This window comes from Lithobates pipiens, unplaced genomic scaffold (assembly GCF_037356315.1).
Source record: "Lithobates pipiens isolate NorthernLeopardFrog02 unplaced genomic scaffold, aLitPip1_a1.2 Scaffold_8, whole genome shotgun sequence".
In the NCBI taxonomy this organism is placed as follows: domain Eukaryota; kingdom Metazoa; phylum Chordata; class Amphibia; order Anura; family Ranidae; genus Lithobates; species Lithobates pipiens.
Genome location: NW_027507903.1, coordinates 87,639,475 through 87,783,653, shown reverse-complemented (window position 1 = coordinate 87,783,653; position 144,179 = coordinate 87,639,475). Strand labels below are relative to the sequence as shown.

General features: G+C 45.5%; 1 protein-coding gene and 1 long non-coding RNA gene across 3 annotated transcripts in view; both read left to right on the top strand.

Annotated features, from left to right (window-relative positions):
- The first annotated feature begins 34,116 nt into the window (after nt 1-34,116).
- Nucleotides 34,117-133,984, top strand: LOC143960688 (uncharacterized). The gene is made up of 2 exons (XR_013270361.1): nt 34,117-34,167; nt 133,720-133,984. It is a non-coding gene; the product is annotated as an uncharacterized LOC143960688 (long non-coding RNA).
- A 2,855-nt stretch (nt 133,985-136,839) lies between these two features.
- Nucleotides 136,840-144,179, top strand: part of MYO1E (myosin IE) — a 235,689-nt gene continuing 228,349 nt past the window's right edge. Inside the window, exon 1 of one of the 2 annotated variants that reach the window (XM_077472372.1) lies at nt 136,840-137,164. In XM_077472372.1, coding sequence (XP_077328498.1) covers nt 137,162-137,164 — 3 coding nt within the window. In that variant the 5' untranslated portion in view covers nt 136,840-137,161. The remainder of the gene's footprint in view (nt 137,165-144,179) is intronic. The other variant, XM_077472371.1, reaches the window with a different exon arrangement.

Below are 144,179 nucleotides of genomic sequence, written 5' to 3'. Positions count from 1 at the left end.
ACATAAAAAGCCATTATAAGAAACATATCCCCATGCAAATATTGTATCCAAAAGTAGGAAAAAAGGGGAGCAGGGGATTTTTATACGGTACACTTTATAAAGAAACAGAGATTTCTTATAAAAGAATTCATAGCTTTAATATTTAGAAATATATTAAAAATATTTTGTAAAGACAAAAATAGCAAATACACTCATTATACAAAACAGTACATGACATAAAGCATAGGGGATCCTGAAAATGTTAGTTGCTGAGACTGATCGTATTTCCTCCCGACATGTTTCGCGTTTTTGCTTCTTCAGGGGAGTATGCAACTAACATGAACATAAACAGAAAGAAAAGGTTTAAGAGTACAGAATGTACATCTATGCCGTACAATTAAATACACATAAAATTCAGGACATTAAATATGAAATTAGTCTCAATGTGCTTAGTCCGAGGAGGTACAATGCTTACCCAGGTGTAGTCATTCCCAACATCGCAACACACAAGCCAATAGATGGTGGAATAGGTGGCAGAAATTATGGGACAGGATCAAGTGCTAAAAACAACCCAGCCCCATGCAGGGCATAGATGGAGGTAGACAAGCGCTACAAAGATCAAAAACAAAATCCAGAGATAAGTGCTGAGTTTACAAATCCAGTACAGACATTGAAAAGTGTTACTTTGTAACAGAAGGGGTAAACGATATCATTCCCTCAATTATAGGAGGGAATTGGGGCTGAAGAGCATGCCTCCATATTAAGACAAGAAATACTGATTATCAGAGGAGTGAAACAATTGATTGTAATTATAATTAGGGTTACGCCTACTTAGTATATAGGTTATAGAAGGTAACTGTTTGGGATATATAACTAGTATGCTGTTAAAGATAATAAAGAGGAATAAAAATTATTTTGACCTGCAGTTATGGTCAAAGATGAAAAAATTAGTTCCATGTGATAATAGTACAGGTGCAACAGATCACAATGAAAGAATCAATCGATTCATTGTAGTGTTTTGTAAGTTACAGAGTGCAGCGCTATGCTGCCACTCTAAGCTTGCTGAACCTACAAGCAAATAAGGGAAAGGATGAAATAGGTATAGGTATGTATGGGTAAGAAAAGATGTTACAGCAGTATAGAGTTCAACTGAGAAAATATATTTACCAAACAGAAAGGGTCAGCGTGGCGGCAATGTCTGTGCTGAACCTGCACTACAGGTGAAATGACAGCGCTGCCTTTTAAATCCCCCATCCATCGAGCCGGCGTCTGACGTCACCGGCTCGATGCGGACAGCCATAGGTGGAAGCAGTGAGCATGTGCAAAGCCTTTCGAATCGGCATTTGAACTACCAACCCCATAATGCCTCAGTGCTAACACGAGGTTTGTTTGGATAAATGCTGATGGAGATGGGGCTGCGCTGGCTCTCCGCCCTTAAGGGGCGGGAAGACAAAAGGCCAGCATAAAGGGCAGATAAAGCGGCGATTGTCATGGCTTATAACCCAAACGGGGATTACATGCCCATGTCCACCTCAAATCGGGAGCCGCCTGGGGAAATAACCCAGCGGCGCCCTTGGGTGTCCATATGCCCTTACATACTTGGAGCCAGGGGAGAAAAAAGCAAAGGATCCAGTCCCAAACCACAGAATAGTAAGGCTTAGGAATGCGGTGTAGGGAAGAAGGGAGAAAGCAAAGCTCCTCGATGTGGATGGGACTCATAGAGAGCAACAGAGATCCCTAAGTGTGCAAACCATGAAACCCATCTTGGGCCAAGCAAAGCGAGACATCAAGAAGCATGTAATGTGTAATTGTGTGTCATTTTGACACACAATATCGTTCGATCATCTTCAGTGCATACAAATCAGGTATTATAGATAAAGGCACATGGAACTTTTTAAATACCAAAGATCCAAAAGTTGCTACTTTCTACGCCCTTCCTAAGGTGCACAAATCCCTAACTGACCCTCCGGGACGCCCCATCATTTCCAGTTGTGATAGTTTGACAGAAAATGCGAGCAGTCTTGTAGACAAACATCTTACACCGCATGTCATTTCCTTTTTTTCTTATGTGAAGGATACTATCGATCTTCTAAAGATACTCGAGGGTATCAGCCTACCGGCACAGTCCTGGCTGGTCTCCATCGACGTGGAATGTTTGTATAATGCTATACCACATACCAAAGGTTTACAAATAATACGCTCCTATCTGCAAGAAAGAGGCTCAAATTTCTTTGCTTATAACGAATTTGTTATGAAGTTATTGGATTTTATTTTAAAGCACAATGTGTTCCAATTTAACCAATCCCATTACCTCCAGGTACAGGGGGTTGCGATGGGGACCAAATGCGCCCCATCGTATGCCAACCTGTACCTGGGGGGGTGGGAAAAAGATACCTTCGCGCGTGAAGACCTCGTCCCTTTTCTAAATAACATCACAGCCTGGTACAGGTATATTGATGATATTTTATTTTTTTGGTCAGGATCAGAATCAGATTTGTTGCTCTTCTTTAATTTACTCTCAGTGAATCCATTTAATTTAAAGTTTACGTTAAATTACAGTCAAAACTTTATAGAATTTTTGGACCTAACTATTAAAATAGATGCCACTGGACATTTATATTCTGCCTTATACAGAAAGCCCACTGCTGGCAACACGGTCTTGCATGCGACAAGCTTTCATCCAAAACCTCTCCTTAAGAGCATCCCTTATAGCCAGTATTTAAGGGCCAAACGCAATTGTAGTACTGACTCGGATTTCAAGATCGCAGCCAATGACTTATATAAAAGACTCAGAGCACGTGGATACAGTCATGTATCTTTGAAAAAATCATATAATAGAGTAAAAAACAAAGATAGGACTTCCCTTCTCTTCTCCAATAATCAAAAAAATTTGGATAATAAAGTACGTATCATTACAAAATACTCTAACCAACATCATTCTTTCCGTGCTATAATTCAAAAGTTTTGGCCTCTTTTAAAAGCTGACCCCATTGTCAACCAGTATATAAATGATGTACCATCAATCACCTATATGAGACCTCAATCACTTAAGGACAGCTTAGTTAGAAGTCACTTTCAGGATTCTTCAGGTGAAACGAAACTTAAACAGCCTGGTACTTATTCATGCGGGCAATGTGACATGTGTCCCTATATACACAATTCTCGAAAGATCAGACTACCAAATGGCAGTCTGTTTGTTCCGAAATTCCACGTCACATGTTCCACTCCAGGCGTTGTATATTTAGCCCAATGCCGTTGTGGAGGATTTTACGTTGGTAAAACCAAAAGATTATTCTCTATCCGCATAAAAGACCACATCAAACCTATTCTCAATAAAAAAATAATTACAGCCATAAGCAGGCATATTGGCATGCATCATGCCTTCGACCCCAACTGGATCCGATTCTCAGCCCTGGCCCATATACCTCTAAACTCAAGAGGTGGCTCAGTGGATAAGCTTCTTTTACAAACTGAAGCCAAGTGGATCTTTACCCTAAAAGCCACAAAATATCCTGGTTTCAATGAAAATATAAGCTACAGATCTTTTTTATAGCTAATTTTTGTTTGTTTGTTTCATGGACCCCCCTGCCTCAGCTGTGAGCCCCCGTGGAGCCTGGCATAGAGAGAGAGAAGTGATATCCTTTTTCCCTTTCTGTTCATCCTTCCCCCTCCCCCTTCCCCTTTCTGCCCCCTTCCCTTACCCCCTTCCCAATTTATTTTGTGTTATTATTATTTCTCCATTTTTATTTTCTTTATTGCTATGTCTATGTCATATTTAAAAATATTTCTGTACATCAACAAATGTCATTTCTAATTACTATTATAGTTTTACATGCATTACATGCTTCTTGATGTCTCGCTTTGCTTGGCCCAAGATGGGTTTCATGGTTTGCACACTTAGGGATCTCTGTTGCTCTCTATGAGTCCCATCCACATCGAGGAGCTTTGCTTTCTCCCTTCTTCCCTACACCGCATTCCTAAGCCTTACTATTCTGTGGTTTGGGACTGGATCCTTTGCTTTTTTCTCCCCTGGCTCCAAGTATGTAAGGGCATATGGACACCCAAGGGCGCCGCTGGGTTATTTCCCCAGGCGGCTCCCGATTTGAGGTGGACATGGGCATGTAATCCCCGTTTGGGTTATAAGCCATGACAATCGCCGCTTTATCTGCCCTTTATGCTGGCCTTTTGTCTTCCCGCCCCTTAAGGGCGGAGAGCCAGCGCAGCCCCATCTCCATCAGCATTTATCCAAACAAACCTCGTGTTAGCACTGAGGCATTATGGGGTTGGTAGTTCAAATGCCGATTCGAAAGGCTTTGCACATGCTCACTGCTTCCACCTATGGCTGTCCGCATCGAGCCGGTGACGTCAGACGCCGGCTCGATGGATGGGGGATTTAAAAGGCAGCGCTGTCATTTCACCTGTAGTGCAGGTTCAGCACAGACATTGCCGCCACGCTGACCCTTTCTGTTTGGTAAATATATTTTCTCAGTTGAACTCTATACTGCTGTAACATCTTTTCTTACCCATACATACCTATACCTATTTCATCCTTTCCCTTATTTGCTTGTAGGTTCAGCAAGCTTAGAGTGGCAGCATAGCGCTGCACTCTGTAACTTACAAAACACTACAATGAATCGATTGATTCTTTCATTGTGATCTGTTGCACCTGTACTATTATCACATGGAACTAATTTTTTCATCTTTGACCATAACTGCAGGTCAAAATAATTTTTATTCCTCTTTATTATCTTTAACAGCATACTAGTTATATATCCCAAACAGTTACCTTCTATAACCTATATACTAAGTAGGCGTAACCCTAATTATAATTACAATCAATTGTTTCACTCCTCTGATAATCAGTATTTCTTGTCTTAAAGCGGGAGTCCACCGGGACTCCGCGTTTTTTTTTTTTTTTTTTTTTAAAAGCCAGCAGCTACAAATACTGCAGCTGCTGACTTTTAAATAGTGACACTTACCTGTCCAGCGCGCCCGCGATGTCGGCACCCGAAGCCGATCGCTCGCTCGGCTGCCGGGTCCCGCCGCCATCTTGGGTATGGGAATCAGGAAATGGAGCCTTTCGGCTTCATTTCCCGGTTCCCTACTGCGCATGCGCGAGCCGCGCGGCGCAATCCGGACGGTCCCCGCTGCCTCTGGGAGCTGTGTGTTTCCCAGCAGGCAGCGGGGCACTTGCTGAAGGGGGCGGGCGCTTGCGGAACGGAGGCGTAACCTACGCTCGTTCCGCAGAGCGCTAGCCCGGAAGTGGGTGCAGTTACCTGGATTATCCAGGTAACTGCACCCCCCTCCCCCCTGAAAGGTGCCGATTGTGGCGCCGGAGGGGGGGGGGATTCCGATGAGCGGAGGTCCATTTTAGGGTGGACCTCCGCTTTAATATGGAGGCATGCTCTTCAGCCCCAATTCCCTCCTATAATTGAGGGAATGATATCGTTTACCCCTTCTGTTACAAAGTAACACTTTTCAATGTCTGTACTGGATTTGTAAACTCAGCACTTATCTCTGGATTTTGTTTTTGATCTTTGTAGCGCTTGTCTACCTCCATCTATGCCCTGCATGGGGCTGGGTTGTTTTTAGCACTTGATCCTGTCCCATAATTTCTGCCACCTATTCCACCATCTATTGGCTTGTGTGTTGCGATGTTGGGAATGACTACACCTGGGTAAGCATTGTACCTCCTCGGACTAAGCACATTGAGACTAATTTCATATTTAATGTCCTGAATTTTATGTGTATTTAATTGTACGGCATAGATGTACATTCTGTACTCTTAAACCTTTTCTTTCTGTTTATGTTCATGTTAGTTGCATACTCCCCTGAAGAAGCAAAAACGCGAAACATGTCGGGAGGAAATACGATCAGTCTCAGCAACTAACATTTTCAGGATCCCCTATGCTTTATGTCATGTACTGTTTTGTATAATGAGTGTATTTGCTATTTTTGTCTTTACAAAATATTTTTAATATATTTCTAAATATTAAAGCTATGAATTCTTTTATAAGAAATCTCTGTTTCTTTATAAAGTGTACCGTATAAAAATCCCCTGCTCCCCTTTTTTCCTACTTTTGCATACAATATTTGCAGAATTATTAGGGGATGAGGTACCTATAATAGTAATGTGTTTCTGGGATAGTGTGGACCAACTTATTTCTATATCCCCATGCAGTTTTGCCATAAGAAATACAAATCTACCCAAGGGGTCAATGACCGAATCCTGGAGCTCAAAGTGTGTGTTTTTAGCTATCAGGAGGGAGACACCCCTGGAATGGGTAGTATGAACAGAATGATACCCCCAGCCTATCCAAGGACGCCGGAGCGCCCTGAGCATAGGACCCTCAGCATGTGTTTCCACTAAGGCCACCACATCTGCCTTCATTTTTTTGAGCTGCCCAAAAACGGCTGACCGCTTAATAGGGTCCCCCAGTCCCCTCACGTTCCATGTAAGGAATTTCAGTGTGGCCATGGGTGCTTATCAAACAGTGGTGAGACTCCAGGAGACAGATCAACTCACAAGGACAGAGCCACCAAGACCCGCCCCCCCCCCCGAATAAAGGAGGGCCCCACCCCTCCTGCCAGACATACATTGTACCATAGAAAACAATCATAGTAAAATGCAAAAAGAACTAGTTTACCCCATAAAGACCATACATCCCCCCTCCCCGCCCTGCACTGGCCCCAATTAGTGCGGGCATTGACCCCAAACTGCCAACAGGGCATAAACAATGTCCAACTCGGAAAGGAACAACACCGCAACTGGGAATCACCCATAGAGACAGGAGGAGGAAAAAACGAGGCGATATGCCGGTTGTTCCAGTCCGAGAGGTGCATAGTAAAACGTCGGGCGAAACTTCGCTGTATTATGTGACGCTATAGGACTGTGCTCACAGAGCAAAGTGAGCTTGCTGATTAGTTGGTCCCCTCCGCCGGCCAGGAGGGCGCAGAAAAATACATTTCTATAATAAGTAGTAAAAAAAACAAAGTTAAAGTTTCAACACAGACATTGGTAAGGGTAGCCGTAGTACGCAGTGAGATAACACAGGGCTCCGCAGGAAGCAGGGGGCTTCTTCCAACCAAGCTGTCGGGCAAGGTAACTAAAACTGCCCCATTACCATCCTGCATAGGACGCCAGACCAGAGTCAGGAGTTCCAGCACATACGGGGTGGGGGACCCTGCCCCCATTCTCTTAGGCAGCAGTATTATCCAGTGAAAGGTGTGTCTAGGCGGATAGGTGCCCCGTCACAACATGGCCGGTCCAGCCATGCGTGCACGCCAATGAGAATGTTAAGTCACATGAAGCAAAACGGGAACAGTCAGCATCACAACGTTTTAGGTCTGGAAGTAGTGTGTCTAGTAAGAACTGACAGGCCATTGCATAGTCAGTAAGGAGGTGTATAGACACGGAACCAATCCAGGGGTGTGTAGGTGGAAAAAGAGAGGGCATTTTCATCTTTGCACATATGCTCATCTGCCAGCATCCCGACGCTCCAGCCACAACAGCACTGTCTCAGGATCCTCAAAAAAGTGGGCCCGGTCCGTGCCTTCCACACGCAGACGAGCAGGAAATAACATGGCATACTTTATATTCTTGATGCGCAGGCGTCTTTTAACTTCCATAAAACTTTTGCGTTTTTTCTGAACTTCAGAGGAGAAATCAGGGAAGACTGCTACAGTTTTGTTTTCAAAAGGGATATTCCCTTTTCCCTGCTGACCCGAAGGATGGTGTCTCTATCCCTAAAATTTAGGAATTTGGCAATAAAAGTGCGGGGAGGCGCCCCCGGGGGGGGGAGGCTTACCTGACAGCCTATGTGCGCGTTCCACCGCAAACATGGGGGAGAATGAGTCCCTTCCATATGTATCCACAAGTAACTTTTCCAAATAAGTTAGGGGGTCTCTGCCCTCCACCCCCTCAGGCAGGCCTATGAAACGCAGGTTACATCTGCGAATCCTGTTCTCAATGTCATCCTGTTTCTGAAGGATTTGATGTACTTGGTGCTGCATGGCCTCTGAGGAGATCTGCAGGGGGGGAGGGAGTCTTCTACATTACTCAGGCGGGTTTCAACTTCAGTGACCCTCTCCCTAAGCTTCTGAAAGTCTTGCCGAACCAGCGATATATCTACCTTTACCTCCTCGATCCTGGCTGTGAGGTTAGTCTGGCAGTTCGTTACCGCTTCCTGGCAGGCCGTAATAGCATCGAGGAGCCTGTTCATGTCTGCGCTCCGCGTGTCCTCCTCCCCCTGTATGGCGGCGCCATCTTGGTCTGCGGGGCCTGGTCCTTCATGCCTAAATTGTGACAGTCTGGCGGCCGCTGCACTGTTCCGTTTTGTCGGCGACATGTGCCCCGCGGTTGTCCGGTCAGCGGAGCGATCAGAGCGGAGAAAAAAAAGGCAATCTGCGTCTCAGGATAGGTGTTCAGGATATGCGGCCGGCGGAGCTCAGCTCACATGCGTCCTATCTCATGCCGCTCCAGGCCACGCCCGTATATATTGCTATTATTATTATCTCTATTAAATATTTTTATTTTTTTCAGGTACACCGGCATCAGTCACCACCACCATGCCATCATGACGTCGGTCCCGTGGAAGGCGATCCCGTCAGGAAGGCGGTGAGGCTCAAATTGCTCACAGAACAACTTCGGAGGAGACAGGAGGAGGCAGAAAACCAGAGCCGGTCTCCCCCCGAAGACAGGTATGCTGGACAACACCCACCATAGTGTAACACCCTTCTTTCCAGGTGCCCTGAAAACATCATGGGGTATGCATACCAGTATCTATATTTTTTGTTATTTTCTGCTAAAGTAGAAAATGCTTAGAAAAAAAATATACTTCAGACCATTACTACTGAAAAGAAGTCGCTTCATCCTGATTTAGCCACCACCTCTCAGGTGAGCACTCTAGACCATTACTACCCTAAAGGAGTCGCTTTAACCTGATTGAACCACCACCTCTCAGGTGAGCACTCCAGACCATTACTACCGAAAAGGAGTCGCTTCATCCTGATTGAATCACTACCTCTCAGGTGAGCACTCCAGACCACTACTGCCGAAAAGGAGTCGCTTTATCCTGATTGAACCACCACCTCTCAGGTGAGCACTCCAGACCACTACTACCGACAAGGAGTCGCTTCATCCTGATTGAATCACCACCTCTCAGGTGAGCACTCCAGACCATTACTACCGAAAAGGAGTCGCTTTATCCTGATTGAACCACCATCTCTCAGGTGAGTACTCCAGAGCATTACTCCAGAAAAGGAGTCGCTGAGCGATCGGCAGTGTTTTATCGATTGGTTCTCAGTGTAGAGGCGCCGAGGGGCAGATACAACATCCACCTAGGTAAGTATGGTACTGAAAAAAACACCCAGCATCCTGGTCAAGAGAAGTGGTACTGTGGAGAGTCCATGCATACAGAATAAGAACAGATACCGAGAATTATGCCCAGTATACCCAGTCACTAAAATGACCATAGTATCGTTTAATTAAATATAAAATCTATCAGTTTCCAAGCCTGAAATGTGGAGGCTGGTATGAGGTGTGTGATGTCACAGTGAGCTGCAAATCGGTTCAAATCGGACTTCAGTTGTTTGAAAACATTACTGTATTGGGAGCTGACTGAATCACATTGTCAGACTGTGTCTCCTGCGATTATCAGTGTTTTTTATTAAAATATTTTGCTATCGTACTATTATTGTATATATTGCTATTATTATTATCTCTATTAAACATTTTTATTTTTTTCAGGTACACCGGCATCAGTCACCACCACCATGCCATCATGACGTCGGTCCCGTGGAAGACAATCCCGTCAGGAAGGCGGTGAGGCTCAAATTGCTCATAGAACAACTTCGGAGGAGACAGGAGGAGGCAGAAAACCAGAGCCGCTCTCCCCCGAAGACAGGTATGCTGAACAACACCCACCATAGTGTAACACCCTTCTTTCCAGGTGCCCTGAAAACATCATGGGGTATGCATACCAGTATGTATATTTTTTGTTATTTTCTGCTAAAAGTAGAAAATGCTTAGAAAAAAATATACTTCAGACCATTACTACTGAAAAGGAGTCGCTTCATTCTGATTGAGCCACCACCTCTAAGGTGAGCACTCCAGACCATTACTACCCTAAAGGAGTTGCTTTATCCTGATTGAACCACCACCTCTCAGGTGAGCACTCCTGACCACTACTACCGAAAAGGAGTCGCTTCATCCTGATTGAATCACCACCTCTCAGGTGAGCACTCCAGACCACTACTTCCGAAAAGGAGTCGCTTTATCCTGATTGAACCACCACCTCTCAGGTGAGCACTCCAGACCACTACTACCAACAAGGAGTCGCTTCATCCTGATTGAATCACCACCTCTCAGGTGAGCACTCCAGACCATTACTACCGAAAAGGAGTCGCTTTATCCTGATTGAACCACCACCTCTCAGGTGAGCACTCCAGACCATTACTACCCTAAAGGAGTTGCTTTATCCTGATTGAACCACCACCTCTCAGGTGAGCACTCCAGACCACTACCACCGAAAAGGAGTCGCTTCATCCTGATTGAATCACCACCTCTCAGGTGAGCACTCCAGACCACTACTTCCGAAAAGGAGTCGCTTTATCCTGATTGAACCACCATCTCTCAGGTGAGCACTCCAGAGCATTACTCTAGAAAAGGAGTCGCTGAGCGATCGGCAGTGTTTGATCAATTGGTTCTCAGTGTAGAGGCGCCGAGGGGCAGATACAACATCCACCTAGGTAAGTATGGTACTGAAAAAAACACCCAGCATACAGGTCAAGAGAAGTGGTACTGTGGATAGTCCATGCATACAGAATAGGAACAGATACTGAGAATTATGCCCATTATACCCAGTCACTAAAATGACCATAGTATCGTTTATTTAAATATAAAATCTATCAGTTTCCAAGCCTGAAATGTGGCGGCTGGTATGAGGTGTGTGATGTCACAGTGAGCTGCAAATCAGTTCAAACCGGACTTCAGTTGTTTGAAAACATTACTGTATTGGGAGCTGAACGAATCACATTGTCAGACTGTGTCTCCTGCGATTATCAGTTTTTTTTATTAAAATATTTTGCTATCGTACTATTATTGTATATATTGCTATTATTATTATCTCTATTAAACATTTTTATTTTTTTCAGGTACACCGGCATCAGTCACCACCACCATGCCATCATGACGTCGGTCCCTTGGAAGACAATCCCGTCAGGAAGGCGGTGAGGCTCAAATTGCTCACAGAACAACTTCGGAGGAGACAGGAGGAGGCAGAAAACCGGAGCCGCTCTCCCCTGAAGACAGGTATGCTGAACAACACCCACCATAGTGTAACACCCTTCTTTCCAGGTGCCCTGAAAACATCATGGGGTATGCATACCAATATCTATATTTTTTTGTTATTTTCTGCTAAAAGTAGAAAATGCTTAGAAAAACATATACTTCAGACCATTACTACTGAAAAGGAGTCGCTTCATCCTGATTGAGCCACCACCTCTCAGGTGAGCACTCCAGACCATTACTACCCTAAAGGAGTTGCTTTATCCTGATTGAACCACCACCTCTCAGGTGAGCACTCCAGACCACTACTACCGAAAAGGAGTCGCTTCATCCTGATTGAATCACCACCTCTCAGGTGAGCACTCCAGAACACTACTTCCGAAAAGGAGTCGCTTTATCCTGATTGAAACACCACCTCTCAGGTGAGCACTCCAGACCATTACTACCGAAAAGGAGTCGCTTTATCCCGATTGAATCACCATCTCTCAGGTGAGCACTCCAGAGGATTACTCCAGAAAAGGAGTCGCTGAGTGATCGGCAGTGTTTGATCCATTGGTTCTCAGTGTAGAGGCGCCGAGGGGCAGATACAACATCCACCTAGGTAAGTATGGTACTGAAAAAAACACCCAGCATACAGGTCAAGAGAAGTGGTACTGTGGAGAGTCCGCGCATACAGAATAAGAACAGATACTGAGAATTATGCCCAGTATACCCAGTCACTAAAATGACCATAGTATCGTTTAATTAAATATAAAATCTATCAGTTTCCAAGCCTGAAATGTGGCGGCTGGAATGAGGTGTGTGATGTCACAGTGAGCTGCAAATCGGTTCAAACCGGACTTCAGTTGTTTGAAAACATTCCTGTATTGGGAGCTGACCGAATCACATTGTCAGACTGTGTCTCCTGCGATTATCAGTGTTTTTTATTAAAATATTTTGCTATTGTATTATTATTGTATATATTGCTGTTATTATTATTATCTCTATTAAACATTTTAATTTTTTTCAGGTACACCGGCATCAGTCACCACCACCATGCCATCATGACGTCGGTCCCGTGGAAGCAATCCCGTCAGGAAGGCGGTGAGGCTCAAATTGCTTACAGAACAACTTTGGAGGAGACAGGAGGAGGCAGAAAACCGGAGCCGCTCTCCCCGAAGACAGGTATGCTGAACAACACCCACCATCGTGTAACACCCTTCTTTCCAGGTGCCCTGAAAACATCATGGGGTATGCATACCAGTATCTATATTTTTTGTTATTTTCTGCTAAAAGTAGAAAATGCTTAGAAAAAATATACTTCAGACCATTACTACTGAAAAGGAGTCGCTTCATCCTGATTGAGCCACCACCTCTCAGGTGAGCACTCTAGACCACTACTACCGAAAAGGAGTCGCTTCATCCTGATTGAACCACCACCTCTCAGGTGAGCACTCCAGACCAATACTGCCGAAAAGTAGTCGCTTTATCCTGATTGAACCAACATCTCTCAGGTGAGCAGTCCAGAGCATTACTCCAGAAAAGGAGTCGCTGATCGATCGGCAGTGTTTGATCGATTGGTTCTCAGTGTAGAGGCGCCAAGGGGCAGATACAACATCCACCTATGTAAGTATGGTACTGAAAAAAACACCCAGCATACTGGTCAAGAGAAGTGGTACTGTGGAGAGTCCATGCATACAGAATAAGAACAGATACTGAGAATTATGCCCAGTATACCCAGTCACTAAAATGACCATAGTATCGTTTAATTAAATATAAAATCTATCAGTTTCCAAGCCTGAAATGTGGCAGCTGGTATGAGGTGTGTAATGTCACAGTGAGCTGCAAATCGGTTCAAACCGGACTTCAGTTGTTTGAAAACATTACTGTATTGGGAGCTGAACGAATCACATTGTCAGACTGTCTCTCCTGCGATTATCAGTGTTTTTTATTAAAATATTTTGCTATCGTACTATTATTGTATATATTGCTATTATTGTTATCTCTATTAAACATTTTTATTTTTTTCAGGTACACCGGCATCAGTCACCACCACCATGCCATCATGACGTCGGTCCTGTGGAAGACAATCCCGTCAGGAAGGCGGTGAGGCTCAAATTGCTTACAGAACAACTTCGGAGGAGACAGGAGGAGGCAGAAAACCGGTGCTGCTCTCCCCCGAAGACAGGTATGCTGAACAACACCCACCATCGTGTAACACCCTTCTTTCCAGGTGCCCTGAAAACATCATGTGGTATGTATACCAGTATCTATATTTTTTGTTATTTTCTACTAAAAGTAGAAAATGCTTAGAAAAAAATATACTTCAGACCATTACTACTGAAAAGGAGTCGCTTCATCCTGATTAAATCACCACCTCTCAGGTGAGCACTCCAGACCACTACTTCCGAAAAGGAGTCGCTTTATCCTGATTGAATCACCACCTCTCAGGTGAGCACTCCAGACCATTACTACCGAAAAGGAGTCGCTTTATCCTGATTGAATCACCACCTCTCAGGTGAGCACTCCAGACCACTACTTCTGAAAAGGAGTCGCTTTATCCTGATTGAACCACCACCTCTCATGTGAGCACTCCAGACCACTACTACCGAAAAGGAGTCGCTTCATCCTGATTGAATCACCACCTCTCAGGTGAGCACTCCAGACCACTACTTCTGAAAAGGAGTCGCTTTATCCTGATTGAACCACCACCTCTCAGGTGAGCACTCCAGACCAATACTACCGAAAAGTAGTCGCTTTATCCTGATTGAACCAACATCTCTCAGGTGAGCAGTCCAGAGCATTACTCCAGAAAAGGAGTCGCTGATCGATCGGCTGTGTTTGATCGATTGGTTCTCAGTGTAGAGGCGCCAAGGGGCAGATACAACATCCACCTATGTAAGTATGGTACTGAAAAAAACACCCAGCATACTGGTCAAGAGAAGTGGTACTGTGGAGAGTCCATGCATACAGAATAAGAACAGATACTGAGAATTATGCCCAGTATACCCAGTCACTAAAATGACCATAGTATCGTTTAATTAAATATAAAATCTATCAGTTTCCAAGCCTGAAATGTGGCAGCTGGTATGAGGTGTGTAATGTCACAGTGAGCTGCAAATCGGTTCAAACCGGACTTCAGTTGTTTGAAAACATTACTGTATTGGGAGCTGAACGAATCACATTGTCAGACTGTCTCTCCTGCGATTATCAGTGTTTTTTATTAAAATATTTTGCTATCGTACTATTATTGTATATATTGCTATTATTGTTATCTCTATTAAACATTTTTATTTTTTTCAGGTACACCGGCATCAGTCACCACCACCATGCCATCATGACGTCGGTCCTGTGGAAGACAATCCCGTCAGGAAGGCGGTGAGGCTCAAATTGCTTACAGAACAACTTCGGAGGAGACAGGAGGAGGCAGAAAACCGGTGCTGCTCTCCCCCGAAGACAGGTATGCTGAACAACACCCACCATCGTGTAACACCCTTCTTTCCAGGTGCCCTGAAAACATCATGTGGTATGTATACCAGTATCTATATTTTTTGTTATTTTCTACTAAAAGTAGAAAATGCTTAGAAAAAAATATACTTCAGACCATTACTACTGAAAAGGAGTCGCTTCATCCTGATTAAATCACCACCTCTCAGGTGAGCACTCCAGACCACTACTTCCGAAAAGGAGTCGCTTTATCCTGATTGAATCACCACCTCTCAGGTGAGCACTCCAGACCATTACTACCGAAAAGGAGTCGCTTTATCCTGATTGAATCACCACCTCTCAGGTGAGCACTCCAGACCACTACTTCTGAAAAGGAGTCGCTTCATCCTGATTGAACCACCACCTCTCATGTGAGCACTCCAGACCACTACTACCGAAAAGGAGTCGCTTCATCCTGATTGAATCACCACCTCTCAGGTGAGCACTCCAGACCACTACTTCTGAAAAGGAGTCGCTTTATCCTGATTGAACCACCACCTCTCAGGTGAGCACTCCAGACCAATACTACCGAAAAGTAGTCGCTTTATCCTGATTGAACCAACATCTCTCAGGTGAGCAGTCCAGAGCATTACTCCAGAAAAGGAGTCGCTGATCGATCGGCTGTGTTTGATCGATTGGTTCTCAGTGTAGAGGCGCCAAGGGGCAGATACAACATCCACCTATGTAAGTATGGTACTGAAAAAAACACCCAGCATACTGGTCAAGAGAAGTGGTACTGTGGAGAGTCCATGCATACAGAATAAGAACAGATACTGAGAATTATGCCCAGTATACCCAGTCACTAAAATGACCATAGTATCGTTTAATTAAATATAAAATCTATCAGTTTCCAAGCCTGAAATGTGGCAGCTGGTATGAGGTGTGTAATGTCACAGTGAGCTGCAAATCGGTTCAAACCGGACTTCAGTTGTTTGAAAACATTACTGTATTGGGAGCTGAACGAATCACATTGTCAGACTGTCTCTCCTGCGATTATCAGTGTTTTTTATTAAAATATTTTGCTATCGTACTATTATTGTATATATTGCTATTATTGTTATCTCTATTAAACATTTTTATTTTTTTCAGGTACACCGGCATCAGTCACCACCACCATGCCATCATGACGTCGGTCCTGTGGAAGACAATCCCGTCAGGAAGGCGGTGAGGCTCAAATTGCTTACAGAACAACTTCGGAGGAGACAGGAGGAGGCAGAAAACCGGTGCTGCTCTCCCCCGAAGACAGGTATGCTGAACAACACCCACCATCGTGTAACACCCTTCTTTCCAGGTGCCCTGAAAACATCATGTGGTATGTATACCAGTATCTATATTTTTTGTTATTTTCTACTAAAAGTAGAAAATGCTTAGAAAAAAATATACTTCAGACCATTACTACTGAAAAGGAGTCGCTTCATCCTGATTAAATCACCACCTCTCAGGTGAGCACTCCAGACCACTACTTCCGAAAAGGAGTCGCTTTATCCTGATTGAATCACCACCTCTCAGGTGAGCACTCCAGACCATTACTACCGAAAAGGAGTCGCTTTATCCTGATTGAATCACCACCTCTCAGGTGAGCACTCCAGACCACTACTTCTGAAAAGGAGTCGCTTTATCCTGATTGAACCACCACCTCTCATGTGAGCACTCCAGACCACTACTACCGAAAAGGAGTCGCTTCATCCTGATTGAATCACCACCTCTCAGGTGAGCACTCCAGACCACTACTTCTGAAAAGGAGTCGCTTTATCCTGATTGAACCACCACCTCTCAGGTGAGCACTCCAGACCAATACTACCGAAAAGTAGTCGCTTTATCCTGATTGAACCAACATCTCTCAGGTGAGCAGTCCAGAGCATTACTCCAGAAAAGGAGTCGCTGATCGATCGGCTGTGTTTGATCGATTGGTTCTCAGTGTAGAGGCGCCAAGGGGCAGATACAACATCCACCTATGTAAGTATGGTACTGAAAAAAACACCCAGCATACTGGTCAAGAGAAGTGGTACTGTGGAGAGTCCATGCATACAGAATAAGAACAGATACTGAGAATTATGCCCAGTATACCCAGTCACTAAAATGACCATAGTATCGTTTAATTAAATATAAAATCTATCAGTTTCCAAGCCTGAAATGTGGCAGCTGGTATGAGGTGTGTGATGTCACAGTGAGCTGCAAATCGGTTCAATCCGGACTTCAGTTGTTTGAAAACATTACTGTATTGGGAGCTGAACGAATCACATTGTCAGACTGTCTCTCCTGCGATTATCAGTGTTTTTTATTAAAATATTTTGCTATCGTACTATTATTGTATATATTGCTATTATTATTATCTCTATTAAACATTTTTATTTTTTTCAGGTACACCGGCATCAGTCACCACCACCATGCCATCATGACGTCGGTCCCGTGGAAGACAATCCCGTCGGGAAGGTGGTGAGGCTCAAATTGCTCACAGAACAACTTCGGAGGAGACAGGAGGAGGCAGAAAAACCGGAGCCGCTCTCCCCCCGAAGACAGGTACGATGGACGACACCCACCATAGTGTAACACCCTTCTTTCCAGGTGCCCTGAAAACATCATGGGGTATGCATACCAGTATCTATATTTTTTGTTATTTTCTGCTAAAAGTAGAAAATTCTTAGAAAAAAATATACTTCAGACCATTACTACTGAAAAGGAGTCGCTTCATCCTGATTGAGCCACCACCTCTCAGGTGAGCACTCCAGACCATTACTACCCTAAAGGAGTCGCTTCATCCTGATCGAGCCACCACCTCTCAGGTGAGCACTCCAGACTAGTGATGGCCGAACGGTTCGTCCCGGTGGTCGTTTCGCGGCGAATTTCGGTCGTTCGCGGTCCGCTCGTTTCGCGGACTATTGGCGTCGTTCGCCCCGGTGGACTTACGTGTTTAATGTGTAAACTAACTTTGACCTATGCTGACACATCCATCATGGGGTACAGGACAGCCAATTGAGACATGACAGCACATGGACACTTGGACTTTCCCCCTAACCTATAAATACACCCGATCCGGCAGCCATTTTACATTCTTTCTTCTGTCACTATAGGGAAAGGTTGCTGTGTGGAGTAGGGAGAGATAAAACGCTAGCTATTTGGTACACAAAAGTTCTTTTCAGGACTGGTATAGGTGTTAGGTGTATATAGGTTTGTTGTGCTACTGATTCTTGCAGCAGCCTGAGTGTCTTTTGTCAGTTTAGAGAAAGGGACAGAGCGCTGTGTCTGCTGCTATTTTTGGGACAGCCAGATTAGTCATCATCATCATCATCATCATCATTAGCTGTTACTATCAGGTCCACAAAAGAGCTATTCCAGTAACCAGTAATTGTTCCAGTCTCCTCTATTTTGCCAGTTTGTATAGGGAAAGGAAGGAAGCAGTGTGTTAGGCAGTGAGGGTCAGTTTAAAGAGTTGCTGTTACTATTAGTTCCACAAAGGTTCTTTTCAGGACTGGTATCAGTGGTACGGTAATAGGCTTGTACACGTATAATATTCTTTCTTCCAAATATAGAAAGAATATTATACTTGACTGCTGCCCATCTGCTGCAGTCTGCTAATCAGTCACAACTCACTTGTTCCACAAAGCTCTTTATCAGGACTGGTAACTTGGTCTGTGTAGGGTGCTACAGTACATAGGGTTGAGTGCGGTACCGTCTGCTGTTCTGTAAGGACCGCTATCGGTCCACAATAGATAGGGTTGAGGTGCACCACTGATGACCGCTGCCCTATACTGCAGCAGTCCTTCAGCGGTATAGGGACTGACGTACAGTCTGCTAATCAGTCACACACAACCTACTTGGTCCACAAAGGTCCTTATAAGGACTGGTAACTTGGTGAAGGGTGCTACAGTACATAGGGTTGAGTGCGGTACAGTCTGCTGTTCTGTAAGGACCGCTATCGGTCCACAATAGATAGGGTTGAGGTGCACCACTGCTGACCGCTGCCCTATACTGCAGCAGTCCTTCAGCGGTATAGGGACTGACGTACAGTCTGCTAATCAGTCACACACAACCTACTTGGTCCACAAAGGTCCTTATAAGGACTGGTAACTTGGTGAAGGGTGCTACAGTACATAGGGTTGAGTGCCGTACAGTCTGCTGTTCTGTAAGGACCGCTATCGGTCCACAATACATAGGGTTGAGGTGCACCACTGCTGACCGCTGCCCTATACTGCAGCAGTCCTTCAGCGGTATAGGGACTGACGTACAGTCTGCTAATCAGTGACACACAACCTACTTGGTCCACAAACGTCCTTATAAGGACTGGTAACTTGGTGAAGGGTGCTACAGTACATAGGGTTGAGTGCGGTACAGTCTGCTGTTCTGTAAGGACCGCTATCGGTCCACAATACATAGGGTTGAGGTGCACCACTGCTGACCGCTGCCCTATACTGCAGCAGTCCTTCAGCGGTATAGGGACTGACGTACAGTCTGCTAATCAGTCACACACAACCTACTTGGTCCACAAAGGTCCTTATAAGGACTGGTAACTTGGTAAAGGGTGCTACAGTACATAGGGTTGAGTGCGGTACAGTCTGCTGTTCTGTAAGGACCGCTATCGGTCCACAATAGATAGGGTTGAGGTGCACCACTGCTGACCGCTGCCCTATACTGCAGCAGTCCTTCAGCGGTATAGGGACTGACGTACAGTCTGCTAATCAGTCACACACAACCTACTTGGTCCACAAAGGTCCTTATAAGGACTGGTAACTTGGTGAAGGGTGCTACAGTACATAGGGTTGAGTGCGGTACAGTCTGCTGTTCTGTAAGGACCGCTATCGGTCCACAATACATAGGGTTGAGGTGCACCACTGCTGACCGCTGCCCTATACTGCAGCAGTCCTTCAGCGGTATAGGGACTGACGTACAGTCTGCTAATCAGTCACACACAACCTACTTGGTCCACAAACGTCCTTATAAGGACTGGTAACTTGGTGAAGGGTGCTACAGTACATAGGGTTGAGTGAGGTACAGTCTGCTGTTCTGTAAGGACCGCTATCGGTCCACAATACATAGGGTTGAGGTGCACCACTGCTGACCGCTGCCCTATACTGCAGCAGTCCTTCATTGGTATAGGGACTAAGAGTTTTGTCACAGGGTGATTTAAAAAATGACAGGCAGAGGAAGAGGCAGGCCCTTCCGCAGGGGTGGTAGGGGTAGGGCAGGAGCACCAGCCTTGAGCCAAAGTGGGAAGTTGCAGAAGGTGCGTTCAATTACTTTAAAGGACGCATCAGACTTGGTTGAGTGGCTCACTCAGCCTTACTCTTCTGCACCCTCCTCATCGTCTCGATCTGCACCCTCTTCTTCACTCTCTGCTATGTGCACCCCCAAAGACACTACCACCAACAACACCACCACCACCACATACCTTCCGCTTGAGTCACAGGAATTATTTTCCGATCCATATCAAGAGGACATTTCTGATGCGCAGCCACTCTTGGTATTGGATCAAGAAGAGGAGGTAGCAACAACCGCTACTCAGCAGTCTGACGACAGTACCCAGATCAGCCCAAGGAGGAGGTTGGTTCCCGGTGTTGCTGCCTACTCCGAGATCTCTACTTATAGCGGTGGGGAAGGTGACGTTGATGATGACGTGTCTAGTGATGTCACGTGGGTGCCCACAAGAGAGGAAGAGGAGGGGAGTTCAGAGGGAGATATGGACCAGCAGATAGGGAGGAGAAGCAGGACTAACTTACATTGCACAGGTGGGACAAAGCAGACTGCAAATGTATCAGGAGCGAGTCATCGACCATGTACGGTCACATCTGGTGCTCCCAGGACACCGGCACATGGCTCCGCAGTGTGGGCTTTTTTTAACGTGTCCGCTGCTGACAATAGCGTTGCCATCTGCAATCTTTGCAGTCAACGCATTAGTCGCGGTAAGCCCAACACTCACCTAGGGACGACCGCCTTAAGAAGGCACATGGGCAGCCATCACCGAGCCGAGTGGGAGCAACGGAACACACAAAGCCACACTGCAGGCTCTCACCGTCCAGCCTCGTCTTCTACTTCTCCTCTCTCCTCACAATTGTCCTCCACTCCACCTTCCATCACGCCAAGCTCACGTTTTTCTGAAAAAAGGCAGGCTTCCGTGGGCCTAATGTTCGAGCGTAAAAAAATGATGATGCCGGATAACCCTCTTGCCCAACGGTTGACGGCTGGCTTGTCAGAACTCATAGCCCGCCAACTACTGCCATATAAACTGGTGGACTCGGAGGCCTTTCGCAAATTTGTGGCCATTGGAACACCACAATGGAAGGTCCCAGGAAGGAAGTATTTCTCAGAGAAGGGCATCCCAGAGCTATATGGCCATGTTCAGTGGCAAATGAATGTATCTCTGGCACACAGTGTCGGTGCCAAGATACATCTGACCACAGACACAAGGTCTAGCAAACACGGGCAGGGAAGGTATATCACTTTTACTGCCCACTGGGTGAACCTTCTGACGGCCGTCAAGCATGTAACCCGTGGCACCCGTGTAGATTTGGTTTTACCGCCACGGATTGCATGCAGGCCTGACTCTTCTTCTCCTCCTCCTCCTACTCCATCCTCCTCCCTCTCCTCCTCAGCTGCCTCCTCCTTTTCTGCTGCTAGCGTCTCTTCCGCTGCACCGCCCAAGCTCCCCAGAACCTATTCCACATGCCAGGTGAGACGTTGCCATGCCATGCTGCGTCTGTTGTGCCTGGAAGCCAAGAGCCACACTGGTCCGGCACTCCTTTCAGCTTTGCGTTCACAGGCAGATCAGTGGCTAACACCGCTCAATTTGACAGTTGGTAAAGTGGTGTGTGACAACAGTGCCAATCTGCTTAGCGCATTGAAACAGGGAAAAATCACGCACGTGCCATGCATGGCCCACGTCTTAAATTTGGTCGTGCAGCGATTCCTTGTCAAATACCCTGGGGTCCAGGACATCTTGCGGCAGGCAAGGAAAATCTCGGCCCATTTCAGAAGATCTTACACGGCCATGGCTCGCCTTGCTGACATTCAGCGGCGACACCATCTGCCAGTCAGACGTCTTATTTGCGATTGCCCGACGCGATGGAACTCAACCTTCTATATGCTTGATAGGCTGCTCCAGCAGAAACGTGCAGTTAACGTCTACCTGTATGAACTCTGCGAAAGAAACGGTTCTGGGGAGCTGGGGTTTTTTTCACCGCGCCAGTGGCTGCTCATGCGCGACGCATGCAGACTTCTGCGGCCATTTGAGGAGATCACCAAACTGGTCAGTCACAGCCATGGCGCCATCAGTGACATGGTACCTTATGCCTTCTTTATGGAGCGTGCATTGCGTCGTGTCATTGATCAGGCTGTGGAGGAGCAGGAGCGGGAAGATGAGGAAGTCGCAATGCTGGATGAATTCCCAGGGGGGGCTACTCTATCTGAGACAAGTCAACAACAGGAGTCTGAAGAGGAGTCAGAGGAGGATGGTGCCGGGGCGGATGAGGAGGAGCAAGAAGAGCGTGCTTTAAACCTTTCTGGGATCCCTATTGTGCGTGGATGGGGAGAGGAGAATGAAGAGGACGACATTATCCTGGATGATGAGCAGGAGCCAGGCCACCACATGGCTTCCACTTTAGTGCAAATGGGGGGCCTTCATGCTCCAGTGTTTTAATAGGGACCCCCGTATAAAAAGCATAAGGGTCAAGGACCAGTACTGGGTGGCAACATACTTAGACCCCCGGTACAAACACAAAATGGCGGAAATGTTACCGCCGTCGCAGAGGGCTGTCAGAATGCAGCACTTCCAGGCCTTGCTTCGAGAAATGCTGCATTCTGCTTTTGCGTGCGCTGGCAGAGGAGCAATTCCCACTCCCAGAGAAGAAGAGGCCAGTTTGAAGATGTGTTGGTGACTTCGGATATGAGGTCATTCTTTCAGCCGACCCATCGACAGGTGTCATCCGGATCCAGCATCAGGGAACGCCTAGACCGTCAGGTGTCCGACTACATTGGGTTAACGGCCGATGTGGACGCTATGAGGAGTGATGAACCCCTGGACTACTGGGTGGGCAGGCTTGACCTCTGGCCAGAGCTTGCCCAATTTGCAATCGAACTGTTGGCTTGCCCCTCATCCAGTGTCCTGTCCGAAAGGACGTTCAGCGCAGCAGGGGGGATCCTGACCGATAAGCGTACTCGCCTAGCTCACGACAGTGTTAACTACCTCACATTTCTAAAAATGAATGAGGCATGGATCTCGGAGGAATTCAACACATGTGACCAGTAGACCATGTATATGTCTATAAACAATTTTTTTAATCAAGCACACAGACCTTCTTTCTTCATTTGGCTCACTTCCTTGTCCCAAAAAAGCACACCGTACTATATGCCCCTACCCTCCTCTTTGAAGAGCTTGAGCGGTGTCATATTTCTACTGGGGCTGCTTATGAGGGGATCACACCATCCCTGTGCTGTGCTGACTTCCTCCTGGGGGTTCTTATTATGAGGGGATCACACCATCCCTGTGCTGTGCTGATTTTCACCTGGGGGTTCTTATTATGAGGGGATCACACCATCCCTGTGCTGTACTGACTTCCTCCTGGGGCTGCTTACGGTGCTGCTGTCAGTGCTGTATATCACGGTGCTGGTGTGAGTGCTCAATGTCACGCTTCTGATGTCAGTGCTCTCTGTCACGGTGCTGCTGTCAGTGCTGTATATCACGGTGCTGATGTCAGTGCTGTATGTCACGCTTCTGATGTCAGTGCTCTCTGTCACGGTGCTGCTGTCAGTGCTGTATATCACGGTGCTGATGTCAGTGCTGTATGTCACGCTTCTGATGTCAGTGCTCTCTATCACGGTGTTGCTGTCAATGATGTATGTCACGGTGCTGGTGTTAATGCTTTATGTCACGCTGCTGATGTCAGTGCCCTCTATCACGGTGCTGTTGTCAGATGCCTCTATCACGGTGCATGTGTCATTGCTGTATGTGACGCTGCTGGTGATCATCTCCTGCACCCTCTTCTTTGCCTACCCTGGTCCCTGACCTTCCCTCTCCTCCATTGCCTTCATGCGCTCCACAGTCCTGAATTGTCAGAACAATTTCCCATATAAAAAAAGAATGCTTGTAGTTATCGATCCCAAATTCACCTCATACATGTGTTATGTCATTGGCCATGTGGTGGGACTATGTTTGCCCAGCTAATAATTATCCTGTGGCTGCAAATTCGACCTAAAGGTTTGAAACGTTCGCCTCCCATTAAAGTCAATGGGGCCCGCCGCGAACGTTCGGTTTTGCGAACGGTCGGCCTCGTTCGCGGTCCGCGTTCGCGAAACGTCCCGTCGGAAGTTCGTCCATCACTACTCCAGACCATTACTACCCTAAAGGAGTTGCTTTATCCTGATTGAACCACCACCTCTCAGGTGAGCACTCCAGACCACTATTACCGAAAAGGAATCGCTTCATCCTGATTGAATCCCCACCTCTCAGGTGAGCTCTCCAGACCACTACTTCCGAAAAGGAGTCGCTTTATCCTGATTGAACCACCACCTCTCAGGTGAGCACTCCAGAGCATTACTCCAGAAAAGGAGTCGCTGAGCGATCGGCAGTGTTTTATCGATTGGTTCTCAGTGTAGAGGCGCCGAGGGGCAGATACAACATCCACCTAGGTAAGTATGGTACTGAAAAAAACACCCAGCATCCTGGTCAAGAGAAGTGGTACTGTGGAGAGTCCATGCATACAGAATAAGAACAGATACTGAGAATTATGCCCAGTATACCCAGTCACTAAAATGACCATAGTATCGTTTAATTAAATATAAAATCTATCAGTTTCCAAGCCTGAAATGTGGCAGCTGGTATGAGGTGTGTGATGTCACAGTGAGCTGCAAATCGGTTCAAACCGGACTTCAGTTGTTTGAAAACATTACTGTATTGGGAGCTGACCGAATCACATTGTCAGACTGTCTCCTGCGATTATCAGTGTTTTTTATTAAAATATTTTGCCATCGTATTATTATTGTATATATTGCTGTTATTATTATTATCTCTATTAAACATTTTTATTTTTTTCAGGTACACCGGCATCAGTCACCACCACCATGCCATCATAACGTCAGTCCCGTGGAAGACAATCCCGTCAGGAAGGCGGTGAGGCTCAAATTGCTCACAGAACAACTTCGGAGGAGACAGGAGGAGGCAGAAAACCGGAGCCGCTCTCCCCCGAAGACAGGTATGCTGAACAACACCCACCATATTTTAACACCCTTCTTTCCAGGTGCCCTGAAAACATCATGGTGTATGCATACCAGTATGTAAATTTTTTGTTATTTTCTGCTAAAAGTAGAAAATGCTTAGAAAAAAATATACTTCAGACCATTACTACTGAAAAGGAGTCGCTTCATGCTGATTGAGCCACCACCTCTAAGGTGAGCACTCCAGACCATTACTACCCTAAAGGAGTTGCTTTATCCTGATTGAACCACCACCTCTCAGGTGAGCACTCCTGACCACTACTACCGAAAAGGAGTCGCTTCATCCTGATTGAATCACCACCTGTCAGGTGAGCACTCTTGACCACTACTTCCGAAAAGGAGTCGTTTTATCCTGATTGAACCACCACCTCTTAGGTGAGCACTCCAGACCATTACTACCGAAAAGGAGTCGCTTCATCCTGATTGGACCACCACCTCTCAGATGAGCACTCCAGACCATTACTTCCGAAAAGGAGTTGCTTTATCCTGATTGAACCACCATCTCTCAGGTGAGCACTCCAGAGCTTTACTCTAGAAAAGGAGTCGCTGAGCGATCGGCAGTGTTTGATCGATTGGTTCTCAGTGTAGAGGCGCCGAGGGGCAGATAAAACATCCACCTAGGTAAGTATGGTACTGAAAAAAACACCCAGCATACAGGTCAAGAGAAGTGGTACTGTGGAGAGTCCATGCATACAGAATAAGAACAGATACTGAGAATTATGCCCAGTATATCCAGTCACTAAAATGACCATAGTATCGTTTAATTAAATATAAAATCTATCAGTTTCCAAGCCTGAAATGTGGCAGCTGGTATGAGGTGTGTGATGTCACAGTGAGCTGCAAATCGGTTCAAACCGGACTTCAGTTGTTTGAAAACATTACTGTATTGGGAGATGAACGAATCACATTGTCAGACTGTGTCTCCTGTGATTATCAGTGTTTTTTATTAAAATATTTTGGTATCGTACTATTATTGTATATATTGCTATTATTATTATCTCTATTAAACATTTTTATTTTTTTCAGGTACACCGGCATCAGTCACCACCACCATGCCATCATGACGTCGGTCCCGTGGAAGACAACCCCATCAGGAAGGCGGTGAGGCTCAAATTGCTTACAGAACAACTTCGGAGGAGACAGGAGGAGGCAAAAAACCGGAGCCGCTCTCCCCCGAAGACAGGTATGCTGAACAACACCCACCATCGTGTAACACCCTTCTTTCCAGGTGCCCTGAAAACATCATGGGGTATGCATACCAGTATCTATATTTTTTGTTATTGTCTGCTAAAAGTAGAAAATGCTTAGAAAAAAATATACTTCAGACCATTACTACTGAAAAGGAGTCGCTTCATCCTGATTTAGCCACCATCTCTCAGGTGAGCACTCCAGACCATTACTACCCTAAAGGAGTTGCTTTATCCTGATTGAACCACCACCTCTCAGGTGAGCACTCCAGACCATTACTACCGAAAAGGAGTCGCTTTATCCTGATTGAATCACTACCTCTCAGGTGAGCACTCCAGACCACTACTTCCGAAAAGGAGTCGCTTTATCCTGATTGAACCACCAACTCTCAGATGAGCACTCCAGACCATTACTACCGAAAAGGAGTCGCTTTATCCTGATTGAACCACCATCTCTCAGGTGAGCACTCCAGAGCATTACTCTAGAAAAGGAGTCGCTGAGCGATCGGCAGTGTTTGATCGATTGGTTCTCAGTGTAGAGGCATCGAGGGGCAGATACAACATCCACCTAGGTAAGTATGGTACTGAAAAAAACACCCAGCATACAGGTCAAGAGAAGTGGTACTGTGGAGAGTCCATGCATACAGAATAAGAACAGATACTGAGAATTATGCCCAGTATACCCAGTCACTAAAATGACCATAGTATCGTTTAATTAAATATAAAATCTATCAGTTTCCAAGCCTGAAATGTGGCGGCTGGTATGAGGTGTGTGATGTCACAGTGAGCTGCAAATCGGTTCAAACGGATTCAGTTGTTTGAAAACATTACTGTATTGGGAGCTGACCGAATCACATTGTCAGACTGTGTCTCCTGCGATTATCAGTGTTTTTTATTAAAATATTTTGCTATCGTACTATTATTGTATATATTGCTATTATTATTATCTCTATTAAATATTTTTATTTTTTTCAGGTACACCGGCATCAGTCACCACCACCATGCCATCATGACGTCAGTTCCGTGGAAGACAATCCCGTCAGGGAGGCGGTGAGGCTCAAATTGCACACAGAACAAATTCGGAGGAGACAGGAGGAGGCAGAAAACCGGAGCCGCTCTCCCCCGAAGAAAGGTATGCTGAACAACACCCACCATAGTGTAACACCCTTCTTTCAAGGTACCCTGAAAACATCATGGGGTATGCATACCAGTATCTATAATTTTTGTTATTTTCTGCTAAAAGTAGAAAATGCTTAGAAAAAAATATACTTCAGACCATTACTACTGAAAAGGAGTCGCTTCATCCTGATTGAGCCACCACCTCTCAGGTGAACACTCCAGACCACTACTTCCGAAAAGGAGTCGCTTTATCCTGATTGAACCACCACCTCTCAGCTGAGCACTCCAGACCACTACTACCGAAAAGGAGTCGCTTCATCCTGATTGAATCACCACCTCTCAGGTGAACACTCCAGACCACTACTTCCGAAAAGGAGTCGCTTTATCCTGATTGAACCACCACCTCTCAGGTGAGCATTCCAGACCATTACTACTGAAAAGGAGTCGCTTCATCCTGATTTAGCCACCACCTCTCAGGTGAGCACTCCAGACCATTACTACCCTAAAGGAGTTGCTTTATCCTGATTGAACCACCACCTCTCAGGTGAGCGCTCCAGACCACTACTACCAAAAAGGAGTCGCTTCATCCTGATTGAATCACCACCTCTCAGGTGAGCACTCCAGACCACTACTTCCGAAAAGGAGTCGCTTTATCCTGATTGAACCACCACCTCTCAGATGAGCACTCCAGACCATTACTACCGAAAAGGATTCGCTTTATCCTGATTGAACCACCATCTCTCAGGTGAGCACTCCAGAGCATTACTCCAGAAAAGGAGTCGCTGATCGATCGGCAGTGTTTGATCGATTGGTTCTCAGTGTAGAGGCGCCGAGGGGCAGATACAACATCCACCTAGGTAAGTATGGTACCGAAAAAAACACCCAGCATACAGGTCAAGAGAAGTGGTACTGTGGAGAGTCCATGCATACAGAATAAGAACAGATACTGAGAATTATGCTCAGTATACCCAGTCACTAAAATGACCATAGTATCGTTTAATTAAATATAAAATCTATAAGTTTCCAAGCCTGAAATGTGGCGGCTGGTTTGAGGTGTGTGATGTCACAGTGAGCTGCAAATCGGTTCAAAACGGACTTCAGTTGTTTGAAAACATTACTGTATTGGGAGCTGACCGAATCACATTGTCAGACTGTGTCTCTTGCGATTATCAGTGTTTTTTGTTAAAATATTTTGCTATTGTACTATTATTGTATATATTGCTATTATTATTATCTCTATTAAACATTTTTATTTTTTTCAGGTACACCGACATCAGTCACCACCACCATGCCATCATGACGTCGGTCCCGTGGAAGACAATCCCGTCAGGAAGTCGGTGAGGCTCAAATTGCTCACAGAACAACTTCGGAGGAGACATGAGGAGGCAGAAAACCGAAGCCGGTCTCCCCCCGAAGACAGGTATGCTGGACAACACCCAGCATAGTGTAACACCCTTCTTTCCACCCTTCTAGACCGCTGGTCTAAGCCGAAGTACAAACAAAAACCCGACCTAACGGTCTGCAACGCCGGTAAGCGAGCGAGGAACGAGCGGGGATCTGGACGCGGAACAGATCCCCGCTCGTTCCTCGCTCGCTTACCGGCGTTGCAGACCGTTAGGTCAGGTTTTTGTTTGTACTTCGGCTTAGACCAGCGGTGATTAACTCCCCCTCCCCTAGGGTGTCACGCTTTGTAGCTATATAGTGACCCCAGGGCCTGGGGTTACCTCACCTAAGGGCTTCTTTGGTTATATTGTTCATATAGAGGGGTGTGCAAATGCTCCTGCCCTGGTCTATGAGAACAAACAATTTTTTATAATTTTTTATAATTTTTAAATTTATCAGAATTTTCTCATGGTTGAGTTACCTGTTCGGGACTGTGATTCCTGGTACATTGTATAAACACACTCCCCGGAAAAAATCCTTTATTTTTAATTTTTTATTATTTTTTATTATTTTTTATTTCTGCTGCTGTAATAAAGCTTACAATTTTTGAACTTATTTTTGTATTTTTGTAATTTTTTGAAATCCTGGAGATACTTCACTATGAGATCCTTTTTATTTTCCTGAGGATACCCTGATACAGTATTACCTACTGAGTGGAAACTATTCCACATAATAAGGAAGGACATAAAGATGGAAAGTCGTTTTCTCCCTGGACGTGCTCCCTTCGGACGTGTTCACTCGTGGAGTAACCAGATCCTGCATCGTGCACTATAAGAGGCCTGTTCGCCCTGTGTGGGCATAGAGATTTGGTGAGTGGGGACCTGAGGGGCGAGCACGGAAGTCACCTGAGTTTTTTCATGTCTGAGCACCAGTCACCTTTATCTGCAATCTTCATTTCTTCACTCCTATCTCCCGTTTGTGTCTATTGAGGAAATACAACTACTACCTACCTGGAGTCTATTTCCCTTTGCTGGGGGTATTAGCTTGCTCACATACATACGCTTTATATATTTCACAATCTACATACTTCATTTAGCTACGTCAGGTAGCGCCTGGGCCTCTTTATTTCTAATTTTCTATTTGTTATCTCATATTCCTTTGGGATTGTGAGACATAGGGGCGGCGACACCTGCTGGTAGCTGTGTTGTCTGTTCTACTGGTTTGCCCACACATACCATCCAGCGCGGATGTGGTCTTCTGAGACCGCTTTTATATAATTTCTTATACAAAATAATTATTAGCTGTGCAAACATAGTCCCACCACATGGCCAATGACATAACACATGTATGAGGTGAATCTGGGATCGACAACTACAAGCATTCTTTTTTTATATGGGAAATTGTTGTGACAATTCAGGACTGTGGAGCGCATGAAGGCAATGGAGGAGAGGGAAGGTCAGGGACCAGGGTAGGCAAAGAAGAGGGTGCAGGAGATGATCACCAGCAGCATGACATACAGCAATGACACCTGCACCGTGATAAAGTCATCTGACAGCAGCACCGTGATACAGAGCACTGACATCAGCAGCGTGACATACAGCAATGACACCTGCACCGTGATAAAGTCATCTGACAGCAGCACCGTGATACAGAGCACTGACATCAGCAGCGTGACATACAGCAATGACACCTGCACCGTGATAGAGTCATCGGACAGCAGCACCGTGATAGAGAGCACTGACATCAGCAGCGTGACATAAAGCACTCACACCAGCACCGTGATATACAGCACTGACAGCAGCACCGTGATAGAGAGTACTGACATCAGCACTGTGATATACATCACTGACACCTGCACCGTAAGCAGCCCCAGGAGGAAGTCAGCATAACACAGGGATGGTGGGAGCCCCTCATAAGGAGCATAGCACAGGGATGGTGGGAGCCCCTCATAATGAGAATAGCACAGGGATGGTGGGAGCCCCTCATAATGAGCATAGCACAGGGATGGTGGGAGCAGTCATAATGAGCATAGCACAGGGATGGTGTGAGCCCCCCATAATAAGCAGCCCCAGGAGGATGTCAGCATAGCACAGGCATGGTGTGAGCCCCTCATAATAAGCAGCCCCAGGAGGATGTCAGCATAGCACAGGGATGGTGTGAGCCCCTCATAATAAGTAGCCCCAGTAGAAATATGACCCACCCCTGTATACCACCCCTGCAGAAGGGCCTGCCTCTTCCTCTGCCTGTCATTTTTTAAATGGCCCTGTGAAAAAACTCTCAGTCCCTATACCGATGAAGGACTGCTGCAGTATAGGGCAGTGGTCAGCAGTAGTGCACCTCAACCCTATGTATTGTGGACCTATACCAGTCCTTATAGAATAGCAGACTGTACCTCACTCAATATACTGTAGCACCCTAGACCAAGTTACCAGTCCTTATAAGGACTTTTGTGGACCAAGTAGGTTGTGTGTGGGTGATTAGCAGACTGTACGTCAGTCCCTATACCGATGAAGGACTGCTGCAGTATAGGGCAGCGGTCAGCAGTAGTGCACCTCAACCCTATGTATTGTGGACCGATACCAGTCCTTACAGAATAGCAGACTGTACCTCACTCAACCCTATGTACTGTAGCACCCTAGACAGACCAAGTTACCAGTCCTGATAAAGAGCTTTGTGGAACAAGTGAGTTGTGAATGATTAGCAGACTGCAGCAGAAGGGCAGCAGTCAAGTATAATATTCTTTCTATATTTGGAAGAAAGAATATTATACGTGTACAAGCCTATTACCATACCACTGATACCAGTCCTGAAAAGAACCTTTGTGGAACTAATAGTAACAGCTACTGTTTAAACTGACCCTCACTGCCTGACACACTGCTTCTTGCCTGTCCCTATATAAACTGTCAAAACGGAGGCTGCTGGAACAATAACTGCTTACTGGAATAGCACTTTTGTGGACCTGATAGTAACAGCTAATGATGATGACTAATCTGGCTGTCCCTACAGCAGCACACAGCGTCCTGTCCCTTTCTCTAAACTGACAAAAGACACTCAGGCTGCTGCAACAATCAGTAGCACAGCAAACCTATAAACACCTAACACCTATACCAGTCCTGAAAAGAACTTTTCTGTACCAAATAGCTAGCGATTTATCTCTCCCTGCTCCACACAGCAACCTCTCCCTATAGTGACAGAAGAAAGAATGTAAAATGGCCGCCGGATCGGGTGTATTTATAAGTTAGGGGGAATGTCCAAGTGTCCATGTGCTGTAATGTCTCAATTGGCTGTCCTGTACCCCATGATGGATGTGTCATCAGGTCAAAGTTCTTTTACACAGTAAAAACACGGAAGTCCGCCGGGCGAACGGCGCCAATAGTCCGCCGAACGGGCGGACCGCGAACAGCCGAAATTCACCACGAAACGACCGCCGGGCGAACTGTTCGGCCATCACTAACTGTCACCCGTCAGTGTCCCTGATCACCGTCTCACCAGTCATACGGTAACTTCACTGCTCTGGTGACAATATAAAAAAAATATGAAAAACTAATTTTATTAGATTTCTTAATTTTTCAAAAGAAAGAAACAAATTACAACTTCAAAAAATTAATTATGCCTCTTACTAAATACCTTGGACTGTCTATTTTTCAAAAGTAGGGGAGTATTCGTGCTGTCCTGGCATTTTAGGGCCTCAAGAAATAATAGTTTGTGGACTCTAACTTTCCTACAGACTAAAAAAACATACACTGATTTGGGTTATTTTTACCAAAGAAGCAAAGAAGTATAGCAGAATACATTTTTTCCAACATGACAAAAAAAAAAATTATGAAAAAAATAAATATTAATTGGCAAAATTATACAGGCATACCCCACTTTTAAGTACACAATGGGGTTTATTTACCAAATCTGGAAAGTGCAAAATTAGGCTCACGTCTGCATAGAAACCACTGAGCTTCTAACCCCGGCTTGTTCAATTAAGCTTTGGTAATAAAACCTGGAAGCTCATTGGGTTCTATGCAGAAGTGAGCCTGATTTTGCACTTTCCAGCTTTAGTAAATAAACCCCATTGTGTACTTAAAAGTGGGGTATGCCTGTAAAACAGAAACTAAGAACAACATGTTTTTTGTTTTTTTTTAAATGTTTGGTTATTTCTTTGTTTATATAGCAAAAAAACAAAACAAAAAAGAAAACCCAGCGGTGATTAAATACCACCAAAAGAAAGCTCTGTCTTAAAAAAATATAAAATGTAATTTGCAAAATTATAAAACAGAAACTAAGAACAATGTTTTTTTTTTTTTTTTTTTTTTTTTTTTATGTTTGGTTATTTTTTTTGTTTATATAGCAGAAAAATAAATAAAAAAAGAAAACCCAGCGGTGATTAAATACCACCAAAAGAAAGGTCTGTCTTAAACAATTATAAAATGTAATTTGCAAAATTATAAAACAGAAACTAAGAATTCGTTTTCTTGTTTTTTTTTCAAATTGTTTGGTTATTTTTTTGTTTATATAGCAAAACATAAAACAACAAAAGAAAACTCTGCAGTGATTAAATACCACCAAAAGAAAGCGCTGTCCTAAAAAATTATAAAATGTTGGTTACAGCATTGCATGACTGAGTAATTGTCATTCAAAATGGCAGTGCTGGAATATGAAAATTGGCCTGGTCGGGAAGGGGGTAAAAGTGTTAAAATTGTAATTGCCATGTTCTTCCAGATCCTGTGCCATATGGTTTTCCTTCTACATAGTCACCACACCTTAAAAAAATACAAGGTTTTCTATGAATGGTTGCAGTGCTGAGCAAACGCCCCCCTGTGGTCACTATGTAGAAGAAAAGCCACAAAAAAAAACCCAGAAGATTGTGGCAATCATAGTAGTAGGTGCAACTACTGCAGTGATTGTCACCTTCCATCGAGTTCCTTGAAGTATGAGATATGCATACTTACATTGTGCCAAGCTGGACCAATGTAACTATGTATGCAGTAAAGATCATACCTGGAGTTCAGCTTTGATCTATTCAATAATCAGTATTCATTAGCATGACTCTGAGTGCCGAAATGTGAAGCAATGATTCACACCCAGAGCGACCACTGGCTGTTCAAAACAGATCCTTTGTACAGTACAAACCAGTGGCGGTCCGTCCATAGGGACCCCCCCCCCCCCCCCCCCGCTGTAGTCAGAAATGGCCCCTTTAAGAAAATAATAATAATAAAAAAAAAAGAAATGTCCTTTACCTAAGTGCACTGTGTCCGGGCGCCGGACACAATGCACTTTGAAAAGTGCCACGTCAATGCAATCACGAGATTGCAGACGTGGCGCTTCATTGGCGGGGTTTGGAGATGCTTTGTGGCGCAATTGATCGCGCCAGAAAGCATCCGCTCGGCCGAGTGCTTTGTTCTCTGTGTGAGAACAAAGTTACTTCCGGCGGGCTACAAAAACATGGCCGCCGTGAGGACTAATCCTGGTGTGTTCAATGGAGAGAGGAGGCCCCTCCCCTCTCCAATTAGCACATGAAAACGAGGAAGTAATGGACTGGCCACCGCTGCATTGGTAAGATTATTCCTATCTAGTGATGGACGAACTTCCGACGGGACGTTTCGCGAACGCGAAACGCGAACGGACACAAACGTTCGCGAAAACGACCGTTCGCCGCGGGCTCCATTGACTTCAATGGGAGGCGAATTTCGCAAACCTTTAGGTCGAATTTGCGGCCACGGGGTAATTATTAGGGGGTAGCACGTAGTCCCACCACCTGGACAATAGCATAATACATGTATGAGGTGAATTTGGGATCGATAACTACAAGCATTTTTTTTTTATTTGGGAAATTGTTCTGACAATTCAGGACTATGGAGCTAATGAAGGCAATGGAGGAGAGGGAAGGTCAGGGACCAGGGTAGGCAAACAAGAGGGTGCAGGAGATACAGAGCACTGACAGCAGCACCGTAATACAGAGCACTGACATCAGCACCGTGACATACAGCGCTGACAGCAGCTCCGTGACATACAGCGCTGACAGCAGCTCCGTGACATACAGCGCTGACAGCAGCTCCGTGACATACAGCGCTGACAGCAGCTCCGTGACATACAGCGCTGACAGCAGCTCCGTGACATACAGCGCTGACAGCAGCACCGTGACATACAGCGCTGACAGCAGCTCCGTGACATACAGCGCTGACAGCAGCTCCGTGACATACAGCGCTGACAGCAGCTCCGTGACATACAGCGCTGACAGCAGCACCGTAAGCAGCCCCAGGAGGAAGTCAGCACAGCACAGGGATGGTGTGATCCCCTCATAATAAGAACCCCCAGGAGGAAGTCAGCACAGCACAGGGATGGTGGGAGCCCCTCATAATAAGAACACCCAGGAGGAAGTCAGCACAGCACAGGGATGGTGGGAACCCCTCATAATAAGCAGCCCCAGTAGAAATATGACACCGCTCAACCTCTTCAAAGAGGAGGGTAGGGGCATATAGTACGGTGTGCTTTTTTGGGTCAGGGAAGTGAGCCAAATGAATTAAGAAGGTCTGTGTGCTTGATTCCAAAAATTGTTTATAGACATATACATGGTCTACTGATCACATGTGTTGAATTCCTCCGAGATCCATGCCTCATTCATTTTTAGAAATGTGAGGTAGTTAACACTGTCGTGAGCTAGGCGAGTACGCTTATCGGTCACAATCCCCCCTGCTGCGCTGAACGTCCTTTCGGACAGGACACTGGATGAGGGGCAAGCCAACAGTTCGATTGCAAATTGGGCAAGCTCTGGCCAGAGGTCAAGCCTGCCCACCCAGTAGTCTAGGGGTTCATCACTCCTCAGAGCGTCCACATCGGCCGTTAACCCAATGTAGTCGGACACCTGACGGTCTAGGCGTTCCCTGATGCTGGATCCGGATGACACCTGTCGATGGGTCGGCTGAAAGAATGACCTCATATCCGAAGTCACCAACACATCTTCAAACCGGCCTCTTCTTGCAGGCGCTGTTGGATTGGTACCCGCAAATCCTTCTCTGGGAGTGGGAATTGCTCCTCTGCCAGCGCACGCAAAAGCAGAATGCAGCATTTCTCGAAGCAAGGCCTGGAAGTGCTGCATTCTGACAGCCCTCTGCGACGGCGGTAACATTTCCGCCATTTTGTGTTTGTACCGGGGATCTAAGTACGTTGCCACCCAGTACTGGTCCTTGACCCTCATGCTTTTTATACGGGGGTCCCTATTAAAACACTGGAGCATGAAGGCCCCCATTTGCACTCAAGCGGAAGGTATGTGGTGGTGGTGGTGTTGTTGGTGGTAGTGTCTTTGGGGGTGCACATAGCAGAGAGTGAAGAAGAGGGTGCAGATCGAGAGGATGAGGAGGGTGCAGAAGAATAAGGCTGAGTGAGCCACTCAACCAAGTCTGGTGCGTCCTTTAAAGTAATTGAACGCACCTTCTGCAACTTCCCACTTTGGCTCAAGGCTGTTGCTCCTGCCCTACCCCTACCACCCCTGCGGAAGGGCCTGCCTCTTCCTCTGCCTGTCATTTTTTAAATCACCCTGTGACAAAACTCTTAGTCCCTATACCGCTGAAGGACTGCTGCAGTATAGGGCAGCGGTCAGCAGTAGTGCACGTCAACCCTATGTATTGTGGACCGATAGCGGTCCTTACAGAACAGCAGACTGTACTGCACTCAGGCCTATGTACCGTAGCACCCTATACCAAGTTACCAGTCCTTATAAAAACTTTTGTGGACCAAGCAGGTTGTGTGTTAGTGTTTAGCAGACTGTGCGTCAGTCCCTATACCGCTGAAGGACTGCTGCAGTATAGGGCAGCGGTCAGCAGTAGTGCACGTCAACCCTATGTATTGTGGACCGATAGCGGTCCTTACAGAACAGCAGACTGTACTGCACTCAGGCCTATGTACCGTAGCACCCTATACCAAGTTACCAGTCCTTATAAAAACTTTTGTGGACCAAGCAGGTTGTGTGTTAGTGTTTAGCAGACTGTGCGTCAGTCCCTATACCGCTGAAGGACTGCTGCAGTATAGGGCAGCGGTCAGCAGTAGTGCACGTCAACCCTATGTATTGTGGACCGATAGCGGTCCTTACAGAACAGCAGACTGTACTGCACTCAGGCCTATGTACCGTAGCACCCTATACCAAGTTACCAGTCCTTATAAAAACTTTTGTGGACCAAGCAGGTTGTGTGTTAGTGTTTAGCAGACTGTGCGTCAGTCCCTATACCGCTGAAGGACTGCTGCAGTATAGGGCAGCGGTCAGCAGTAGTGCACGGCAACCCTATGTATTGTGGACCGATAGCGGTCCTTACAGAACAGCAGACTGTAACGCACTCAGGCCTATGTACCGTAGCACCCTATACCAAGTTACCAGTCCTTATAAGAACTTTTGTGGACCAAGCAGGTTGTGTGTTAGTGATTAGCAGACTGTACGTCAGTCCCTATACCAATGAAGGACTGCTGCAGTATAGGGCAGCGGTCAGCAGTAGTGCACGGCAACCCTATGTATTGTGGACCGATAGCGGTCCTTACAGAACAGCAGACTGTACTGCACTCAGGCCTATGTACCGTAGCACCCTATACCAAGTTACCAGTCCTTATAAAAACTTTTGTGGACCAAGCAGGTTGTGTGTTAGTGTTTAGCAGACTGTGCGTCAGTCCCTATACCGCTGAAGGACTGCTGCAGTATAGGGCAGCGGTCAGCAGTAGTGCACGGCAACCCTATGTATTGTGGACCGATAGCGGTCCTTACAGAACAGCAGACTGTAACGCACTCAGGCCTATGTACCGTAGCACCCTATACCAAGTTACCAGTCCTTATAAGAACTTTTGTGGACCAAGCAGGTTGTGTGTTAGTGATTAGCAGACTGTACGTCAGTCCCTATACCAATGAAGGACTGCTGCAGTATAGGGCAGCGGTCAGCAGTAGTGCACGGCAACCCTATGTATTGTGGACCGATAGCGGTCCTTACAGAACAGCAGACTGTACTGCACTCAGGCCTATGTACCGTAGCACCCTATACCAAGTTACCAGTCCTTATAAAAACTTTTGTGGACCAAGCAGGTTGTGTGTTAGTGTTTAGCAGACTGTGCGTCAGTCCCTATACCGCTGAAGGACTGCTGCAGTATAGGGCAGCGGTCAGCAGTAGTGCACGGCAACCCTATGTATTGTGGACCGATAGCGGTCCTTACAGAACAGCAGACTGTAACGCACTCAGGCCTATGTACCGTAGCACCCTATACCAAGTTACCAGTCCTTATAAGAACTTTTGTGGACCAAGCAGGTTGTGTGTTAGTGATTAGCAGACTGTACGTCAGTCCCTATACCAATGAAGGACTGCTGCAGTATAGGGCAGCGGTCAGCAGTAGTGCACGGCAACCCTATGTATTGTGGACCGATAGCGGTCCTTACAGAACAGCAGACTGTACTGCACTCAGGCCTATGTACCGTAGCACCCTATACCAAGTTACCAGTCCTTATAAAAACTTTTGTGGACCAAGCAGGTTGTGTGTTAGTGTTTAGCAGACTGTGCGTCAGTCCCTATACCGCTGAAGGACTGCTGCAGTATAGGGCAGCGGTCAGCAGTAGTGCACGGCAACCCTATGTATTGTGGACCGATAGCGGTCCTTACAGAACAGCAGACTGTAACGCACTCAGGCCTATGTACCGTAGCACCCTATACCAAGTTACCAGTCCTTATAAGAACTTTTGTGGACCAAGCAGGTTGTGTGTTAGTGATTAGCAGACTGTACGTCAGTCCCTATACCAATGAAGGACTGCTGCAGTATAGGGCAGCGGTCAGCAGTAGTGCACGGCAACCCTATGTATTGTGGACCGATAGCGGTCCTTACAGAACAGCAGACTGTAACGCACTCAGGCCTATGTACCGTAGCACCCTATACCAAGTTACCAGTCCTTATAAGAACTTTTGTGGACCAAGCAGGTTGTGTATTAGTGTTTAGCAGACTGTGCGTCAGTCCCTATACCGCTGAAGGACTGCTGCAGTATAGGGCAGCGGTCAGCAGTAGTGCACGGCAACCCTATGTATTGTGGACCGATAGCGGTCCTTACAGAACAGCAGACTGTACCGCACCCAAGCCTATGTACCGTAGCACCCTAGACAGACCAAGTTACCAGTCCTGATAAAGAGCTTTGTGGAACAAGTGAGTTGTGAATGATTAGCAGACTGCAGCAGAAGGGCAGCAGTCAAGTATAATATTCTTTCTATATTTGGAAGAAAGAATATTATACGTGTACAAGCCTATTACCGTACCACTGATACCAGTCCTGAAAAGAACCTTTGTGGAACTAATAGTAACAGCAAGTCTTTAAAATTATCCTCACTGCCTGACACACTGCTTCCTGCCTGTCCCTATACAAATTGGCAAAAAAGAGTAGGCTGGAACGATTAGCTGGAACAGCTCTTTTGTGGACCTGATAGTAACAGCTAATGATGATGATGATGATGATGATGAAGAAAGACTAATCTGGCTGAGCTGTCCCTAAAATAGCAGCATACAGCGCTCTGTCCCTTTATCTAAACTGACAAAAGAAACTCAGGCTGCTGACCTAACACCTATACCAGTCCTGAAAAGAACTTTTGTGTACCAAATAGCTAGCGTTTTCTCTGTCCCTACTCCACACAGGATCCTTTCCCTACAGTGACAGAAGAAAGAATGTAAAATGGCCACCGGATCGGGTGTATTTATAGGTTAGGGGGAATGTCCAAGTGTCCATGAGCTGTCATGTCTCAATTGGTTGTCCTGTAACACATGATAAACGTGTCACGAAAGGTTAAAGTTCTTGTATACATTAAACACGTAAGTCCGCCGGGGCGAACGACGGAAAAAGGCGTTCGAACCCGCGGACGGCGAAAGTCGGAAATTCGCCGCGAAACGACCGCCGGGCGAAACGTTCGTCCATCACTATTCCTATCTGACAAAGTGGAGTGTATAGGCTTTACTGAGCAGAGCCTAGTAATTACATTATTATTAGTTGTTACATTTTTATCAGATAACAGCTACGATCTCATCAGCACTGAAAATTTTTTATGAACGGGTGTCCTGCTTCGCAGAGTGAGACATGTGCCTGGCAGGAGAGGAGAGGAGAGGGGGTGGGGGAGTGCTGATCAGTAGTGATGGCCGAACGGTTCGCCCGGCGGTCGTTTCGCGGCGAATTTCCGACATTCGCGGTCCGCACGTTCGAACGCCTTTTTCCGTCGTTCGCCGCGGCGGACTTACGTGTTTAATGTATACAAGAACTTTAACCTTTGGTGACACGTTTATCATGTGATACAGGACAGCCAATTGAGACATGACAGCACATGGACACTTGTACATTCCCCCTAACCTATAAATACACCCGATCCGGTGGCCATTTTACATTCTTTCTTCTGTTAAGATAGGGACAGGTTCCTGTGTGGAGTAGGGAGAGATAAACCACTAGCTATTTGGTACACAAAAGTTCTTTTCAGGACTGGTATAGGTGTTAGGTGTTGATAGGTTTGCTGTGCTGCTGATTCTTGCAGCAGCCTGAGTGTCTTTTGTTAGTTTAGAGAAAGGGAAAGGACGGTGTATGCTACAGGGACAGCCAGATTAGTCTTTCATCATCATCATCATCATCATCATCATTAGCTGTTACTATCAAGGTCCACAAAAGAGCTGTTCCAGTAACCACTAATCGTTCTCTTTTTTTGCCAATTTGTATAGGGACAGGAAGGAAGCAGTGTTGTCAGGCAGTGAGGGTAATTTTAAAGACTTGCTGTTATTATTAGTTCCACAAAGGTTCTTTTCAGGACTGGTATCAGTGGTACAGTAATAGGCTTGTACATGTATAATATTCTTTCTTCCAAATATAGAAAGGATATTATACTTGACTGCTGCCCTTCTGCTGCAGTCTGCTAAACATTCACAACTCACTTGTTCCACAAAAGTTCTTATAAGGACTGGTAACTTGGTATAGGGTGCTACGGTACATAGGCTTGAGTGCGGTACAGTCTGCTGTTCTGTAAGGACCGCTATCGGTCCACAATAGATAGGGTTGACGTGCACCACTGCTGACCGCTGCCCTATACTGCAGCAGTCCTTCAGCGGTATAGGGACTGACGTACAGTCTGCTAATCACTAACACACAACCTGCTTGTTCCACAAAAGTTCTTATAAGGACTGGTAACTTGGTATAGGGTGCTACGGTACATAGGCTTGAGTGCGGTACAGTCTGCTGTTCTGTAAGGACCGCTATCGGTCCACAATAGATAGGGTTGACGTGCACCACTGCTGACCGCTGCCCTATACTGCAGCAGTCCTTCAGCGGTATAGGGACTGACGTACAGTCTGCTAAACACTAATACACAACCTGCTTGGTCCACAAAAGTTCTTATAAGGACTGGTAACTTGGTATAGGGTGCTACGGTACATAGGCTTGAGTGCGGTACAGTCTGCTGTTCTGTAAGGACCGCTATCGGTCCACAATAGATAGGGTTGACGTGCACCACTGCTGACCGCTGCCCTATACTGCAGCAGTCCTTCAGCGGTATAGGGACTGACGTACAGTCTGCTAAACACTAATACACAACCTGCTTGGTCCACAAAAGTTCTTATAAGGACTGGTAACTTGGTATAGGGTGCTACGGTACATAGGCTTGAGTGCGGTACAGTCTGCTGTTCTGTAAGGACCGCTATCGGTCCACAATAGATAGGGTTGACGTGCACCACTGCTGACCGCTCACCTATACTGCAGCAGTCCTTCAGCGGTATAGGGACTGACGTACAGTCTGCTAATCACTAACACACAACCTGCTTGTTCCACAAAAGTTCTTATAAGGACTGGTAACTTGGTATAGGGTGCTACGGTACATAGGCTTGAGTGCGGTACAGTCTGCTGTTCTGTAAGGACCGCTATCGGTCCACAATAGATAGGGTTGACGTGCACCACTGCTGACCGCTGCCCTATACTGCAGCAGTCCTTCAGCGGTATAGGGACTGACGTACAGTCTGCTAATCACTAACACACAACCTGCTTGTTCCACAAAAGTTCTTATAAGGACTGGTAACTTGGTATAGGGTGCTACGGTACATAGGCTTGAGTGCGGTACAGTCTGCTGTTCTGTAAGGACCGCTATCGGTCCACAATAGATAGGGTTGACGTGCACCACTGCTGACCGCTGCCCTATACTGCAGCAGTCCTTCAGCGGTATAGGGACTGACGTACAGTCTGCTAAACACTAATACACAACCTGCTTGGTCCACAAAAGTTCTTATAAGGACTGGTAACTTGGTATAGGGTGCTACGGTACATAGGCTTGAGTGCGGTACAGTCTGCTGTTCTGTAAGGACCGCTATCGGTCCACAATAGATAGGGTTGACGTGCACCACTGCTGACCGCTCACCTATACTGCAGCAGTCCTTCAGCGGTATAGGGACTGACGTACAGTCTGCTAATCACTAACACACAACCTGCTTGTTCCACAAAAGTTCTTATAAGGACTGGTAACTTGGTATAGGGTGCTACGGTACATAGGCTTGAGTGCGGTACAGTCTGCTGTTCTGTAAGGACCGCTATCGGTCCACAATAGATAGGGTTGACGTGCACCACTGCTGACCGCTGCCCTATACTGCAGCAGTCCTTCAGCGGTATAGGGACTGACGTACAGTCTGCTAAACACTAATACACAACCTGCTTGGTCCACAAAAGTTCTTATAAGGACTGGTAACTTGGTATAGGGTGCTACGGTACATAGGCTTGAGTGCGGTACAGTCTGCTGTTCTGTAAGGACCGCTATAGGTCCACAATAGATAGGGTTGACGTGCACCACTGCTGACCGCTCACCTATACTGCAGCAGTCCTTCAGCGGTATAGGGACTAAGAGTTTTGTCACAGGGTCATTTAAAAAATGACATGCAGAGGAAGAGGCAGGCCCTTCCGCAGGGGTGGTAGGGGTAGGGCAGGAGCAACAGGCTTGAGCCAAAGTGGGAAGTTGCAGAAGGTGCGTTCAATTACTTTAAAGGATGCACCAGACTTGGTTGAGTGGCTCGCTCAGCCTTACTCTTCTGCACCCTCCTCATCCTCTCGATCTGCACCCTCTTCTTCACTCTCTGCTATGTGCACCCCCAAAGACACTACCACCAACAACACGACCACCACCACCACCACCACATACCTTCCGCTTGAGTCACTGGAATTATTTTCCGATCCATATCAAGAGGACATTTCTGATGCGCAGCCACTCTTGGTATTGGATCAGGAAGAGGAGGTAGCAACAAGCGCTACTCAGCAGTCTGACGCCAGTACCCAGATCAGCCCAAGGAGGAGGTTGGTCCCCGGTGTTGCTGCCTACTCTACTTATAGCGGTGGGGAAGGTGACGTTGATGATGACGTGTCTAGTGATGTCACGTGGGTGCCCACAAGAGAGGAAGAGGAGGGGAGTTCAGAGGGAGATATGGACCAGCAGATACGGAGGAGAAGCAGCAATGACTTACATTGCACAGCAGGGACAAAGCAGACTGCAAATGTATCAGGAGCGAGTCATCGACCATGTACGGTCACATCTGGCGCTCCCAGGACACCGGCACATGGCTCCGCAGTGTGGGCTTTTTTTAACGTGTCCGCTGCTGACAATAGCGTTGCCATCTGCAATCTTTGCAGTCAACGCGTTAGTCGCGGTAAGCCCAATACTCACCTAGGGACGACCGCCTTAAGAAGGCACATGAGCAGCCATCACCGAGCCCAGTGGGAGCAACGGAACACACAAAGCCACACTGCAGGCTCTCACCGTCCAGCCTCGTCTTCTACTTCTCCTTCTCCTCTCTCCTCACAATTGTCCTCCACTCCACCTTCCATCACGCCAAGCTCACATTTTTCTGCAAAAAGGCAGGCTTCCGTGGGCCTAATGTTTGAGCGTAAAAAAATGATGACGCCGGATAACCCTCTTGCCCAACGGTTGGCGGCTGGCTTGTCAGAACTCATAGCCCGCCAACTACTGCCATATAAACTGGTGGACTCGGAGGCCTTTCGCAAATTTGTGGCCATTGGAACACCACAATGGAAGGTCCCAGGAAGGAAGTATTTCTCAGAGAAGGGCATCCCAGAGCTATATGGCCATGTTCAGCGGCAAGTGAATGTATCTCTGGCACACAGTGTCGGTGCCAAGATACATCTGACCACAGACACGTGGTCTAGCAAACACGGGCAGGGAAGGTATATCAGTTTTACTGCCCACTGGGTGAACCTTCTGACGGCCGTCAAGCATGTAACCCGTGGCACCCGTGTAGATTTGGTTTTACCGCCACGGATTGCATGCAGGCCTGACTCTTCTTCTCCTCCTCCTACTCCATCCTCCTCCCTCTCCTCCTCAGCTGCCTCCTCCTTTTCCGCTGCTAGCGTCTCTTCCACTGCACCGCCCAAGCTCCCCAGAACCTATTCCACATGCCAGGTGAGACGTTGCCATGCCGTGCTGCGTCTGTTGTGCCTGGAAGCAAAGAGCCACACTGGCCCGGCACTCCTTTCAGCTTTGCGTTCACAGGCAGATGAGTGGCTAACACCGCTCAATTTGACAGTTGGTAAAGTGGTGTGTGACAACGGTGCCAATCTGCTTAGCGCATTGAAACAGGGCAAAATCACGCACGTGCCGTGCATGGCACACGTCTTAAACTTGGTCGTGCAGCGATTCCTTGTCAAATACCCTGGGGTCCAGGACATCTTGCGGCAGGCAAGGAAAATCTCGGCCCATTTCAGAAGATCTTACACGGCCATGGCTCGCCTTGCTGACATTCAGCGGCGACACCATCTGCCGGTCAGACGTCTTATTTGCGATTGCCCGACGCGATGGAACTCAACCTTCTATATGCTTGATAGGCTGCTCCAGCAGAAACGTGCAGTTAACGTCTACCTGTATGAACTCTGCGAAAGAAACGGTTCTGGGGAGCTGGGTTTTTTTTCACCGCGCCAGTGGCTGCTCATGCGCGACACATGCAGACTTCTGCGGCCATTTGAGGAGATCACCAAACTGGTCAGTCGCAGCCATGGCGCCATCAGTGACATGGTACCTTATGCCTTCTTTCTGGAGCGTGCATTGCGTCGTGTCATTGATCAGGCTGTGGAGGAGCAGGAGCGGGAAGATGAGGAAGTCGCAATGCTGGATGAATTCCCAGGGGGGGCTACTCTATCTGAGACAAGTCAACAACAGGAGTCTGATGAGGAGTCAGAGGAGGATGGTGCCGGGGCGGATGAGCAGGAGCAAGAAGAGCATGCTTTAAACCTTTCTGGGATCCCTGTTGTGCGAGGATGGGGAGAGGAGAATGAAGAGGACGACATTATCCTGGATGATGAGCAGGAGCCAGGCCACCACACCGCTTCCACTTTAGTGCAAATGGGGGCCTTCATGATCCAGTGTTTTAATAGGGACCCCCGTATAAAAAGCATGAGGGTCAAGGACCAGTACTGGGTGGCAACGTACTTAGACCCCCGGTACAAACACAAAATGGCGGAAATGTTACCGCCGTCGCAGAGGGCTGTCAGAATGCAGCACTTCCAGGCCTTGCTTCGAGAAATGCTGCATTCTGCTTTTGCGTGCGCTGGCAGAGGAGCAATTCCCACTCCCAGAGAAGGATTTGCGGGTACCAATCCAACAGCGCCTGCAAGAAGAGGCCGGTTTGAAGATGTGTTGGTGACTTCGGATATGAGGTCATTCTTTCAGCCGACCCATCGACAGGTGTCATCCGGATCCAGCATCAGGGAACGCCTAGACCGTCAGGTGTCCGACTACATTGGGTTAACGGCCGATGTGGACGCTCTGAGGAGTGATGAACCCCTAGACTACTGGGTGGGCAGGCTTGACCTCTGGCCAGAGCTTGCCCAATTTGCAATCGAACTGTTGGCTTGCCCCTCATCCAGTGTCCTGTCCGAAAGGACGTTCAGCGCAGCAGGGGGGATTGTGACCGATAAGCGTACTCGCCTAGCTCACCACAGTGTTAACTACCTCACATTTCTAAAAATGAATGAGGCATGGATCTCGGAGGAATTCAACACATGTGATCAGTAGACCATGTATATGTCTATAAACAATTTTTGGAATCAAGCACACAGACCTTCTTAATTCATTTGGCTCACTTCCCTGACCCAAAAAAGCACACCGTACTATATGCCCCTACCCTCCTCTTTGAAGAGGTTGAGCGGTGTCATATTTCTACTGGGGCTGCTTATTATGAGGGGTTCCCACCATCCCTGTGCTGTGCTGACTTCCTCCTGGGTGTTCTTATTATGAGGGGCTCCCACCATCCCTGTGCTGTGCTGACTTCCTCCTGGGGGTTCTTATTATGAGGGGATCACACCATCCCTGTGCTGTGCTGACTTCCTCCTGGGGCTGCTTACGGTGCTGCTGTCAGCGCTGTATGTCACGGAGCTGCTGTCAGCGCTGTATGTCACGGAGCTGCTGTCAGCGCTGTATGTCACGGAGCTGCTGTCAGCGCTGTATGTCACGGAGCTGCTGTCAGCGCTGTATGTCACGGAGCTGCTGTCAGCGCTGTATGTCACGGAGCTGCTGTCAGCGCTGTATGTCACGGAGCTGCTGTCAGCGCTGTATGTCACGGAGCTGCTGTCAGCGCTGTATGTCACGGAGCTGCTGTCAGCGCTGTATGTCACGGAGCTGCTGTCAGCGCTGTATGTCACGGTGCTGCTGTCAGCGCTGTATGTCACGGAGCTGCTGTCAGCGCTGTATGTCACGGAGCTGCTGTCAGTGCTGTATGTCACGGAGCTGCTGTCAGCGCTGTATGTCACGGAGCTGCTGTCAGCGCTGTATGTCACGGAGCTGCTGTCAGCGCTGTATGTCACGGTGCTGCTGTCAGCGCTGTATGTCACGGAGCTGCTGTCAGCGCTGTATGTCACGGAGCTGCTGTCAGCGCTGTATGTCACGGAGCTGCTGTCAGCGCTGTATGTCACGGAGCTGCTGTCAGCGCTGTATGTCACGGAGCTGCTGTCAGCGCTGTATGTCACGGTGCTGATGTCAGTGCTCTGTATTACGGTGCTGCTGTCAGTGCTCTGTATCTCCTGCACCCTCTTGTTTGCCTACCCTGGTCCCTGACCTTCCCTCTCCTCCATTGCCTTCATTAGCTCCATAGTCCTGAATTGTCAGAACAATTTCCCAAATAAAAAAAAAATGCTTGTAGTTATCGATCCCAAATTCACCTCATACATGTATTATGCTATTGTCCAGGTGGTGGGACTACGTGCTACCCCCTAATAATTACCCCGTGGCCGCAAATTCGACCTAAAGGTTTGCGAAATTCGCCTCCCATTGAAGTCAATGGAGCCCGCGGCGAACGGTCGTTTTCGCGAACGTTTGTGTCCGTTCGCGTTTCGCGTTCGCGAAACGTCCCGTCGGAAGTTCGTCCATCACTACTGATCAGAGCAATGCTTCTCCTGTTCACCACTAAATCCCTCTCTCATCTGTCCTATCTATCTATCTGTTCTATCTATCTGTTCTATCTATCCATCTATCTGTTTTATCTATCTATCTATCTATCTATCTATCTATCTATCTATCTATCTATCTATCTATCTATCTGTTCTATCTGTTCTATCTATCTATCTGTTCTACCTGTTCTATCTATCTATCTATCTGTTCTATTTATCTGTTCTATCTATCTATCTATCTATCTATCTATCTATCTATCTGTTCTATCTATCTATCTATCTGTTCTATCTATCTGTTCTATCTATCTATCTGTTCTATCTATCTATCTATCTATCTATCTGTTCTATCTATCTATCTGTTCTATCTATCTATCTGTTCTATCTATCTATTCTATCTATCTATCTATCTATCTATCTATCTATCTATCTATCTGTTCTATCTATCTATCTGTTATATCTGTTCTATCTATCTATCCTATCTATCTATCTATCTATCTATCTATCTATCTATCTATCTATCTGTTCTATCTATCTATCTGTTCTATCTATCTATCTATCTATCTATCTATCTATCTATCTATCTATCTATCTATCTGTTCTATCTGTTCTATCTGTTCTATCTGTTCTATCTGTTCTATCTGTTCTATCTATCTATCTGTTCTATCTGTTCTATCTGTTCTATCTATCTATCTGTTCTATCTATCTATCTGTTCTATCTATCTATCTGTTCTATCTATTCTATCTGTTCTATCTATCTATCTGTTCTATCTATCTATCTGTTCTATCTGTTCTATCTGTTCTATCTGTTCTATCTGTTCTATCTGTTCTATCTGTTCTATCTGTTCTATCTGTTCTATCTATCTATCTATCTATCTATCTATCTATCTATCTATCTATCTATCTGTTCTATCTATCTATCTATCTGTTCTATCTATCTATCTATCTGTTCTATCTATCTATCTATCTGTTCTATCTATCTATCTATCTGTTCTATCTATCTATCTATCTGTTCTATCTATCTATCTATCTGTTCTATCTATCTATCTGTTCTATCTATCTATCTGTTCTATCTATCTATCTGTTCTATCTATCTATCTGTTCTATCTATCTATCTGTTCTATCTATCTATCTGTTCTATCTATCTATCTGTTCTATCTATCTATCTGTTCTATCTATCTATCTGTTCTATCTATCTATCTCTCCCACCCAATATCTGTTCTGTCTGGCTGTCTATCCCACCCAATATCTGTTCTGTCTGGCTGTCTATCCCACCCAATATCTGTTCTGTCTGGCTGTCTATCCCACCCAATATCTGTTTGTCTGGCTGTCTATCCCACCCAATATCTATCTGTCTATCTATGTGTCTATCTGTAGGCCCTATTGCGGGCGAGCGACAGCGGGGGGGGGGGGGGGGGTGGGCTTGGTTGGGGTTTTGTTTGCGCCCCCCCAAAAAATAGATCACCAGCCGCCACTGGTACAAACCCTTAGACTAAAAGTAAAAACAACTTACCTTTCAGCTTTAGTTTTGGTGATTCACCTATGAAGCGTGAAATTTGAGCAAGCCTATCAGTATCGGTGTCATCGTAAGCAAAGAACAATGCTGTACTCTTTGACTGATATGGCGCCCTGGTGATCGGATGGCTTTTGGAGCTCCATAGACCTGGGGGAGCAAAGTGTTTATAGTCATGTTTAATTCAGTTTTAAATTAAAGTGTTACTAAACCCACAACAGTAAAATCTGTCTGTACAGTATATGCAGCAGAGCATATTTGTTATACTCACTGTGGAACTTAAGGGGTTAATCCCCTGCATGTAAAAAGGCTGTTTGATCCTGTATGCACAGACCCTCCTCCTCCTGCACTGTCTATCTGGGGAAAGCCAGCTAACACAGGCACGGTAGCCAACATGCACATGCTCAGTTGTGTCTTTTATGCTGGAGAGAACAATTGCTTGTTCTCAGAGCTAGCCAGGTCACATGATATCGACATCACACATGTGGGCGTGTATACAGGCTACAGTGGAAATCTCCTCCTACATGATCTCTCAGCACTGGAGAAACTGTGCAGTTTATCAATGACCGTGGTATACAGATTAGACAAAAAAGGTATATAGTGGCAGTATTTTAATGTAAAAAGATTTATAAGCTGTGGGCAGTGTGGAGCAAGATGAACTATTTTCATATTACTGGGTTTAGTAACACTTTTAAGTGTATTTCTACTTTTGCTGTCAAATTTGACAAAACTCCATCATCATATATTTATGTGTTCCCACTTACACAACATACTTAAAAAGTTTTAAACAACATTTCTTACTTTAGATGCATCTTAGGAGAAGGTGTCATGGCAGACTGCAAGCATTTCTGAATAAGTTTACATTGGTGTTGATTTACTGGAGCAAATAGGCTGTTCATTGTCCTCGTAAATTTTCCCCAGAGATTAAGGTGATACTAAGGGCTCAGTTTTTTGTTTTTTTTAAAATAACAAGCAGGTCACACTTACCTGCTCTGTGCAATGGTTTTGCACTGAGCAGTCCTGGTCCTCCTCTTTTCTGGTCCCCTGTTGGAGATCCTGGCTCCACCCCCCTGCTTAGTGCCCCCCCCCCCATTTTCTATGGGGGCACTTGTGAATGCTCGCTCCCAAACCTTGCTCTGTTTGTCCACAAGACCACAAAGCTCCGCCCCCTCACTGGCTGCCCCACTCCCTCCTCACTGGCTGTATGGCTGTAATTGACAGCAGTGGGAGCCAATGAGCAGGCAGAGAGCTGGGAGAGCAGCTGCTCCTGTGGCATCACTGGATCAAGATCAGGCTCAGGTACCAATTTAGGGGAAAGCCACATACTAAAGGTTTTTCACCTTCATGCATAGAATGTATAAAAGTAAAAACCTGCAGCCTCTATTAGAACCATTTTAATGACTAGAGAGAAATTTCACTTTGCAAAGAATACCCAATCATTTGCAAAAAAAGAAAAAAAGAGCTTCACCCTCATTCACCAAGACCCCTTTCACACTGAGGCAGTTTTCAGGCATTTTAGCGCTAGAAATAGCGTCTGTAAAGCACCTGAAAACTGACTCCCATGCCCCCGAGTGCTCTCACACCTGAGCAATGCGCCAGCGGAACGTTAGAAAAAGTCCTGCAAGCAGCATCTTTGGGGCAGTTTGGGAGTGTATACAGCACTCCCAAAATGCCCTGCCCATTGAAATTAATAGGCAGCGCTTCCAAAGTGCCTGAAAAGCGATTTGGAAGCGCCAAAACATGGGCATTTTTAACCCATTTGGGGTTAAAAGTGCCCCTCTAGCGTCCAAAAAGCGCAGCTTAAAAATCGATAAATCTGCCGATTACCACTAATGCACCGATGGCCCCAGTGTTAGCCCCTGTACACACGGTCGGAGATTTCCACAACCAAATCCGTCTGATTTTGCCCGTCGGATTTTGTCAGTCGGATCTTGTCCGAAACTGTTGCATACACACGGTCAGACTAATGCCGCGTACACACGAGCAGACTGTATGACGTACTTAGTCTGGCGGAAAAGTACGCCAGACTGTCCGTCAGACTTTCCGAACAGGCTACTCGCCCACACACACCACTTTTTGAGCGGACTAATACGGCGTACTAAGTCCGACGTACTATCCGCCCTACTTTTGAAATGAACGGACTCGCCCACACACGCGGAGGAAAGTCCGCTCATTTCGAGCGCGTCTCCAGGTAGGCGGGGCCCGCGAAGGAGACGTCGCTGGCCCCGCCGCCTGGTATGGACTTAAAGGGGAACCCCAACGCTGAAAAAAATCGGCGTGGGGGTCCCCCCCAAGTCCACAACAGACCCTTGTCCGAGCTCGCTACCCGGCCGGCCAGGAAAGGGGGGCGAGCGAGCGCCCCCCCTCCTGAGCCGTACCAGGCCGCGTGCCCTCAACATGGGGGGGTGCCTTGGGGAAGGGGGGGGCCACCGCGCCTTCTTCTAGCTCTTTTACAGGCGGTGGCCCGGCGGCCACTTATATAGGGACAAGGGGCGGTGTCACATGGCTTTATGTCACATGGCTTTATGTCACATGGGGTGGTCACATGGTGACCCCGCCCCCTTACGATGTCACAGTCCCCATGTGACATCAACCCATGTGACCAACCCATGTGACATCAACCCATGTGACACCGCCCCATTGTCCCTATATAAGTGGCAGCGCAGCGCGTCCCTGGCATTCCGGCCGGAGAGATCGTCGTGTCAACATCTCCTGGAGAAGAAGAAGAAGAAGAACGGGCGGTGGCGGCGGCGACAGAAGACCGGGCCACCGCCTGTAAAAGAGCTAGAAGAAGGCGCGGTGGCCCGGCAGAAGAACCGAAGAGGGGGACAAGACCCCCGAAGTCGGGAGAAGAGGCCGGCGGCGAGGAAGAAAGCCAGGCTCCTCCGCTAGCAAAAGAGCTACAAGAAGATATCGGAGGAGTCCGGCGAGAAGACCCCCGAAGACGGAAGACCCCCCGGAGCTGTGCAATAAATTATTTTATCTTGTGTGTTGTGTTTTTTTTGTACTTTATTTTACAGGTGAATGGGTAGGGGTACATTGTACCCCATACTCATTCACATAGGGTGGGGGGCCGGTATCCAGGGGCCCCCTTATTAAAGGGGGCTCCCGGATTCCGATAAGCCCCCCGCCCGCAGACCCCGACAACCAACGGCCAGGGTTGTCGGGAAGAGGCCTCATCAACATGGGGACAACGTGCTTTGGGTTGGGGGTGCGCGCGGCCCCCCCTTCCCCAAGGCACTTCCCCCATGTTGAGGGCACGCGGCCTGGTATGGCTCAGGAGGGGGGGGCGCTCGCTCGCCCCCCTTTCCTGGCCGGCCGGGTAGCGTGCTCGGACAAGGGTCTGTTGTGGACTTGGGGGGGACCCCCACGCCAATTTTTTTCGGCGTTGGGGGTCCCCTTTAAGTCCATACCAGGCGGCGGGGCCAGCGACGTCTCCTTCGCGGGCCCCCGCCTACCTGGAGACGCGCTCGAAATGAGCGGACTTTTCTCCGGGTGGGAAAAGTCCGTTCATTTCAAAAGTACGGCGGACTGGCACACACACGGCCATACTGTCCACCGAAATGCGAGTACGACGGACAGAATTTCGAAAAATCCGAAATACTTAGTACGCCGGACTGCACGCTGAAAAAGTCAGCTGAAGCCCACACACGAGCGGACTGTCCGCTGAAATGAGTTTCGGCGGACTAAGTAGGCCATACAGTCCGCCCGTGTGTACGCGGCATCAGTTGTCAAAAAATCCGATCATTCAGAACGTGATGACGTAATTTCGTTACGACGGGACTACGTTCAGGCTAGTAGCCAATAGCTTTGATGTAGAAATTTGATCTGAGCATGCGTGGCACTTGATCCGATCAAAATTCTCTACACATGATCGGAGTATGTCCGATCGAACCAGTTGGTCGGGAAATATTTCCAACATGTTGGAAAATTGGGACCGACGGATATTCCGCCGGAATCAGTCCGATGCATACCACACACAGTCGGATTATCCGACAACACGGTCCAATAGGACACATTCCGACGGATTCTCCGACAGTGTGTACAAGGGCTTAAAGGGGTCTAAGCTGGGGGATTAAAAATCCTTGGCAACATGCAAGTGTGCTTAGCAAACAGCCACCTTTTTACTTTTAGTAAATCAACCCTACTATCATTGAGTAGATCAATGCAATTTCATTTTTTTCTCAGTATATACATACACTGACGGATCATTGAATGCGTTTGCTTTTCCATAGACTGACATTTTCATCTTACCTTTGACTTTTTGTAGCAGCAGATTTAGATGTTGCAGCATCCAGCTTTTCTTCACATTACCTTTAATATGTTCACTTTCTTGCCTGTCATTAGTCATCATCTAATTTGGAGCCGTCACTAATTATCTCCCAGGCAGCTTCATACCTGACCAGAGAAAGCAGGAGACAAATACAACACCCTATGATCTGATTAGCATTGGCACAGCTTGCTAGGAAGTACAAGGATTTATTGGTAAATGGAGAAAACTCAGTCTAAGCTGTAGAAGATGGAGAGCCCTGGACAGTTTATTTTTCTGCATACTGGTGTATCATTCTGTGTATCATTTGGGAAAGTTATCTCCACTTCCTGTCCCAGAAATATAGCAGGAAGTGATAACAAATGTCCCCCAAAGTGAGGGCAATTCCTCTCTAATGCCCCGTACACACGTTCGGAAATTCCGACAGCAAAAGTCCTATGAGAGCTTTTGGTCAGAAAATGCAATCGTGTGTATTCTCCATCAGACTTTTGCTGGAGGAATTTCAGCCAGCAAAAGATTGAGCGCATGTTCTCAATTTTTCAGTCGGAAAAAGTTTGGAAATTCTGATCATCTGTACAAATTCTGACGCATGTTCGGAAACAATTCGATGCATGCTCGGAAGCCTTGAACTTAATTTTCTTGGCTCGCCATAGTGTTGTGCATCACCGCGTTCTTGACGGTCATAAGTTCAGTGAACTTTTGTGTGACCGTGTGTATGCAAGCCAAGCTTGAGTGGAATTTCGTCGGAAAAAACATCCAAGATTTTTCCGATGGAAAATCCGCTCGTGTGTATGGGGCATTAGACAGTTTTCCCTATTGGAGGATTTCCCCTTACCTATTGTTCTAGGGAAAACTGTAAAATGTTAGATATCCCCTCACTTTCTTTCTCAGTGACAGTGTTCACAAAGTACAGATCGAGTGGTGAATAATCCAATAGGGGCACTGAGGCAGAACGGACCAGAGAGAGGACCAGTAGTGTATTTAGGTTTTGTGCTGCCCTAGGCCTGACTAAACTTGTGCACCCCCTAATTTAAATATGACCCACCCCTTCCTAACAAGGCCACACCCCTTGCCTCTTTAAGACCTGCCCTGAAATGGATTCCCTTAATTTGCATAGGTTTCCTCTCACTTCCTGTTTGGCTTTGGGGCAGGAAGTGAAGGGAAATCTCTGCAATGGGACAGGGATGGTAAAAAAATAAACTGACAGGGGCTATAACTCTCCCTTATTCTATCCAAAATGAAAAAAAAAAAAAGTGTTGCCTATAGTTCTACTTTAAGAAATATTTCTGATAATTTTATGGAGAGGACTAAGAAGATATAACCATGCCAATGGTGCAGCAGAAAACATATAGCACAGTGAGGAAGGTTTGTGTGTGTTATGATAAAACAGTCAAATTTGGAAGCCCCCTCACAGTTGCGGAATGCAGGCCGCCCACATACGGAAAGCAGTACGGCTGCTTTATGGACTAACGGACTAGTAGACTAATTTGCCTCTCAGCCCAGTCCGCCTCATAAAACTGTCGCTACACTAACAGCATAGCGCAAGCCAGCGGGGACTCTTTCCATGCTACCTCCCTGCAAAGTGTTGCCATAGGCCTGGGCCTTGTTGGCCTAGGCCAGGATACAATGTTGGAGTGGACCTTAGCAAAGCAGAACCATAGGAGGGAGTATTATGTGGAGTTTTCTCAATTGCATTTGTCCATCTTGATGCAAGTTGGATTTGGCTGATGATGATCCTCAAGTTCAAGTGGGGCAGACCCATTAAATACAGCAAAACATAATAAAAGGATGTTTTAATCCTGCAAACACTGTGACAATGTATGCGTTTGCTGGATAAACCTAAAGAAGTGATCCTTGGACAGTTTACTAAATACTGGTAACCCTGAAAGAAACTGACAGATGACCAATGGCCTACCAACTTGACTTTCTGCAGTCCAGTTTTCACATAGCTTTGCTTTGCCATAGGAGGACATTTCTACTTACCTTTGCCCTTTTGTAGCAGCAGCTTGAGATGTGGCAGCTTCCTGCTTTTTTTCACATTTCCTTTAATATGTTCAGGTACTTGGCTGTCACTAGTTATTATCTCATTCGGAGCGATCATTGAAAATCCCCCAGGCAGCTTCATACCTGACCAGAGAAAGCCAGAGATGAATACAGCACCCTATGATCTGATTAACACTGGCACAGCATGCTAGGAAGTACAAGGATTTATTGGTAAATGGAGCAAAATCAGTCTCAGTGCACACTAAAGCTGTAGAGGATGGAGAACCCTGGGCAGTTCATTTTTCTGTGTACCATTGTACAATTCTATGTACCAAATGGGAAATCTATCTCTGCTTCCTGCCCCAGAGATACAGAAATAAGTTAAAACAAATCCCCCAAAGTGTGGGCAATTCTACTCTTAAGGCCTTTGCACACGCTTTTCGGACGTCAATTGTCCGCAAATCTTACCGTTAGTATGGTGCTTTCAACAACTGAGTTCACTTTTTCGTCAGACAAAAGCTGGATGTGCAGACTATAAAATTTTTGTCGGATGTGAACTCAACGTATGCTTTTCATTTCATTAGTGTGGTTTTCATATGAAAAAAATTGTAAGAGCAAGATTACATATGCTCAGAAACAAAACAATACATACAAAACTATTCAACACATTACGTCAATTCTGACGTTGTATTCTGGTATTGTTAGTAACCTCTTCACTTTCGACATGAGACTAGCATGCCACAAAAATCGGACATTCTGTCTCCAAAAATCAAAGCGCGTGTACGGGGCTTTAGACAGTTGTCCCCATTCGAGGTTTGCCCCTTACCTATTGTTCTAGTGAAAACTGTAACATTTTGGATATCCCAAAATTTGGTTGATGATGAATGCTCAAGTCTTAGTAGGGTAGACCAATTAAATACAGTCTAGTCTAACGTAAAGCCTCTCTACCAATTTGTAGGTAATATGGAAAGCACGTTTGAGGCATCTGGTTGGATTGATGTTCCCCCTCATCTTTCCCTTTGACAGTCCCGTAATCAGACTTCTGGCATCGTTCACTGAAATAAATTGGTGAATCTCCCCAATGGCGACACCTAAGTAGAATGGACCAGAGAGAGGACCTTAACAAAGCGGAGGCATAGGCATTATGTGGTGTTCTCACTCTTAAATTTGTCCATCTTGATGCAAGTTGGATTTAACTGAAGATGATGCTCAAGTCCAAGTAGAGCAGACCAATTACTGGTAAATACAGCAGAACATAGAAATCCATTTACAAGAAATCTCTAGTCAAACATAAAGCATCTCTAGAAATTTGAAGGTAATTTGGAAAACATGTTTTAGACATCTGTTTGATTTGTAGGTCGCCCTCCTCTATCACAGTCCCCGGGTCAGGCTTCTGGCAATGTTCATTGTTGGGCATTATGTGCTTTAAACGAATGATGGCTAATTTGCAAATAATAATGGATAATTAGATATTCAACACTCCTCTTTTGTTCTGAAGAAGTGGACTTTGGTTTACAAAACATGTTGAGAATAGGGATGGCCGAACGGTTCGCCCGGCGGTCGTTTCGCGGCGAATTTCGGCTGTTCGCGGTCTGCCCAATCGGCGGACTATTGCCGCCGTTCGCCCGACGGACTTCCGTGTTTACTGTGTAAAAGAACTTTGACCTATGATGACACATCCTTCATGGGGTACAGGACAGCCAATTGAGACATTACAGCACATGGACACTTGGACATTCCCCCCTAACTTATAAATAGACCCGATCCGGCAGCCAATTTACATTCTTTCGTTTGTCACTATAGGGAGAGGTTGCTGTGTGGAGCAGGGAGAGACTGCAGTGACCCAAATCGCTAGCTATTAGGTCCACAAAAGTTCTTTTCAGGACTGGTATGGTATAGGTGTTAGGTGTAGTTCAGGATATAGGTTTGAGGCACTGCTGTGCTAGTGATTGTTGCAGCAGCCTGTCTTTTGTCAGTGTAGAGAGAGGGACAGGACGCTGTGTGCAGCAGGGACAGTCAGTTTAATCATTAGCTGTTACTATTAGGTCCACAAAAGTCCTTTTCAGGACTGGTATGGTAAAGTAGTACAGGATATAGTTTTGAGTGCTATTCAAGTTATTGTTCCAGCAGCCTGTGTTTTGTCAGTTAAAATAGGGACAGGCAGGAAGCTGTGTGTGGCAGTGAGGGACAGTCAGTTTAATCAGTAGCTGTTACTATTAGGTCCACAAAGGTTCTTTTCAGGACTGGTATGGTAATAGGCTTGTACACGTATAATATTCTTTATTCCAAATATAGAAAGAATATTATACTTGACTGCTGCCCTTCTGCTGCAGTAGTCCTTTATGAGTATAGGGACTGAGGTACAGTCTGCTAATCATTCACAACCTACTAGTTCCACAAAGGTCGTTATAGGGACTGGTAAGGTATAGGGTACTACAGTACATAGGGTTGAGTGAGGTACAGTCTGCTATTCCTTAAGGACTGGTATAGGTTCACAATATATAGGGTTGAGGTGCACTACTGCTGACTGCTGCCCTTCTGCTGCAGTAGTCCTTTATCAGTATAGGGACTGAGGTACAATCTGCTAATCATTCACAACCTACTAGTTCCACAAATGTCCTTATAAGGACTGGTGAGGTATAGGGTACTACAGTACATAGGGTTGAGTGAGGTACAGTCTGTTATTCCTTAAGGACTGGTATAGGTCCACAATATATAGGGTTGAGGTGCACTACTGCTGACTGCTGTCCTTCTGCTGCAGTAGTCCTTTATCAGTATAGGGACTGAGGTACAGTCTGCTAATCATTCACAACCTACTAGTTCCACAAAGGTCCTTATAAGGACTTGTAAGGTATAGTGTACTACAGTAAATAGGGTTGAGTGAGGTACAGTCTGCTAATCCTTAAGGACTGGTATAGGTCCACAATATATAGGGTTGAGGTGCACTACTGCTGACTGCTGCCCTATTCTGCAGCAGTCCTTTATGAGTATAGGGACTGAGAGTTTTGTCACAGGGTGATTTAAAAAATGACAGGCAGAGGAAGAGGCAGGCCCTTCCGCAGGGGTGGTAGGGGTAGGGCAGGAGCAACAGGCTTGAGCCAAAGTGGGAAGTTGCAGAAGGTGCGTTCAATTACTTTAAAGGACGCACCAGACTTGGTTGAGTAGCTCACTCAGCCTCTCGATCTGCACCCTCTTCTTCACTCTCTGCTATGTGCACCCCCAAAGACACTACCACCAACAACACCACCACCACCACATACCTTCCGCTTGAGTCACAGGAATTATTTTCTGCTCCATATCAAGACATTTCTGATGCGCAGCCACTCTTGGCATTGGATCAGGAAGAGGAGGTAGCAACAACCGCCACTCAGCAGTCTGACGACAGTACCCAGATCAGCCCAAGGAGGAGGTTGGTCCCCGCTGTTGCTGCCTACTCCGAGATCTCTACTTATAGCGGTGGGGAAGGTGACGTCGATGATGACGTGTTTAGTGATGTCACGTGGGTGCCCACAAGAGAGGAAGAGGAGGGTTAGTTCAGAGGGAGATATGGACCAGCAGATAGGGAGGAGAAGCAGGAATAACTTACATTGCACAGGAGAGACAAAGCAGACTGCTAATGTATCAGGAGCGAGTCATCGACCATGTACGGTCACATCTGGCGCTCCCAGGACGCCGGCACATGGCTCCGCAGTGTGGGCTTTTTTTAACGTGTCCGCTGCTGACAATAGTGTTGCCATCTGCAATCTTTGCAGTCAACGCATTAGTCGCGGTAAGCCCAACACTCACCTAGGGACGACCGCCTTAAGAAGGCACTTAAGCAGCCATCACCGAGCCCAGTGGGAGCAACGGAACACACAAAGTCACACTCCAGGCTCTCACCATCCAGCCTCGTCTTCTACTTCTCCTTTTCCTCTCTCCTCACAATTGTCCTCCACTCCACCTTCCATCACGCCAAGCTCATGTTTTTCTGCAAAAAGGCAGGCTTCCGTGGGCCTAATTTTCGAGCATAAAAAAATGATGACGCCGGATAACCCTCTTGCCCAATGGTTGACGGCTGGCTTGTCAGAACTGATAGCCCGCCAACTACTGCCATATAAACTGGTGGACTCGCAGGTCTTTTGAAAATGTGTGGCCATTGGAACACCCACATGGAAGGTCCCAGGAAGGAAGTATTTCTCAGAGAAGGGCATTCCAGGGTTATATGGCCATGTTCAGCGTCAAGTGAATGTATCTCTGGCACACAGTGTCGGTGCCAAGATACATCTGACCACAGACACGTGGTCTAGCAAACACGGGCAGGGAAGGTATATCACTTTTACTGCCCACTGGGTGAACCTTCTGACGGCCGTCAAGCATGTAACCCGTGGCACCAGTGTAGATTTGGTTTTACCGCCACGGATTGCATGCAGGTCTGGCTCTTCTTCTCCTCCTCCTCCTACTCCATCCTCCTCCCTCTCCTCCTCGGCTGACTCCTCCTTTTCCGCTGCTAGCGTCTCTCCCGCTGCGCCGCCCAAGCTCCCCAGAACCTATTCGACATGCCAGGTGAGACGTTTCCATGTCGTGCTGCGTCTGTTGTGCCTGGAAGCCAAGAGCCACACTGGCCCGGCAATCCTTTCAGCTTTGTGTTCACAGGCAGATCAGTGGCTAACACCGCTCAATTTGAAAGTTGGTAAAGAGGTGTGTGACAACGGTGCCAATCTGCTTAGCGCATTGAAACAGGGCAAAATCACGCACGTGCCATGCATGGCACACGTCTTAAACTTGGTCGTGCAGCGATTCGTTGTCAAATACCCTGGGGTCCAGGACATCTTGCGGCAGGCAAGGAAAATCTCGGCCCATTTCAGAAGATCTTACACGGCCATGGCTCGCCTTGCTGACATTCATCGGCGAAACACAATCTGCCGGTCAGACGTCTTATTTGCGATTGCCTAACGCGATGGAACTCAACCTTCTATATGCTTGATAGGCTGCTCCAGCAGAATCGTGCAGTTAACGTCTACCTGTATGAACTCTGCGGCAGAACCAGTTCTGGGGAGCTGGGGTTTTTTTCACCACGCCAGTGGCTGCTCATGCGCGACGCATGCAGACTTCTGCGGCCATTTGAGGAGATCACCAAACTGGTCAGTCGCAGCCATGGCACCATCAGTGACATGGTACCTTATGCCTTCTTTATGGAGCGTGCATTGCGTCGTGTCATTGATCAAGCTGTGGAGGAGCAGGAGCGGGAAGATGAGGAAGTCGCAATGCTGGATGAATTCCCAGGGGGGCTACTCTATCTGAGACAAGTCAACAACAGGAGTCTGAAGAGGAGTCAGAGGAGGATGGTTGCGTGGCGGATGAGGAGGAGCAAGAAGAGCATGCTTTAAACCTTTCTGGGATCCCTGTTGTGCGTGGATGGGGAGAGGAGAATGAAGAGGATGACATTATCCTGGATGATGAGCAGGAGCCAGGCCACCACACCGCTTCCACTTTAGTGCAAATGGGGGCCTTCATGCTCCAGTGTTTTAATAGGGACCCCCGTATAAAAAGCATAAGGGTCAAGGACCAGTACTGGGTGGCAACGTACTTAGACCCCCGGTACAAACACAAAATGGCGGAAATGTTACCGCCGTCGCAGAGGGCTGTCAGAATGCAGCACTTCCAGGCCTTGCTTCGAGAAATGCTGCATTCTGCTTTTGCGTGCGCTGGCAGAGGAGCAATTCGCACTCCCAGAGAAGGAGTTGCGGGTACCAATCCAACAGCGCCTGCAAGAAGAGGCTGGTTTGAAGATGTGTTGGTGACTTCGGATATGAGGTCATTCTTTCAGCCGACCCATCGACAGGTGTCATCCGGATCCAGCATCAGGGAACGCCTAGACCGTCAGGTGTCCGACTACATCGGGTTAACGGCCGATGTGGACGCTCTGAGGAGTGATGAACCCCTGGACTACTGGGTGGGCAGGCTTGACCTCTGGCCAGAGCTTTCCCAATTTGCAATGGAACTGTTGGCTTGCCCCTCATCCAGTGTCCTGTCCGAAAGGATGTTCAGCGCAGCAGGAGGGGTCGTGACCGATAAGCGTACTTGCCTAGCTCACGACAGTGTTAACTACCTCTCATTTCTAAAAATGAATGAAGCATGGATCTCGGAGGAATTCAACACATGTGACCAGTAGACCATGTATATGTCTATAAACAATTTTTTTAATCAAGCACACAGACCTTCTTTCTTCATTTGGCTCACTTCCTTGTCCCAAAAAAGCACACCGTACTATATGCCCGTACCCTCCTCTTTGAAGAGGTTGAGCGGTGTCATATTTCTACTGGGGCTGCTTATTATGAGGGGCTCCCACCATCCCTGTGCTGTGCTGAAATTCTCCTGGGGCTGTACCTCTGCTGTGCATATTATGAGGGGCTCCCACCATCCCTGTGCTATGCTGACTTCCTCCTAGGGCTGTACCTCTGCTGTGCATATTTTGAGGTGCTCCCACCATCCCTGTGCTATGCTCATTATGAGGGGCTCCCACCATCCCTGTGCTGTGCTGACTTCCTCCTGGGGCTGTACCTCTGCTGTGCATATTTTGAGGTGCTCCCAACATCCCTGTGCTATGCTCATTATGAGGGGCTCCCACCATTCCTGTGCTGTGCTGACTTCCTCCTGGGGCTATACCTCTGCTGTGCATATTTTGAGGTGCTCCCACCATCCCTGTGCTATGCTCATTATGAGGGGCTCCCACCATCCCTGTGCTGTGCTGACTTCCTCCTGGGGCTGTACCTCTGCTGTGCATATTTTGAGGTGCTCCCACCATCCCTGTGCTATGCTCATTATGAGGGGCTCCCACCATCCCTGTGCTGTGCTGACTTACTCCTGGGGCTGCTTAATATGAGGGGCTCCCACCATCCCTGTGCTATGCTGACATCTTCCTGGGGCTGCTTATTATGAGGGGCTCCCACCATCCCTGTGCTATGCTCATTATGAGGGGCTCCCACCATCCCTGTGCTATGCTGACTTCCTCCTGGGGCTGCTTACGGTGCTGCTGTCAGTGCTGTATATCACAGTGCTGGTGTGAGTGCTTTATGTCACGGTGCGGATGTCAGTGCTCTCTATCACGGTGCTGCTGTCAGTGCTGTATATCACGGTGCTGGTGTGAGTGCTTTATGTCACGCTGCTGATGTCAGTGCTCTCTATCACGGTGCTGCTGTCAGATGACTCTATCACGGTGCAGGTGTCATTGCTGTATGTCACCCTGCTGATGTCAGTGCTCTGTATCACGGTGCTGCTGTCAGATGACTCTATCACGGTGCAGGTGTCATTACTGTATGTCACGCTGCTGGTGATCTTCTTTGCCTACCCTAGTCCCTGACCTTCCCTCTCCTCCATTGCCTTCATGCGCTCCACAGTCCTGAATTGTCACAACAATTTCCCATATAAAAAAAGAATGCTTGTAGTTGTCGATCCCAGATTCACCTTATACATGTGTTATGTCATTGGCCATGTGGTGGGGCTATGTTTGCACAGCTAATAATTATTTTGTGGCTGCAAATTTGACCTATAGGTTTGTGAAGTTCGCCTCCCATTGAAGTCAATGGGGGCCGCCACGAACTATCCGGTTCGCGAACTATCGGCCGTCGTCGGAAGTTCGTCCATCACTAGCGGTCAGCAATAGTGCACCAGCACCCTATATATTGTACAGCTATACCAGTCCTTACAAGGACCTTTGTGAACCGAGTAGCTAGTGATGTGCAGACTGTACCTCAGTCCCTACACTGATAAAGGACTGCTGCAGAATAGGGCAGCAGTCAAGTATAATATTCTTTCTATATTTGGAAAAAAGTATATTATACGTGTACAACCCTATATACTGTACTACACCTATACCATACCAGTCCTTAAAAGGACCTTTGTGGACCTAATAGTAACAGCTAGTGATTAAACTGACTGTCCCTGCTGCACTGACAAAAGACAGGCTGCTCCCATCACAAGCACAGCAGTGCACTGAACCCTATTTACTGTACACCAATACCAGTCCTTAAAAGGACCTTTGTGGACCTAATAGTAACAGCTAGTGATTAAACTGACTGTCCCTGCTGCACACAGCATCCTGTCCCTCTCTGCACTGACAAAAGACAGTCTTCTGCAGCAATCACTAGCACAGCAGTGCACTCAACCCTATATCCTGTACTACACCTATACCATACCAGTCCTTAAAAGGACTTTTGTGGACCTAATATTTAGCGATTTGTGTCACTGCAGTCTCTCCCTGCTCCACACAGCAACCTCTCCCTATAATGACACAAGAAAGAATGTAAAATGGCCACCAGATCAGGTCTATTTATAAGTTAGGGGGAATGTCCAATTGTCCATGTGCTGAAATGTCTCCATTGGCTGTCCTGTACCCCATGATGGATGTGTCATCATGGGTCAAAGTTCTTTCACATTGTAAACACATATGTCCGCCGGGCAAACAACGGCAATAGTCCGCCGATCGGGCGAATCGAGAAAACGCAAAATTTGCCACGAAACGACCGCCGGGCGAACAGTTCGGCCATCCCTACCAGAGAATAGCCACTCACAACTGGATTCTCACAGCTCTCGGATAGACCTCCTCTCACTAGGCCTAGCAGCCGATAGAGTGTTCAAATAAAGCAAAGCCTCTGCCACAGACTTGCATGTAAAACGTTTGAATAAAGTCTCCACCACAGACTTGTTGTAGAACACTTGTAGTAACTGAAGGATGTAGACAAATTTAGAGAGCCCTCATACGGTACCAGTATCTTGCAGCCGGTTCGGCGATACCATACGAGTGTAGATTCACTTGGTGTCTTTCAACTAAGAGTCCAGGCTCTTTCTGAGAAGCCAGCCTTCAGCGTGGCCTTCTCCCGAAGAGTCCTCCCCTGGTTGCTTCCTCAGGTGCTGGGCCTCTCCACAGATGAGACGGCACTGGACTACCTTTGAATCCTCCTTCCAGTTACTTTGCCTCGGGCTAGCCAGCCCCGAGACTCAGAATTGGATGGATCTGCACCCCAGGCCATGAGGGCCATGGGGGCTGGTCAGGAGGACCAGGACCAAACAGACAGAAAGATCTTCTGGCCCGGAACCCAGAAACACCTGATCTCAGTACCTTAAGTACCCTCTCCCAGAATGCATAGCAGGATGACATTCCCACTGGGCTGGTTCCGAGAAAAAGTGTCACTCAATGCGCCAAGCCAAACTGCGTTCTCTCACTTGCCAGTGATGACAGCGCTACCTGTGGCCAAGCAGAACATAGTGCAATCCAGCTAGACTGGTACTGAAACCATAATTTGGTGTAATCAAGCCCAAAACCAAACCACGGTTTTAGGAACATTAAATAGAGAAATATACATAGCGCGTACTCTTCAGGAGCAGGCGCTACACATGTAAAGGGGAACTCTGGAGATTTAGATGTACAGGAGGGAACCTGCAGATTTAGATGTAAAGGAGGGACTCTGCAGATTCAGATATAAAGGGTAACTCTGCGCATTCAGATTTTAAGGGGAATTCTGTAGATCTGATGTAAAGGGGAAACTCTATGGATTCAGATATAAAGGAAAACTACAGATTCAGATGTAAAGGGGAAACTCTGTGGACTCTGATGTAAGGGGAGACATATATTAAAATGTTATTTAATCATAAAATATATGTATAGTGTATACTACAAAAAAATTTGCCATGCGCTGCTAAAGTGTTTGGGTTTGGCTAAGAGAAAAGGTGGCAACCCTACCCAAGACAGCAGGAAGAGAGCCCGCTGTAGAACATGTGAAAGGGTACCCCTGTGGGAACATAATAAAGGACCCCACAACAGAAGTAAAGGTCCCCGGGATCAGTGGGAAGGGCCCCATGCTCGAAGGGAAGGGGGGGTAAGGGGGGCCCTACTTGGTTTCTTGCACTGGGGCTCTGAAGGTTCTAGTTACATAACTGGTGCCTGGCAAATAATGCATAACGAAGAGCTACATTATTACAATTAGGGATGAGCCGAACACCCCCCGGTTCGGTTCGCACCAGAACTTGCGAACGGCCCCCCACATTCGTTACGAACGTTAGAACCCCATTGAAGTCTATGGGACTCGAACGTTCAAAATGGAAAGTGCTAATTTTAACGGCTAATATGCAAGATACTGTCCTAAAAAGGGTTTGGGGACCTGACTCCTGCCTCAGGGGACATGGGTCAATGCAAAAAAAAGTTTTAAAAACGGCCGTTTTGGCGGGAGCACTGATTTTAATGACGATTAAAGTGAAAAAAAAAAAGTGAAATATTACTTTAAATATGGTGCCTGGGGGGTGTCTGTAGTATGCCTGTGAAATGCCACGTGTTTCCCGTGTTTAGAACAGTCCCTGCACAAAATGACATTTAACGGAAATAACACCATTTAAAACTGCTTGCGGTTTTAATGTTATATCTGGTTCCTGCAATATGGTTGAAAATCATTCAGAAAAATGGCATGGGTAGCCCTCCCTGCCCATTACCAGCCTATTTGGGTCTTGTACGCATATTAAGGGGAACCCTGTACCCATATTAAAAAAAGGAAATGCGTGTGGCCCCCAGGCCCTATATACTCAGAACAGCAGTATACAGGCGGTGCAAACAAGACAGGGACTGTGTAGGTTTGTTGTGTTAAGTTGAATCTGTTTGTAATTTTCAACTGGTACATTTTTAAAGTGTAGCTCCAGTCAAAAAAACTATTTTTAAGCTTTTTGGAAAACATAGGGAAGGGTTATCACCCCTGTATAATTTGTTTTGCCATCCGTCTTTTTTCATCTCACTTGCTGCTGTCTCCTTCCGTTTGCAAGTAGGAGATGTTTGTAAGTTGGATGTTTGAAAGTAGGGGCCTGCCCTATATTATAGCGGTATGTACTGGGTACAGAGCACGCAGACAGCACGCACTATCTCCTAACACTACTGACTGCAAGCTCTATTATTAACCACTTGACCACTGGGCACTTAAACACCCTTAATAACCAGACCAATTTTCAGCTTTTGGTGCTCTCACATTTTGAATGACAATTACTCAGTCATGCAACACTGGACCTATATGAAATGTTTGTCCTCTTTTTCACACAAATAGAGCTTTCTTTTGGTGGTATTTAATCACCTCTCAGTTTTTTTATTTTTTGTGCTATAAAAGAAAAAAGACCGGAAATTCTGCGAAAAAATGAATTTTTCTTTGTTTCTGTTATAAAATTTAGCAGATTAGTAATTTTTTCTTCATAAATTTTTTTTTACTGGTTACATGTTTTGAGTTGCAGAGGAGGTCTAGGACTAGAATTATTGCTCTCGCTCGAACGTTCTTGGCGATACCTCACATGTGTGGTTTGAACACCGTTTTCATATGTGGGCGGGGCTTACGCATGCGTTCGCTTCTGCATGCGAGCACATGGGGACATGGGCGCTTTAATTTTTTTTTTTTTTTTTTATTGTTCATTTTACTTTATTTATTTTAGTTTGAATTTTTTTTCCCCAAAAATATATTTTTGATCACTTTTATTCCTATTACAAGGAATGTAAACATCCCTTGTAATAGGAATATGGGGTGACAGGTCCTCTTTACAGTGAAATCTGGGGGTCAATATGACCCCACATCTCACCTCTAGGCTGGGAAGCCTGAAATAAAAAATGAAAAAAAGATTCTGGCTTTGATCGTACTGGCGAGTTGGTAGAAGCACCGGAGGGCGGTGAGGGGTGGGGGGCGTCTATGGCTGGGTATTTCAGGGTATCACCGAGTATGGCTGGGTATCTCCGAGTATGGCTGGGTATGGCAATTTATGGCAGGGTATTGCAGAGTATTGGCGGGGTATTGGCGGGGTACTACAGAGTAATAGCAGGGTACTGCAGAGTATTGGGGAGTACTACAGAGTAATGGCAGGGTACTGCAGAGTAAAGGCAGGGTACTGCAGAGTAATGGGGGGTACTGCAGAGTAATGGCAGGGTACTGCACTGCAGAGTAATGGCGGGGTACTGCAGAGTAATGGCAGGGTACTGCACTGCAGAGTAATGGCGGGGTACTGCAGAGTAAAGGCAGGGTACTGCAGAGTAATGGGGGGTACTGCAGAGTAATGGCGGGGTACTGCAGAGTATGCACTGGTATTGCAGAGTATTGGCGGGGTACTACAGAGTAATAGCAGGGTACTGCAGAGTATTGGGGAGTACTACAGAGTAATGGCAGGGTACTGCAGAGTAAAGGCAGGGTACTGCAGAGTAATGGCAGGGTACTGCAGAGTAATGGCAGGGTACTGCACTGCAGAGTAATGGCGGTGTACTGCAGAGTAATGGCGGGTACTGCAGAGTATTGGGGGGTACTGCAGAGTAATGGCAGGGTACTGCAGAGTAATGGGGGTTACTGCAGAGTAATGGGGGGTACTGCAGAGTAAAGGCAGGGTACTGCAGAGTAATGGGGGGTACTGCAGAGTAATGTCAGGGTACTGCAGAGTATGCACTGGTATTGCAGAGTATTGGCAGGGAATTGAGGGGTTAAATTCGGTGAGCAGCGATGTGGGCACTGCAGATGCAGCCCACATCGCTGCTGACACCGATATCTTTCCCCTCCGCTGTACCGATCGGTACAGAGAGGGGAGGGAGGAACCGGCGTCATAACATGACGCCGGTTTGTTTACAAGTGATCACTCCGTCATTTGACGGAGCGATCACGTGGTAAACGGCCGCGACGAGCGGCCGTTTACCGTGATCCGTGATGCGCCGGGTCACGGATGCTCTCGAGTGCGCGCCCCAGGGGGCGCGCGAGAGCAGAATTCTGGGAGGCCGTTAATTAACGGCCTCTCAGAGTTAAACAACCGCCCTGAAGCCGTTAATCGGCAATGGGCGGTTGTTAAGTGGTTAAAGATAGATCACTAGCTAGCTATATAGGTGAGGTGAATATGTTGAAGGTACACAGAACACCCACTGCTTCAGATGCCAACACACTACACGAGGCCGCCTCAAAGGCGGCCTTATATAGTGTGGGGCGTGCACTACACAGCCTGAGCTATGATTGGCCACAGGCAGGATGCCTGTGGCCAATCATGGCTCTCCTCGCTGCTGGCGCTGCGATTGGCCAAGCATGCGGGGTCACAGTGCATGCTTGGCCAATCATGAGCCAGCAATGCACTGCGCCATCGCAGTGCATTGTGGTCCGCGCGCGCCATACGAATTTTGACGCGAACGGACCAAGAGTTCGGATTTCGCCGAACGCCAGAACAGCCAATGTTCGAGTCGAACGTATGTTCGACTCGAACACGAAGCTCATCCCTATTCACAACTTAGACCTTGTAACAAGAGTCATGACGTGGGGGAAGTAAAATGGATAAATCGGCCCAATTTGGACATTTTCACTCAGGGGTGTACTCACTCTTGTTTCCAGCGCTTTAGACATTAATTGCTGTGTGTTGAGTTATTTTGAGGGGACAGCACTGTTATACAAGTTGTACACTCACTACTTTACATTGTAGCAAAGTGTAATTTCTTCAGTGTTGTCACATGAAAAGGTATAATAAAATATTTACAAAAATGTGAGGGGGTGTACTCACTTTTGTGAGATACTGTACATGCCACATAAGACTGCAAGTAGGCAGGTAGGTTTCTTTTATTGCAGAAAAGACATTGCATAGCTCTTATGTGATAAACAGTCTGCCTACTTGTAAGTGTAGGAATTTTGAGTTTAGTTCCACTTTAACAGACCAAGCTGTCCAGCAAAAGTGACAGTTAGAGGGTTGAGACAAACCATTGACATGGGGCCATCGTTTTTTGTTTTTTTTCTTACGTTTCCCCAAAACCTAAAAGTATGGTACACATACAATGAGTTCACACTTTATTGTGATGGGAACAGTTTTCTACATACTTAATTTAAAAAATTGAATGCGCTACAATCTGCTGCACGGATACAGTACTCAGCAACTCTCAAGGCTGTAGACCGCATGTCCTCTATAACAGCTGTTATCTTGATGCAAGTTTTGTTTCAATGTACCTTTACATCATAAATAAAGAATTCAAAAAATATAGACTGGCAGGGTTGCTTTCAGTCAGCTTTTAGTCATACAGTTAAACTCAAAAGGAAAAAAATGATTCCGTAACAGTGCTAGTGGCAGTAAAAGTGTGTTAGGACCTGGGACCTCTGGTGTGTCTGGCAGTGACTCTGCTTGCTGAGCCACCTGGAATGCTGGACAGCTCCTTGGACAATTCCTTGAATGATCTTGTCTTGAATCTTGTTTGCCTTGAACCTTGAACCCTTTGCTCCTCCCATGAACTTCCTGATTTAAGCCATGTCTCTGCACTTCCTGGTTGGCAGAATATTGTGCCTTCACCAGCCAATATCTTGCTCCTATCTCTCCTGCTGCCGACCGTATCCTCGCTACAATTCGTTACCGACATTTGGCTTGTTCCTGGACTACGCTCCTGTTGAATCCCAACCTGCAATTATTTGTTACCGACTTTTGGCTTGTTTCTCAACTACGCTTCTGCTTGATCCCTACCTGCTATATCTGCTACCAGACCCCCGGCTTGCTCACCTCCTGTTGGGGCTATCCTGAGGACCGTGACCTGGCACTAACACACAGCCAAGCCCATCTCCACCTTTGGGAGCTCTGGTGAATACCGGTTAGTGCTTAGACCCCGCACCTCAGGTGAACCCGTGTCATCAGCCAGGGTGGCCTGTGTGAATATCTGCTCTGCTGCTATAGCTACTGGCCTCTGAGCCTGACTCCAGATCGTGACAAAGTGATTCTAAAGGCTACCTTTTTTATTGATTAAAATTAGAAAGAGGTTTATACTTCCACCGAGTGGCCATTTACATGGGTGTCCGCATAACTTTTTTCAGGGGGGGGGGGGGGGCATCATTTTATGGACACCCATGCCCAGCCCCTTTTCAACAATGTCATGAAGGGGAGGGGCTTAGTCCTTATCACATAAAGCTCAGGCAGGCAGGCAAAGGTTTGAGAAACCTGATGCAAAAGCTTAATAGAAGGATCAAGCTGCCATTGTCTGATTAGCAATTTCTAATCTGTTTTTATGTTTACACTAATGAATGCACCAAATTATTCATACACACATAATCAAGGCACTACAAGTGAGTTATAAGAAGAAAACACATGTAGAATCTGCATTTGGTGTTAACAAAGGACAAATAAAATATATGATAAATTTATTTTGGAATGTATTAACTTAAATATATTCATATATTTTTAAGTTAATACATTCCAAAATAAATTTATAAATTTAATATATAGAACTAAATAGCTGTTATCATTCAAATTGGAAAATAAAATATATAAACTTTTTCTGCACTCTTTGCTTAAATTTAACAATCATATTTTTCAAAGAGTATTTTTTTTGTACAATTTTTGTTCACTGGTTAGTGATCTCGAGATCACTAACCAGTGAAAAATAAACTGTAAACGTCTGTGGTCCTGTGCAAATTTATCAATTACTTTGTCAATCAACTGTTGTTTATTTTCTGCAATTTTTGCTCTATGTATGCTCATCATGCACAAACCAGATATGCTATCATCTGCCATTGTCGATCTCAGCCAGGTTTTCACCCTTGTCATTGTGCTGAAAGACCTTTCCACTGTATAAGTGGTCACTGGTAATGTGAGAGCAATGAAAATTGCTTGCTGGACTGACGGAAAAAAATCTGTGTGGTTTATCAAATCCAGAAATCCATTGTCAAACTGCTCATCCTTCGTTGACCAGATCTCAAACCATGTGACTGCTTCGGCTTCCAGGTTTTCAATGCCGTAAATTTCTTTGATGTCTGCAATATGGCATTTGTATTGCACAAGTGTAATTTTTGCCATTTGTTTTGGGTAAAGTGAGAACAGACTGAAATTTTTCTTGTTTCCATTGCCAAACCGGCTTTCTAATTTTGCAATGATTGAATCCATGCATGGCACCTAGATAATAGTATTCTTCCACAGAAGAGGAACCAAAATTAGAACAAAATACTTGCCTGCCACACTGTCTGGGAACGCAAAGTTCGATGTTCAATTTTTCTGCCATAGTTTGAACATTTGAAAAAATGTCCTTAACCCTTTCATGACTAAGCCTATTTTTGGCATTTGGTGTTTACAAGTTAAAATCCATATTTTTTGCTAGAAAATTACTTGGAACCCCCAAATATTATATATATTTTTTTAGCAGAGACTCTAGAGAATAAAACAGCGATTGTTGCAATATTTTATGTCACATGGTATTTGCGCAGCGGTGTTTTAAACGCAACTTTTTGGGAAAAGGGACACTTTCATGAATTAAAAAAAATGAAACAGTAAAATTAGCCCAATTTTTTTGCATAATGTGAAAGATAATGTTACGCCGAGTAAATAGATACCAAACATGTCACACTTTATAATTGCACGCACTCGTGGATTGACGACAAAGTACGGTACCTAAAAAATCTCAATAGGCGACGCTTTAAATTTTTTTACGGTTATCAGGTTAGCGTTATAGAAGAGGTCTAGTGCTAGAATTATTGCTCTTGCTCTGACGATCGCGGCGATACCTCGCATGTTCGATTTGAACACCGTTTACATATGCGGTCGCGACTTCTGTATGCGTTTTCTTTGCTTCGCAAGCTCGCGGGGACGGAGGGCACTTTAAAAAATTTTTTTTTTTTTTTTATTTATTTTAAAATTACTAAATTGTTTTAAAAAATAAAATAAAAATGTGATCACTTTTATTGCTGTCACAAGGAATGTAAACATCCCTTGTGACAGTAATAGGTGGTGACAGGTACTCTTTATGGAGGGATGGGGGGTCTAAAAGACCCCCCCATCCCTCCTTTACACTTCAATGTGTTCAGATCGCCAAAAACAATGATTCTGAATACAGTATATATATATTTTTTTTAAACCGGCGCCATTGGCAGCCGATTAAACGGGAAGTGACGTCCTGACGTCGCTTCCGTGTTTACTATTAGGAGACTGGAACGAAGCCGATTAGCATCGGATGTTGAATCGGTGCTCCCGATCGAGCGGGAGCACCATTAACAGCGGCGGGAGGGGGGGACGTCAACTCCCGCTCCTCCGGCATAACAGCCAAGCGGCTTTTAGCCGCTTCGGTTGTTATGGCTGGATAGCCAATCGCCCGCTGGAAAAAAAGTACCGGGATGATGCCTGCAGGTGCGGGCATCATCCTGGTATACCCCCCGGAAGCCAAGTACGCAGATCTGCATACGCTCGGCGGGAGGGGGTTAAATTGTTCTTCTGCATTTTCTCTGTGATCGCGGAACACAGTCAGAAGATCTTGCACGTGATTATACACTTTGAGGATATCAAGCTGAACAGCTTGGAGAGCCTGGCTTACTGATTCCAATCTTGATGACTAATTTGAAATGATGGTCAAGCAAAAGAGGAAGCTCACTGTGCTTGAAGAACATTGCAAATGATATGCATCCTGACATGTTTTCCCTGATGCTGTAGTGACCAGTAAGCTTAATTGATTAAAAATATCTTCAAAGTTTGAGCTAAAAATTCAAATGCTTTTGTATTTGGCTATCCACCTTGTTTCACTCAGCAATTGCATATTAGAAATAAGAGATCTTCTTTTTGGACTCTCACGGAAAAAATTGATGATGGTTTTCACTGTGCCAATAGAATTCGTATATCGGGAACAGCATTCAGGTCATTAACAACCAAATTGAGTTTATGTGCAGCACAGTGAGCAAAAGCAGCTTTAGCATATTTTCTCTTTATTATGGCTTGCACGCCACCTTCTTTTCCTGCCATTGTAGAGCATCCATCATATCCTTGGCCATAGAGTTTTTCTAAGTTTAATCCAAATTTAGAACATGTATCCATAATCATATTTGCAATTGAGATTGCATCCATTTCTTTTAAGGTTGCAAATCCAAGGAATTCTTCTCTGATGACAGCCACGGTGCTGTTTGTGTCTACAAAACGTACTCCAAGTGACATCTGTTCTTTTCCAGAAATGTCAGCGCTTTCATCAGTAATGACTGAAAACCCATTTGAGATGTAGACTAAGGATACCAGATCTTCTCGTAATGTTTCTTCACATAATCTAATCAATTAATTTTCAACACGAACTGATGAATACCATGCATTGACTGGTGCATTTTCAAGATGTTTTTTTAGTAACATCTCCTGCTTCAATGCGAAATTGGTACAGACTTTGCACATTTCCAGTTGTACTTTGTTTCCCACGTAAAGCAATGTCATGTGTTCAACAAAATAAGATAGTAGACAAAATTGGAAATAACTTTTTCAGATTTTCTTCAACTTGCCTTTTCACAGCGCTGTCTATTTGGCAAACAATACTTGTTTCAGGTTTCTTTATGATCTCCAAAAAATTTGTTGCATCCACTTGTGCATTTTTATGCCAAGACGTTGAAACATGGTTCCGTCTACCTTCATGGAAATCTATAGATTTCGTGAAAGGCCTAGTTGTGAATGCTCCTTGTATCCCACGATGAACTGGCTGTGGAAAAACACTACAATACTTGCAAATCACACCTTTCAGTTGTGGAGAGTAGCCAAGCAAAGGTGAATATTGAATATTGATTAATCCACACCTGACGGAAAAAGCATGGTCCGGTTGAATCTTTTTTGAAGTCATAATTTTCTTATGGGTTATATGTATTTATTAGCAGATTGTATTTAAGATCATCTGTTAGTTTTTTGATGAATTAAAATACAATCCAATGTCATTTACAGAAGCATCATCAGGAGCATCAACATGGCTGCATTCTGTTGGAGCTGGAACTGGACTGGACCTGCAGAACTGCTTGTGCTTGATTCTGCCTCTTGTTCACCATGTCTAGATTCTTATGTTGCTCCCTTATCAGATTCTACATCATCCAATTTGCGTTTTGAAAAAAAATTGCGCACCACCAGCTATAAAACCACAGCACAAGATATAAACCCACAGCACAAGATATAAACTCAAAATGCAGGGTTCAGGAGTGCGTTGTGCTCAGAATGCAGGGATTAAGAGTGCATTGCGCTCAGAATGCAGGGTTCAGGACTGCATTGTGCTCAGAATGCAGGGTTCAGGATTGCATTGCGCTCAGAATGCAGGAATCAGGACTGCATTGCGCTCAGAATGCAGGAATCGGGACTGCATTGTGCTCAGAATGCAGGGATCAGGAGTGCCATGCATTGCGCTCAGAATGCAGGAATCAGTCTACATTGTGCTCAGAATGCAGGGATCAAGAGTGCATTGCGCTCAGAATACAGGGATCAGGAGTGCGTTGCACTCAGAATGCAGGGATCAGGGGTGTGTTACACACAGATTGCAGAGTTTAGGAGTGGGTTTCGCTCAGAATGCAGGGATCAGGAGTGCGGTGTGCTCAGAATGCAGGGATAAGGGGTGTGTTACGCTCATATTGAAGAGTTTAGGAGTGTGTTGCGCTCAGAATGCAGGGATCGGGGGGGAGGTGGGGGGTGATATGAAGGGTGCTACAGGACACTGCTATGGGGATGACCCTGCCCATAACAGTGTCCTCTGCCCTGTTCACATCACCCCCCCCCCCCACACACACACACACACACACACACAGTGGTATATTCTGCCCCCTCTTTACCCTATAGCAATAACCTCCCCCCTTCCCATAGCACAGTGTCCTATCTGTTTCCACAGAGGAGACTGGGAGGTAGCACAGTTATGGACAGAGGGCGGGAGCTGGCAGAGTGACTTTTCATATTAGCAAGCTGGGGATTGGTTGCTTAGAACCACCCTGTGTGCTAGAAACCAATCACCAGCGGTTTAACATAAAAAGTTTGTTTCGCCAACTCCTCTTCCCGCCCTCCGTCCTGAGCTGTGCTTCCTCATCGGCCTCCACTGTTCACTGATGACAGTGGTGGAGGAGGATAGAGGCGGGAGGGCGAGAGAGAGACCGTAACATAGATGGCATGGTGGAGTTACCCACGGAGGAGGCTGGGATGGGAGACAAGGACTGGCACATAGAAAGTGGGGGTCAGTGGTGCAGAAACTGTTTGTGGTGGACAGGTGGACTAATATAAAAATATGGTCATAACAGATCATCATGCATTGCTATACATTGCAAATTTGCAATATAAAAAGATGTACATTCTCAATCTCTAGGCTATATTTATATATACTGGTACGCCTGGCCTGAGCAACTTCCAATACAATGTGGAGCTGAATGATCTCTGATATAACACATATATCTTTCAAGCCTAGAGAATGTACATCTTTTATATTGCAATACATCTGTTATGGCCGTGGTGCTGGTGCTCAAATTTTTTGGGGGGGTGCAAAAAATGTTGAAAAAAAAATCATCAATTGCAGCCACTGTGCCATCAAATGCTGCCACTGTGCCAAATTCTGCCACTGTGCCCATCAAATGCTGCCAGTGTGCCCATCATATGTTGCCAGTGTGCCCATCATGATTGGCAGAGAGGCAGTTTAGTGTTAGAAAAGCAAATGACTATTCGCTTTCCTAACACAGCTGAGTGACCTGCGAGCGCCCAGCATGGCGCTTGTAGGTCACCTTTTTTGATGCCTATTAGAGCCTATGGCTCTAATCAGGTGCTTAACCACTTGTCACCCAGGCCATTTCTCTCCTACATGTAAAAATCATATTTGTTTTTTGCTACAAAATTACATAGAACCCCCAAACATTATATATGTTTTTTTTTTGCAAAGACCCTAGAGAATACAATGGCGGTTGTTGCAACTTTTTATCTCGCACGGTATTTGCTCAGCAATTTTTCGAATGTTTTTTTTGGGGAAAGAAACATTTTTATGCTTAAAAAAAAAAAAAAAAAAAAAAAAAACAGTAAAGTTAGCCCAATGTTTTTGTATATTGTGAAAGGTGAAGTTACGCCGAGTAACTAGATACCTAACATGTCACGTTTCAAAATTGCACACGTTTGTGGAATGGCACCAAAGTTCAGTACTTAAAAATCCCCATAGGCGACACTTGATATTATTTTTTACTGGTTACATGTTTTGAGTTACAGAGGAGGTCTAGGGACAAAATGATTGCTCTCGCTCCAACGTTTGCGTCAGTACCTCACATGTATGATTTGAACGTCGTTTTCATATGTAGGCGGGACTTACGTATGCGTTCACTTCTGCGCGCGAGCTCACGGGGACATGGGCGCTTTAAAAAAAAGTTTATTGTTAATTATACTTTCTTTTTTTATTTTGACACTTTTTTGAAAAAATATATTTCCTGACTCCTTCAGGGCAGCACACACTGGGTTGTGACTCCGCCCCACAACCTGACAGGATTGGATTAACTATAAATTTGAAGGGGAGACACCCTGCTGCATTCTTTTTTTTATCCTCACCTGACAGGTTGGACGGACGGAGTTTTCCTGTTACAGATGAATAAGCCTCTACCGCATTCGCCCCAGCAGGTTCAAGCCTCTCCTGTTTGGAAGTCCCTCCTGTACAGTCTCTAAAGGAGCTTCTATGGAGGGAACCCCCGCTCTGGTGGTCTCAAGGGGCTACTGGATTTCTGGCAGTACCAAAGCTTTAAAGAAGCTTTTTTACCTTTGCAGTGGACTCCCCTTCTTCCTTTGCCTATTAATTCCTCTTATTTAAATAATATCCATCTTTTATTCCTATAGTAAGTGGTGGTTTATATTCCCTTTTTTTCTCTACCTTTGGGATTGCTGTCTCTTGTAGTCCCCTGTCATGGCCGCCGTTTGTTTCTCCTTCAGTGGTGTTTTCTCTATGCTGTAATTCCAGCCTAGATGGCGCCATTCGGCCACTCTGAGCACGTGCAGTGCTAGTGTTTTTTTTTTTTCCCCCCCCTATGTTTTCAATGTGTGTTCCCTTATCCAAAATGGCACCGGAACACTCGGGACGCTTCTGTGCATGCGCAGAGCGTCAATTAGCCGCCACAATGGCGCTATTTTCAAATACAGAGCTGTATTTCTCTGTGATTCTGCTGTGCAATCTGCAAAACTTAAGGAAGGTTGCTGCCTCTGCATGTAGATCACTCTGCAGTCTCCAGGTAAGTCCCTGTGGGACTCCTATATATATTATTATTGTTATTATATTGTTTCTTGCAGATAAACTTTGTTAATAAATAATATATATATTTATATTTATAAGTAAATTGTGTGTGTGTGTGTGTGTGTGTGTGTGTATATATATATATGTACACATTATTTCTCTCTATATCTCAGACTGTTCTTTCACCCCTTTTTTTCTATGGAGTCCACTGCCCACGCAGACCACCATCAGCAAGTTAGGTAAGAGGCTTTACCGAGCAAGGTAAGTATTGAAGGGGAGAAAAAAAGAGTGCCAGACGTTAAATGCTGCATTTTTTTGGCAGCCCGTCTAGATCAAGAGGCGCAAGTTCCAGCCATGGGAGAAGGTCTAGCCATAAGTCTAGCAGGATGTCCCGCAGGAGCCGCTCAAGATCTCCTTCATGGCACTGAAGACACAGCCACTCACAACATAGCTACTCACGCCACAGTCGATCAAGTCGCAGGAGATCTCCTTCCTCACAATGTCAAAGCCGCCACACCCAACCTGCAGCAAACGCTTGCTGGGAATGCGGCGCTCCGGCACTGCCAGATAACTTGCCTGTCGCAGACGCAAGAATTGCTACAGACCTCATAAGAGAATCAGTGCGGGAGTCCATACTGGAAACAACAACACCAACATTAGATAGAGCTGCTCCCAGTACATCTTCAGCAGACCCCCATCTCAGTCAGGCAAAGGGTGTTAAAGAAGCATTCGGCTGGCAAGATGATGCGGCGGAACCTCAGAAAATACGGAAATATTTTCCAAACCTAAAAAGAGATCCGTTATCCTTCCCATTTATAGTGGAGCTGGAGGATCTCATTAAAGACGAGTGGGAGAGGTCTGACAAAAGATCTAGTCTTACAAACAGATTAGCCAAGATGTACCCTTTAAAAGAGTCAAAAGTGAAGCCTTTAATTAATGCTCCCATCATCGATTCCTCATTAATGTGCCTCACCCGCCACGTCACACTACCAATCGAGGATGCTGTTTCCTTTCGGGATGTGCTCGACCGAAAGATGGACCTAGAATTGAAGAAGGCATATTCCATGGCTGGGGGAGCCTGTAGACCAGCAATTACCACAGCAGCAGTGGCCACAGCCATCTCAGGATGGGCATCTAAAATAGAAAAAGACCTACAGGATGGCATTGAAATGGGAAAGATTATTTCCTCTCTGCAAGAAGGTCTTCAGCCAAGGCTATGCTGGCCTCCGTAACAGCGAGAAGAGCGCTATGGCTCAAACCGTGGATGGCCGATACAGCATCAAAAATAAATTGGTGCAGAATTCCATATGATGGCGCAAATCTGTTCGGTGCCAAGTTAGACTCTGCCATATCCAAGGTAACAGGAGGGAAGTCAGGCCTGATCCCCTCCGACAGGAGACCCAAGACGCAGAAGGGACCTGTTTACAGACGTAATCTTCTGGACAAATATAGAGAGTCCAGGTCCTACTCTCCTGGTAGGGAATTTAGAAGGGACTGGAAAAACACAAAACCTTCTTTTCTAAGGATACAGAAATCTAAGGCCACCCCGGCAGGGGAACAGAAGGAACTTCACCAAGATCTGGTCAGACCATATAAAGGATTTATGGACATTGTCCACAATCCGATTCGGACACAGGTGGAAATTCAAAAACAGACTCCCACCAAATCATTTCCAGGCAACCAGAGTACCATCCTCAGTACCCCAAAGGATTCTGCTAGTAAAGTACGTAGCAGAATTGAAACAAAAGGGAGCGATCCTGGAGGTCCCATCATGCCAAAAGGGAAGAGGGTTCTACTCTTCCTTGTTTCTGCTAAAAGACAGGGGATTTGCGTCCTGTATTAGACCTCAAAATGCTCAACAAGGATATCAAAGTGGAGGCTTTCAAAATGGAAAACCTTCAATCCATACTTCTAGCAATAAATCTGGGCGATTGGATGCTTTCAATAGATTTATCGGACGCTTATCTGCATATACCAATTCATCCGGCCTTTCAAAAGTTTCTCCGGTTAGCCATAAACCAACATCATTTCCAATTCCAGTGCCTCCCATTCGGCATCTCTTCGGCACCCAGGACATTTACAAAAGTATTGTTACCGTTGGTGGCTTTCCTCAGAGAAAAGGGATTACGCGTCCACTATTATCTGGACGACATCCTACTTTTAGCAAAGGATCAAGAGACGTTGATTCATCACCGAGAGATCCTCCTTACATCCCTCCAGAAGTGGGTGGATAATCAATTGGGAAAAGAGCTGTCTGCGACCCACACAAAATATGATATTTTTAGGGGCAGATCTGAACACCAAAACAAACAAGATACAGCTCCCACAAGAGAATATCCGGCCTCTGATACAGAAAATGCAGAAGCTGCTATCAAGGAATCACTTACCAGCCAGAGCCTGTCTGAGTGTACTAGGGTCCATGTCCACAACCATACCCATGGTGCGATGGGCACAGTGACACATGAGAACCTTACAGAACTCATTCCTCAGGCAGTGGGATGGAGTCTCAATGTGTCAGCCCATCTTCATCTCCAGATCGGTGAAGCAATCGATATGGTGGTGGATGCGCCCTAATAATCTCAGGAAATACAAACCGATAGTCCCTCCAGACCCGGAAGTAGTCACTTCGGATGCCTGCCAGAGCGGTTGGGGGGCCCACTATCAAGACCAGGCAGCCCAGGGCCAGTGGCATATTCAGGCTCAAGGTTTGGTCTCGAACATTTTAGAGCTCAGGGAAGCCATTTATGCCTTAAGGGCATTTGCACCATTTCTGAGGGACAAGAATGTGCTCATTCGAATGGACAACCAAGTAGCAGTGTCTTATGTTCAGAAGCAAGGAGGTACCAGGAGTGCCACCTTGATGGAAGAAGTTCGGCCCATCTTGGAATGGGCTCAGATACATCTAACAAGTTTAAAAGCAGTGTATGTCCCAGCGGCACAGAACATACTACCCGACTGCCTGAGTCGAGAAACGCTATCCAACAACGAGTGGTGGTTGAACCCTCTGACTTTCTCCCTCCTTACGGAAATCTGGGGAATGCCGGAAGTAGATTTAGCAGCCATTCCGATGAATACCAAGTGCCACAGATTCCTGTCAAGAGGTTCATTCCCATCGGTGGAGGGAGTGGACTGTCTAGTTCACCCATGGAACTTCAAGTTGGGGTATATATTCCCTCCAACTCCGTTAATTGTGAGGTTCCTATCCAGGCTTAGGAGATCCTCGGTGACGGTATTTACGATTATTCCACTGTGGCCGAGGAGGCCGTGGTTCACGACCCTTACAGCTCAGCCTTCAACCTCCACTTCCTCTCCCAATAACTCTGGATCTTCTGTCTCCAAGGTCAATTTTTACATCCTGCATCAGAGAAATTGCACCTGATGGCCTGGAGATTGAGAGGGCTAGACTAAGAGCGCAAGGCTGTTCTCATGAAGTCAACCCTGATGCAAGCCAGGAAAGCCACTACTAATACCATCTATTCAAAGGTTTGGGGAAGATTCTGCTTCATGGCACAACAGAACGGATGGAATTCCCTTTCTCTGCAACCCTCTCAGGTCCTGGAATTCCTCCAGTCGGGGGTCAACAAGGGTCTAAGCTTAAGTACCCTAAAGGTTCAGGTATCAGCTCTGTCAGCTAAAACCAGATACTAAGTGGGCATTCCACCCATTGGTAATCCAATTTACAGAGCCTATCTAAACATTAAACCCCCCAGGAGGCCAGTCTTTCCATTATGGGATCTTTCAATAGTTCTCAATGCTTTCGCTTCTCCTCCGTTTGTTCCATTTGAAACTATGTCTTTATGGGACTTGACTTTAAAACTGTCTTTTCTCATTGTGATTAAATCAGCTAGGAGAGTGTCGGAGATCCAAGCATTAAGTTAGTTCTCTTTCCTGACAAAGTAGTCCTCAGACCTTCCGAACACTTCATACCCAAAGTGGCAACTTCCTTCCATTACAACCATCATCCTTCCATCCTTCACGGACGATCAGGGTAATCCTCATCCACTAGATGTCAAAACAACCATCATGAACTACTTAACTGCTACCACCTCTTTTAGGAAAACGTACTCTCTTTTGATCATTCCCCATGGAACCAGGCGTGGGCAAGCCGCCTCCTCATGCACTATTGCATCCTGGTTAGTCAGAACCATTAAAAAAGTTTACTCCACCCAGCATACGGCGATTCTTGAAGACATCAGGGCTCATTCAACTAGGGCAGTGGCTACCTCTTGGGCAGCGTATTGCAGGGTCTCACCAGAGACAATATGCAGGGCAGAAACGTTGTCCTCCAGGAATACCTTTATTTCCCACTACAAGGTGGATTCTGCTCATTTATCCATGGCCGACTTCGGCAGATCCGTCATTAGAGCCAATTCTTCAGCATTATAAGGAATAAATATTATTTTACTTGCACCCACCCAACTGGCGAGTTATTTCCCAGTGTGTGCCATGAAGGCGTCAGGAAAATGGAAAATTGTATACTCACCTTTCCGTAATTTTCCTTTCCTGACGCATCTTCATGGCAGCACACAGTTGCCCTCCCTGTTTCTTTTGTGATGATATTTACAGAGAATGCAGCAGGGTGTCTCCCCTTCAAATTTATAGTTAATCCAATCCTGTCAGGTTGTGGGGCGGAGTTACAACCCAGTGTGTGCTGCCATGAAGATGCATCAGGAAAGGAATATTACGGAAAGGTGAGTATACAATTTTCCATTTTTTTTTTGGATCACTTTTATTGCTATTACAAGGAATGTAAACATCCCTTGTAATAGGAATATGACCTGTCAGGTCCTCTTTACAGTGAGATATGGGGTCAATAAGACCCCACATCTCACCACTAGGCTGGGAAGCCTGAAATAAAAAATAAAAAAAACGATCACGGCTTCCCAGCCGAAGAGGCACTGTTTTTTTTAATGTAGAGGCCGGGCGTGACGTCTGGGGCCGGCGGATCCTCTGTCCGACTCCCTGATTGTATCGGTGAGGCGGTAGAAGCACTGGAGGGCGGCATGAGGGGGGGGGCTTCCTCTCGTATCTCCTGTAAGAAAGATCAAGCGGCGAAACAGCCACTATGATCATTCTTATGGTGTAGGGAATCGCCGGCTGAAAACAGCAATATCTGAATGATGTCTGTAGCTACAGGCATCATTCAGATATACCCGCTCAAAGTCCGTCACGTCATATGACGGTGGGCAGGCGTGAAGCGGTTAAAAAACACCCCCTGCCGCTGTAATTCAGCCGATCTGCGCCCGAAAAGGGTCCAGGCGCCTGAGTAGGGGGTGGCAGCAGCGGCCATAGATAGATGTAGGTGATAGAGGGGTGGCAGGAGGTGGCAGGAGAGAGGGGGCAGCTCTCCCCTGTCCCCTTAATGCACCGGCTACCATTGTGTTTTGGCCATATATATTTTGATCTTGATGAAAACAGGCTGGATATGGACTGGTCTGGTAGCCTGGCCTGAGTAGTAACTTACAAAGTGAAGGAGACATGATCATGAATTATCTCATCAACATAATACACTAAATACACATATATATCTTTCCAGCAAATCTAGCAATAAATCAAACAAAATGCTCTTTCTCCTGCCTGTGGGAGTCCTGGATGCTAATAACTGCTGTTACCTGCGGTTCCTCCTTGTTCTTGTTGCCTAGGCACAGCACAGGTAGCATTAGCATATCACTGGGCAGCTCACAGACTGCCAGTGCCAGGACAGCATATCACATGGCAGCATGCACTTGAGTGGGCGGAGCCAGAACACGATGAGACACACCTACACTACACAGGCAGTCACTGAAGAGGAGGGCGGAAAGGCTGAGCTGCGGAGAGGAGGACACTGGACAGTGTCAGTGTGAAAACACAGCAGGCACAGAAACAGATGTAGGAAAAAAGTCTGCGGCGGCCGTGATTGCAGAGCCGCGGATGTTTAAACACAACACACAGTGACACAGACAGTCTGAAAGCCAACACCTGATGATTCCGGGGGGCAATTGCCCCACCTTGCCCCTATTTGCGGACGCCCATGGCCTCTTACCTCCTCTTCTGGAGTCTCCCTGCCGTGGCTGAGCTCTCCTTTTTTCACGGGTGCCCCCCTGGCGAGCCTTGTGGTATTAGGACACCCGAGTAGGCGTGCTCCTGAGTCAGGCTGTGTGTATCCATAGACACACACAGTATTGCTTGGCTACACCAACTAGCCCCTCCTCACAGGATTTGACTGACAACAGCAGGAGCCAATGGCTCCTGTGAGAAGAGAAAGTGAAGGGAGAAGAGCTGGAGTTGAGGACAGTCAGTGGAGGAGCCAGGAAAGTGTTTAGGGATTTGGGGTAGTTAGTGGGATATTTTTTACCTTAATGCACAGAATGCCTCACGCCAATATACGTCGGCAGGAGGGCTCGTACAGGCAGAATCACATACCTGTACGTTGCCCTTTAAGAGGCGGCCCTGTGATTGGAGCAGAGATCAGTGACATGTCACACACAGCCATGCCCCCCACAGTTAGAAACACGCCCCAGGACACACTTAATCCCTAAACTGCCACCTAGGGGTTAACCCATTCACTGCCAGTGTCATTTACACAGGAATCAATGCATTTGTATAGCACTGATTGCTGTATAAATGACAATGGTCCCAAAAATGTGTCAAAAATGCCCGATGTGTCCACCATATTGTCGCAGTCACGATAAAAATCGATGATTGCCGCCATTTAAAAAAAACAAAATAATTATTTATAAAAAATGCCATAAAACTATCCCCTATTTTGTAAACGCTATAACGTTTGTGCAAAACAATAATCAGTTATTGCGATTTTTTTTTTTTAACCAACAATATTTAGAAGAATACGTATCGGCCTCAACTGAGGAAAAATCATTTTTTTTATATATTTTTGGGGAACATTTATTATAGCAAAATGTAAAAAATAATGTGTTTTTTACAGAATTGTCGCTTTTTTTTGTTAATAGCGCAAAAAATAAAAACCGCAGGGGTGATCAAATACCACCAAAAGAAACCTCTATTGGTGGGAAAAAAAGGACGTCAATTTTGTTTGGGAGCCACATCGCACTACCACGCAATTGTCAGTTAAAGTGACACAGAGCCAAATCACAAAAAGTGCTCTGGTCAGGAAGGGGGTAAATTCTTGGGGGGGCTGAAGTGGTTAAGGTAAGAAAAACTTTAGCCTTTAGAATCACTTTAAATTGGCCAGTAGTAGAATTTGGAATTCAAAAATTCCTTCTTTCAGAATGTTCATTCAATTTTCTAAGTGGGGGCAAACCGAAAAAAAAATTGTCGAAATTTTGAAGGAGCAAGATAGAACATATTACACAAATTAAATAAATTCTGCTTTGGTTGGGAAAGTCCATTCATTCCAAGAGAAAATGTTTCAAGTAAAAGTACTTTCAAATGGCATTAATTAAGTCATCAAATATACTGTTCAGAATTGTTGCATTAATGTTTGTTCAGCAAGCTTTAGGCTTTAATTTGTTAGGCACCTAAAATCCATTTAAATCCGCTAGTCCATCTAAGCCCTTGTACACACAGTCGGAGATTCTGATGGAATGTGTCTTATCAGACCGTTTTGTCGGATATTCCGGCTGTGTGTGGTTTCTATCGGACTGTTTCCAACTTTTCCAACTTGCCAGTAAAATTTTCCGACAAAATGCTCCAATCGGACATACTCCGATCATGTGTAGCCTACTCCGACGGACAAAGGGCCACACATGCTCAGATCAAATTCCTAGACCAAAGCTATTGGCCGAAAGCCTGAACGTAGTCCCGTCGTAACGAAATAACGTCATCACGTTATGTACAATTGGATTTTCCGACAACTTTGTCCGACCGTGTGTATGCAACAGTTCCGAACAAAATTCGTCTGACAAAATCCAACAGATTTGGTTGTCAGAATGTCCGACCGTGTGTACAGGGGCTAACACTACTCTCTCCACAGGTTTAAAACGTGGCTACCCAAGGATGGCTGTGCTGCTCCTTAATACATACAGTGGAGGAGATGGTGTAGTCACTCTAATGCCGCGTACACGCGATCGCATATTCCGACAACAAAATCCATGTTTTTTTCCGACGGATGTTGCCTCAAACTTGTTTTGCATACACGCGGTGTCCTACAAGACGTACGACGAGCTGAGAAAAATGAAGTTCTATAGCCAGTGTGGCTCTTCTGCTTTATTCCGAGCATGCGTGGAATTTTGTGCATCGGAATTGTGTACACACGATCGGAATTTCTGACAACGGATTTTGTTGTTGGAAAATTTGAGAACCAGCTCTCAAATTTTGTTGGTCGGAAATTCCGACAGAAAAATGTCTGATGGAGCCTACACACGGTCAGAATTTCAGGCAAGACAAGCTGCCATCAAACATTTGTTGTCGGAAAATCCGATCGTGTGTACGCGGCCTAAGACAAAGTGTGTTACTGTCCAGATCACCAGGTGAAAATAAAGAAAGAAAAAAATTTACAAAAGAAAATGATTGCAGCCACCACATCTACGAATCGGTAAAATGTAATAGATTACATTTTTGTTTTTAGATTTAGATGTCTGAAACCATCTTAGTATATCGGTGTACACCTTACTGCAAATAATAAAACTCACAAAGACCCCATCATGCGGCTACTTGTATAGATCTACAGAGGACTGACCAGACCACAAACAAAACACCAAACCATTGGATAACCTCGCACCTCCTATGTTTATTTTTAATTATTTCGTTTGGAGCAAAATTTCTATTTCTGCTGCTAAGTGAAATATACATGGACTATTTGCATCGACTTTCAGTAACTTTTTTTCTGCTCTCTGGATGCAATACAACTAGTGATAGGGTACAGATGCACCACCTAGTGTTTAAAAGGGAAACTGTTCCTCTGAGAAAATAAATCAACTACTCCTGAACTGAGTTTAGGTTCACAATATCCTTATTCTCCACAAATAATCCACAGCTAAAGTGACTCCAGTGCGGACAGATGGGCGAGGGAGTCAAATAAGGATGCTGTGCAGGTGTCCAATGTCCTCCCTATCAAACAATGGCATCAGTGGTTGTTAGGACCAGAGCCGTCTTTAATATTGATTGGACTCTGGGCACACATTTTATTGCCACCCCCCCCCCCCCCCCCCCCATGCTAGACTCAAAATGAGTTTACTGCAGCAGATCAGGCAGAGATTGTGATTGGCTGCCAGTGGTTACAGCACATCATTACCACTCACTGATTAGTTGCTAGAGGTTACACATACATCCCAACTTTTTCAGATGGGAATGAGGGATACCTATCAGCAAAAGTATGCAGGCATAGGACACACCCTTTTCCACGCCCCTTAAAGGAAAATTGTACAAAAAACAAGATTGGTTCAACCTACAAGTGCTTTTTTAACACTTAATATTCCTTTATATTGGCTGTTGGAATTTACAAATGCAGCCATTTAGGAATCACATGAAAGGTTTAGCACTGGAAAACACATTTTGATAGAAAAAAAGTGTATTTTAAATACATCTATATAGATCAGACCAAAATGAGGGACAATGAGGAGGAATGAGGGACAGAGGGACTGTCAGGAAGATCCTGCCAGTAACAGGAGTCCTGGGCTTTCCATTGCGCATACGCACGGGTGTGCGCGCACGCCTGTTGGCGCCAGGCGGGCTATTTAAACCTGACTGTCACACTGGGATCCTGCATGTCTGATCTACAGCTTGCTCCCTGATTGTGGCTTGCATGTGGATTTTGTGAACACAAGTGGATTTTTTGAACTAAAGTGGAGAGTTAACAACCAGGAGTTGTGCTTTGACTGCTTCTGCTTGACTGCTTCTGCTTGCAAGTGTTGTTTTTGGGGGTGTTTTATTTTCTCCCCTCCTTTATTTGATACATTTGCTAGCAGTTTTTAAAAGACCTTTTTTCTGACACTTTTTAAACAGCATTTTTTTTTCCCTCTTTCTTCCTGCCAAATTAGGGGAGGGGTTAATTGTTCACAGGTGTATAAAGGTAGTTATATAAACTCCCCCAGGAGCTTGCTCCCTGATTGTGGCTTGCATGTGGATTTTGTGAACTAAAGTGGAGAGTTAACAACCAGGAGTTGAAAACAGGAGTTAAGACAGGAGTCTCTAACCTCTATCCTACATCCATCCTCCCATCAATTTTAAAGATCCCACTGCAAGGGGCAAGCAGACAGCTTTCCAGAAACGTCAGGCTGACAGCAAGCCAGATTCACCGGAACCAGAGTGTTTAAAGGGGACCACCGCAGCCAGGTAAGCTCGCACCTCCACTCCCCCCCCCCCCCCCCAGTGATTGTTCCAGGGACTCCGTCCGACCGCCTACGGGGGTCAGGAAGGAATTTTTGCCCCACTGGTGCGTTTGGCTGCTACTGTCAGGGGGTTTTTCGCCTTCCTCTGGAACAACCATAGGTTAGCATACCCCTACCTCCGGCCTCCTTTCCATTTTTTACGCTATCCTAGGACGACTATTCCAGATCACAGCCAGACTTCTTTTCTGAGCGGAGACCTCCACCTTAAGTAAAGGTAGCTGGAATAGCCAGCAACCGAATACAACAACTCCTTCCGCATCCATATAGGCATCCCCTGATCAACTTGCGCGCTAATAGCCTCAAGCACGGCGGCAAGTCTGATACCTAGCCCCACCTCAGGATCAATACCCTGATCAGGATCATCATCTTAGGCCCATAGTACCATCAACAGCATCCACAAACCATGTGCTACTTCAAATACTCAGCTGAAGTTCTGCACAGACTAAGGAACATCAATACCACATTGCCATCTTCCATACAAAAAATACTTCAAAGAGAACAAATATTAAAAACAGGACGACAACCAGCTCCCAACCACAGGAAGACATCTACTCGACCACTACAATTAGATTGCGCCTTGATTAACGCCAGGTCTGCAGTCAAACATAGACTGGAAGTACACGACTTCATCATCGAGAACAATGTAGACTGCCTCTTCATCACCGAAAGCTGGTTAACCTCTGACTGCAACACCATCCTCACCGAATTGGTGCCGGAAAACTACAGGATCCTAACCGAACACCGGATAGGGAAAAAAGGAGGAGGCCTAGCAGTGATCTTTAAAGGTCACCTGGATCTCACTAAACCATCATCTCAGAACCCAGTTCCTTTTATGGTTCCTTTTATGGAAACCCTGACGCTACATCTTCAACCAACACCCCATGACACCACTCATATTCTACTGTGCTACAGACCACCGGGACCAAAGTCCAATCTTCTTTCACCCCTCACGAAATCCTTTGCAATGCACACCCTAAAATTCAAAAATTTCCTGGCACTCGGAGATTTCAACCTTTGGGCAAACGAGCCTAAAGACCCCATCGCGACTGCCTGCATCAATCAACTAGAAGAACTGGGTCTACAGCAACTGATAAAGAATCCCACGCATGGGTCAGGACACACCCTGGACCTCATTTTCAAACAGAACATCGACGTCAACATATGCGACAACATAACTCTGCCATGGACGGATCACCACGCCATCAAATTCAAAATCACTACCAACATCACCAACGTAAAACGGAAACCTGTAACAACGCACTGGACCAGATCGCATAAAAAACTGTACTCCGAAGCCTTCAAAACCACTCTGTCCAAAAAGATATCTACAATAACCTTAAACCACTCTACGGAGGAAACACTTAACTCCCTGAACAAGGCATTACTGCAATCAGCAGACTCGGTAGCACCAAAATGCAGGGCACTCATCAGGAAGAAAAATGCTGGATGGTTTAATAGCTCCCTCTCCGTACTAAAGCAAGAACGCAGAAGAGCGGAAAGAACATGGAGAAGAAATCCCACCGAGGAAAACCTATTTAACTACAAAGGTCTGACAGAGAATTATCGGAAAGCAATCTTCAAAGCCAAAAAGGACCACTTCTCATATACAATCTCAACGGCCGCAAACCAACCACGGGAACTGTTTAAACTGGTTAATCAATCAATGAATCCGGTGTGCCTAGAACCCCCAGAAAGCGAATCCCAGGATTACTGTGACAAACTGTCGGATTTTTTCATCGATAAAGTCAAAACCATCAGGGAAACAATTTGTCAGAAGAAAACATCCAACCTCAGCCAGCAAATACATAAAGAGGATGTCTGCACCAACATACCGCAACCGCCAAAATTTTCACTATCCCCAATTACCGTAGACACCGCAAAAAACATCATTAATAAACTGCGTGACAGTACCTCACCTATTGACATCATCCCCACAAAACTACTGAAAGAATGCTCCGACATCGTGGCTCCAACCATAACCCACCTCATAAACCGATCATTCCACGAAGGGATTGTTCCCAGCATCCTCAAACAAGGCATCGTCAAACCTCTACTCAAGAAACCAAACCTGGACCCTCAGGATCCAAACAACCGTAGGCCGATTACAAGCCTCAACACCATTTCTAAGATCATAGAGAAAGCTGTAGTACATCAGCTACAACTTCATCTGGATACTCACAAACTCCCGGACCCGCTGCAATCAGGCTTCCGCCCGGGTCATGGAACAGAAACAGCTCTCCTCAAGATTTGGGATGACGCCCTCGAAGCAGCAGATGACGGAGAGCCATGTCTCCTTGTACTGCTAGAACTAAGTGCAGCGTTTGATACAGTAGATCACAATACTCTACTCGTCCGCCTCACAGAAGTAGCCGGAGTCCAAGACATAGATCTCCAATGGTTCATGTCCTTCCTAGGAAATCGGTCACAGACAGTGAAACTAGGAAAATTCCTCTCCGAAACTCGGGCAGTCACCTGCGGAGTCCCTCAAGGCTCTCCGTTGTCACCCGTTCTCTTTAACATTTACATTCGCCCACTCCTTCAAATCATCAGATGCTCAGATCTCTGCTTCCACTCTTACGCTGACGACACGCAACTTTATTTCCGGATCAATGGAAAAAAAGATCACCAACAACAACTTGAAAACTTCCTCAAATCAATAGAGGACTGGATGACCACCAACTCCCTCCAGCTGAACCAATCAAAGACAGAGCTTCTTATCTTACACCCAAATCATAAGCCCGCAACCAAAACCTCCTGGTCTCCACCAACCATCTTTGGGCAGACTATCTCCCCAAAGACCAAAGCGAAGAGTCTCGGGGTTATTTTAGACGCACAAATGTCAATGGATGCGCAAATAGGATCTGTAGTCAGTCGATCTCACCATCAGCTGCGCATGCTTCGCAGACTCATCCCTTTTATCCCAAAGAATGACAAAGCAGTGGTAGTTGGAACAATCATTAATTCACGACTGGACTACGCAAACTCGCTTTACATAGGATTACCACAATATCAACTTGCGCGATTACAACTGATCCAAAACACGGCAGCAAGGCTGATAACAGGAAAAAAACCCTGGGAATCCATTTCTCCTTCACTGAGGAGCTTACATTGGCTAACCGTAAAAAATCGGATCACGTTCAAGACCCTTTGCCTCACCCACAAATGCGTGCATAGAGAAGCTCCGCAATACCTAATGGAGAAAATAAATCATTACACACCAAACCGCAGTCTTCGATCAGCCAACAAAAACCTCCTCCTCGTGCCCAAAGCCCGGTATAAATCCAAGGGTGATCGGAGATTCGCTGTCCAAGGGCCTCGGCTATGGAATGCTCTACCAATCAACATCCGCCTGGAAGAAAATCACCTGGCTTTTAGGAAAAAACTCAAGACCTTCCTCTTTTAGCAGATGATCAAAGCTCGCCACAGCGCCTAGAGGCGATTCAGTTCGCATTGTGCGCTATACAAGTATTTCATTCATTCATACAGCGTGTGTGTGTTCTGATCCTGAAAACCTGTTCCCAGTGCCTGAACTTAACCCGGCTTGTCTCTGACCATCCCTGTCATCCGCCTGCATCCGACTTCAGCTTGTCTGACTACTCTTCTGCTTGATCCTCTGGTACCTCTGCTGTCTGTCTGAAAACTGACCCGGCTTGTCTGACTCTTCGCTCTCAGTATCCTGGTTCCTGTCTGCTGCCCAGCTCCCAGTTTGTGGTCCAGTTCCTGTCTGCCGTCCAGTTCCAGTCTGAGGTCCTGCTCTGGTATCCTGGTTCCTGGTCTCTGTCTGCTGCCCAGCTTCCAGCTTGCTGACTAGTGCCTGTCTGCAGTCCAGTTCCAGTCTGAGGTCCTGCTCCAGTGTCCTGGTTCCTGGTGCCTGCCTGCTGTCCAGTTCCAGTCTGCTGCATCTGCCTGTTGATCCAGCTCCTTCCAGGCTCCTACCTACCTTCTGATCCAGTTGGAGGTCCTGCTACACAGTGGTTCCTGATCCATCTTCTGCTGTTGATCCTGAGAGGCACTCATGCCACTCCTGACTCTTGAGCTTCCTGTTCATCCTACCAGGGCCCTCGAGTCGGAGCCGCAAGAGAGGTCACTCCCTGCAGGTCGGGCTTGTCTACTAGGTACATGACAGGGATATTGCTCCAAATCAGTGACAGTCCCTCGAAATCAGGGCCAGTTGGGAGCTATGGTTTACATAATATCATTATTGCTCACTAATTGGTTTCTAGAGGTTACTGCACATCATTATTGCTTACTGGTTGTTAGAGGTAACTACACATCATAACCTCTGCATCAAATTGCAGGTTTGGCCAAACTGCACTAGCATTAAAGGGTGCACTATGTCCCGAGTGCAAGTTGAGGAGTGCACTAAATAAAGAGTGCATAGTTGAAAGGTGTGCTACATATAGAGTTGAAGGGTGCAGTATGTACAAAATGCAGTATTCAAGGGTACGCTAGGTACAGAGTGCAAGGTTGAGGGGTGCGCTATGTGCAGAGTGTGGGGTACGCTATGTGCAGAGTGCAGGAATCGGGGGTGCACTATGTGCAGAGTCGAGGGGTGCGCTACGAACAGAGTACAGGGTTTATGTGTGCACTACGTACAGAGTGCAGGGTTCAGGGGTGCGCTAGGTGCAACGTGCAGGGGTGCGCTAGTTGCAGAGTGCAGTAGTGCGCTAGGTGCAGAGTGCATGAGTGCGCTAGGTGCAGAGTGCAGGAGTGCGCTAGGTGCAGAGTGCAGGAGTGCGCTAGGTGCAGAGTGCAGGAGTGCGCTAGGTGCAGAGTGCAGGAGTGTGCTAGGTGCAGAGTGCTGGGATGAGGTGAGGTGAGATAGGTGCAGAGTGTAGGGATGAGGTGAGGTGTGTGCAGAGTGCAGAGATGAGGTGAGGTAGGTGCAGAGTGCAGGGATGAGGGGAGGCGGGTGCAGAGTGCAGGAGGTGCACGGATCTCCTCCCCCAGATTTCAGTACAGAGCTCCACTCCCCCCAAGTACAAGGCTCTCCTCCCACAGCCCATCCCTCCCGGATTCCAGTACTCCAGAGTTTTCCTCTGTCCCAAATGTTACTGAGAGTGTTGTCCGATGTCCTGCCAGGTTCCAGAGGCAGTTTTTCCATGCAGATTTCCTGCCCCCCTGTCCTCCTCTGCTCTCAAAGATCAGTGTGTATATCTGAGTTTCAGATTGGCGGCTGGAAGAGGAAGCAGCGCTTCAGTCTTTCCAAGTGACAGTAGCGAGCAGCCAGCATGCGACCAGCTCCGGCAGTAGCCGAACTCCGGCGGGCAGCGCAGGGAACCCTCAACAATTACAGGGCCCTGGGCAGCTGCCCCTTTTGCCACCCGTTAAAGACGGCCCTGGTTAGGACACTGACAGCTGGCCTACACAATGCCCAAGGTTGTATTGTTGCACATTGAAAACCTGTAGCTTTGTTTAACACAAAAAGCAGGCTTAATCCACCTGATGTCTTGCACACAATTTGTTGGCAATTTGGGGCAATTTTTAGTTATTTTGCCAAGGCAACCCTGAAGAACCCAGAAGGCTCCACAGGGTCAGGGTTGCCAACCGTCCTTAAATTTAGGGAAAGACCCGTGGTGATGTCATGGCACCTTTTAGGAATCACAGCAACCAGGATAGGAGGGGGAGGCAGAAGAGCCACTCACTGGGAGTCTAGAGACTGTCACTGGAGGAGGACTCTGGAGGAGAAAAAGAGACAAGCTGAAAGTGTGCAGAGTTCCTTTGGACCAATACTGTAGGAGGAAAGAGAAGAATGACTTAGAGATGAGCTCTTTAATGAGTATCTTCTCTTTTTACTCCTCAATCACAGGGTGGGGTGGAGACCTTTAGGTGAAAGTGAAACTGCAGCTCTGTTTTTCATCTGTATTTATCTGTTTGGCTGGAGTTCAACGTTAACGCACTTACCTCTTTCAGCCCTTCAAGCAAAACATTACCTAATTTTATTTGTTCCTTCCTCTTGACTCCTTTCCCTCCCTCTTGCAAATAACAAAAAAAATAAAATAAAAAAGGTATTAAAATGTAAACTTTTTTAAAATTATTTTTTTGCTTTCTGCTTTCCAGCTTCGGGCAGAATAATGTTGTGTAGCGTCCTGCTCCTGATGAGCAGACGCTATTGTTTTTTTTTTGTTTTGTTTTTTTTTGTTTTTTTATTTAGTTGTCTGAAGCTGTAGTTTGGCTCAGATTAATTCCTCTAAAGTTCTGGTTTCTGTACCAGTTCAGCTGGGTTGCACTGATTCCCACCTGACCTTAGATGTCACTGTCACCATCAGTGGGTGTGGAACAGCAGCAGGCTGGATGTATTGAATACTGCCTCTTGCTCAGAAATGGTTCAGTGGGTGTGGTTTTCTTGCTGTGCATTCTGGGAGAGGGTATTTAAGGTAACGCCATTTTTTCAGGTTATTGTTGGATGGTCCATTTTGCTTTCTGGGGTCTGTGATCCCAACCCCAGGACCCTCCTGGCCTGGGGTGTGTAACGCATGGTCCTGCACCTCGGGACCTGCTGGCCCGAGGCTCTGCAACTGAGAGTGTAGGCCCAGGAATGTCTTGGGGCCTACTGATCCAGGGGTGGTCCTGTGCTGTCTCGCCTGCGGGGAGAAGCCAAGGAGAGCTGAAGGATCCAGGGGAGGACTTTTCCAGTGTAGGACCGAGCGCAAGGCTGGTGTCTCTGGGGGAGCCTGGAAACTCAGTTTGAGGACGCATCCCGGATCAATATCCTTACAGTATCGCCGGGTCGGCTGAAAGAATCTGGTACTGTATGGAAGTTCTTCCTAAAAACTCTCAAGAATCTCTAAGTTTAATTAACAAGTCTGTGGCAGAGACTTTGTTGCGCACCTACTTTCAAGAACCACTAAGTTCATTTAACAAGTCTGTGGCAGAGACTTTGTTTGGCATATCATCGGCTGCTAGGTCAAGTGAGACGGGCCTATCCGGTGACTGCTGGATCCAGTCTGTGGAGCTGTTTGTCCTCTGGATCTGACTGATACCTCTAACCTGCAATTACCAGGTGCCTGAACTCCCCCTTATCCTCTAACCCTCAATTGAAAGACTGTGTCTTGTGTCTTTCTTTGATGTTATCCCTAAATAAATCTTCAAAAAAGGACCACATGTCTTATACATCTTCATTTGGGCTACTTTCCACGGGACCCCCCTATGATGAAGAGGCAAGCGGAAGAGGTAGCGGTAAGCCCGAATAAAACTAGCAGCTCCTTCGGGGGTTAGTGCTACAGTTGTAAGTCCAACAAAGATCAGCACTTCCAGAGAAAGGCTGCGAGCGCTGATCAGTGTGTGCTGGCAGGGGACTCCCCCTGTTAGAACACAATAGCACAGCTGGGGAGATTGCTGCACCATCATTGCTTGTGTTGGTATGGCGATCTGTCAGGTTTTTCATTCAGCCCACTGGATTGAATGAAGAAAAACTGTGCAGAACATGGTTTGTATGTAGGGGACTTACTATAACTGTTATTCAGTTTAAGAAAACAAAAAACTAAATTGACCCAATTTGCTAATACAAATCTTTAACACTAGAGGGCGCTGAAGACCTGGAGAGAAGAGAGCAAGAGAGAGAAATTTGTGAAACAATGATTAGAAACATATTAAAATAGAAGGAAGAAATAAAACAGCAAAAATGTAAACTTAAAAAATGCTAAGATAGAATTGACTAAATAAAATTACATTTTCAATTTTAGGAATATACCATAATTCTAGAGGCATTTTAAATATCTTTGTAAAACTAGAGGGTGCAGAAGACCTGGCGACATGGTGTCTGTATGTGTAGGAGTGTGAAAGAGACTTGAATTCAGAGTTATTTTACACTTCAATTTCTACGGACAAGTTGGAAAACTTGGTCCGTCGGAGTATCCGACGGACCAAGTTTTCCAACTTGTCCGTAAAATTTTCAGAGAAATTGCTCCGATCGGACATACTCCGATCATGTGTAGCCTACTCCGACGGACAAAGTGCCATGCATGCTCAGATCAAATTCCTAGACCAAAGCTATTGGCTACTAGCCTGAACGTAGTCGCGTCGTAACGAAATAACGTCATCACGTTATGTACAATCGGATTGTCCGACAACTTTGTCCGACCGTGTGTATGCAACAGTTTCAGACAAAATCCGTCGGACAAAATCCAACGGATTTGGTTGTCAGAATGTCCGACCGTGTGTACAAGGGCTGAGACCTCTTTCACACTGGGGCTGCAGCGCTAAAGCGCTGTTAATTTTAGGCAATTAGCGGGGAGCTTTTAACCCCCCAAAAAAGGGTTAAAAACTCATATTTTGCGGCACTTTAAAAGCACTGCCCTTTCATTACAATGGGCAGGGGCATTTTGGAAGCGCTCCCAACCCAAAGATGCTTCCTACTAGACTTTTTTCCCGTCCCGCAAGCGCAGCGCCCCAGTGTGAAAGGTCAAATTGGAATGAATGAGAGTCGGTATTCAGGCGCTTAGCAGAGGCTATTTCCAGAGCTAAAATGCCTGAAAATTGCCCTAGTGTGAAAGGGGTCTTATACACTCCCTGTCCTCAAGTGACAGAGCTGTCTGGTACAGTTGTCACCCACACACAGAAAGGAAGTTAATGGCAGGATTACCAGGCTAAAAGAAAACAGGACAAAAGTGTGAAAAAAGAAATCGAATGCAGCCAACACATCTAAGGACCAGTAAGCTGCAATACTATCATTTTTTATTCTTGAGCTTAGATACACTTTAATCACATGCCTACTGGACCCTTAAACCCCCTTCCTGCCCAGGCCAATTTTCAGATTTCAGCACTATCGCATTTTGAATGGCAATTGTGCAGTCATGCAACACTGTTCCCATATTACATTTTTATAATTTTTTTCACATAAATAGAGCTTTTGGTGGTATTTTAATTATTATTGTTTTTTTTTTGTTTTGCTAAACAAATGAAAAAATACTGAAAATTTTGAAAAAAAAATAAAATGTTCATAGTTTATTATAACATTTTGCAAATTTTCTCCTTCACTGATGGGCACTGATAGGCTGCACTGATGAGGCGGTACTGATAGGTGGCACTGATAAGGGACACTGATGAAGAGGCACTGATGGGCAGCACTGGCGGGCACTGATTGGCAGCACTGGTGGGCACTGGTGGAAACGCACTGATCATCAGTGCTGATGTCCCTTTAACACAAGCCGGTTATTGGCTCTCTTCTTTCCTCACACTGTCAGCATGAGGAAAGAAAAGCTAATAACCAGCTTGTGTTTACATCCATGACCACCTGTCATTGGACACAGCTGATCACGTGGTAAAGGGCCGCTGTGATTGGCCCTTTACCCTGATCTGTGATCAGCAGAGTCCGAAGAACTCAGCAATCACAGAGTGCCCCACTCCCATGCCACGATCATGGGAGAACATTCATGTACGACCTCCCGGCAAAGTAAACTGTATGACCTCCCAGCAAAGAAGACTGTAGCCCTCTTTCGGATGTAGCATGGGCGGAAACTGGTTAAAGGAGAAGTGCAGCCAAAGCTCATTTGGCTGTACTTCTCCTGTGGATCACAGTAATGCAGTTTGTTTGCATTACTGTAACCTGTTTTCAGCGAACAGTGGGCTGACGTTACAGAAGCGAGTCCAGGCTGGGGAAAGATCGCACCATGTGCTCAGGATCCACCCAGGAGTCTGGACCGACAGCTGGCTCAGCCTCTAAGCTGCTCCTGCTGTCAGAGCAGGAATCGGTGACTGACAGTCACCAGCTCTCTGCTCACAGAGCTCTTAGAACTGAGCAATCAGAGGTCTTCGATCGCTCAGTTCTCAGTCTTAGGCCGCGTACACACGGGCGGACTGTTCGCCCAACTTTGTCCGCTGAACAGTGTTTGGGCGGACAGTCCGCTCGTGTGTGGGCTTTCAGCGGACAGTTTCAGCGGACAGTTTGACGGACAAGGTTTTTCGGAATTTCCGAAAAACTGTCCGCTGAAACCTTGTTTCAGCGAACAGTCCGCTCGTGTGTAGGCTTGTTCGTCAAACAAAGTTGTGCGCATGCTCAGAAAGGATTTTCACGCCGAAAGTTATAATGCAGTGTATAGGACGTCGTATTTTTTGTCCCGTCGTACGTGCCGTTCACGTCATCGCGCACGGTTTCAGCAAACTGTTCGTCCGTCGTGTGTGGCCATGTCCGTCCATGCTAATTTTGAGCGGACTGTTTGCCGAAACTGTTTGACGGACAAAGTTGGGCGAACAGTCCCCGCGTGTGTACGCGGCCTTAGAGTCGGCAGTGGACAGACCTAATAGGTATGATTTCTAAAAAACAAAAAAACAAAAAAAAACCTTTTCTTTTCATCATGAAAACGATTACATATTGTATCTGGCCGCAATATTATTGTTACAACATGGTTTAGGTTAGTACATTCTTTGCTTTGTAGAAATGCCTCACCATTTGAGAAGGGTGGATCTGTCTGAGGAATTACGAAAAAGTCACATAGGTAAAAGAACCAAAGCTGCTTGTCTGCATACTTTGAAGGTATAGTCAAACATGACTGGCAGGCAAATGTCATAGTACCCTTCCTTAAAGAATTTGTGTTTGTTTGTCACGAAACAAGGGAACCCGATGTGCCGTGCAAAATACAACATTCAGACTTGTTTAACCTCCTTAGCGGTAATGCCGAGTCTGGCTCGGGTTGGGAATTTCATTACAATAGCGGTAACCCCGAGCCAGACTCGGGCTTGCACCGCTCGATGCAGGGGAGGACACAGGTAACGTTACTTACCTTGTCCCCTGGATCCAGCGATGTCCTCCGCGCTGTGTGATCGAGCCGTCCTGCGCTCGATTCACAGTGCCGAATGCCGCCGAGCTCCGTTCCCTGCGACGTTACGACGCACGGGAGCGGAGAACGGCGGCAAATTCAAAAATGTAAAAAGACACAAAACACACACAGCACTGTAATCTTACAGATTACAGTGCTGTAGTAAAAAATACACACCCCCTTTGTCCCTAGTGGTTTGTGCAATGCCCTGCATGCACTTTTATATTATAAATACTGTTTTTTACTGCTTGGAATTTGGAGATTGTCCATAGCAACCAAAACATGTCCCTTTTTCATTTTTTTTTGGATTTGATTACATTATTGAATAATTTTTATTATTCTTTATTATATTATAAACTTTATCATACCCGGGATGTCCGCTAGACTCTGGTTTGAAGAGATTTCAGAGCGTTATTCCTAAGAATTACAGGACTACAAAATAAAAGCCAGATTTCCATGCAAAATAATTGTACCGCTTTCAGCACCTTATTCCAGACTGAATCATACCGCCAGGGAGGTTAATATGGCAAATGATGGACTATGCTAAAGAACAGCATGTGATCAAATAATCAGAACTCATTGTACCACTGAGCTGACTACAATAAACTGAGACTGGGCTGTACTATGTGGGCTACTGATTGTATGTCATTGCTTCTTGCAGGTGAACCTGTGACAAGAGACGTACAGGAGCTGCAGCTGATTTGTTTGTAAGTTCCGGGGGGTTGTCATCCTCATATTTTGTCTACTACCTTGCACGAATTGGAAACAAATACATAGCTCATGTAGAACGGCCCCCTAGGGGACTGTTTGGATTTACCTGCTCATCTGCATCGCCATGAACCTTCCAACCCACCTGACACTCTGGGTTTAAACATCTTTGCAATACCTTTAAACACTTCCCGACTGGCCTATAGCAAAATGACGCCTGGGCGGTGGTTCAGTTATCCTGACTGGGCGTCATATGACGTCCTTCAAGATAACAGCCGACACGCGCCCGTGGGTGTGGAGATCGGTGGTGCGGTGTGTCAGTCTGACACACCGCTACACCGATCTCAGTAAAGAGCCTCCGACAGAGGCTCTTTACCACGTGATCAGCTGTGTCCAATCATGGCTGATCACGATGTAAATAGGAAGAGCCGTTGATTGGCTTTTCCTCACTCGTGTCTCACAGATGCGAGTAGAGAATGATCAGCGTCTCTCCTCACAGGGGTGGGTCTGTGCCGATTGTTTATCAGCACAGCCCCCCCTCAGGTGACCACACTGGACCACTAGGGATGCAACTAGGACCACCAGGGAAGGGGGCAACATGTGGATGGCCAGGTATGTACCCCATGGCAATACTTATGTTCAAATGTATGCCCAATCTGTGCCAATCAGTGCCCACAAATGGGCACTGATTGGCACCAGTATGTACTAAAAGATAACAGTGATGCCAAGCAATGCCACTCATTAGTGTCATCAGTGCCATCCATCAGTGTCCATCAGTGCCACCTATCAGTACCCATCAGTGCCCATCTGTGCCACCTATCAGTGCCACCCATAAGTAATGATCAGTGCCACCTATGATTGCCCATCAGTGCCACCAATGAGTGCCCATCAGTGCCGCATATGAGTGCCACCTATCAGTGCCCAGCAGTGCCGCCCATCAGCACCACCTCATCTGTGCCCATCAATGCCGCCTTATCAGTGCCCGTCAGTGCAGCCATATCAGTGCCCATCATTGAAGGAGAAAATGTACTTATTTACAAAAAATTTAACAGAAGCAAACTTGTTTTTTTTCTACATTTTCTGTCTTTTTTTATTTATTGCGCAAAAATAAATAAATCACAGAGGTGATCAAATACCACCAAAAGAAAGCTCTATTTGTGGGAGCAAAATGATAAAAAATGTGTTTGGGTACAATGTCACATGACGCACAATTGTCATTCAAATTGCGACAGCGATGAAACCTGAAAATTGGCTTGGGCAGGAAGGTGTCTAAGTGCCTGGTATTGAAGTGGTTATTAAGTAATAAGACAACACTCAATGCGTTTATATTCTATTAACTTTTACTGGTATACTTCAGTTGAGGCCTGGTTGTACAAAGAGGTAATGGTTCAACTGAATTTGGGATAACAGCACAAACTCAGTTGAATGACTACTTAAGAAATTTCAGTTGAGACAGAGAGCAACAACAGAATATTATATATACCTATGTACAATAGAATACCACTTTGACATAACCTTAAAGGATGAACAAGTTAAGCAACAATACTGAAAGTACTTCTAGAAAGAGAAACCCAGGCAGCTCTATTTAACCTCTGATCCTAATGAGAGATGTAGCTAAACATGGATGGTGTAAGGGCCCTTTAACCACTTAATAACCGGCCTATAGCCGATTAACGGCTATAGGTCGGTTTGCTATCTCTGAGAGGCCGTTAATTAACGGCCTCCCGGAGAATCGTTCGTGCGCGCCCCCTGGGGCGCGCACGCCGGAACATCCGTGCTCGCCGAGTTCACGGGACCCGGCGCAACACGGATCGCGGTAAAGGACCAATGGCAGCGGTCCTTTACCACGTGATCGCTCCGTCCAATGATGGAGCGATCACAAATGTAAACAATTCGGCTTGCCGGGTCAAGCTAAGGTCATCAGTCTCCTCTCCTCACACCGATGCAGCGTGAGAGGAGAGGAGAACATTCCAGTGAAAATAAAAAATAACCGTGAGTGCCCAGCAGTGCCCAGCAGTGCCCAAATAGTGCCACAACAGTGCCAGAACAGTGCCAGAACAGTGCCAGACCAGTGCCAGACCAGTGCCATTTATCACCTGTGCCACATCTGTGCCACCTGTGCGACCTGTGCCACCTTTGCCACCTCTGTGCCACCTCTGTGCCACCTCTGTGCCAGCAGAGCCACCCCAGTGCCACCCCAGTGCATACCAGTGCATACCAGTGCCACTACAGTGCATACCAGTGCCATACCAGTGCCACACCAGTGCCACACCAGTGCCACCTGTGCCCATCAGTGCCACCTGTGCCCATCAGTGCCACCTGTGCCCATCAGTGCCATCTGTGCCCATCAGTGCTCATCTGCGCCACTGCAGTGCCACATCAGTGCCGTCTGTGCCCACCAGTGCCGCCTGTGCCCACCAGTGCCGCCTGTGCCCACCAGTGCCGCCTGTGCCCACCAGTGCCGCCTGTGCCCACCAGTGCCATCTGTGTGCTAATCAGTGCCACCAGAGCCACACCAGTGCCACCAAAGTCACTATAGTGCCCATCAGTGCCACCTGTGCCCATCAGTGCCACCTGCGCCCATCAGTGCCACCTGCGCCCATCAGTGCCACCTGTGCCACTGCAGTGCCCCATCAGTGCCGCCTGTGTCCATCAGTGCCGCCTGTGTCCATCAGTGGCGCCTGTGTCCATCAGTGCCCACCTGTGCCCATCAGTGCCCACCTGGGTGTTAGCTTTCCAAAATGGGGTCACTTTGTGGGCGTTTCCATTGTCCTGGTGCTCCAGGGCCTTCATAAGTGTAATAGGTGGTTGAGGTATTAGATGTGTAATTTATGCTCCTAGAACACCTGAAGTTGCTACTTCAATGTTGGACTTGTGTATGTGGCCAGGCTGTGTAAAAGTCTCACACATGTGGTATCACCGTACTCAGGAGGAGCAGCAGAATGTATTTTGGGGTTTCATTTGTGGAATGTATATGCCGTGTGAGAGAAATAGCCTGGTAAAATGACAATTTGGTGTGAAAAAAAATTAAAATAAAAAAAATCTTTATTTTGCAAAGAATTGTGGGAAAAAATTACAACTTCAAAAAACTAACCGTGCCACGTACTAAATACCTTGGAATGTCTACTTTCCAAAAAGGGGTCATTTGGGGGGTTTTTGTACATTACTGGCTTGTTAGGGTCTCCAGAAATGAGATAGACTGTCAGTACATCAGCTGTGATCAAATTGATACATTTTCAGTGATTGGCACCATAGCTTGTAGACCCTATAACTTTCACGCAGAATAAATAATATCCACTAATTTGGGTTATTTTTACTAAAGACATTTAGCAGTATACATTTTTGGCCAAATTTATGAAGAAAAATTACTTATTTGCAAAAAATTTTAATAGAAATGAAGAAAAATGCTTTTTTTTACAAAATTTTCGGTATTTTTTCATTAATAGCACAAAAAATAAAAAACGCAGAGGTGATCAAATACCACCAAAAGAAAGCTCTATTTGTGGGAAAAAAAGGACGAAAATTTCAGATGGGTACAGTGTTGCATGACCGAGTAATTGTCATTCAAATTGTGAGAGCACTGAAAGCTGAAAATTGGTCTGGTTATTAAGGGTGTTTAAGTGCCCAGTGGTCAAGTGGTTAAGTAGCAATGACAGAATGTCCCCATTCCAGATCTGATGGTCTTCACCAGCAGTCAGAGCTCATTAATTGTATCCAATAGGGTGTAGTAACTGAGTGGTAGTATATCTTGTGATGACTGTAGCTAAAGAGAATTATGTACAGTGTTCAAATAAAGGTGCAGTAAAGTGTTCCCACGGCTGTCTGTGCACAGTGTCCCAATGAAACAAAGGAAAGATTTTCAAAGATGGGCAATGGCCCTCTCATCAACAATCAGGCCAATTCAACGCCTTCTGGCTAGTGACTCCTGAATGGACATTCTGGCTGAAGATCCACTTGCACAGATCCCCTGTTACGGAGCACAAAGCATGGGTAGTTGCACTGTAGAGACGGTGCTAATCAGAAGTCCGATAAACAGCAGGCAGCGTGGGCTCTCAGTCTTGTGTGCAGCCGAGGAGAGGAGTTAAAATGGCAGGGGGGTCCCCAGGGGTCCCAGACAGCAGGGGAGAAGGGATGCAGATACAAGAACTGACCCCCCTGCAGTGGAGCCAGAGAAGAAAAGAAAAGTAGAGGTCGGCAGCACTGCACAAGGGTCACAAATGTCAGCAATAAGGCAGTACTGCTGGCCCTCCTGCTCAGCAAGTGCCTGGGCCCCCCTTTTGAATGGAAAAGGCCTGGGCCCAGTACAGGATAGCTGGCTGTACTGCCGTATCAGCAGCCCTGAGTCAGGGCAAAAAAAAAATGCCACTCAACTACCTGCCCTTCCTGACCACAAGTGTAAATGAGCCCTTATGCCACGTACACACGACCAGACTTTCTGGCAGACTAGGTCCGACGGAATCAGTCCGTCGGACAATCCAATCGTGTGTGGGCTAATCCGATCATTTTTCATTTAAGAAAATCAGATGGACCTAGAAATAGAGCATGTTTCAAATCTGTCTGACGGACTCAATCCCTATTGGGAAAACCGTTCGTCTGTATGCTGGTCCGATGGACCAAATACGACGCAAGAGAAGCTATTGGCTACTGGCTATTGAACTTCTTTTTTTAGTCCCGTCTTACGTCATCATGTTCAAAACTAAAGGACTTTAGAACGGACTTAGCCCTTGTACACACGATCGGAGATTCAATGTGTCCGATCGGAGCGTTTTGACGGATATTCCGACTGTGTGTGGTCTGCATCGGACTGTTTCCGTCGGAATATCTGTCGGACCAATTTTTCCGACTTGCCGGAAATATTTTCCGACAAAATGCTCCGATCGGACATACTCCGATCATGTGTAGAGAATTCCGATCGGACAAAGTGCCACGCATGCTCAGATCAAATCCCTACATCAAAGCTATTGGCTACTAGCCTGAACGTAGTCTCATCGTAACGAAATTACGTCATCACGTTCTGAAAGATCGGATTTTCCGACAACTTTGTCTGACCGTGTGTATGCAACAGTTTCGGACAAGATCCGTCGGACAAAATCCGACGGACAAAATCCGACGTATTTGATTGTCAGAATCTCCGACCGTTTGTACAAGGGCTAAGGCCATTTGTGTGTTGCCAAGTCCGTTCGTTCGGAACTCCGTCGGAACTTCGCCGAAAAGTCAGTCGGGAAGACCGTCAGACCTAGTCTTTTGGAAAGTCCGGTCGTGTGTACGTGACATTAGAGTGCCATGAACTGTATATGGTGGACCTTCACCAAAAACATAACTTGCCTGATTTTTTTTCTCCACCCAGCCTCTATCTAAATCACAGCTTTTTTGAAATGGAGGGGACAGTTTTTTTTTTTTTTGTTAACCGATCCCACATCTTTCATCTCTGCCTAGGCAAAGAGGGCACTGCCATTGCCCAAACATTACCATCCCCTACTGAAAGCCTACAGGGATATTACACATCTTAGGAGACTACAGGACTAGTCTGCCTGCACCCCTCAATCTCAGGCATGCGCAGTAGGGAGCTGGCTATTATTTATCAGGAAATGACAGCTGGCTTCCAGAGACAAGATGGTGGCACTGAAGATCCAAACTCATGAGAAGTATTGGCTGGGGGGGAAAGCAGCACTGGGCTTCGTGGCCTGGTATTTGTTTCTTAAAAGTGAGCGGCTAATGTGTTTGTAGCTATTGACCTTCAATTTTCACATGCCTAGGGGGAAGTTCTTCTTTTATATGACTTCAAAGATACTATAACATGCCACTGTTTCATTTACATAACCAAAGACCACTCACAAAGGCAAAGGTAATTTGCTAAAGGAGGTGCATTTCTTTTGTGTACTAGGGTAGCGCTCAAATGGATTACGTGTGCATTGCAATAGTGCGATCCTGGACTTAAAGCCAACAAAAACAACATGTATACATGCAGCCAAGAACATGAAGACCATCGCACAGATACAAGGATTTACAACAATTTTTCATGTAGAGGAAGGATTTTAGGGCAAGAACTAGATGCTAATTCTATGGATACCTTAACAAAGATGGTGCTACACTTCTGGGGATAAAGGAAGCTGAAGGGATCATTGGAGAAAGTACTATATTTTCTTCAAGAGGAAACAATCACCTTCTGCTGATTTTAATACCTACGCTTCAGAAAGTTTGCATGCATTTAACATGAAAAAAAAACTCTGAGGCTAGAACTGCTTCAACAACAAGAAAATAAGGTTTTATCATGTTGTTTTTCTTTATAAAAGAAAACAGCACTTTGAACTGAACTTGAATAATCTTATCACATTTTCTCTTGGCTGTGAGGGAAACTATATTGACTGTATTTTGTTAAGTAATAAGGAAATAGTAATAGCATAATATACATTTTCAAGGGCCATAAAATACTTTTATTTTACAAGCGCTACAGAACATGTACATTACATGACCAGTAAAGAATAGGCAAATTATTATTTTATCAGGGGGGCTTTCTCTGTAGAAAATATACTACAAAAATTGATAAACAAAATAATAATGACCATAGATAATAATGCGGAGAGAATTAAAGCTCAATTCCAGGAATTCAACAACTTTGCCAAACGTGCAGTCACACTAGGAGTTAAGTCCAATTAAAGTGGTTGTAAACCCTTACAAACCACTTTGACCTACAGGTAAGCCTAGATTAAGGCTTACCTGTAGGTCCAAGAAATACCTCCTAAACCTATATGGTTTAGGAGATATTTACCTGAAGACAGCCATAGACAGCGGTGCGCAGGCGCACTGGGTAAGCCACAGATCGCGGCGATATGCTGCGAGTGTCGGCTCCCGTGCGCATGCGCGGGAGTGGCATCATCGCTGCTCCGGCGAATCACAGCGCCGGAGCAGCGAGACCGACCAAGAAGATGGACGCTTGGAACTACAGAGGACAGCGGTGACTTCGCTGGCTCCTGTGTCAAGTAAGTGACACATAATGGACTACTATGCGATGCATAGTAGTCCATTATGCTTTACCTTTGCAGGGAATGAAAGAGGAAGTAAACTCATCAGGGTTTACTTCCTCTTTAAGTGCACGTACTTCCGGAGGACACACTCCGACTGTGAGGTTAAAGAAGAATATATAGCAGCTATGTCCACCACTCCCATCTGTTGCCTATTCACAGAAGCCTTTGTGTTTTGAGAATGACTACACATAATACAAAGGCTTCTGTAAATGGGCAAAAGGACGGGAGGGGTGGGCATAGCAGTTCCAGCAACTCTGCTCTTGAAGGAGCTGAAACCATGCACACAGCGAGCAGCATCGGAGCAATGGAAAATATCTTCCTGGAACATGGTAAACCTGTTAGACCCCATATACACTATACAACTTTTGTTGTCTGATTTCCTTTAGCTTTACCAAAACCATGTAGTAAGGGCCTGCCTGATTGCATACAAATTGAAACGCTTATGCTGCGTACACACAATCGGAATTTTGGTCGGAAAAAGCTCTGATGGGTTTTCCCAACGGAATTCCGACGGGATTTTGCTCAAGCTGCCTTGCATACACACGGTCACACCAAATTCCGACCGCCAAGAACGCTGTGACGTACAACACATACGACAGGACTAGAAAAAGGAAGGTCAATGACCAGTAGCTAATAGCTTCCATCTCCTTGTTGAATCTGAGCATGCGTGAGTTTTTGCGTGTCGGAATTGCAATATACCGATCAGAATTTCCGATAGAAAGTTTTTCCGTTGGGAAAATTGAGAACATGCTCTCAAATTTTTGCTGGCGGGAATTCGGCCAGCCAAATTCCGATGGAGCATACACACGGTCACATTTTCCAATGAAAAGCTCTCATCGGTCTTCCGCTGGCCGAAATTCCGATCGTGTGTACACGGCATAAGATCCCTTTCACACTGGGGCAGTTTTCAAGCGCTTTTAGTGTCAGGTCTTTTTTGCCATCTATGTCTGTAAAGGGAGATTTCCTGTCCCACATCCATAACAAGAAGTGAGAGGAAATCCCTCCAAAGTGACCCCATTGGAATATTTCTCCTCTATTCTTGTTCTGGTAACAAAAATTTGAGATTTTGTTTCAATTTGGGGATTAATGGTCACCAAAACAAATACAAATAGAAAATATAATTGTCCATCATGGGTGCATAGACAGTAATACAAAATTAACAGATGTTCTAATCCTTCTTAAAAAAAAAAGTGTTGCTTTCAGTTATATATTAAAGTGGTTACCAAACTCTTACATATATCCAGTGAAGTGACTAGTCTCAGGTTATACACTGAGGAGATACACAGGCCCTCCACCCTCTTTTTGTGGTGTCGACATTACCGGTCACAAGTTACTCTAGCAGAAGGAAGAGAGAGCAGATAGGAACTACACTCACTGCCTTGCATAGAGGCTAGTACACATTATAGAGGCATTTGCTTTGCTCATTTTTCATTTTTAAGGTTTACAACCACTTTAAACCCACCTGGTGGGTTTTACTTCCACTTTAATTCCCTGCAAAGGTAAAGCATAATAGCCTATTATGCATCGCATCACATAGTAGCCCATTATGTGTCACTAACCTTAAACCGAAGCCAACGATGTCTCCGTTGTCCCCACTAGCAGGGAGGGTCCATCTTCACCCCTCTTCCTTCCAGGGCCGCGAACTCTGGCTCTGTGACTGGCCAGTGTCACATGACTTCACTCTGGCGCATGCGTGTGGGAGCCACCAGTCACAGCATGACGCCTATTAGAAATTATACAATGTGCCCTTTCTAAAGTGCAAAAAGCGCTCGGCTTTTTAGTAAATATCTCCTAAACCATGGAGTTTTAGGAGATATTTCAAGCACCTACAGGTAAGCCTTAATATAGGCTTACCTGTAGGTAAAAGTGGTTGTACAGGGTATACAACCACTTTAAGGACTGAGACAGATGAAACAGTGTTGTGTTTTCTTATGGTACTAACAAATAACATACAGTGCCTTGAAAAAGTATTCTTACCCCTTGAAATGTTCTACATTTTGTCATGTTACAACCAAGAATGCAAATGTATTTTCTGTGATAGACTTTTTTCCATAGAAGCCTGCAAAGCACTGCAGTGGGTCATCGGTGCAGTTGCATGCTCCTGCAGACTCTTCCTCCAGCTCTATGTCCATGCCTCAGTACATGCTTTCAGTTGGAGTGTTGGACGAAGTGTCAATGGACAAAGATTGTGGTGATCACTGCACTTGTATTCCATTAAGAACTATAAGTCAGTTTGCTGCTGTGGCAGACGCAACTTGTACAACCTGTAAATTCATTTACAGATCACGAAAGTAACTTAAAAAATGTGAGAAGTGATAGATGTTGCGGGGGAGAACAACTGCATATTTTTTATGAGGGGGAGGAGTCACTTGGCATAATGCTACATGTTGCAACCTAAATAGTGGTGTAACGTGTAGCCCTGACCCTTTGCCTGGTCTCACTGCCTTGTCCCAGGTTCTCTTTCCCAACAATGTAACAGTAGCTGGGCACACAGCGCTGTCCACACTTTTGGCTCAATGAGTAGTCTAGGGGTTGCTTTTTAAAGTTTATTACAGTATAACTTAGAAAGACATCAGGAGCTATTGGATACTGCAGAGTGTAGAACAATAGTGAGAGGACACCCTTTTTTCTTCTACGAATACTTCTTAGAAAAGTTCCTTAGCAATGGCTCTAGAAATGGGTAGCACTGGGACACCAATAGCAGTGTACCGGGCCAGGTAAACCTAAGTCTTTGTGCAACAGAGGGTTAACAACATACTGTACTGTACTCACAAGTCCCTGGGTACTTGCATGCCTCCATCCAAATCAGGTAGAAAGATGCTTAGTGGATTTGCCAAACCGGATCCTAGGTGAAATCCACCTTTCTTAGCTTAACGTCCCTCAGAGAGTAGGACCCCCCCCCCCCCCCCATCCTTATGGTAGCTGGGGCCTTGATGACCCCTTGGTAGAGGTGCTGAGTTGCCTGGGAGGGCAGCAGCCCTCCAGGCTGGGTGCTGCTCCTATTTGACAAGAACCCTGACTGATCCAGGCCCAGACTATTTATGCTCTCTCCAACCTTCTAAGAACACCTCCGCAGGGATTGGCTGGGACCTCATAAATATTCAAACTTCTCACTTAGCCTGATCCACTCATGTTTTGGAGCTTTCCAGAAAGCAGGGAGAAGCAATTAAGTGTGCAGCCTGTGGGACCCTAATCAGCCCAAAGCAATCAGAAACTGCTTCACTTATTACAGAGGAGCACAAAAAGAACCAGCTGCGGAGGGTGGTACACATGTAACATATTGCAAAAGATGGAGTTAGCCTTTAAGGTCTGAAAGTGCAGTTGCATTTTTTGATGTTGATAAATTTTCAGTACTGGTAAAATTAGGAAAAAGCGCACACACATAAAATGTAATATTGCGCTTACTGCTAATTATTATCCTGAGTGGTATTCTCTCTCCGTTATTTTAGCTGTGGTCTACAATAAGAAAGGAACACCTTTGTCTTACTCAAAATAAATCTTTACTTTCTGAAATGACCATACAGGGAAACCAGAGTCTTGGCCTTCAGAGACAATGCTGGACAGCGGCCAGCTAAGACAATGGTATTCATCATAGGTTGGCTTGGATGTTATGCCATGAAGTTGTTCATTAAATACCTGTTTAATGTGATGTGGTGCCAAGTGTAACAGAGCTCTGGATGGGTGCCAACAAGTGACCAAGAACAGGCCTTATCCTGAACTGATTAATACATCTAGGGGATCAGAATCCAGGAAATTGCCTTGTAAGGTCAGCATTAGTCATGACATCTGTGGGAAGTAATGGAAACAGTAATAGGAAATGCTTCAGCTCAAACTGTTAACACAAAAACAAAGCTACTATATAAGAGGGAAAATTAAATATCTCATTCTTTACCATCATTATAAAGTGGAGTTTTCATTTCCAAAATGTCAGCAGCGTATTCATATCACATATGTGTTTCCAATGTCCTTTAATCCCTTATCTAAACCCAAAACAAACATTTAATATATTGTAGTTAACCAGTCATTGGATGTGGTGGCTTCATTGGTTTTAATTTTTTCAGACTTTTATTCCTTTATTTTCACCTGGTGATTGGCCAGGAACACATCTCCTGTCTGATGATGGCTACATTCTCTCCTCCACTACATCTATGGAGGATCAACGTAGCCACCCTTGGACAGCCGGATTGTCAATAAGTGGAGAGGGTGGTGTTGGATGGATTAGTAGATTTAGATGGACTTCACATTAGTGACTAATATTGTAAAGCCCTATTCCTGCTAACATTTTTAAACAGTTATAGGTGATTGTAGCCGTATTCGTGCACTTGCAAAAAAAATAAGTTAAGTATTGTCTTTGATATCTATACAGTGCCTTGAAAAAGTATTCATACTCCATGACATCTTCTACAGTTTGTCATGTTACAATCCAAAACGTAAATGTATTTTATTGGGATTTTATGTGATAGACCAACACAAAGTGGCACATAATTGTGAAGTAGAAAGAAAATCATAAATGTTTGTCAAAATGTTTTACAAATATATACCTAAAAAGTGTGGCGTGCATTTGTATACAGCCACCTTTACTCTGATACACCTAGCTAAAATCTAGTTGAACCAATTGCCTTCAGTAGTCACCTAATTAGTAAATAGAGTCCACCTGTGTGTAATTTAATCTCAGTATAAATACAGCTGTTCTGTGAAGCCTTCAGAGGTTTGTTAGAGAATCTTAGAGAACAAATTGTGTTATGAAGGCCAAGGAACACACCAGACAGGTCAAGGATAGAGTTGAGGAGAAGTTTAACCACTTGCTTACTGGGTACTTAACCACTTGAGACCCACGCTATAGCCGAATGACGGCTACAGCGCGGATCTCCTTTGCCGGGACTACGTCTATTGACGTAGTCCCGTGCACGAGCGGCCTGCGCGCCCCCTGAGGGGCGCGTGCGGCGCGCTCTGTGATCGGCGAGTCTATGAGACTCGCCTGATCGCCGATCCGAGCAAGGGGTCGATCCCGACCCCTTATCACGTGATTAGCTGTCAGCCAATGACAGCTGATCATGTGATATAACAGAGCCGGTAATCGGCTATTATTCCTCCTCGTGCTGACAGCGCGAGGAGAAAAAAAAAGAGCCGATCACCGGCGGCCGTGATCGGGACACCAGTCCCGATCACGGCCAGCCCTGCCAGTGCCCACCTGCCCCCTGCCAGTGCCCACCTGCCCCCTCATCACTAAACACAATTAAAAAATAAGTGCCCCCCCCCGTCAGTGCCACCCAGCAGTGCCCATAGTGCCACCCAGCAGTGCCCACAGTGCCACCCAGCAGTGCCACCCAGCAGTGCCCACAGTGCCACCCAGAAGTGCCCACAATCTGCCTCAACAAAGGTGCTGCACCCCAGTGCCACATATCCGTGCCCATCAGTGTCATCTACCAGTGCCCATCAGTGCCCAGCAGTGCCGCCCATCAGTGCCCAGCAGTGCCACCTATCAGAGCCACCTATCAGTGCCACCTATCAGTGCCCATCAGTCCCATCTATCAGTGGTACCTATCAGTGCCCCTTAGTGCCACCCATCCGTGCCACCCATCTGTGCCACCCATCCGTGCCATCTTATCTGTGCCCATCTTTGCCCATCAGTGCCGCCTTATCTGTGCCCATCGGTGCCGCCTTATCTGTGCCTATTAGTGCTGCCTTAACTATGCCTATCAGTGCCCACCAGTGCAGCCTATCAGTGCCCACCAATGCAGCCTATCAGTGCCCACCAATGCAGCCTATCAGTGCCCACCAGTGCAGCCTATCAGTGCCGCCTCATCAGCGCACTTCAATGAAGGAAAAAAATTACCTGTTTGCAAAATTTTATAACAATTTATTAAACATGATTTTTATTTTTATTTTTTTGCATCTTTTTTTTTGTTTGTTTAGCAAAAAATAAAACTCCCAGCTGTAAATAAATACCACCAAAAGAAAGCTCTATTTGTGGGAAAAAAATGATAAAAATTTCATTTGGGTACAGTGTTGTATGCCCGCGCAATTGTCATTCAAAGTGCATCAGCGCTGAAAGCTGAAAATTGGTCTGGGACTGAGGGGGGTTTAAGTGCCCAGTAAGCAAGTGGTTAAACCCCCTACCTTCTTTCTCTTAGTACATTTTTTAATACATGGAGCTGATTGGGAATTAATCCATGGGAAATACTTTCTGTTCTTCTAAAACATTTCACGGTCAGCTACATAAATGACCACAGTACATGTTGAATAAAGGAACTATCTGTAACCCTTTCATACAGTGTTATATGCATTGAACTTCCTTTTTGACAGTTCATCCTAGTAGAACATGTACATTGTAAAACTGGTGCTATTATAAGAGTTTATGGCAGTTGTTGTATGCTATAATTTACAAAACCCCACCCCGAGTTTTGCAAACATATCTGATTATTGTAAGTGTAACAATTCTATATATTGAAAATAAAAGAAATTTTGCACAAAAGGGCCGATGACTCAACAAAGCTGCATATAATTGCACAATGCTAAAGTCTACAGAAAAAAATAAAATTTTCTTCCATTGGACCAATGAATCTTGTTCTGATATGTTGAAGGAATTTTACAAATCAATCTTCTAGGGACAAACTGAAAATCAAGCGGCTGGTGTGATGTTTCGGGGTTGTTAAGTTCAAGTGGGACATTCACCATTTCGTACAGTCCATGCCAGTGTAGCAGTACCCTCATAGGAACTGCTTGGATATTTGTACCCGGGTCTCCCTCTGATTATTCCACAGCCAATTACACAGTATTTTCACACAGCCAGGTGCACACACTCTTCCGCTCGTTGTCTTCAATGACCAGTCTAGGGGATGTGTTTTTATGTTTTGTTTGGAGAACTTGGATAGGAGAAACGAATTAGTAGGATACTCCAAATTAACTATGCACAAGCGAGAATAACTCTCTTTGTGGAACTGTGGAGCAGATTATTCTGCTGAACCATACAGCATTTGTATGGAATGGACAAGTCCCTTTGTAGCAGAAGGGACTCAAGACACTAGCCAGTGTTCCCCTCTAGCTCACACATCCAGTATGCTGACTTCTAGGACCAAGAGGGGGATTTCAGCAACACACACAGTCTCAGGGATCTATTCAGGGGTCTGTATTAACAAAATGTCCAGGGACAGCTGGTAGCCTCCTTCCAACTTCCATGCAACACTCTATACCAGTGGCATTAGACCCAAGCCATAGACATCCTCCCTCAGTCAGCTTGCACAGGAACCCTGGGTTGTAGCTTTCAGGCCCTCAGGTCAGACATCTGAGGCCGCATGGCAGCCTATGCTGGGGATAGGCAGCTGCCTCCTCCCCACCTGAACCTCTCTCCTTAGAGGTGGACTCGACTGAAACCCCAAGTCCATGTGCTCGTCAAATATAAAAACAGTTACCCAGCATTTCCTGGGGCACATCCTCTTCTAATTAGCCAGGGCTGTATTTACATCCATGTAAAACAAAAACAATTCCATAGCTCAACTCACCAACGAGTCTGCTGACCAGCCAAATAAATCCGTCTAACCGTCTGTTAAAAGCACGGGTTTAGTTAGCACACATTTTAAAATGCATGTGAAAGCTGCAAGGCCTCGTCACGGCACCCTGTGTTGCTTGCAGTCCTAACACTAGAAATGTATAAGTGTCTACACAGTGGACGCACATGCATGGAATGGATAGATGTGGGATAGACATGGGCGCCGTCAATAAATTTGTTTCGTTCTGTTCCGTTTCGATTCGTAATAAAATTAATTCGTACTTCGTATTTCGTGTCCGAAATTCCGTTCTGTTTCGTACGAAATACGAATTGTCGTTAGGTTCGTTAACGTGTACGAACGTTCTTTACGATGAATTTAAAGGCAAAAACATTGCTCATTATGCTTATTATGACTTGCAAAAGACTTCTGTGATAGAAGTCAATGTAAGTTGCCTGAAGACATCGGTGAAGGACTTTCCTCCTCTCTGGGCAGGCTGCCAAGAAAAGAACAAAGTGATACAATGTTTCTTCTTCAATGGGCTGATCTCTGTGTGTAGAAGTTCTCAGTTTAACCATTTAAAGACTAAATCTTTTCTGACACTTGTTGCTTACAAGTAAAAATCCAGTATTTTCTGCTAGAAAATCACTCAGAAGCCCCAAAAATTATATATATTTTTTTAGCAGAGACCCTAGGGAATAAAACAGTGGTTGTTGCAATATTTTATGTGACGCGGTATTTGCGCAGAGGTCTTTCAAACGCAAATTAGCCCTTTTTTTCGGTCAACCTCTATGACACCTGCACCGTGATAGAGTGATCTGACACCAGCACCGTGATAGAGAGCACTGACATCAGCAGCGTGACATAAAGCACTGACACCAGCACCGTGATATACAGCACTGACACTAGCACCGTGATATACAGCACTGACACCTGCACCGTAAGCAGCCCCAGGAGGAAGTCAGCATAGCACAGGGATGGTGGGAGCCCCTCATAATAAGCAGCCCCAGGAGGAAGTCAGCACAGCACAGGGATGGTGAACTTTACAAACCTACAGGTCATATTTGCAGCCACAAAATAATTACTAGCTGTGCACACATAGTCCCACCACATGGCCAATGACATAACACATGTAGGAGGTGAATCTGGGATCGACAACTACAAGCATTCTTTTTTTATATGTTAAATTCTGAAAATTCAGGAATCTTGAGACAATGGAGGCGAGGGAAGGTGAGGGTAGGCAAAGAAGAGGGTGCAGGAGATGATCACCAGCACCGTGATATAGAGCACTGACACCTGCACCGTGATAGAGTGATCTGACACCAGCACTGTGACATAACACATGTATGAGGTGAATCTGGGATCGACAACTACAAGCATTCTTTTTTTATATGTGAAATTCAGAAAATTCAGGAATCTTGAGACAATGGAGGCGAGGGAAGGTGAGGGTAGGCAAAGAAGAGGGTGCAGGAGATAATCACCAGCACCAGCACCGTGATATAGAGCACTGACACCTGCACCGTGATAGAGTGATCTGACACCAGCACCGTGACATAACACATGTATGAGGTGAATCTGGGATTGACAACTACAAGCATTTTTTTTTTATATGTGAAATTCTGAAAATTAAGGAATCTTGAGATAATGGAGGCGAGGGAAGGTGAGGGTAGGCAAAGAAGAGGGTGCAGGAGATGATCACCAGCACCATGATATAGAGCACTGACACCTGCACCGTGATAGAGTGATCTGACACCAGCACCGTGATAGAGAGCACTGACATCAGCAGCGTGACATAAAGCACTGACACCAGCACCGTGATATACAGCACTGACACCTGCACCGTAAGCAGCCCCAGGAGGAAGTCAGCATAGCACAGGGATGGTGGGAGCCCCTCATAATAAGCAGCCCCAGGAGGAAGTCAGCACAGCACAGGGATGGTGGGAGCCCCTCATAATGAGCATAGCACAGGGATGGTGGGAGCCCCTCATAATATGCACAGCAGAGGACGGTACAACCCCAGGAGTAAGACAGCATAGCACAGGGATGGTGGGAGCCCCTCATAATAAGCAGCCCCAGGAGGAAGTCAGCATAGCACAGGGATGGTGGGAGCCCCTCATAATAAGCAGCCCCAGGAGGAAGTCAGCACAGCACAGGGATGGTGGGAGCCCCTCATAATGAGCATGATCACGGTGCAGGTGTCAGTGCTCTATATCACGGTGCTGGTGCTGGTGATCATCTCCTGCACCCTCTTCTTTGCCTACCCTCACCTTCCCTCGCCTTCATTGTCTCAAGATTCCTGAATTTTCAGAATTTCACATATAAAAAAAGAATGCTTGTAGTTGTCGATCCCAGATTCACCTCATACATGTGTTATGTCACGGTGCTGGTGTCAGATCACTCTATCACGGTGTAGGTGTCAGTGCTCTATATCACGGTGCTGGTGATCATCTCCTCACCCTCTTCTTTGCCTACCCTGACCTTCCCTCGCCTCCATTATCTCAAGATTCCTGAATTTTCAGAATTTCACATATAAAAAAAGAATGCTTGTAGTTGTCGATCCCAGATTCACCTCATACATGTGTTATGTCACGGTGCTGGTGTCAGATCACTCTATCACAGTGCAGGTGTCAGTGCTCTATATCACGGTGCTGGTGCTGGTGATCATCTCCTGCACCCTCTTCTTTGCCTACCCTCACCTTCCCTCGCCTCCATTGTCTCAAGATTCCTGAATTTTCAGAATTTCACATAAAAAAAGAATGCTTGTAGTTGTCGATTCCAGATTCACCTCATACATGTGTTATGTCACGATGCTGGTGTCAGATCACTCTATCACGGTGCAGGTGTCGGTGCTCTATATTACGGTGCTGGTGCTGGTGATCATCTCCTGCACCCTCTTCTTTGCCTACCCTGACCTTCCCTCGCTTCCTTTATCTCAAGATTCCTGAATTTTCAGAATTTCACATATAAAAAAAGAATGCTTGTAGTTGTCGATCCCAGATTCACCTCATACATGTGTTATGTCACGGTGCTGGTGTCAGATCACTCTATCACGGTGCAGGTGTCAGTGCTCTATATCACGGTGCTGGTGCTGGTGATCATCTCCTGCACCCTCTTCTTTGCCTACCCTCACCTTCCCTCGCCTCCATTGTCTCAAGATTCCTGAATTTTCAGAATTTAACATATAAAAAAAGAATGCTTGTAGTTGTCGATCCCAGATTCACCTCCTACATGTGTTATGTCATTGGCCATGTGGTGGGACTATGTGTCAGTGTCAGATCACTCTATCACGGTGCAGGTGTCATTGCTGTATGTCACGCTGCTAATGTCAGTGCTCTCTAGAGGTCGACCGAAAAAAAAAGGGCTAACTTGCGTTTGAAAGACCTCTGCGCAAATACCGCGTCACATAAAATATTGCAACAACTGCTATTTTATTCCCTAGGGTCTCTGCTAAAAAAATATATATCATTTTTGAGGCTTCTTAGTGATTTTCTAGCAGAAAATACTGGATTTTTACTTGTAAGCAACAAGTGTCAGAAAAGATTTAGTCTTTAACTGGTTAAACTGAGAACTTCTACACACAGAGTTCAGCCCATTGAAGAAGAAACATTGTATCACTTTGTTCTTTTCTTGGCAGCCTGCCCAGAGAGGATGAAAGTCCTTCACTGATGTCTTCAGGCAACTTACATTGACTTCTATCACAGAAGTCTTTTGCAAGTCATAATAAGCATAATGACTGAGTCGTCATTTAAGTTGCCCCAGGCCAGGCGACTTTTGCCATGGCCAATCAGAGAATGAGCTCTGAAGGGGGAACTCCACGCCAAATTTATGAAAAAAATTTGGCGTGGGCTCCCCCTCTGAGAGCATACCAGGCCCTTAGGTCTGGTATGGATTCCAAGGGGAACCCCCTACGCCGAAAAAACGGCGTGGTGGTGCCCCCCCAGATCCACACCAGACCCTTATCCGAGCACGCTACCCGGCCGGCCAAGCGTGCGGCCCCCCCACCCCAAAGCACCTTGTCCCCATGTTGATAAGGACAAGGGCCTCTTCCCGACAATCCTGGCCGTTGGTTGTCGGGGTCTGCGGGCGGGGGGCTTATCGGAATCCGGGATCCCCCTTTAATAAGGGGGCCACCGGATACCGGCCCCCCACCCTATGTGAATGAGTATGGGGTACAATGTACCCCTACCCAATCACCTGTGAAAAAAAGTAAAAAAAAACACAACACAGGGTTAAAATAATTTATTGCACAGCTCCGGGGGTCTTCCGTCTTCGGGGGTCTTCTCGCCCGGACTCCTCCGCTATCTTCTGCTAGCTCTTTTACTAGCGGAGGAGCCCGGCTTTCTTCTTCGCCACCGCTCTCTTCTTCCGACTTCGGGGGTCTTGTCCCCCTCTTCGGTTCTTCTGCCGGGCCACCGCTTCTTCTTATAGCTCTTTTACAGGCGTTGGCCCGGTCTTCTGTCGCCGCTGCCGCCACCGCCTTCCTTTTCAATCTGCAGCCGCTGTCATTTTCTATAAATGCAATGTGGCTACCTGGAGTTGTTCTGTACACAGAATGTGTACTGAACACACCCCAGAGACATCATTTCCTGCTTGTGTGGTTGGCTCACTGATTTTCCCAGGAATCTGCCTAAGATGCAAGTCAGATTTCAGGCACCCCTTGCAAAAAAAATTAAATTTTTGGTGAGATACTTTCAATAGGAACATGTCTAAAGGGAAGCAGGCCCAGCAGATTTAATCATTAGTGCTGTGCAGGTGCACAGCTAATAGATGATTATGAAACCACTCCTATTAGACCTACTTGGCAAAGAGAAACAAACAGGGATTTCTTCAGAATAACAAAAAGTAGGAATCTGCAACAAAGGTTGTTATAATCCTTGCAATGTACATAGATCACCCAGAGGGAATGTTTTTTTCTCAATAAAGGTGGAGTTAGGCCGCGTACACACGGGCGGATTGTCTGCCCAACTTAGTCCGCTGAACCGTGTTTCAGCGGACAATCCGCTCGTGTGTGGGCTTCAGCTGACTTTTTCAGCGGACAGTCTGACGGACTTTGTCTTTCGGAATTTCCGTAATTTTGTCCGTCCAAACTTGGTTTTGTCCGTCCAAACTTGGTTTCAGCGGACAGTCCGCTCGTGTGTAGGCTAGTTGGACGGACTAAGTATGGCGCATGCTCAGAAAGGATTTACACGGCCGAAGGTTGCATTGCAGTGTATTGGACGTCGTTTTTCTAGTCCCTTCGTACGTACTGTACACGTCATCGTGCAAGTTTTCAGCGGACTGTCTGTTCATCGTGTGTGGTCAAGTCCGTTCATTCAAAAGTTGAACGGACTGTCTGTCGGATTGTCTGACGAACTTAGTTGGGCAGACAATCCGCCCGTGTGTACGCGGCCTTACGCTTTAAACAGACAGCACCTAAATTTGCCTGTTTTTTTCCCTGTTAGCCCTTGTACACACGGTCGGAGATTCCGTCGGAATGTGTCCGATCGGAGCATTTTGTCGGATATTCCGACTGTGTGTGGTCTGCATCGGACTGTTTGCGTCGGAATTCTTCCTCAGAGCCGACCTTAGCGGGTAAAGGTTCCTGACAAGGAATGAAAGCTTAGGGCTCCAACATCTTTGCGCACCTGCCTGTTTGGGTACAAGACAGCCAGGCTGCATTCTTCACCTTTACAGGCGCTGTCAGTAATGCCGCGTACACACGACCGGACTTTTCGACAGCAAAGGTCAGACGAAACAAGGCTCAGTTGAAGGGCACTAAATGGATCTACACTCATACGGTATCGCCGGACCGGCTGCAAGATACTGGTACCGTATGATAGCTCTCTAAATTTATCTATATCCCTTAGTTACATCCAAGTCTGTGGCAGAAACGTTGTTCCAGTGTTCTACTTTCAAGTCTGTGGCAGAGACTTTTGCTTTATTTAACACTTGGCTACTAGGCTTAGTGAGAGAAGGCCTATATGGAAGTTGTTTGAATCTACTTGTGAAACATTCATTCTCTGGATTTCTATTGTGAGAGACTTCCTACTCTTTGCAGTTCCAAAAGTACCTGAACTACCTTTCCTAACCCTCTACCCTTCATTGAGAAACTGTGTTATCTTTTCCAATAATTATCTCAAAAAGAGGATCCAGTGTGGGGAGGGAGGAGAGCCCGATGCAATCGAAATTATGTACCTCACTGCAAAAAAAGATATCCAAAAATAAGGGGGTACGGGTTGCTTGTTTAAGATCTTGTTTCATTTTAGCCTGAAACTGTGATTTAATTATCTTTAATTCCTGGTACGGCCGGATATTTGCTGGGAATGTGAAAAATATTGTATTATGCTGCATTCCACTGTCAGCTTTGATCTTCTAGCTTGGCTGCTGTTAGTTCCATCACTCATACAGTGAGGGTTGCTCGCTTTTTATACACGGCTTTCTCTGAATGGACAAGGGGGATCCAAATGTTCATCTGCCCTCCCCTTGTCCATTCAGAAAAATCTGTAAGGTGAACTTACACAGGACCCCCCCCCTCAGCCCCCACCCCCAGTCCTGCTGACCTGGAGCGCAGCGATCTCCCATTCTGAGCCCTGTTGTAGCCGTGTCACCGGACTGGAGCTTAGAAATCCCCTCGGGTTAGTCTCCAAAATGTACACTATCAGAAGGTACGTTTAGGAGCATTCTAATTGGCCGGCGCCCTCACATGGTCAGTGCCGACAAATCAGAACCCACGTAGCCTGTCCTATCAGCAGGGAAGAAGAAGAGAGAAAGCCACAGGGAATTCTAAGCCCTGGTCCGGTGATGCAGCTATAGCAGGGCTCAGAATTTTTCTGTAAAGCTAAACTTACACTTTAACTATTTATAATCTTTATGCTGTGAGCCTTAGTAAACAGATAGGAAGGTATATTATATTTGCTTTGATTTTTTTTTCATATTTCTTAATGTAGCACTAACCCCCAAAAGAGCTGCTGGTTTGATTGGGCTTACTGTTACCTTCTTCACCTCAATTTGCGTCTAGGGGTTTCCCGTGGTAGATGGCCCAGAAACTTTAGAGACTGATGACAGATCTGCTTAAAGGGATTTTTATTTGCAAAAAACGTAGTTAACGAACAGTCTCTTAGTATAGGATCAGAGGGTTAGGAGGAAAGTTCAGGTACTCTTAGTGTCAAAGTCAATGATGAAGGACTTGCTTACTTAGACTAAATCCAGAGAATAGCCATTCACAGCTGGATGTTCACTCAAGTTGGATAGTCCCCCTATCACAAGGCCTAGCAGCCAACAAGGTGCTTAAATCAGGAACAAGTCTCTGCCACAGACGTTCTTGTAGAACATGTACGAATAAGTCTCTGCCACAGACGTTGTTGTAGAACATGTAGGAAACTAGAACTTTTAGAGCATTCGTGTGGTACCAGTATCTTTCAGCTGGTATTGCGATACCCACGAGATTGGATTCACTTAGGTCCCTCAGCCTCACCAGGCTCTTGCTAAGAAACCAACCCGTATGTGGCCTTCTTCTGAAGAGTCCTCCCCTGGATAGCTACGAAGTTGCTGGACCTCTCCACAACCGGAGACAGCACTGGACCACCTCGGAAACCTTTCTTTAGTTTCCTTGGATCTGGCTAGCCAGCCCTGAGACATAAAGTCAGGAGGATCCGCACCCCAGGCAATAGCCTTCCTGGGGGCTGGTCAGGAGGACCAGGCCCATGGAGTCAGAACATCTTTCTGGACCGGAACCCCAAACCACGTGACATCTTAAGTACCCTCTCCCAGAAAGCACAGCAAGAGTGACACTCCCACTGGGCTGGCTCCGAGAGAAAGTAACCTTAAAGCACCCAACCAGACTGTGATTCCATGCCTGCCAGAAGAGACAGTGCCCCCTATGGCCAGGCTGAACACCCTATAGTCCAGTCAGACTGATGCTGAGGTCTAAATTTGGAATAATTATACCCAAACCAAACTGCAGTTGAGGTGTAACATTAAATTTAAAAAAACATAGCGCATGCTCTTCAGGAGCCGGCGCTATACACTCCCCCTGCCAATTTAGATGATGTCCCCATCGTCTAGGCAAAAAAAATTAGTTCCCAAACCTAGAAAAACTTGAGTACCTGAACTTTGGGATAGGAATGGGAAAAAGGGAAGAAAAATAAAACTTTAAACATTATTAAAACATTGTTTAGTAACATCGAATTATCACACGCATGCAATGCAGCCCAAAACCTGTCTACCTAAACCACCCACTCTCCGGCAGCTTGATAGATCTTCTTTGGTGAATCCTAAAAGAAAGAAGAAAATACACAGCTAACAAATTGCACACAAACTTATTAGAAGGCAGGGTTCCATCTTAGTCTCAATGGAGCCCTCTCTCCTAAACTTTAAAACTTTTTTTTTCTTTCAACAGGTAAAAACAGTATTATTTGTGCCGACTCATGCCACCTAGTGGTAAGAGTCACTGAAGTGCAGTCTTTCTCTAAAGCAGGTACTGTGACCCATAAGGTAACCTTGACAAGGCGTTCTGTTGAGCTGACCCTGTCTAACTACCCCACAGTTCCTGGATTTTTTTTTCTTTCCTTTTTCAGGAAATTAGGGAAAAAAAGTAAAACTCTTTTTAAGTTCAGAAAAACATAGTTCCGGTAGCCTTTCTCCTACCAATAGAAACGCGGGTCTGGTAAGGTTAAGTCTTTGCCCTGTGCATCCACATTGTTAATAAAATAAACTGCACTATCTTTGTCCGGTCGGCAAATAACAACTTTGTCCCCATAAATGTGTCGACCGTAACTCCAATGCTGTAGACATCCGACAAACCGTTCGTACAGCTCCAGTGAAAAGGCCTTTTTGCAAAGCGCTTTGGTACTTTTAAATAGTGCCAAACATCGTCCTCGTACCATGCCTCACGGTTCTCCTCAATTACATCCATAATTTCCCTTGGGACATATGGGAATTCCAGTCCATATTCATTGGCTACTCTTTTGTTAGACTTCCCTCCCCGGGAGGTATACAGGAGTTTGGGGACCTTTGCGCCAACGTGGCAGAGTCCTTCTGAAGTGTGGGCAAATTCACGGGTTTGGACAAAGTCACATTCACCGTGATGGGGTTTTCTGCACTCGGCGTTCCACCCCCTGAAGCAAGGGATAACCAGCCCGAAACATCTGTACAAGTGGCGGCTACATCATTCCCTCCAGCCCATAACTCTTGGGACAGTGTCTCAAAAATTTAATCGTCCCCCTTATCTGACAAGGACTCTAACTCTGAGTCCCGGTACTCTTCTGCCGGTAAATAGTTCACTACAGTTTTACTCACAGTCTGCGTAGCTTTCCCAGAAGCAACCTTCTTCCACCAATTGGGTACAGCCGAACTCGGTAGCGGTCTTCTGTTGCGATTCCAGGAAGATTTTGTACGCCCCACTTTCTCCAAAGCAGGCATGGTGACTTCGGTAATGGTGGTTGAAGCAGTGTCCATCTGCTCCTAGAAGTAGCGGCATCTCCCACAGGGGTGTCAGCAGCAACAGGTATCACCGCTGTGGAAGGCCTCACTGAAGGAGCAAAGATGGCCGACTCCTCGGTTGTCACGCACATGGCCCAGTCCACGCAGTAGGCCCTCGGTTGCACGATTGACTATTCCACTTTGAAGAAGTATTCCCCACAGGCAGGACAGTGGACAAATGGCCGGGGGTTCACAAACAGTCCCTCACACCTTCCACATAGCATCCCCAGGGCCTCAATGTCTCCCGATGCGTACAGGGCGAACCACCCTTGAGTGGCCAGGCGAATCCCTGCGTCAGTCAAAGTAGCTCCTCAGCCCCATAAGACCTTCTCCTGATGGCATACGAGGTCCCATGCTGGGTGGCATTCCTGGCATTCCCGGAGCTCGGAACATTTTTGTGTTAAAAGTCTCTTTTCTCCGCGTCCAGAAAAAACAACCTGCTTCTTCCTCTCCCGCAACACACTCACGCGGTGTCTCGTGCAGGGAAACGAAACAGACTAGACTCCTCCCACTGGTCTAGCCTGTTTTGTTTCCCTGCACGAGGTGTAACATTAAATTTCGAAAAAACATAGCGCGTGCTCTTCAGAAGCCGGCGCTACATTAATTTGCTTCCTGGTTTCTGGCTTAGACAAAAATCAAGTCATGTGAAAAACAGTGCAGCGCTTGATGTGTATAGATGTAACACGTGACTGAATACAATGAAGCAATAGATCAGGAAAAAACTTCAAAGATAGTGTTTCCAAAAAATAAAACATCAATAGTAAAAAATATAAATGTGCATACTGTGCAATGAACAAAGAAGCAATAAATTAAATTGGTTATTAAACCAAAAAGATCAAAAAAAATTTTAAAAAGCAAATAGTTGTTTAAACTACAGCTTATTGCTATGAGGCACAAACTTATAATTAAGTGAAAAAAATAAACAACAAGAATGAAAAACAAATCAAAACAAGTCCCATGCCTTGGATGAGTGAAGTGATTTACAAGGCCCCATATATGTGAAGATAAAAGTTCATTAAGTGAAACATAAGTGAAAAAACGTTAAAGTTGGTCCCAGGTATCACTGGTGTAGGTGCTTGACCACGTAAATTCTTTCGCTGTACAACTTAAGTAAGTAGTAAAGGCTTACCAGAGCAACCATTAGTGTGCGCAGATACGAACTCCCAAACGATTAGGATCGGACAAGATCGTTCCTCCGACACTCCTCGTATAAATGGATGATTCGAATCACCTTTGGGGGCGGGAAGGTGAAAACTGACCCACACCTTCGGATGTTCCTTGAACGTCGTCCGTTCCGGTCAGTTCGAAAATTTCAAGTTGGCGTGTCACCGAATGGATGAAAAAGGAAAAAACGCCCAATCGTGTGATAAAGTCTAAAACACGTGAACTTTATTTTTCAACCAGATAGACGTTGGAAGCTACAAATGACTCGATCGAGTCGCATAAAATTGAACGAAGAAAAATGCTAGCAAAAATATAAAAATAAATAAAATCGAGCAGATAAAAATAGCACGAGGTGTAGACGTATCTACCCGACGATCGTTTCGTCACAAATTGACGTCATCAGGGGTACGCCCACACCCTCGTGCTAAAGCTTTAAATAGCCTATGGGTGAGGTAGGGAGCCCTGCCATAGGTGCAGACCAAAACGTCCGTACATAATCGGTTTAACCCACAAATGACCAGTCCCTTCGGATTGGTTACCACATAATAGAAAGGATGAAGAAGGACAAAGACGGTCAACGACCAGTTTGTTAGAATAAAATTGGAGTTCCATCATAACATAATGGTGAAACTCATATGTAAAAATAACTAATAAAAAATACAAACATTAAATCCTGTGATAAATCCCCCCCTTTGTTTGACAAATGGCCACATGCATTGATGATGGCTGTCTGACTGCATGTATGTCCCAAAAATGGGTGGCTTGGTTAAAAAAAAATATATATATATAATACATACGTGTAGGTTACCATCCAAAGGAAGAGAAATGACCGTAATATTATGGTGGGGGCCTATGCAGCATTAGCTACCCACCATTACCCATAGCCTTTATATAGTTATTGAGGAAGACGTCAATGACGAAACGCGTACGACGGAGCCACGCACACTACGTCACTTCCGGGAAGCTCGAGTGTGTGGAACGCAGTTGGAGCGCACTCCGCGCATCCACCGACCGAGCCCCATACAGACAAAAAGCTACAGGTGATTACAAGCTGTAAAGTACTTTCTTTATGGAAAAACCTTGATCCTGTGGTCCCTTTTAAAAGGGACACATGAATTATTTGGACTAATACATACTGGAATAGCCCTAATATACTGAACTCCTGTATTAAGTCGGATATACAAGCTGATGGGATGTTTTTGTAAAAAAAAAAAAAAAAAAATGTTTTTAATAAATTTTTTACTTTTTATTTATTTTTTCTTTACAAATAATTAGTGTTACTAAATCTGGATTTTTTTGTACTTGTTTTAACACATTTTTTTAATAAAATGAGAATTTTTTTTTTTCAAATACTACACTATGGAAGCCACTCTTTGTTTTCTATGAGGAAAAAATTTGAGATAATTGGGTCTGATACTAACAAGAAGGAATATATTTTTCCCGGATCTGACTCTTGGAATCATATGGTGCCTGAAACTGAGGGAGCTGAGCCGGTACATTTATAAGGGAGTTGATCTACATGCAGGGGTGTAAACATCTGGTGAGTGGGGACCCTTGTGGGGGAGCACTCGAGTCACTTGAAGATTAGATGAGCACGAAAGTCACTTTATTAAATTTTTGCTGGATTTTGCACAACTAAAGAACTACGTCTACGGACATTAATTTAGTTTTTTCTGTTTTTTCTGCTTCTATTTTCATTTTGTATTTTATGTTTACTATTTTTATCTTTATATTTATATTTTTATATATATATATATATATATATATATATATATATATATATATATATAAAATTTTTGGGATTTGGGTTTTTACCTAATTACCGCTTACTGCACTATATAAACACGTATATGGTACATCATTTTTTAGAATAAGCACTTTTTGCACTTTATTGGGGAAATAACTATAAATAATTGGGTATTATACACTTTTGGAACAAATACATGCAAACGGTATCACACCGTACACTATTAGAGATATAGAGCTGGTGTTGTACTGCCCAGTATGCGTATATAAAGGTACCACGCCATACAATATTGAATAGATAGAGTTAGATGCGTATGGCATAGGATGCGCAGTCCCCTGCTAGGGTGGACAATCCGGCACTAGGGATGAGCCGAACACCCCCCGGTTCGGTTCGCACCAGAACTTGCGAACGGCCCCCACGTTCGTTATGAACGTTAGAACCCCATTGAAGTCTATGGGACTCGAACGTTTGAAATGGAAAGTGCTAATTTTAACGGCTAATATGCAAGATACTGTCCTAAAAAGGGTTTGGGGACCTGACTCCTGCCTCAGGGGACATGGGTCAATGCAAAAAAAAGTTTTAAAAACGGCCGTTTTGGCGGGAGCACTGATTTTAATGACGATTAAAGTGAAAAAAAAAAAGTGAAATATTACTTTAACCACTTCAGCCCCGGACCAATAAACACCTTAAGGACCAGAGGTCTTTTTCCAATTTCGCACTGCGCTGCTTTAACTGGTAATTGCGCGGTCATGCAATATTGCACCCAAACGAAATTTGCGTCCTTTTCTTCCCACAAATAGAGCTTTCTTTTGATGGTATTTGATTGCCTCTGCGATTTTTTTTTTTTGCGATATAAATGGAAAAAGAGCGAAAATTTTGAAAAAAAAAGATATTTTCTTCTTTTTGTTATAAGAAAAATCGAATAAACTAAATTTTAGTCATACATTGAGGGCAAAATTTATTCAGCCACATGTCTTTAGTAAAAAAAATGTCAATAAGCGTATATTTTTTGGTTTGCGCAAAAGTTATAGCGTCTACAAACTAGAGTACATTTTCTGGAATTTACACAGCTTTTAATTTATGACTGCCGATCTCATTTCTTGAGGTGCTAAAATGGCAGGGCAGTACAAATCCCCCCCAAATGACCCCATTTTGGAAAGTAGACACCCCAAGGAAATTGCTGATGGGTATGTTGAGCCCATTGAATATTTATTTTTTTTGTCCTAAGGGATTGAATAATGACAAAAAAAAAAAAAAAATTTTTTTTACAAAAAGTTGTCACTAAATGATATATTGCTCACACATGCCATAGTTATATGTGGAATTGCACCCCAAAATATATTCCGCTACTTCTCCCGAGTATGGGGATACCACATGTGTGGGACTTTTTGGGAGTCTAGTCGCGCACGGCACCCCGAAAACCAATCACCACCTTCAGGATTTCTAAGGGTGCAAATTTTTGATTTAACTCCTCACTACCTATCACAGTTTCGAAGGCCATAAAATGCCAAAATAGCACAAAACCCCCCAAAATGACCCCATTTTGGAAAGTAGACACCCCAAGCTATTTACTGAGAGGCATGTTGAGTCCATGGAATATTTTATATTTTGCCAAAAGTTGCGGGAAGATTACAAACTTTTTTTTTTTTGCAGGAAGTTGTCACTAAATGATATATTGCTCACACATGCTATGGGAATATGTGAAATGACACCCCAAAATACATTCTGCTGCTTCTCCTGAGTACGGGGATACCACATGTGTGGGACTTTTTGGGAGTCTAGTCACGCACGGCACCCCGAAAACCAATCACCACCTTCAGGATTTCTAAGGGTGCAAATTTTTGATTTAACTCCTCACTACCTATCACAGTTTCGAAGGCCATAAAATGCCAAAATAGCACAAAACCCCCCCCAAATGACCCCATTTTGGAAAGTAGACACCCCAAGCTATTTACTGAGAGGCATGTTGAGTCCATGGAATATTTTATATTTTGCACAAAGTTGTCACTAAATGATATATTGCTCACACATGCTATGGGCAGAAGTCAAATTACACCCCAAAATAAATTCTGCTGCTTCTCCCGAGTACGGGGATACCACATGTGGGGGACTTTTTGGGAGCCTAGCCACGTACGGGACCCCGAAAACCAAGCACTGCCTTCCGGATTTAAATATAAAATGCTACCAAAAAACCTGTTAGCGATAGCAGGGATCAGGCCTGACTCTGCGATCGCTGCAGTTATGTGTTTAGTGTTTTGTAAGTGACAGTGATCGATCGATACTGCACTTGGGTGGGCTGGGCAGAGGGGCAAAACGCAGGTGCTAGCAGGTATCTGGGCTGATCCCGCTAACAATGCGTTTTTTTGGAACCCTAAACTGCTGGGGACGCTAGTATAGATCTGATCAGATCAGATATTGATCTGTTCAGATTCTATAGCACTACGGGAGGTGTATGCTTTGCGTGTGGGTGTTAGCGGTACTGGCACTAACCTAGCGCTGCCTGGGGCGACGCAGACCCTGACCCTAAAACCTAATTGATATCACCCGCCGGGTGATCAGGGGGTTAAACCTTTATTGGGTAATAAATGGTGGGTGCCCTGATGCTATAAAAAACAAACTAACCAGAGTCACCCGTAACACTTATACGGTGATCAGTGGTGAAAGGGTTAACTAGGGGCAATCAGGGGGTTCAAATTTTTATTAGGTAGTATATGGGGGTCCCTGGCGCTATATAAAAACCTGACGGGGAACCTAAATAACTAACTGGCTAACCAGCGTCACCAGTGACACTTATACTGTGATCGCTGGTGAAAGGGGGTGAAAGGGTTAACTAGCAGCAATCAGGGGGTTAAAACCATTATTGGGTAGTATATCGGGGTACCTAGCGCTATAAAAACCTGGCGGTGAACCTAAAAAAATAACTAGCTACCTAGCGACACTAGCGACACTGATGCAGTGATCAGAAAAATGATCGCTTAGTGACACTGGCAAAAGGGGGTGAAAGGGTTAACTAGCGGCAATCAGGGGGTTAAAACCATTATTGGGTAGTATATCGGGGTACCTAGCGCTATAAAAACCTGGCGGTGAACCTAAAAAAATAACTAGCTACCTAGCGACACATGCAGCGATCAGAAAAATGATCGCTTAGTGACAATGGCAAAAGGGGGTGAAAGGGTTAACTAGCGGCAATCAGGGGGTTAAAACCATTATTGGGTAGTATATCGGGGTACCTAGCGCTATAAAAACCTGGCGGCGAACCTAAAAAAATAACTAGCTACCTAGCGACACTAGCGACACTGATGCAGCGATCAGAAAAATGATCGCTTAGTGACACTGGCAAAAGGGGGTGAAAGGGTTAACTAGCGGCAATCAGGGGGTTAAAACCATTATTGGGTAGTATATCGGGGTACCTAGCGCTATAAAAACCTGGCGGTGAACCTAAAAAAATAACTAGCTACCTAGCGACACATGCAGCGATCAGAAAAATGATCGCTTAGTGACACTGGCAAAAGGGGGTGAAAGGGTTAACTAGCGGCAATCAGGGGGTTAAAAACATTATTGGGTAGTATATCGGGGTACCTAGCGATATAAAAACCTGGCGGTGAACCTAAAAAAATAACTAGCTACCTAGCGACACATGCAGCGATCAGAAAAATGATCGCTTAGTGACACTGGCAAAAGGGGGTGAAAGGGTTAACTCTAGGGGCAATCAGGGGGTTAAATCTTTATTGGGGGGTGATAGGGGGCTACCCTGGACCTAACACTAACTGTCCTGACAGTTTTTACTGTCACAACTGACACTGAATGCATTGATCAGTAAAGAAATGATCAATGCAATCAGTGACACTGTGACTGGGGGGGGGGATCGGGGGGCGATCGGGGGGGGGGGGATCGGGGGGGGGTTTGTGTGCCTGTGTGTACCTACATGTCAGTGTAGTGTTGGTGCACACTTACTTTTAGTCTTCTCCTCGTAGTCCGGTCAAAAAGACCGCCCCGAGGAGAATGACATCACTTCCTCCTTCCTGTGTAAACAATACACAGTGGGAGGAAGCTTCTCATTGGCCAGGAGCGATCCAGAGGGGGTGGCCGAAAACGAACGGCCATCCCCTCATCACGGAGCGCTCCTGGAGGGAACCGGACCGTCGTATCCAACGGGAGGGGGTCCGATCGGACCCCCCACCCGCTGGAAGGCAATCACGTACATCTACGTGATTGTGCCTGCCTGTGCCATTGTGCTGACGTACATTGGCAATACGGCGGTCCTGAAGTGGTTAAATATGGTGCCTGGGGGGTGTCTGTAGTATGCCTGTGAAATGCCACGTGTTTCCCGTGTTTAGAACAGTCCCTGCACAAAATGACATTTAACGGAAATAACACCATTTAAAACTGCTTGCGGTTTTAATGTTATATCTGGTTCCTGCAATATGGTTGAAAATCATTCAGAAAAATGGCATGGGTAGCCCTCCCTGCCCATTACCAGCCTATTTGGGTCTTGTACGCATATTAAGGGGAACCCTGTACCCATATTAAAAAAAGGAAATGCGTGTGGCCCCCAGGCCCTATATACTCAGAACAGCAGTATACACAAACAAGACAGGGACTGTGTAGGTTTGTTGTGTTAAGTTGAATCTGTTTGTAATTTTCAACTGGTACATTTTTAAAGTGTAGCTCCAGTCAAAAAAACTATTTTTAAGCTTTTTGGAAAACATAGGGAAGGGTTATCACCCCTGTATAATTTGTTTTGCCATCCGTCTTTTTTCATCTCACTTGCTGCTGTCTCCTTCCGTTTGCAAGTAGGAGATGTTTGTAAGTTGGATGTTTGAAAGTAGGGGCCTGCCCTATATTATAGCGGTATGTACTGGGTACAGAGCACGCAGACAGCACGCACTATCTCCTAACACTACTGACTGCAAGCTCTATTATTAACCACTTGACCAGTGGGCACTTAAACACCCTTAATAACCAGACCAATTTTCAGCTTTCGGTGCCCTCACATTTTGAATGACAATTACTCAGTCATGCAACACTGGACCTATATGAAATGTTTGTCCTTTTTTTCACACAAATAGAGCTTTCTTTTGGTGGTATATAATCACCTCTCAGTTTTTTTATTTTTTGTGCTATAAAAGAAAAAAGACCGGAAATTCTGCGAAAAAATTAATTTTTCTTTGTTTCTGTTATAAAATTTAGCAGATTAGTAATTTTTTCTTCATAAATTTTTTTTTACTGGTTACATGTTTTGAGTTGCAGAGGAGGTCTGGGACTAGAATTATTGCTCTCGCTCTAACTTTCTCGGCGATACCTCACATGTGTGGTTTGAACACCGTTTTCATATGTGGGCGGGGCTTACGCATGCGTTCGCTTCTGCATGCGAGCACATGGGGACATGGGCGCTTTAATTTTTTTTTTTTTTTTTATTGTTCATTTTACTTTATTTATTTTAGTTTGACATTTTTTTCCCCAAAAATATATTTTTGATCACTTTTATTCCTATTACAAGGAATGTAAACATCCCTTGTAATAGGAATATGGGGTGACAGGTCCTCTTTACAGGGAAATCTGGGGGTCAATATGACCCCACATCTCACCTCTAGGCTGGGAAGCCTGAAATAAAAAATAAAAAAAAGATTCTGGCTTTGATCGTACTGGCGAGTTGGTAGAAGCACCGGAGGGCGGTGAGGGGTGGGGGGCGTCTATGGCTGGGTATTTCAGGGTATCACCGAGTATGGCTGGGTATCTCCGAGTATGGCTGGGTATGGCAATTTATGGCAGGGTATTGCAGAGTATTGGCGGGGTATTGGCGGGGTACTACAGAGTAATAGCAGGGTACTGCAGAGTATTGGGGAGTACTACAGAGTAATGGCAGGGTATTGCAGAGTAAAGGCAGGGTACTGCAGAGTAATGGGGGGTACTGCAGAGTAATGGCAGGGTACTGCAGAGTATGCACTGGTATTGCAGAGTATTGGCGGGGTACTACAGAGTAATAGCAGGGTACTGCAGAGTATTGGGGAGTACTACAGAGTAATGGCAGGGTACTGCAGAGTAAAGGCAGGGTACTGAAGAGTAAAGGCAGGGTACTGCAGAGTAATGGCAGGGTACTGCACTGCAGAGTAATGGCGGGGTACTGCAGAGTAATGGCGGGTACCGCAGAGTATTGGGGGGTACTGCAGAGTAATGGCAGGGTACTGCAGAGTAATGGGGGTTACTGCAGAGTAATGGGGGGTACTGCAGAGTAAAGGCAGGGTACTGCAGAGTAATGGGGGGTACTGCAGAGTAATGGCAGGGTACTGCAGAGTATGCACTGGTATTGCAGAGTATTGGCAGGGAATTGAGGGGTTAAATTCGGTGAGCAGCGATGTGGGCACTGCAGATGCAGCCCACATCGCTGCTGACACCGATCTCTTTCCCCTCCGCTGTACCGATCGGTACAGAGAGGGGAGGGAGGAACCGGCGTCATAACATGACGCCGGTTTGTTTACAAGTGATCACTCCGTCATTTGACGGAGCGATCACGTGGTAAACGGGCGCGACGAGCGGCCGTTTACCGTTTACCGTGATGCACAGGACCCGGCGGTCACGGATGCTCTCGAGTGCGCGCCCCAGGGGGCGTGCGAGAGCAGAATTCTGGGAGGCCGTTAATTAACGGCCTCTCAGAGTTAAACAACCGCCCTGAAGCCGTTAATCGGCAATGGGCGGTTGTTAAGTGGTTAAAGATAGATCACTAGCTAGCTATATAGGTGAGGTGAATATAGTGTAGTGGTGTATACTGCGGTCAGGGCACAGACAATAACCACTACACAAGAGCAAGATAGGAAATCAGCCAAAAACGATTGGTGTGTAACTGTGTTGAAGGTACACAGAACACCCACTGCTTCAGATGCCAACACACTACACGAGGCCACCTCAAAGGCGGCCTTATATAGTGTGGGGCGTGCACTACACAGCCTGAGCTATGATTGGCCACAGGCAGGATGCCTGTGGCCAATCATGGCTCTACTCGCTGCTGGCGCTGCGATTGGCCAAGCATGTGGGGTCACAGTGCATGCTTGGCCAATCATGAGCCAGCAATGCACTGCGCCATCACAGTGCATTGTGGTCCGCGCGCGCCATACGAATTTTGACGCGAACGGACCAAGAGTTCGGATTTCGCCGAACGCCCCAACAGCCAATGTTCGAGTCGAACGTACGTTCGACTCGAACACGAAGCTCATCCCTATCCGGCACCAACAGAAGGTTCAATTGTAACCTCTTGTGAATTGAATTTTAGCTATATTTCTGGAAATATATAGTTTGGCCTGTAGAGCAGGGGTCTCAAACCAGTGACCCTCCAGCTGTTGCAAAACTACAAGTCCCATGAGGCATTGCACGGCTCACAGTTAAAAGCATGACTCCCACAGGCAGAGGCATGCTGGGACTTGGAGTTTCCGCAACAGCTGGAGGGCCTTCAGTTTGAGACCCCTGCTCTAGAGGTATATATATGTTATAAAATAGACCCTGGACCCTTATACTGTCAGTCAAACACCCTCTATATATGAAAAATTCTTAACTCCACTGCTTTCTATTGGAAAGACTTAGGGTATAGTAATAAGATACAGGTCCATATACCAGGTAGCGCCAACCACCCCATTTTAATATACAAAACATTCTCTTGTAAAGACTCCCGGAGGGAGCTTTTATTTTTAGGGGAGGCTGCAACCGACTCTGTGCGACCTAAGCGCGGCTTTTGATATAAAAAAACTAAAAAGGACTCTGCTTTGAGCTACGCTGCAGCCACAGTGCAGCTCAAAGCGGCCCCAGGGCAGGCAGCCTACTGGGAATTGTCCCGGTGTCCCAGTAGGCCAGTCCCGCCCTGATGACAGCCCACATTGAGCTTGCCAAAAGGCACCTAAAGGACTCTCAGACAATGAGAAACAAAATTCTCTGAGAAGTAGATTGAAATAGAAACTTGTATCACCAGTGGGTGGTACTGTGGATACAAAAGATTAACACATGTGCCACGTATTAATTAATTGGAGATTGAAATTGGAGCAACAAACCAGGACTTTATAGGCAGACCTGTACACAATAATATAAAAATTTGAATATTTTATTACAACATTTAAAACAATAATAATCATGTCAAACATATTTTTCAACTTTCAAAAAAAACATTGAAATATAAAACAATAATAATCTTCTGCTTGCACAGAGCTACTTTGCTAATATGATGTTATGCACGCCCCCATAGTTGTTGGTTTGCTCCTCCTACCTGGTTTAGATGCCCAGGTTGCTGTCATAGACAATTGGAATTTTTTCTTTACCATTGTGTCATTATTATTATTTTTGTCATTTACTGTATATGTCTTTTATATGATGCATGTTTCTTTCACTTACAGGTGAAAAGGTGCCTTAAGCTCCTGAAGAAGTGCTTGACATGCAACACATAGACCAAACCAAGATACAGTACGCCACATATCTACTGTACATCAATCCCTCTGGAACCAATTACATCGTATACAATGGTTTACACTTTTTGTCTTAGTACAATGGTGTGATGTATAAGTGGTGTTTACCTTATCATATAAGCACTATACATTTGCATGATTTTAAAGCAAATTGTTTGGTTATCATTTTAAATGTAATAAAATGATCTAATTTTTATATTATTGTGTACGGGTGTGCCTATAAAGTCCAGGTTTGTTGCTCCAATTTCAATCCAACAAAATACTGTGGTCTGATGAAACAAAGATTGAACTCTTTGGCCTGAATGGCGTCATGTCTAGAGAAAAGCAGGCACCCATCACCTGGCCAATACCATCTCTACAGTGAAGCATGGTTGTGGCATCATGCTGAGGGAAAGTTTTTCAGCGGCAGAAACTGGGAGACTAGTCAGGATCGAGGGAAAGTTGAATTCAGCAATGTACAGAGACATCCTTTATTTGGGGGGTATTTGTACTTTCCTAAGGAAAAAAGAAAATAACTGCGCTAAGGTTAAGAATGTGAATATGTAAATGTGTAAATATATGAAGAAATTCCTGTGAGGATGTTCAGCTGCGGCTTCGCTATGTCACATGCATGCAAATAAGAAAACGAAAAATCATAAGCCGCGCTAAATGGATACCAAAGCAAATACAACCAACTATTTGTGCAATAATATAAAAATAAATATTGAAATAGATATTAGTAAATACAACCAACTGCTAGTGCAAAATATGCAAGTAAATATTGAAATAGATATTATATAGGGTATAGCAACCCTATATGTGTAAATACATATACGTGATACAAAACATATAAGTATTAAAATTTCTGATCCCAAAAACCCACAAATGCTGATGGGCACGTATAATAAGAATCAGTGACATACACCTATGATAAAAATAAACATATAAAGTATAAACACCCAGTGTATGAACAATGAGTCCGTATAAAGAACAAGAAGGGGTTAACGTGAGACCAAAAAAAAAGTCCTCTGGGTAAGAACCACACTATTCCTGGAAATCCAAATATGGGAGCAGTTATGTTCAATCCACCACCAACACACGATAAGATTTACTGCTTACCAGATATGAATGACCCCCCACTACAGAGGGTCACACAGGGCTTTATAGGGATGGACGTCACTTCCAACCACAAGGTAAAAGGGGTTCCTCGGTGTCTTCCTGGCTTCGCTCTTTTAGGAACTCTTGGGAAGAAAACTCACTCCCGGACACTCAACTCAGTAGTCCAAACAGACTCAGAGCCAGGGGCATCAAAACCATAGGGAAAAGATAAAGCTCAAAATAGTGTAAAACCCTTTTTATTTTAAGATAAAAATATAAAAATACACTTACAAGTGTGTAAAAGAATTTGTACTTTCCTGGCTTATTATTGTCTCAAGAAATGAGATAGGCCGTCAGTACTTCAGGTGTGATCAATTTCCAGTGATTGGCACCATAGCTTGTGGACTCTATAACTTTCACACAGACCAAATAATATACATCAATTTGGATTATTTTTACCAAAGATATGTAGCAGTATAAATTTTGGCCAAAATGTATTATAATAATAATTTGCAAAATTTTATAACAGGAACAAAGAAAAATGTATTTTTTTTTAACAGATTTTCTTCTCTGTCTCTGTCTTTTTTCATTTATAGCGCAAAGAATAAAAAAAACAGTGGTTATTAAATACCACTAAAAGAAAGCTCTATGTCTGTGAAAAAAAGGAGGACAAAAATCTCATATGGGTACAGTGTTGCATGACTGAGTAATTGTCATTCAAAGTGTGAGCACCAAAAGCTGAAAATTGGTCTGGGCAGGAAGGGGGTTTAAGTGCCCAGTGGTCAAGTGGTTAAACTCTTTTTTTTCTTCATAGTTTTTAAACCAGAGTTCAGTGTCACTTTAACCACTTGACATCCGTGCTATGGCTGAATGATGGCCACAGCGCTGATCTGAATTCCTGGGAGGCCGTCATATGACGGCCTCCCCTGTGCACGTTCCCTGCGTGCGCTGTGATTACCGACTCACTGAGACTCGGGTGATCACCGATCCAAGTAAGGGGCCAGTCCCGTCCCCTTACCATGTGATCAGCTGTCAGCCAATGACAGCTGATCACATGATCAAAACAAAAGCTAACAGCGGAGGAGAAAAAAAAGCCGATCATTGTCTCATCTTGAGGCAATTATGCCTCATTTATGCCACCTATTAATGCCCACAAGTGCCACCTATCAATGCCCACCAGTGGTGCCAATCGGCGACACCTAGAAGTGCTGCCTATCAGTGTATCAGTGCCCATCAGTGCCACCTCATCAGCGTACATCAGTGACAGACAAAGATTATCCATTTTAAAATTTTATAACAAAATTAAAAAAAATTAAAAATTTAAAATAAAATTTTTTTTAAATACATTTTTAAAAAAATATATTTTTTTAAAAATAATTTAAAAAAATATATATATTTTTAAAAATAATAAAAAAAATCAAATAAAAGAAATTAAAAAAAATAAAAGAAATTAAAAATAAATAAATAAAAGAAATTAAAACTAAAAAAAATAAATTTAACAAAAAAAAATAAAAAATTGGTCTTTTTATTTTTTTTTAACAAAGAATAAAAATCGCACAGGTGATCAAATACCACCAAAAGAAAGCTCTATTTTGGGGGAAAAAATGATAAAAATTTCATTTGGGTACAGTGTAGTATGGCCGCGCAATTGTTATTCAAACTGCATCAGCGCTGAAAGCTGAAAATTGGTCTGGGTTTGAGGGGGTTTAAGTGCCCAGTAAGCAAGTGGTTAAAGATCAGTAATCTGCAGCAATGTGTTATTCTCCATTGTGTTTTAGAGTTTATTATGACTTTAACTGAACAGGCTGGAGCTGATTGGTCCCTGTGCTCTTTGTTCTGCTGTAACTTACTATGATCTCCTCCAGATCAGTTCTAGCGCTCACTGGAGAAGTCAGCCCAGGACTACATTACCCATCAGCCTTTTGTCCCGCCCCTCTCTCTCCTGCTCTCCAGTAAAATTCCCCAGGGGAGCCCTGACGTTCCCTCAGCCGGGCAGCGATTGGCTACAAGGAAGCCTAGTTTGCCATATATGGACAATCCCAGCCAGGACTGGTGCACTGATGTTCATTGTAAATCGTATGACTGAGCGCTCCGGAGCGGTGAGAGAATCCCGCAGGGAATAGAGCGGAGGGCAGAGCACAGGCTTCCAGGAACTGCGATCACTCCACGTCTACCGCACTGCCAGCCCGCTCACCTCTCATCACATCACCTGGATGGGGACAGAGCCCGACCTGACAGCAGCAGGAGGAGAGCCCCGACTACCGGACAACACTGACACACACTGCACTCTGCTACCATGGTAAGTCCGGACTATACATCATAGACTGTGTGCCTGGGATGGCTGCTCAGCTGTGCGATCGTCACTTCTAGTAGGATCAATATTTTCTACCATGATCACTTCTTGTATGAAGATTAGTACTTCTATAGTGAGCAGTTCTTGTGTGATCAGTATTTTGTATGGTGATTAATATTTTGTATGGTGATCAATATTTTGTATGGTGATCAATATTTTGTATGGTGATTAATACTTGTATGGTGACCAGTTCTTGTATAGTGAGCAATATATATCTATGATGATCAATATTTTCTATGATGATTAGTACTTGTATGGTGATCAATATTTTGTATTGTGATTATTTCCTAATATGATTTAGTAATTGTATGGTGATCAATAGTTGATATGATGATTAGTACTTTGTATGGTGATCAGTTATTGTATGGCAATCAATATTTTGTATGAGGACTAGTTCTTATGATTAATACTTGTATGGTGATCAATATTTTATATAGTGGGGAAAAAAATAATAATAAAAAAATGTGTGTGTGTGTGTGTGTGTGTGTGTGTGTGTGTGTGTGTGGTGATTTAATAGTTTATATGATGATTACTACTTGTATGGTGATCAATATTTTTTTTTTTTTTATATTCTGATTATTTCCTATATGATGATTAGTACTGTACTTGTATAGTGATCAATATTTTATATTATTATGATTATTTCCTATATGAGGATTAGTACTTGTATGGTGATCAGTGTGTATATAGGATGACTGATTCTTGTTTAATAATTGATCGATCCTTGTATGATCAGTGTACGTATGTCGATTGATTACTTATTGGCACTTTCATGATAAGTTTTCTACAACCACCAATAATCTGAATACCAGTTGGGTACAGTGATGAGGATGATGTGTGATTTGTAGCCCCAGTCCCGTACATGCTTCTGTTTTATAAGCCGATCTACTTGCAACAAACCATCTGCTAACTTCCTTTTTTATGATGAGTTTGGATTTGCTCAAACTAAGCCAATCTAATCGGCCGTGGTGGACACACACACACACACACACACACACACACACACACACACACACTCTTCAATTTTAGTATATGATGGTTTTAATTACAACAATCAATCTGGTATAAGCTCCTTCCTCATTGTTTTAGATCGGATTAAAATAAGTCGATCGGCTAGAGTTGAGAATTCCCAATCTTCAGCACTGAGATGCTTCCTTCATGATTATGGGATTTCATGGGGAGAACAGAGATGCTGTCAGTTTAACGGATGATCGTATCTTCCAACGATCGTTCAGAATCCACTTCTCTGTGTGTGTCCTATTGATGGAATAGGATTTCTACTATAGATCAGTTAATCCAGCCATACATGGATTGAAATTTTGTCAGAGACCGGATGGAATTTGATCCATGTATGGGCAGGGTGGTTATACAGAAGTCAACCTACCAATCAACTTGTGTACAACTGCCCTGTTGGAAACTTTCTGCTCAGTCAGTGCCAATGGCTATAGCTGGCAGTGCCAATCAGTGTATTCTGATGGTGGGGAAGTCTCCTCCAATGTGTGGATGAAGGAATCAAGTTAATTTTTGACATGTATTACCACTGTGATGGTGATCGGGATGAGCTCCGGTGTATTTGGACACGAGTGCAAACCTGCTTGAGTTATCCTGCCAGGAAGCTGTCAAAGCTGACAGCCAATCATAGGTGCTGGAAGAGTGTGTGTGTGTGTGTGTGTGTGTGTATACACACACATAAAGCTATGGGGTGGGAAAAGCCTCCAGCAACTGTGATTGGATGTTGCTTTGACAGCTTCCTGGTGGGATAACTCAAGGGGGTTTGTGTCTGAACACACTTGAGCCCATTCTTACTTGTCATCATATACACGTTTTATCTAATCACTGCTCAAAATGATCAAATCGGTAAAACTTCACATCTGTTCGATCCAGACTTTACTTGATAAAAAGGTTGACTGGCCTGTGTGGAAAATGATCAGTTATGTCGCCCTGTTCATGAATTTTGTTCATATTTTGACTGATCAGAGTATGGTGGAAATGGATGTACTAAACATACAATCGTATCTTCCAACTATCGATTTTGAAATGCCCTTCCCACTATGTGTGACATATTGATTAAACAACGACTTGCAAAATTTGACAATTTGAATGAATTTATAAATGATCAGCAAGATGCCTACTGGGTTGATCAATTTTATTTAAATTATTCTGATTGGTCTGTATGGAAAATCTGATTGTAGGAAAGAAGGCAGATCAATATGATTAAGTGTATGGAGCATTGATTAGTCCTCCTTCCACCCTTTTTTGCTCTTCTGATTCGTATTTTTCTCCCAAAATGATCAAATGTAGTGGCCTCGTGAGACGCTGCTAGAAAGAAAAGACAAGCCTTTCTCTGAAAATGTTTTAGTCTGTTTTGAATTTGTCATCGTTTTACTGCTGGCAAATCTAACTGGTCTGTTTAACCTAAACATTGGATAGTGGCTGTTGGTAGGATCCGTATGGAGGGGTCTGTACGGAGGTTGAGGGGTCTGTGCTGTAGTGGTTGTAGGATCTGTACTGGGGGATCTGTGCGGTGGCTGTATGGAGGGATCCATGCGGTGATTGTAGGATCTGTGCGATGGCTGTAGGGGCTCTATGGAGGTATCTGTACAGTGGTTGTAGGGACTGTATGGCGGGATCTGTGAGGCGGTTGTAGAATCGGTATGGAGGGATCTGTGCGGGTGATGGCTGTAGGGGCTTTATGGAGGGATCTGTGCGGGGGCTGTATGGAGGGATCTGTGCGGCGGTTGTAGGATCGGTATGGAGGGATCTGTGCGGGTGATGGCTGTAGGGGCTTTATGGAGGGATCTGTGCGGCGGTTGTAAGATCTGTATGGAGGGATCTGTGCGGGTGATGGCTGTAGGGGCTTTATGGAGGGATCTGTGCGGAGGTTGAGGGGTCTGTGCTGTAGTGGTTGTAGGATCTGTACGGGGGATCTGTGCGCCCGTTGCTGTATAGATTGATCTGTGCAGTGGCTGTATGGAGGGATCCATGCGGTGATTGTAGGATCTGTGCGATGGCTGTAGGGGCTCTATGGAGGTATCCGTAGAGTGGTTGTAGCGGCTGTATGGCGGGATCCGTGAGGTGGTTGTAGGATCTGTATGGAGGGATCTGTGCGGCGGTTGTGGGATCTGTGTGGCGGTTGTGGGATCTGTGCGGCGGTTGTAGGATCTGTATGGAGGGATCTGTGCGGCGGTTGTAGGATCTGTATGGAGGGATCTGTGCGGCGGTTGTAGGATCTGTGCGGCGGTTGTAGGATCTGTATGGAGGGATCTGTATGGAGGGATCTGTGCGGCGGTTGTAGGATCTGTGCGGCGGTTGTAGGATCTGTATGGAGGGATCTGTGCGGCGGTTGTAGGATCTGTATGGAGGGATCTGTGCGGTGGCTGTAGGATCTGTATGGAGGGATCTGTGCGGTGGCTGTAAGATCTGTATGGAGGGATCTGTGCGGTGGCTGTAAGATCTGTATGGAGGGATCTGTGCGGTGGCTGTAGGATCTGTATGGAGGGATCTGTGCGGTGGCTGTAGGATCTGTATGGAGGGATCTGTGCGGTGGTTGTAGGATCTGTATGGAGGGATCTGTGCGGTGGCTGTAGGATCTGTATGGAGGGATCTGTGCGGTGGCTGTAGGATCTGTATGGAGGGATCTGTGCGGTGGCTGTAGGATCTGTATGGAGGGATCTGTGCGGTGGCTGTAGGATCTGTATGGAGGGATCTGTGCGGTGGCTGTAGGATCTGTATGGAGGGATCTGTGCGGTGGCTGTAGGATCTATACAGAAGCCTCGTCCATCTGGATGAATTGGCAGTTGTGATGTAATGTGTATGGTGATCGGAGGAGGCAGTAAATGAAGTGGAGAAGGTGTATGATGTCAGATATCACCTGAAGGACCTATCTTGCCCCTGAGCTACTAGTGTGTTCAGTCACTAGAGTAACCGACACCATGGGGACAGGCTGTGACATTGGAGGAGGATGTGATCACAGGAGGACGGTGGGGAAATCTCCTCACTAGAAGTCCTGGCTCTCTGTTCCAGCCATGCAATGCTGCTCTTATTATTAAATGGACCTCACAGTCATTTTTACAAACTACCTGACTACATTGCTGACTCATCAGAATATATAACAATCTTAAATTTTGTGCTGCATTTCTTTCTCAGCCCAGTCAGACTTCTGGAAGGACAAGACCCATAAGGGCCCATTGGTAATCATGTTCTATGTGCCCTTGTGACGAAGGGTGTTGATCAGACACTGCACATTGTGTGAATGGGCCCTTGGTGTTATTGTGTCCTAAGCCTTTAGTTCTCCTTTTACCTGCAATCAGAGGTAGCAGGTCTTTAATGGCAGATAGCACTGTGCAATCTCCTTCTACCAACAGATATATAGTGACAGGCCTGCCTGGTTGGATACAGATTGCATAGTTAAGACAAGTCCTTATATTTTAGAATTTTGGTAGATCGAATAGTGGCCATACACATTTTGAATCTTTATTTTTTTTCCAATTGATCTGCAAAAAGGCGTACAGCCATAAATTCCCTTCTGATCAGTTTTAGACTCTATTTTGACCAGATATGATCAAACTGAGTTGATTGGCAAGGGTGCAAAATTATTTATCGCATTGATCAGTAACACTGAGGATGCTTTGTTCATGAACATTATTGATTGTATTTCGATCGATCAGATTGTAATATTATATGGTGGAAGTTCTAGGGCTCATTTACACTTCAACACACATTAAAGCGCTTTTATAATGTGTTTTTTGATGCTTTAGTGATGCTCTTTTTAAAGCTTTGTTGAAGCTTGGCAGATGCCGTGTTTGTGGAGAATCTCATATCTGCAATTTCTCCAAAACCGAGCAAAGTTAAAGCTGAATTAAATCCTCTCAAAAGCTGCAAGTGCTTCAAGGGTGCTTTGCCATAGACTTCAATGGAGGCTTTGAAGCACCACTAAAACTACACGGTGTATAATTTGAAGCAAAGCCAAAGGAAGGTGTAAACAGAACTGTATAGGCAGGTTTACACTTTCTTTGACTTCAACACACATTAACGACTAGTTTACACTTTCTTCTGTCACTAAATAAGATGGCGTACAGTCCTGTTTACACCTTGCCTTTGCCTCAAAAAATGACACCACGTGTAGCTTTAGCGGTACTTCAGAGCCTCCTTAGGCCTCTTTCACAAGGGACGGATCCGCGATGATCCACCCCGTGAACATCCGCTTGCTCAGCGAGGATCGCTCCGTCAATCCCCCGCTGAGCAGGAAGATGACAGGTCCGTCTCTGCACACTGTGCAGGGACGGACCTATCAGAGCGCCACTCTCCCCTATTGGGGATTGGGTGACGATAGACCGCAGAGTCATCGTCATCCGATCCGCAGATGGATGGAAAAGTAGGTTTTTTCCTCCGTCACGCTTTCTCAGATCAGAGCGGGTCGTATGTCAGCGGACATCTGACGCTCCATAGAGCTCTATGGAGCATCCATTCAGGTCCACCTAAAAAAACAAAACTGGCGGGTGGACCTGAATGGATCGTTCATGTGTAAGAGGCCATAGAAGTCTATGGTAAAGCTCACTTGAAGCCTTATCGACACACCAAGCAAAAGCAAGGTGTAAACAGGACAGTAAGCTATTTTATTTGGTGACAAGAGCTTTGACTGGTGTTCAGAGAGCTTTAACAAAGACTGTCTGAAGCCATGTTTTGAAGCCAGTGTAAACTAGCCCTAAAGCAGACAAAATTTGGGACAACTTGACATTTTGTAGGCCATAAATTTTGGTTCTGTAGTACTTGGCTTGTAGAGATACGAGTTTACTTATTGCTCAAGAAGGAAGCTTTAGGATTCTGGGAATGTGAACTGGAAGTGTTGATGGTTTTCAGTAAAAATGGGGGGGAAACGACAAACAAGGAATACCAGACCCCTGGGAGTCCTGATCTTTAAAGTGGCGGATGGTGGTTTTTACAGGCAGGTGACACTTGGGAGTAATTTCTCTGCTCTGAGCAGTAAATCATTCTGCTGTCTGATTGTTGGACTCTACATTTGCATAGTTCGAGTCTGGACGGGAAGATATCTGCTATTCTGTGTAAAGCTGGCTATACAATGCTTCCGCACATATTGGCAAAGGTGACCATCTGCCTGTGTATGAGGACTGCTGACTACCATGCTGCTTGCCACATTCATACCTATTTTGCAAGGGGATGGACTTGCTACTATGCCATAGACGAAAATAAAATCCTGTGTTGTATGTATTTGTCTGCTCATCTTATTCTATTCAGGAATTTTTAGCTTTTAATTTCACACTTAAAATCATTCTATTTATTTTTTTTCTTAAGCTGTTTTGGATCTGCCTTTTGGTATAAACCCCCCCCCCCCCCCCCCACTCCGAGCAATCTCGGTGTGTCTGAACAAGAAACGTTGCAGTGACTACAAAATGATCTTGCCAAAAAAATGTATTTCTTACAGGGGATGCCTGTAACTTGACTTGCAGCTCGGTGCAGACTTCTTGAGGCTGATGTTAGAAGTGGTAAACCAATCACACCTACAGGACATAAGATTAGTAGGAGAGTTCAATTTGGTTGCCTTTGGTATATTGTAACCCTGCACGGAAGCAATATATACATTTTGAGACCGTATTAGAAAATCACAGATGCAGGTTGATGGCAATGGATGAGTGCATTTTGAAATGCAATAAATTGCAGAATGGCCTATGTATCAAGTACAATGCTGTATGTTATATTAATCTTTAGCGAAAAGAGGAGTTTCATTTTCTTCTGCTGCATTGCTTTCTCAAATTTCTTGGTGTGTAGCCATGTATATGAGATGCATGGGTCTCCAAGTTGTGGGCCATGGACAGCCTGCTGCAAAAAATGGCTCTGATTGGGGGGGGGGGACGGGGAGACCCTGTTGTTGGGGGGGGGGGGGGGGTGCTCTGATTGGGGGAGGCTCTGTTGTTGGGGGCTGCTCTGATTGGGGGGAGGCTCT